The sequence below is a fragment of the Uloborus diversus genome, chromosome 8, assembly GCF_026930045.1.
Source record: "Uloborus diversus isolate 005 chromosome 8, Udiv.v.3.1, whole genome shotgun sequence".
In the NCBI taxonomy this organism is placed as follows: Eukaryota; Metazoa; Arthropoda; class Arachnida; order Araneae; family Uloboridae; genus Uloborus; species Uloborus diversus.
Window position 1 is genome coordinate 12,689,081 of NC_072738.1, and position 144,179 is coordinate 12,833,259.

General features: G+C 33.3%; 1 protein-coding gene across 1 annotated transcript; it reads right to left on the reverse strand.

The window, feature by feature from the left end:
* Positions 1 to 6,574: 6,574 nt before the first annotated feature.
* Positions 6,575 to 117,602, reverse strand: LOC129227931 (titin homolog). The gene is made up of 17 exons (XM_054862551.1): positions 117,584 to 117,602; positions 114,136 to 115,935; positions 86,864 to 88,147; positions 85,784 to 86,386; positions 77,818 to 79,497; positions 63,953 to 64,015; positions 59,784 to 59,846; positions 32,515 to 32,577; positions 30,905 to 30,967; positions 24,363 to 24,425; positions 23,237 to 23,296; positions 19,389 to 19,451; positions 15,081 to 15,143; positions 12,464 to 12,526; positions 9,669 to 9,734; positions 6,694 to 6,793; positions 6,575 to 6,632 (listed from the first exon to the last, which is right to left on the reverse strand). Exons 1-17 carry the CDS (start codon positions 117,600 to 117,602, stop codon positions 6,575 to 6,577), a joined length of 6,174 nt encoding a protein of 2,057 aa, XP_054718526.1.
* Between the last annotated feature and the right edge of the window lie 26,577 nt (positions 117,603 to 144,179).

Below are 144,179 nucleotides of genomic sequence, written 5' to 3' on the forward strand. Positions count from 1 at the left end.
TGAGTGGCATCATTTTAAATTTCTGGTGCAAGGAAGAATCAAATGCCATTTCAATAAAAGAGTCGTATTGTATTCCAAAGCTGACATTACTGAAGGTTATACATTGACAATAAATGGCTTTTTAACCCACTATTGACATTTTCTCACCTATTCGTTCAGAAAATACTCGCATCAGAAAACATTTCACTCAGATGTTATTTTTTGAGTGACTAATTTGAACGTTTTGCAAAAAAGAAAAAATGCATGTTTCGTGGAACTCTTGAGTGATATCCGTAGAAACCCCGGTGCAGAATTTAAGAAACGCTGTACTAGATCTGTGTTTTGTAGCAATTTTTTTTTTTTTTTGTCATGAACCGTTGAGCGACTTCTGACGACTATGTTTGTAATTTCTCGCTCGGATTTACCATCTTCAGCAAGGCTAATAATTAATTTTCTTAAATCAAAGCTCGTTTGGCCTCTTTTTATTGACATTTTAAGTACAATTATATCAAATTTCTCAACAATTATAAATAACACAATTCACTTTTAAATTCCTCTGAACAGCTACAATGCTAGCTGTAAAGTTGACAGTGTTTTTCACCCAAGGTTTGCAATTACGTTGCTTAATTGCGAGGTGTCCAATTTGGCTTATACAAGCTTCTTCATAAATTCTACTTTTATGTCAAAACTGTTATTAATAATACATAAATTTTCTCTCAATGACTCTGTTTCCAGATGTACAATAAATTCGCCGTTGGAAAACAATGCATTTTTTAATTAACCTTAGTTAAACTATTTTGACAAAACAAGTTTTTTTCTGTGGCTTCCTAGTTTCGCTTGTTGCGATTGCATTTGAATAATTCAAAGCGGTTGCAGTGTTTAATTTACGGAAAATCGTAATAAAAGTCTGGTTAGATTTTGCTTCGGTTCAGGTTTTACGGTTTAAAATATATGAAGAACTACAAGAACAAACTGTATGTGAAATACAAAATGAAAAGAGATAAATAAATCTTACGTTGCTGTGGCCATCTAAAGACTCTTGGACCTTCTGCTGGGCGAGTAATCCTACGAGTTTCACCTAAAAGCCAAGTTTAAAATATTAGAGCATTGCATTTCTAGAAAAGGGACAAAATAGTAAAAAAAAATTTTTTTTTACTTCTTTAGTTTTTTTATATTGTAGAAAACAAATCTTTAAAATTAAAAGAGGCTTAAGTATTCTCATATCGATATAAAAATCTAGTTTGTATTTCATTGTACATTAAATTATAGAGCATAAGTTCTCAAAACATGTCACAGTATATCGGGGAGTTTATCTCTGATGTTTCAGACAACGAAAATGTGAACTTTTTTTTTTATTTTGCTGTACTTGTGATAAGGAGAAGATAGGACACGTTTAGCTGAAGTTGCTTTAATTTTTCACGACGTATTAGTTGTCAATGTAAAGTATTACTGTTCGGTGAATTAAAGTTCTGGAAGTGATGTCTTTACAAGATTTGCGCTGAGGTATTTTGCAACAAAATGAGAATCTGCTAATTTCAGAGTGACGTTTACCACGCGTTTTCGGAAGGTTAAACATTCAGAACATGCCAATGAGAAAACAGATTCTGCAATTCTCAGAAATCTGCAGATGTCCTTTCAAATTTTTGAGCTAAAGAAAAATCCACTTAACCCCAAAACTAATATCTGATATCTTTACTTAATTATTTCTTCTTCATACATGATGCTTACACGTTATACAAGGTACAGATAATTTTCTACAAAAAGAGGCGCAGAAAATCAGAAATATCATTATTTCTCCTTTCGGCATACCACTGAATTAAAGTACTAACTAAAGAGCAAATTGATGAACAAGCCAAATAGTTGGAGATGTTTTCAAACCAGGATAAAAAATTTTAAAAAAAGTAAAAAGAACTGGCTCTATTTTAAGTATAATTTTTATACTACTCATTTCTGGGAGAAGAGTTGGTTAGTTTAACGATTGCATTGTTCAACTGCATTTTGAAATGCTAATGAATTTTTATGAAAATCCTTCCGTGCATTAAGTTGGGTCTTTATATCAGGATTGATCCTTACTCATGTTTAAAGCCAAGCTTCTGTAGGTATCCGATTAGGTTCGAGCAGCCCTTTTTTTTTAAACCTCATGATGAAAATATCAATGTTTTCTTCGAAACAGAAGGATCCTAAAACATGCATTTTGCTTAAAAACGATCCACAATATCACTTTTTTTTAAATGGTTGGTTTTTCGGTAAAGAGGAATAGAAACTAAAGTCTGACCGCAACTTGGCTCCGCCTTGTTTCAGAATTGTCCATTTTCGTGAAGGGGTGATATGGAGAGGAAAGTTGGAATGCAATTTGCAAGTGCGTCATTGGGTCTAGAGCTTGAACACGTCTCCTTTTGAATTTAAGAAATTAGCCAAAGAGTTAAAATATTTTAACTTTGTGCGGTCGAGACACATATCTCATTGAACAGGTCACATCCTACGTAGGTGGACGGGTCTTGGTGTTTTACTTCTTTGAGCAGCCATTGATCAGAGATAACAACGCTTCCTATAATTAATTTCAATTGAAAATTGGTGGGAGTAGAGTTGCAATAAAGGAGGAAAAGCTTGTCATTTTAGTTTTCTCCAACTCCCCCCCAAGCAGTTATTTTGTAACTGAAACCTTTCAGGTCAAAATAATCACGTAATAAATCGCCAAAATGTTGCTGAACACGAAAATATGGCTCGCGTCCTTTCTTCCTTCTCTACCTATTTTAAGGAATGGACTCGTTTTCTCAAATGATTGACAATGGTCATTTGTTTGCGGTCGGACTATACCATTTAGGAGAAACGTTGAGTTGGAAAAAAAATTGTTACATACAATTTGCTTAGATTATTTCACATCTATAAATGTTACAAATGCAAAAGACCGTAGTTAAAGAAGTATTTCAAGAATTATGCGATTGATGACAAATCATGTGAATTTACCCAGATATTTCTCGAAATTACTCATCTCTGTTTGGTAAAAAGGTTATAAATCAAATTTTTTTTTATTATTTACATAATTTGCGATCCATTACACATTACACTCATAGTATTTTATGATATAGTATTTACAGGACAGGCATGTCAAATTTCATGTTTAAATGTTGAAAGGAATTTGCAAAATCATGTTTTCCGTAGACAGTATCGAACAAAATTTGCATTCTTCAAAAAGAAAAAAAAGTAAATAAAAGTTAGACTTATCACGAGTCATAATGGAGACACATACTATTCAAATGCTTGTAACTTAAGTTCTAATTCCCGTAGATTAAAAATCCAAAAGGTTTTATAATCTTCAAAAATGAGGCTGTTCAATGAGATCATTTTCAGAAAAAGTGAATTTCGGTCAGAAATCGCCTTTTCATCCTAGTCGGTTAAAAGAGTTGACACAGTCGGACGCTTCCTTCGTCAACAGTAACTGCTGTGTCAAACGAAGTAAAAAAAAAAAAGGATTATTACAAAACGTTTTTTGGATGGATCTCGACAGGAACATCTGGTAATTAGTTTCGGGGTCGCCCCGGCGACAGGGTGCAATAGACCGTTTTTCTTGTTAAGCTCGACTGCTATATCTAAGCAAGTAATGCAAAAATGCAGATTCATGATGGTCACATAGTACTATTTTATGTTGCAATTTTGTCATAAAATCAGAAATCTCAAGTGGAAGTCAAGAGCTGCAAAGTCTCAAGCAAAATGTTTTATATGATTTAAGTTAATGATGTTCAAACTTATTATTTAAACTGTGAATGAATTTGACGCAAATGTAAAATTATATGAAACGGTATTCATTTTTCGAAATGCTTTATTTTGTGCGTACAATAGCTTTGTGTTTACAATCAAGATTAAGGAATGGTAAAAATTAAAAAAAAAAAACGAAAAAAAAACCGCATTCATTTATGACGCTGTTTATGGTTCGAGTCGACGACATTTGTCTTCACGGCGTAAGAAGCCTTCCAGATTGTGGTACAGCACAATCAGTGTAGGTCTGTCTCTGCCCCTCTCTCTCTCTCTCTCATATATATATATATATATATATATATATATATATATATATATATATATATATATATATATATATATATATATATATATATATATATATATATAAAGTTAGCATTTTAAACTTGATCACGAGGTTTTTAGAATAGTATACTCATGTACCATGGCTTTACTCGACTATACCACGCTTGTACCAACCATAAAAATTAATAAGAGCAAAGAAAGTGGTGTGGTTTTAATATTGACCATAAGGGTGCAAAACGCAGATCGTTCTTACGCTAACGTATCAAAGTTACCGGATAATTTTCAATAGCTGTAGTAAATCGAAAAGTTATGCTAAATTTGGATTATTACCCTGTTTCTCAATCGAGTTTTATTAGTCTTTCACAGTCACATTTTACAATCCATTTATGCATGACAAACATCAATTTCCATTTCCAAAATATTTAAATCTCTTTCCGCAGCAGTACTTTTTTACCTGCACCAATGAAAGAATAAAATTGTTGGTCAAATGACCCACGAAATTTGCTTCAGTCAGCTAGGTCAAAACAATCAACAAATAGCCCCGAGAGATCTGTAAGAGCGCCACTCAAGGAAAATTTAAGAAAATAGTTATCTTTCCGTAGTTGTTGGCACAAAAGTACCTAAACTGACTGAGGCGCGATTATATTTAATGATCATAATGAACGATTTCTAAAGTAGGGATGAAAAACTTAATACTCACGTGGTAAGTGTATTGTTACAATGCGAGTCGTAGGAACTGGAATCCGTTGTCGCTTTGTGGTCACTGTAAAATAGAGCAAAATAATAAGTAAAATGCTTATTAAAGTAAAAAAGCATGTCCAAAACTAAAATAGCCATTAAAGTCAAATATATGCTCAAATACTGTAGAATTTATCTTTGATTAAAAACTAGTGTCTATCCCTCTGGACTTGCCTCGCTTGTTATTACCACACCGATCTGCCTATGGCCGCGATCAAATAAGAAAACCTGTTAACTTGAGCTAAACTGGGACTAAATAGAAGCATTTAACAGAGTCGCCGGTTAACCGGCCGCTCCAGAAGGCAGGTAATGGCATCAGAGAGTCGATCAACCGGTCGTGGCCACCGTAAAAAAACATTTCAAGACTGGTTGATAAGCACTTGTAGCATTTTTGATCAACCAAATCTCAACAACTTAACTCGATGTCCTTTTAAAACAGTTCTTTTGCTCATTCGTTAGCTCAGGTAACCACGTGGAAACCGAAATAAATTAATTGAGCAACCGAACATTAAAAACTAGCGACACAAACACTCTTGTCATCAACCGCATTACTGGTTTTTCTGGTCCCAGTTGTATGCGACCTAGAAATGTTTCTTAATAATTCCACCCAAATTATATAGGTTGTCCGTAAAGTCTGATACATTTCAAAAATTCATAGAAAAGCAACAAGTTGTCGTATGAATATACAGTTTGCGCCATAATAATTCACAAAGTCAAGATTTGTTTTACCGCAGCTTAAAGAAACATGAAAACGAAAAAAAATAATAATTATAAGTAACCGATGTTTCGTCCCATAAAAAATTTAAAAAAAAAACGTAATGGGAAGTGTTTAACCATTTAACTAAACAGAAAGCAATACCTTTCATTACTAGAGCTGAATGTGTGCACCGGTTGTTGCTCGAACTACATCTAAACGATACTCAAGTTCATCGAATGTCCACGAACTCTGCAAACATAGAACTCTGGTAATGAACGGTATTGCTTCCTGTTTGTTGAAATGATTAAAAACCTCATATTACGTTTGTTTTTCTTACTGGGACGATACAGTTGTCACACTTATATACATATTTCTTTTTATTTTCTCCCCTTTTTTACGATGTCATAAAAAATTCTTGAACCTGTGAAGTATTATGGCACAAACTGCATATTCATACCATAATTCGTTGCTTTTCTATGATTTTTTTAAGATGTGCCAATGACTTTTCAAACACCTCGTATATCTAGCTCACTCTGTTCTCTTGGTTTCGTTAAAATTCAAACTTTTCTAGGACAAGTCTCTAACTTTTAACCTTAAGATTGCCATAAGAACTGTAAGGTCGTCATGTGTCAGGTATCTAAGCTAGGTTTTCTGGGTAAAACTCAATGGCATTAAGAGCTTGACTTAGGGGCACATTGATGGGGGGTTTGGAAGGACAAACTTCTCTAGATCCGATGAACTACACACATATTGCCAATCCTCAAATGGTAGCTTACCTCCACGTAAGTAAATGTTATGACCAACACCTCCTCCTGTTCCTAATGGTCAGTTCTGGCTGCGCTAGGGACTGTACTAGATGGGACACATGAACTTAATATAGTGTGCGCTTTTGTAATTTCAACAAATTTCTAAGTTTAACTATTTAAGATTTTGAATCCTAATTGCACTAAAAAGAACTCTGGTTGTTTTATTCGACATATGAATTTTAATTTTTTGATTACGCCGTATAAGAGAGGTTGGGTATAACCAGGCTTTTGCAAAAAAGTAATTTAATAGCTGTTTCCTTTATTAAAATCTTGACGTAGAAAAGAACACACACAATAAGGTTCTTTGGTTATGTTACGGATTTCTGATGTTATGTTTTTCACACATGCTGTTATTTTCAGAACCCATAAACCTAAAAAGAGAATCAAATTTGCATTCAACACAATATTATAATGAATGGAAGACAATCTCACCTTCTGGATAACACTCCATTGGTTTTGGCATTATGGGATACTTTGTTACTGCATAGACAGGTCCTAAAATTAAGAGAAAGTCTTTGATCAGTAAGTTTTCCTTTAGAAATAAAAGCAGAAAATGCAATAACTCATTTGTTTATGTTTTAACCACGTTTAACCACCTACCCCGAAATACACCGCCAGTTCAGTCATTTCCAGCCAAGGGCTGCAGTTTCGTGCTTATTAGCACTCATGAGCCTGGCATAGGAAAGTGACTGACCCGGAGATAGAACGGGAATAGAGTTCGGTCACTAGTCTGGTCAGTGCTAATTCTGTATTAGCTTCCAGTCTGTTTGGCACTCTTGGCTTCCTTATGAGGTTTTTCATCTCCGTCTCACTCACTTTCCTATGCCTTGCTGATGAGTGCTAATAAGCACGAAATGCAGTCCTCGGCTGAAAATGACTGAGCTGGCGGTGTATTTCACGTATTTTCGAAATATATGTATCTGCCTTAGCCCTGGTTATAGGGCGTTTACTTACTGAATATACCTGCCTTGCCTTCATATTCAAGTTGAACCAAACCATTGCTTCGGTCACTCGTCTGGTCAGTGCTAATTCTGTATTAGTTACCACTTTGTTTGGCACTCTTGGCTTCCTTATGAGGTTTTCCATCTCCGGCTCACCACCAAACGGCACGAACTTGAGGGTCACGGATTTAGACAAAATCCTTGATATAGGTCGATTCCCACTAGATATGAGCCCAGGTAAAGGGGTTTGACTGCATAGGCCCTAGTTCGGCTGCAACGGGGGTCCAAAGTTGTTAATTTGGACCTAGTATTGCAATGGAGTTTCTTTCAGAAATACCATTTTTACCCCTTTTTTTGCCATTGTACTGCAGTATGAGTCATTTTCAGGCACTTACTTTTAAATTAATTACGCTGAATGCTAATTTTTAATAAGTTCTCAAAGTTAAATTGGACACTACTTTTAATTTCAATAACTTGAATGCCTTAATAAATAACATAGTTACAGGATATTTATCGTTTGAAAATGAAACTAATTATTTTCCTTTTATATTAATTCTTTGCTAGTAAAAAGTATTTATCGTTTGTTAATAAAAACATATACTTTTACTAGATATTCATCGTCTGTTATCAAATATATTCCACAATGATAAGCAGAAAGAGGGAGAGGAGAAAAAGCTCTAATTTATTGCACATGCACATGGCACATAAAAAAAAAAAAAATACAAGATCGTTTCAACTTTTCAAGTAACTTAAATAATGTTCATAAATAAATAGGTATTCTCCCTTCCACTCGTTGTACTAACAAAAGATTCCAAATGTGTTGGTACATCGAACATTGTTTCGAAATCTGAAATTCCAATGGATACGCCATTGCATTTCTGAGGCCAAACTAGCAACTTTGGGTCTTCGTTGCAGCCAAACTAGCAACTTTGGGTCTTCGTTGCAGCCAAACTAGGGCCTATGCAGTCAAACCGCTTTACCTGGGCTCATATATAGTGAGATGGACCTATATCTAGAATTTTGTCTAAATCCGTGACCCTCAAGGTCGTGCCGTTTGGTCGTCAGTCACTTTCCTATGCCGGGCTGATGAGTGCTAATAAGCACGAAACTGCAGTCCTTGGCTGGAAATGACTGAGCTGGCGGTATATTCCATGTGTTCTGCTTTAGCCCTAGCTATAGGCCGTTTACTTACTGAATACATCTACCCGGAGTTAGTGGGGTGCTAGTAACCTATCCAAAAGCCAATGGACTTGACGCGAATGTAGTCGGTGGGTGGATGTATTGCGGCAACGGGCCTGAAACCTGGAACCCTCCGAGTCTGATACACTAATTACACTGTAAAAAAAACTGTAAATTTTGAAGAAGTTATCCGTATTTTTTACAGAAAAAAACTGTTCGTAATAAAATACAGGATTTCTCTGTTTTTTTGAATCTGTAACCGGTTATACTTTGTTTTTCTTCGAATCTTCGAAATTTCGAGCGCGTGTTTGGATTTTGGTTCTCGTGCTCGAGTTTTTGATCTTATATTTATTTAAAGTGAGTAAGTCTTAAATCGTTTGCAACTTCCATTTCATTGCATCCTAATCAATATTTTATTATTATGTTTTTTTGTCATCTGTTACAGAGGCATATTCGGAAATTTACCTTTGTATACATGTATTTCGTAGTAGTATAGTAAATATTGAAATGGATTTATGAAAGTATAGTTTCATTTTTTAATCTTCATAAAATAATAAATCAGCTTGAATAAATAATAAAAATACGGAAGATTTCTGTAAAATAAACGTAAGAAAACTGGCGTCCTGGCTGACAGTTTTTTTCTGTAAATTTTACGGATTTTTTTTACAGTGTATTGAACTACACATGGGATTCATTCACTGCAAAAACCATGAACTTATTTCACTAAGACAAAAAATATCATGCTAATTTAGTGATAAATAAACCCTGCGTTATTTGTTAAGTGTAGTCCTGAACATAAAAAAGCGACGATAGTTGTTTATGTGAAAATAACCCAAAAAAAACTTACTGCTCAAAGAAACTTTGATAATAGTGTAGATAAAAAAGAAAAAAAAAAATCAGAAATAAATGTAAGCATTGATATGAAAATAACCAGAGAAACATTTACTAATTAATGAAATATCAAAAAAAAAGGGTAAAGTTTTAAAAAAAAAAACGCTAAGCAGATAACGCATGAAAATGAATAAATAACTAACGTCATTAAAAATAATCAGACGAAACTACCTCGTTTCTTTATCTGTGTCAATTTGAATAGTTATCCTACTTGCATCACTTTTTATTCTTTTCACTAGTTGTTTGGTTACGCTTTCACAATTGCGATTGAATCTAATAATGCAGTGAAACGCGTAATGTAACTGTGAAGTTTGTCGAAGGTTTCTATTTTTCTATTAGAGGAATTAATGTCGATTGCGCAGTGTCTCACAATCAATCACCTTTCGCTTCACTTACTTCTTGGAGTCACTCGCTGGCGTTTAATAGTTGTAGGCGTAATTCTTTCCCTTATGGGCGGTCTTTCTAAAATGATTGAAAAAAAAGTATTAGAATCATTCTCAGACAAAGGGAAATTTCATTTACTTTGTTGAAAATGCTAATTAAACTAAACAATTAAATACTGGCTAACTTCATGCAATATAACAGGCAGCCCGTTATCACAGCTAGAGACTGAAATGCTAGACTGAAGAGTTCTAATAAGAACGAAACTGCAGTCTCTAGTTGTGATGAACGGGCTGTCTGCTACATTATGTGCAGTTCTGGGGGGGGGGGCTTAGCTCTGGCTTAGGGGCGGTAACTTAATCCTATAAATGACTAACTTGTTCGTAAAAAGATTTCTTTGAATATTTCCCTTTATGCACTAGTAAAAATGTGTAAAAAAATAGTTCCATTATCTAAAAAATGATAAAAAGTTGCGTATGTCATTACCATAATTTTTCTCTAGCTGCGAACTTTATTATTTGAAGATTTATTTTGTCTTGCAGTCGTTAGTTAGAAGCCAACTCTCGCGGGACAATAGGTGCTTCTAGGAGGGGGACATCTATTGCTATAACACAAAATGCCCATTTAAAAATCAGACATTAAACAACTTAGCTCCCAACCATTCTCTCCCCCCAAAAAATAAATTTTGGGATTGGCCACTGAATTTCCATTTCTAAGATGACTATAGTATAGGAAGTTGACTAGAGTTTAGAGCAGAGAAAAACATATTGTAAATCTGTCCCAACCACTAGTACTAGACGAGCTCATTCCTACTTTCTCTTTATTTTCAAAAAATAAAAACACAATATTCTTTCAGTTTAACTTTCTCAAACCTTGACCTACTCCTCTCTCGAGTAACGTAGGTGTGGAACAAAAATACTATAGTTTTAAAACATGCACATAAACTCAAGTTTTTTGTATTTTGTTGTTGCAGTTTTTTTTCTTTAATTTTAAAGTAGCTTAAAGGACTTACAATCAGATTTTTCAGAGCTGGATTCTTTGTAAGTCAAGATTAGTAAAGTAAGAAACAAAATGGAATTGGTCAAATTCCTCCCAACTGTCCCCTACTGCTTAAAATAAAGTGAGTATTAAACATGAAACAGTTTAATTTTTTCCTTGATTTAAAATAAATTTAGCCCCCCCCCCCAACGCTAAACAAATAAAGCACCAGGTTTTCTAGACCTTCAACTAAACCTTTAAACTAAAATTAGATTTGTTAGATTAATTTGAACGAAGAGTAAAATAAGGATAGTTTTCAACCTATTGAAGGTTAAAAAAAAAAAAAAAAAAAAAAAAAAAAAACATTATTACACCCCCTGATCTAACAAAACCTGAAAAAAAGTGCTCAGTAAAACATTAAAAATCATACATACTTGGAGGAATGATTACACATATTGTTGCTGGTAAAGGTACTTCTTCTAATTCCGGAACAGCTGAAAAATCACAAAAAGCACAGTTCAAAAACAACTCCTTCATTAGGATAAATTCAGACCGATTGCAACAGTGTCAAAAAGTTCCGTGTCAAAAATCCGTTACTGAATGCAACATTGGTTCGTTAAGTTTGAGCTGTTCGTTGCTTCGTTAAGCTTCTGAGCTTGTGATTGGCTCTTAAAGTTTCCTAGCATGTCATGGTTTCGTAAAACTTCCAAACGTGTTATTGGTTCTCCTTTTATTTTTATACTTCATCATTAAAAATAACTTTAATTGGCGGGATTTTTTTAAAGCTTCTTTAGGAACAAATAAGTTATCATTGCTATTATGATATGCTTAGTTATATACACATTTAATTATTCCGGACCTACACTGTCTCAAAAAGTTAAGGTACAACCGGTTTTTTGCGTCTAATTCGCAAATGAATGAATGTAGAAACAAAGAATTTGATGGAAATGTGCATTAAAAAGTTTTATATTGATTGCGTCATAAAAATTTGAATAAGTGTATTGCAAAAACGATTTATAACAAAACGATCAATATTTGCGGAAAAGTCCATTCTTGGTGAAAACAGTACATCACAGTGTTATGCAGTAAAATTTTATAGAAACAATACAAGAATGGGTTCTAACAAGGAATGTGTCCACCTAACTTGAATGCATTGGAGCATCGGTTTTCCATGCTGTTTATTATGTTGTCGGACACCGCAATAGGAAGCGAAGATCAGACACAGAATAAGCCTTGTTCCAGCTCATCTAATGACCTTGGATGAGGATTTAAAGCAGCAACTTTTCTGCCCAGATAGCCCCAAAGATGTTCTATCGGATTCAGGTCTGGATATTGAGCTGGCCATTCCATTCATTCAAAACCGTGATCCTCAAGATACTCTCAACAATCCGAGCTCTGTGAGGTCGTTCATTATCATCCATCAGAATGAAGTCATTACCAATAGCACCAGCATATGGGCAGATATATGGATCAAGGATCTCATCCCGATATCTTGGATCAGTAAGAGTTGCTCAATGGAACACATGTTGGTCAATGTGACCACCGAGCGAGATTCCTGCCACACCATGTGTGTGTGTGATTCTACCATCTCTACCCTGTGTCTTTCAACAGCGTTGGAATGATGGTATGTAGTATGCTGTTCCCTCCCGATCATCAGAAGCCCTGCATCACTCTCCAATGTAAATCTGGACTCGTCCGTGAACAGCACAGAAGCTTCGAAAACATGTTGTACCTTAACTTTTTGAGGTAAATGTATTTTGTTGATGTTGCGATTGGTGTGAAACCTTTTCTGTCACTTCCGGATTTTTAAGAAGAATGATTTCAATCCTTACTTGGAGGACGAATGCATTGGATTCCAACTGTAGTCACCGTTTGAGTGTCGCACTCTTCCTCAACTGAAAGAAAGAATTTATTAGTGTTAAATAGAAATGTGACACCAACGACATAGCAAAGTACTGATCTTTCAAAACATTGATGTTTAAAGAAAAAACACACATGATAATTAATATAAAGTAAAAGCATAGTTGTTTTGAAACAAAGAGAATTATTTCTTTTGTTAATTATGCAAGATGTCCAAAAAAAAAATAACAACAAGCATTTGAGGAAGGTGGATAAAATCTAAGAAGTCTAATTGCTTATTAGAGTCGCTTGTTGTTTCCACGCCCAGACCCGGGTTCGTTCCCGCGTTGGGCACGGTCAATTCAGCCTTTTATCCCGTCAGTGGGTAGATAAAATCAGTACCAAGCATGCTTGGAAACTAAATTGAGGGGAGGGGGAGAGAGGCCTGCGTTCGACTGCCCATCTAACTGAAACTTTTGACTTCCAACACAGAGCCCTCGGTTACGGAAACGGAAATGGGTACAGTAGGCCTAGGCCCCAATGGGTTGTTGCATCACTGAGTGTAGTTTAGATAAAATCTAAAGGTACCATGATTTGCAAACGATCAACTAGCCAGAAACGTCGGGGATGGGGGGGGGTGATGTAGAAGACCTGAAAAATACACAAATTCGTTATTCTTTAAAGCACATGGGTCATTCTCCAGAATGTGTAACTTTTGAACGAAAATATTTTTCAATTTCAAAACTTTTTGTTTCCTTTTTTTTTCATCCTTAGATGTAAGTGTTACCTACTAGAAGAAACCATAAACAATGACGCAGCTAATTTCCAATTATTTTACTAATAAATAACAAATATAAAATAATACCTTGTTTACGGAAATGGGAAAAAAAAGAGAAAAAAAAGTTTAGTGTTTGAAAACAGAGGCCAATTTAATATCAAAGTAGTAATTTTGTTAATTGTGCCGTCAAAAAAAAAAAATCATTCCTTTGGTTGGCACATAAAAACTTTACATGCAAAATTCTTGTCATCATTTTACTTGGCATGCTCCCTAGTGATTTGGTCGAATATCGAATATTCGGCAACAATTCGACCGAGTTTTCGGAGTTCGGAATGTGACATGGATCTTGCATTTCACCACTGGATGAAAATCGATAGGGAGAAATATTGATGAGAATGGCATAACGTGTAGCCCGTTAACTATAGGTTCAACTATACACAGCTTTGTTGCTAAACTCCAAAAAGAGAGAAACTACCATTCAAAACATAACTACTTGGAAATGAAAAAAATGATCAGAAATGCCGTACGCTAAACTACTAATAAAATGAAAAACGAGTACGAGTAAAACGTAAATAAAAAACAGTATCAAGAAAATGTCGTAAACAGCTACTTCTACAGAGAATAACCTTTTCAAGAGAAACGGATGTTCAACAAAAAGTGAAAGTCGTGAGTGAAAAGACATCAAGTAAAAGACATCAATATTTACACCAAATAGTTCAGATTAGAAGTTAATTGGAAAGCGAAACGAATGACAGCAAGCAGTCCAAAAATTAAGAAACATAACCACATGGATTGGAAATGAATAAAAGAGAACACGTAACAAGAAAAGAAGACAATCGACCGAAGATCCGTATACCCGATTCCCAACCGAAAACTGGTCTCGCGCACAGTCATATTTCTATAATGATCAAATTCTGAAGGTACTGTACTATCTTTTTGCTCATCTGACTCTGTACAGTCACACAATGCAGAGTCTCCCTCTTGCCGGTTGCACAGTTTACTAGAACTATTACTAAAAACCAAAACCATGCGGAAAGTGAAAATGATACCAATACGGAAAAGAGACATATTCGCACTAAAGAAAATATTGGAAGCAGATAAGAAGTAATGATGATTCATAAAATTACATGAAAATCGTTTCATCATACGTAAATTCCTACTCTTATTCCATATCGCGTGCATGTCTATCTGGTTAAAATGCAACTTCTTGTTCAAGCCCGCAGTATACGAAACCGAATTGCTCATACAGTTTCATTTAGAGTGATCTGCCACTTCTTATTAAAGTTCTTGAGACTTTATTGAGACCCTTGTTCCATATCGCGTGCATGTCAATGGGTTAAAATGCTGCTACCTGTTCAAGCCCACAGTATACGAAACCGAATTGCTCATACACGTTTCAACCAGCGTCATCTGCCACTTCTTATTAAAGTTCTCTGAAACTCTGCAGAATTATGTTGATAATTGTTCGGGTCGATTGACAGTCGACGCTCCCGAGTTGGTAAGAGAAACTTATTCAGATCGGTTGAGCGGACTGAGTTGGTAGCTGATGTTTGTTGGAGTCATCTAGTTTTCTACGAATCGTAGTTTTTAGTTATACTCATTCAAGTTATCATATTATACTTGTTCAAGTCATCTGGGAGTTTACCGAACATAGAAGCTGATGCTTGTTCAAGTACTCTGGAAGTCTACAAAAATCATCTGTACTTTTCATGTCGTTTGGGAGTTCAATGTACTGGACTTTCTATTTCAAATACATTATCTCTATAGTGTTAGCCTTTTTTTTAATAAAAAAAGTTTTATTTTTAGATGGGTTCAAAGGTTCGTCCACTTACCTTTCGGAATGTAAGTATGGCGTTTGACAGTGGTATCAGGAAAAGTATATCGTGTTCTGAAAGCTAAAACAAAGTGAAATAGCTTAGAATGTAAAAAAAAAATATAGTTCATGGTTTGATATTGGCATTTCAGAAAGAAGTCGAGACTAAATTATCATTAGTTTTATGCAAGAAAAAAGAACGAATCAATTAAGGTGAAAAAACATTATTTGTATATCATTTTTTAAAGACTTTTTCCAGCACTTCGTTATCGATTATATCTGTAATAAGTCATCAGCATACTTTAAACATCTAGTCGTAACCCCTCTAGTACTAACGCTGAGCCTTCCCCCAACTAATATAATGAGTAAAAGCAACGGCAGACACTTTTTATAAGCAATATTACTAACAAAAAAAATAGCATTTGAATACTACGCCAGCAACAGTATTTAAAAATAATGACTATGAAGTATTAAAATAGTAACATTCAATATTCACTACTTTATTCACTAGCTGTGAATTTTTTTAATGTAAACTTAAACGTATCGCATCCCGGCAAGGAATGTGAGAATTTAAAAAAAAAAGAAAAAAACTGCAGTTGAGAAAGTCAAAGTTCTACGCAACAATACTTTTAAGTGATTCAGGCTCAAATATTACAAAATGCTCAAAGTCATTACGATTTGATGTTTACAAGTTAGTTTATGTGGTCTAAACTAATAATTCAGACTTGGAAATCGGAAATGTTTCTTCTAAATTTGAAAATTTTAATGATGAGTTACTATTGATTATATCATTTTTACGCCTCCACGTAATTTTGGACGAGTTAATGGCAAGAAAGAGCATTACATTTTGGGTTTCAAATCAGTAGTTAAAGCGTTTTTTTTCTTTTTTTTTTTTGTTTTTTGTTTTTTTAATTTAAACTTGTGTTACTTTTGTTGCCGGGGTGTGATGGGACGACGGAACAGAAAAGAGGTTGATGAAGCTGCGTCTAAATGTCTAAATGTGGTACTAGGTAGTGAAATGAATTTGCATACTCACTAGATGGTGTGATGTGGACACTTGATATTTTCGGCCTCGTCGCCGTCACTACGTAAGTACGGGCTGGAATTGAGTTAAAATCAAAAGATTACGTTACTGAATTGGACAGATTGAAAAACATTCAAGAAATAACAATTATATGGCGCCAAAGTGCTTTGAAATGGATGACGAATTCAGAAAAGCTTTTAACAGCTTTTTGTTTGCCAATTTTCAAATTTTCATGTTTGCTGGTTCAGCTTTCAAATTAATTCGCTTAATTTATTAATAATTTACTTTATGCTCACTAATATTCATTTCTACTGCGATTTTAAACTGCTGGTTTAAGATCTAAGTCTTCTAAAGTGAAATTTTAAGTACTACTCTCTTTATTTCATAATTTATTAAATTTACCTTTAGTCACTTTTCAAATGGAAAAAAGGAACACTTTGACCATTGAAACAGCTGTTTAGGAAAACAAGCGAGTTCTAAAGCAAAAATTCCACTTCAGTATAATTATGAACATTTAAGTAAAATCTGGTGAACTTTTCAAATTATTGTGTAAAAAGTTTTATAGAAAATTTAACATGAGTTCTTTAAATTGACGTTTTGAAAAATCGGCATTGAAAGTAAACTTGTACGTATACATTTTAATGCATTTCTACCTCATTAATACATTCAAATTGAGTTTCTTTTAATGTACATAGAAACATGAATTCGGTGTTACTTGAAAGCTCCTGACTTAAATATTTTGAATACGTAAGAACTGAAAAGCATAATTTTTTAATGTTATAAGGTACCAACTCCCCTTAAATCAATGAACACATAGAAAACTTGTTTGCTTTTAAAGGTTTCTAAATTCTAAAATCCACAAATTTATGCATGCTTGAGTTCAGCCTTTAACTTTAATTTTGTAACTTGATTAATTAGTTCCTATAGTTTATTTCGTAAGACAACAACATAATCATTTTACAGCCCTATATTTGTTTTTTAAAACCATTTTTGAAATTTATTATTTATTTGTATGCATTTATTTTATTTAGCTCCTATCAATTTGTTATGATTCATTAAGCTTCTTTTTCATGCTTTAATTTTCAACTTGAAGACAAAGATGCAAACAGTAGAAGTAAAATGAACTCACGTTTGACTGGGAGACTATGAGTCATACAGGTGGTTGGGGTTATACATTGGTTTTCCGTCAACGGAGCTGGAAACAAAGTTAACATAGAGTAAAGACCAAAGTGTACACAGATGTGTTGACAACACAAACAGAACCATGGCGTTCAGAATAGCGCAGACAATAATTAAACCGAGTAATTTGGGTATTCTTTTCATACACAGAAGTGCTGAAATTTTCGATAATTTTCAGTGACTCAATAGAGGGTAACGGCATCAGTAAAAGACACGGGTACAGTAACAGACAGTCATAAGTTTGGATTCAAATAATAAGCCTTTTAGGCGGGTAAAACTTGTATTACTGTGGCCCATGAATACGGTGCAACCATTTAGTATTATCACTGTGAATTTTATGAGTTAGTTGGTATTTACAAGGCCGTGGTGCAAGGTTATGAACAGCCACCACGAGGTCAGCTGGGTGTTTCATGTTCATTTGAATTAAGGATTTAGGTCTAAAAATGAAAAACTTTTGCACATTTTGAAGAGAAAAGGGGAATTGGGTCCATTAATCATCCTATGTATTACTGGGTATCATCAGATTTTTCAGTGTGTGTTACTTGGGATCGGACCTTTTCTCGAAGTTGAGCAAATAAAAATAGAATTAACTAATTCAGAGGACTCAGAAGCATCCAAACGTTAGATGAGATGTAGTTGCATCAGAGAAAAATAGTTTAAAAAGTCTAAATATATTAAAAGCCTCAGAAAATTGAGTTAACGCAAGAGTGATGTATTAAGCATGTCTTACTTTTGCCGTTATCCTAAATGTAGAGTATTCGAAAGAAATTTAGAATCAAAGTTATGACACTTTAAAATATTTATTTTTTGAAAGTAAATCACCAACTGTCCTATGCTTCTTAAGACTTGAGTCTTTTTCTGACGACAGTTGTACACCAATAAGAGAATATAAAACAATAAAAAAATTTTGCATTCTTTTTGAATGTGTACGTGATGGGAAATGGACTTTTTTTGGCTCTTAACGGAGTTTTCTCTCTCCAGGAACTGACATTTCTCAAGCAATAAGAATTACGTAACTTAATATACTTCAATGAAATATTGCTTGCATAGTTTTGTTTAACGATATGAAAACAGCCCAAACACTTATTTTGAGCCGCATCAAGTCAAACTTGACTAGCAAGAAACTATTGAAATCACATTAAACGAAACTAATTCGTTTCGAAAAATAAAAACTTTTAAAAATTAATCGCACTTATTGTGTACACTTTTTCAACTGAAATCTTTCAAAAAGGTAGTCCAAACAAATAAACAGTTTGATACTATGAATATGAACTGACCCTATATTAGCGCAACTACAAGAAAGAAAACCTTTTTTCCGGCCAATTTTTTGAGATAGAACTTTCACCTTGGTGTTATTTTCCATTGCTTCATCAGCTGCAGTTTAACATAGTAATGGTTTTTTTCTCCAATATTACAGCTTTAAGAGCGCGTTTACATTGACTGGAAAACTAGTACATTGGATGTGTTTTCAAACTGCAATTGAAATAAAAATCACTGTGGAGGGAAAATATGATAATTTCAAGTCGAATGACATTCTCTTTACTATGATGAAAGTGGATAATATCAATACAATTCCACTTTTCTTCCGTATTTGACGATTGCACTGTCCAATGCAAACTAGTTGCATCCAAATTTTCTGCAAACAAACGTTGCTCCCGCTTATTGCATTTCCTTTGAAAATGCCCTTTAATTTTCAGAATAAAGTACTTAGAATTAATTAAGGTTTAGAAAAAATAGCCTAAGAAGATTTCTGAAGTCTGCATCGATTTCATTGTCAATAGGTTCTTGTAGAAACTCCACAGCGTCCAATTCGAATGAATATGCAGCATGTAAAAGATCCCTCGGATACTTCTTTGTGTTGGAGTGCTCTTGGTAAAATTAAAGGCCCAGAACAGTTTCGCATCTCGCAGAAACCGGGTTCCTTCATCTCCTCGGGAAACGTAAGCTATGGAATTGAGTTAGAAGTTTGTTTATTTTGAGCGCATGAGAGCATTTAGACAGTTTTTCAGAAATTGCATTTATCAAAATGAATTTAATTTCCTTTTCAGGATTCACTTTAGTGCAAATCAGCAAACTTATTTGACACTGAATTCGTTGCAAAAAATAAACAAAAACTTTACTCACGAGGAAACGTGATAATTATGGTAACAGGTCTTTGGGGCGGCCTCGTTCGCTCTATAACTCTTGCTGCAATAAAAAAAAAAAAGACAAACGATATTCAGATATGGGAAAATAATTTTAAATAAAATACCTACACTTGATCAAAGTTTTACATTTGAAGATCTACCATGTGATCTAGAAATGTATTTAACCCCATTAGTGGGGAATTCCATGATTTCACCAAGGCAAAATGTAAAGAATTTAGGAGTAAATCAACTTTGGATGCGCAAAGAGAACATTGACCCCTTCGGTCGGAATTATGAAATATTAGACCAAAAATGTTGATATTTGGTACACAGTGTACTATGATAAAGGATATCTTATAGACAAAATTTTGAGTTTGTAGGAGAAAAATTAAAAGAGTTATGGCACGTCCAATATTTCAAACTTATATTTTTGAAATCAATATTTCATTTACAAAAACGATAAAATACCAAACAAACTTCATTATAAAATGTTCTACAAACAATTAACATAAAAATAATATAATGAAACATAATATAAGGGTTTGAAACGATTAATTAAAGATTATACATTTTTAAAAAAAATCAGGGGGAAAAGCTCGCTTTTCAGATGAAAATCCATGGTTGGAAAAATGAGCCACTCTCTACCTCTCAATCCTTATATGTCAGTGTTGTCAATTCCAAAACGAAAAATTATTTCTCAGATTATAATAAGCAGAATGTAAAGAGTCAACTACAAAAAAAAATCAACTAATTAAATCAATTATTAAATGATTAGCAGCTGTTTAAAGAGGTTGTCTGGTATACCGGACACCAGGTCTGAAGGGGTTAATGTATATTTTTTTGTTGATTATAAACGTAACAATACACTTGAAAACTACAAATATAAGTATAGTGAAACCCCGATTTAACTATTGTCAATGGACTGGAAAAAGCTATCGTTAATTTAAGGATATTGTTAAATCGAGGAGCAAATACATTCAATGCAGTTAAATCTGGACCAGTGAAATGTATCATTAAATTGATATAATCGTTAAATCGAAGTTATAGTGTACTAATATTAAATTTAAATTTAGAAAATAAAAACCTTAACCATCATTGAAATTCTCATATTGAGATGTACTTCGTGGTTCAGAGCACATAATTATGAGGCAGTGAGAAGCGAAGGCAAGTCCCATCCAAGGCTTTCATTGTAAAGTTTTCCAAACCATGCTGTAAAGCAGCACCAACCCAGGCTACTAGTACTATCTCTTGCCCCAAAAAAGAGGAGAGGCTCACCTACCACTTGTTCTGGTTACCTCCATATATTTTTATTTTGGTTCTTTGCTTCTCACTGCCTCATATGATAGTTAGATACATTTACTTCTGTTACAAATAATCCCCACATTTTTTTTTCTTATTTGCTAAAATAAATAACGTATTTTATTCGTTAACAATTTGAAACTGGCAACAGATTAAAATTTTAAACAATTATTGAGCTACTCTTTGACCACGGATTGTATGTAATTTGGAAATCAGCCAAGTAAAGACGATTCCATCTGAATGAATCTAGCAGGGAAAGGGGGAAAATAGTGATGGGCTATTGATACACGCGTTTTATAATGCCAGTAGTGCCTTATTCATTTATTGCCTTACCTAAAATAAAATGAGGGGAAGCAAAAATAGTTACTATGGAAACAACAAAAAGAAAATAAAATGTTTTCATTTCGTTCAGGAATGTATAAGCAAAATGGTAAGCTCCAAACTATTTTGTGAATAAATAACTCAATTTTTGTAGTGAGAATATAGATCGAATGCACTTTAGATGAAAAAAATATCGCAGTGAGCAAATTTTAATTTTTACAAAACTGGGGCTAAATAATAGGGAGGCATAAGTGACCATCTGTAACAAAGTAACACCCCTATTAACTAAAAGATACGTCCATTTCCGCCTATAAACCAAATATTAGCTTTTCCATGTAATCTATGCTCAGACAATAACTTCTCTAGACAGCCAACAATAACGTTGTTACCAATTGCTTGAATGAAAGCTTAGAATTTATTTAAGCTCTGCTACAAAAAAAAAAAAAATTTAAAAAAAAACGGATATAATTCCAGCTCGATGGACATGGATAATGGACCACGTCAATTCCATTAAATGCAGATTTTTCAATCAATGCCTCCGGTAATTGCATGCAAAGACAAGACCCAGCTGAGCAGAATATCAAGCCTTCTTTTGAACAAAAAACGGATTAAAAAATCGGTTCATCCCTTCAGGAACTACGAACAGGTACACATATACACAGACAAGTCAAACTTAAAATCCCCTTTCTTGTTGCATCGGGGATTAAAAATGGAAGTCAAAACTTAATTAAATATTGAAAACTTGTGCACTAGTAAAATATTAAAGCACGTCTCTCCTTGAATTTTCTCTCTCTTTCTCCAATTTTTAGGAGGAAAAGAGAAAACATATGGCAAAAAGAAATGAGAGTTCTCTTAATATACGTAATGTTTCAACTTAATAAAATGCAGTATAAAATGTACTTACTGGTAGCAGGTATAGGATACATACAAGTTGTGGTAGGTTGAATGCATTGAGTCCAAACTTGAACTAATAAAAAAAGTTCAATGACAAAACATAAAATCATATTTTTTGGAAAACATATTTCAATAAACTTAAAAACACAAAACTCTACATTCATAGCATATAGGTTAATTATAGAGTGTTTTTTATTTTAGTTATATTTTGCAGCCCCAAATTATGAATAGTTTTCCCCACAAAAACAATAAAATTGAATCCATTAGTTTCTAACGACATTGCAGTTCAATTCTCTACACCAAATCTTTCTAACTTGTCTTGATCGTCTTTAACATTCACATATGGCTTATTTAACACGATACGTATAAGCATTACCTTTAGTACACTCACTTTGTACTTCTTTTTATTTTACTGTACATAATTATGTCGATATTTTTGCATTTTTTATGCAGATGACGTATTAAGCTCCCTCGCTTTAGGGGGGTCTAAACTGCTTTATTACCACTATTGAGCTAGATCACTAATAAAGCAATAACAGGAATTTAAATCGACCAACCGGTAAATCGGAACTTTCCGGAATCTGAACAGGGCTCAACCCCAATTAGTCCGGATTTCTGAGGTTTCTCTGCACTCCGAATGAGAGGACTTTTACACAGGCTGAAAATGACATTCGAAATTCAAAGCAAACAATATTCTGCACATTTGAAAAAAAAACTTTAGGAAAAGGTCGTCTCTCTCTCTCCCCTAAACAATACTATCTTTTTTTTTTTTTTTTCACATTTGCTTCAATCAAAGAAGAGTTTTCGGTAATCCGAATTTCAGTCATCCAAGAACCGGTCCTTATTAGCTCGTATGCGCGGTATTATTAACTATAAAATCTATATTTGTATTATAATATAAGAGTGGTACCCGCACGGCTTTGCCCGTAATAGAAAATAAAAAGGTCATTTGATTCGCCTGTTTTTACAAATAATCATTTATAATTTGTTCATTTGCTCGCCCAAGTTATGGTAGTTTGCTCGTTCACGTTATGGTAACTTGCTTGTCCACGTTATGGTAACTTGCTAGTCCACGTTGTGATAATTTACTCGGTAAAATGTTCTTAAAATTGGAATTGAAAAAGAACAAAATAGAATTTTCGAAAAATCGTTTCGAGGTGCACACCCCCATGCTACAAACTCATTTTGTGCCAAATTTCAGGAAAATCAGTCAAACGATCTAGGGGCGCTATGCGCTTCACAGAGATCCAGACATCCAGACAGAGAGACTTTCAGCTTTATTATTAGTAAATATAAAGACAACTAATGTAAGCAAAGAAAGAGAATGCTTACCTGATGGGATAAATTTCACAGTTTGCGTATAGCGTGGCTGTTCTTCTATGGCAGTACATTCTAAAAGAAACAGACAGAGTGCATAAAAACTAAATTGAGTCGTATAAAAGTCACATAAAGTAGAAAAACAGTAATCAAACAAGAAGTTCCGTTCAGAACTACAAGAGCCTACTTTCCTATAAATCTACATAGACATTCTATTGTTCAATCAATATTCTCCAAGCTTGCTAAGACGTCAAATTATGTCACCAATACCTTTTTAACATGTTAAGCTGATTTCTAGGAACAAAATACGTCTCGCTCATCTGATGAAATAGATATGTAAAAGATAAACAAATTAGTAGCTATTTTTAAAAGAAAAACAGCTAAAATACTTTTTCTTATTAAAAAAATCTTTTGTCGCTTTCAAAGTGAAAAAAAAGGAATCGTAAACAAAAATATCATCAATACTAATGAGTTAAATCAAAAAAAAAAAAAAAAAACATCAGAATAGCTTTATTTTGCTACCTAGTATTTCGTTCAAGTAGTTTCCAAAATCAGTAAACCCTGACTGTAGTATATATAAAATGACTAAAACTGTATTCAAGCTCAACTCTGCAACACATCCTTCAATGCTATTGTTTGAGAAAAACTGACAGACATGCGCTCGGTCTAATCTCTAAACCGTCTTAAAATTTCTAAATTAAGCTCTGAGCAAAGATAAGCAATACAGATTTTTTTCCCGATACATTTTTATCCTATTTTGCTAGAAACTTGGACAATATTTTTTCCCCTCGGTAACTTGATATGGATTACATCTTTTTTCATATAATTCTCAAAGAGTTTTAATCAAATTCGAAACTTCATTTAAGTTAAAATGATGAAATAGAAAACGTTATTGTTAAATAGTTTTACCATAATTTTATGGTCGAAATCATATAAGTAAATAATTGCAAAAAAAAAAAAAAAAAAAAACGAATAATGTGACTCGCTATCGATCAATCATAAAGACTACAGATTGAAAATCGGCAAGCCGTGACAAAGTGGAATATGTAATTATGTTGATTGCACAAAAGGAAGGGGTAAAATACGTTTTCTAGAAGCTTAAAATAACTTATTTTTCTGAAGAAAACAAAACTTCTCTTACCTTGAGGAGGAAGGGTAACATAGCGCTTTGTTGTTCTGTATATTCTGTCAAGATGAGTAATTGCTGAAAGCCGAAGGGAAATTTAAATGAAATTTTACACATTTTTTAAAGTAATACAATCTATAATTCTTTCGCATTTATCAAAGACTCATAATCGGATATACAAAGTGCTTATCAAATCTTGCATTGATAAAGACATTTTACTATAAAAAAAAAAACACTATTTAAGGGGAGTTAGTACCCTGCATACGAGTAATGTTTAATTGCATTACCTTGCTTTTACGTTAAAATCCTTATTTACCTTTTTTCTCAAAAAGTGTAAATGAGGAAAAACTAAAAATTTCAGTGTTTTCAAGACATATCTTAGACTGTACTAAAGTGAAACTTGAAAGTAATCCTGTCAATTTCAAAACTTATTAAATTTTAATCAAAAGACACTTTGCAACTTTCCAAATGAAAAATCATGGACCGTTTCGACAATACAAACAGCTTCTTAGGAAAAATTGTGCATCTTAAAGCAAAAACTTCACTTCAATACAGTTATAAACACATAAATAAAATGTGGTGAAAAAGTTATGTGTTAAGCAGTTTTCTAGAAAAAGTACCATGAGTTTTTTTAATTGACGCTTTGAGAAAATACCGTTTAAAAGTAAAATTGTACAGACTTTTTGATGCATTCCAACTCGACCCCCCCCCCCTTCTTCCCCATTAATATCTCAATTGAGTTACTTTTAATCTACATAGAAATATGAATTCAAAGAAACATGTTAATTGAAAGCTCTTGATTTGAACATTTTTTAACAAAAACAGGAAAATTATTTTTCTTTAAGGTTTTAGAGTACCAACTAAACTAGATTTATGCTCTTTTTCTTTTTAGATGTTATACCATTTTCCGCATTAGTATAGTATTAGCTGATTTGGTGATACTAACATCCAACTGAAAACGAAGTCTGGGAAGAAAAACTCCAAGGAGGATATTTTAACGATTAACCCAGAAATTGTGGTTTAAACACATATTCGCAAAAAATAAGAAACAACGTCAAATAGCACAAATTTCAGTTTACTTTGGACACGAGTTTCGGAGTTACATGGAACGCCTTTTTCAATGCAAAATGGTGAGCTTTTGGATGCAAGAACATGCATCCAAAAGCTCACTATTTTGCATTGAAAAAGGCGTTCCTTGTACACTGTAAAAACGATTCAGAAACGTTCCTGGAAAATAATAGGCAGCTGATGTGCCCAATTTCAACCAGTAACATTTCTTACAAAAACCAGGAACGTTTTCCGATACAAGTGAGTAACCTTCCTGAAATGCTGGGAAATATCCCCTGTTAAAGCCAGTCGTGAACCTTCTACAAAAATTAAATAGGTTTAATGTATTTGATTAGAACCTTCCTGGTTTACCAAGAAAGGTCCAGAAGCATTACCGCGACCATGGCCAAAGCTGCGCGAATAATTGCAAGCAAGAACCAACCATATTTCTTGCCTGCAATTCCTGCCTCGCAAGGCTGCAGCAATCCAGTGACTTATTTGCTCCCATTGGGAGTTCAGTCAATCTGGACGGGCCGTGATCAAATTGAAGCCGATACATATTATAAACATGCTCAGTCATTCTTTAAACTGGTAGCAAAAAATATCTTTCACACCTGTGAAATGTCTGCATTCGTGCATCTTTTAGCAATTCAGGAAACATTTTTGCGAAGATACTTGATTTTGCGGGGAAATAGGTGAAAACCTCTGAAATCCCGAAACGTTCCACGGAGATAACCAGTAACGTTTCGGAATTTTTTTACAGTGTAACGCCGAAACACGGATTGATGTTTGCACTGAACAATGTTTATAATCTCAGAACCGGAACACATTGCCCAAAAAGCTGGCTCATTACAACTAATCCAAAACCAAGACCAAAAAATACCCCCCCCCCTAAAAAAGGGGAAATCAAATGAATCAATGCCCATTGAATTTCGGACCAATTCCTTTACAGGCAACACATGGGTTAGTCAATAGGAGGTATTGCTCAACTTCAGGTTACAAATTAAACGACTGCTATCAAAAATCTTTACTTCCTACAATGGTTCGGCAAGTTTCAGTTCCAGTGTGAACGCACAACACTAGAAGGCTGCTTAAGAAACTTGCAAGGACCCGGAATACACGTTTATGTCCAAAATTTTCTGTAAAAGATTAACTGCGACAAAATGAGTACCCTGATTTGCGAGATAGTGGAGTAGAAATGGCTGCAAAATCTGTTTTACTGCATTTAAGTTGAATGTATGCCCTGGTAAAAGAACATTCGTACAAGAAATCCGTTAATAAAGAACTTACGTGAAACGGTCCAAGTGAATCTGTGAATCTTCGTAGGCAGGAAAGTCATTCGGTGAGTTTGCTCTGTAAAAAATAAACATGTCATTGCCTATGTTAAAAGAATTCGTACATAAAAATTGAAAATAAAATTAAAATATGTCACAGTAAGTTCAATGCAATAAGTTAATCACTACTATTTTGCAACACATTTCAAATAATAATTCATGTATACATGGTCACATGTATACATGGGCCATGGGGAAGAATGGTTATACTCCATTTTTTCTTTTTTGAGAAAATTAGATTTCTACGAGAAATGTTAGATTATTACAAATAGTTTTCAACCAGAATATCAATCTAGCAATAAATATCATAATCAATGAATTATAACAGCAAAAAAGACTAACGCTAGCGAGCAATAATGATTATAGCCTGCCCGCCAGGGTGCAAAACAAAATCTATGTCCAATTCGTACCATTTACATCAGCTGAGCTACAGCTGCTATTTTGATGGATGGAGATATAAAACTTTATCGGTTAAATTGGCGGTACACATGTTCTCATTCTGACCCACTGTTTGATTTTTTTCAGACCTCCATCGCATTCTACTGAAGTACTATGAAGCACTAACCACTCTGCTGTAATGTTTCTCTCTTATATATAAATATATATTTCTTTCTTTTTTGGCGCGTTTTCTTAATGCTCCATAAAACTACAAAAAAAAGGCATCATTTTATTTTCTTTAATCTGCCATTGGACTAAAATAAAAAACAATTCAAATTTTGTCAGTCTTTCGAGAAATTACCACTAAGAAATCGGATTTTTGATTGACCGTTTCGAGCGTGAATGCATCGCATGAGTCAGCTAGTCTAAATAGATAGAAATAAAGAGCGGCAAAAATAATTATCTTCAGACTGATGACACATTTTAAATGCATACACACCTTGAATCGTATGAATAGTACTGTTCAAATAAGGAGCTTTTACTCCAGAACCCAAAGAAAACTCCAATAAATCACTTCTTTCAAAATACAGTAGACTCTCGATAACTCGAAATCTTATAACTGGAATATATGATTATCTCGAACTTTTTATTCGATCCCGAAATAATTTAATGTTTTCAACACAAAGTTGTCTCTATGTCTCGAATGAGCACCTTTTAAGTCGAAGTTTGAAAGTTTCGTTTTTATTTTATGTATAAAAATGCAGCCAAAGCAAAAAAAGAAATTTTTTTTACTTAAACAATTTCCTTTGCTTTAATTTTTTACAATAGTGGTCCTTAGTACGCATAGTGTTTCAAAATTGAATGGAAAGTAACGGATAGCGCTATTGCTGACGTCCTAAAATTTCACTGTCGGCCAATCTATGAGACCTAGAATTTTGTGAAAATTGAAAAAAGTAGACTTTATTTTCTGAATGACTCAAATTATCTGACTTTGACGACAGAATTTGCCTGTGAGAGAAACTGTAGTTAAAACTTCTTTAAGAGCTGTGTTTTCATAAATAGCAATGATAACGAAGCTAAAGTGGCTGACGAATGGGATCATTTGGAAATCTTTTTCTGGCAGGAGAATTTTATGACAATTTTACTGCAGTTTTTGGAGAGTTCCGAAAACGCGGACGCGTCGAATTCTGTTTACAAACTTACTGACGTTTTAAGATGTGATTTTTAAAAAATGTGAGCTATCAAAAATAGCATCCATTTTCGAAGTATCTCTATAACATTTATTTTCTGTAAAGGTATTTTTATGTAGTACATACTAATACTTAATTTTATGTAAGCTATAAGTGATGTATTTTGCAGTAAGTTACCGCCCTAAACCAGGGCTAAAGCAGAAATACATAAAATACAACCGCCAGCTCAGTCATTCCATCCGAGGACTGCAGTTTCGTGCTTTTTAGCTCTCATCAGCCCCGAATAGGAGGTAACTGGGCTGGAGGCTGAAAACCTCTTAAGGGATCAAAGAGAGCCAAATAAACTGGTAGCTAATGTAGAATTAGCACACCAGACGAGTGATCGCAGTACTTCCTATTCCGGGCTGATGAGTGCTAAAAAGCACGAAACTGCAGTCCTCGGATGGAATGACTGAGCTGGCTGTTGTATTTTATGTATAAGTGTTGTAGTCTATTTATTGTGTACTATTCCTGAGAAATGAAGAAAAAATGATTCTTGAGAAAGCTGGGAAAGAAACTTCAGATAACCTGAACTACCGAAGTTTTTAGACGGTTCCTTGCGACTTCGAGTTATTGAGAGTAGTTTCTATTGAAAGATCTCCGTTGCACATGGAAATTACATTTGCATTGCATCCGAGGAAGCAAATACCTTCAATAAATATTTTATTAGGAGAATGAAGTTTTAAAAAAAAAACTTTCTAAGAGGAACGTGGTAAATGATATACATGTATTTCCCATATAGTTTTGTTTTAAAACGGAACGAAAAAAGGCTTACCTTTATTTTTGATTACTATAATTTCTGGTTTCATTGGCGGTCTAGTGAAACGACGGATGTATCCTGAAAAAGAAATTATTTAGTTACTGGATAGCATATAGAGATACTGTTACTACATTATACTAGTTGTGGAAATATTTGACGGCCCATACTCGAATGGTTATCGACAATGCTTCGATAACTTGATTAACAATGTTTCGATTTTGATTGTCCAGTTATCAAGTGATTTTATCGAATGTCATAAACATTCATTACGTAACCATTCATTACGTAAAGTAATGAATGGTTATTGAACCACATTCTAATGATTCGACTGTTGGCAAGCACCGAGTTGAATTCGGGGAAGACGTGGCTGCCAAAAAGATCAGGACAGCATTTTTAACTTATGACGAGTGCTAATTATTTTCATCCGTTAAGGGAAGCTGAAGAAAAAAAATGGAAGGGGGTGGGATTTCTTTAAAAAACCTTTTTTATCAAAAAGAACGTAATACATGGCAGAAATTTCATTTTTAACATGGTTTTCTATTTTCATTTATGAATTGTCATGATTGAAAAGTTTGAAAAGACATTTAATTCAGAAAAAATATATTTTACGAAGAGGAAACACAGAGATCGGACAGAGATGGAAGTTTTGGCTTGCATTAGCATGTTCTTCGTGAGGAGCTGTAATTGTGGCTAATGCTTTTTACATGATGGTCCAAAGAAACCTCCCCTTATTTACGAATCCCCAGCAACTTATCCGCTTAATCAATCAAACCAAAGTATCAGACTTGATTGTTGAATGTACGAGCTGGATATTGGGATGATTTTAAGCAACGCAATGCTCGCAGTTTCAGTGGGAAAAAAAAAAAAAACAGATTTTCTAATGTTTACACGACATTTTTTCGTACATTGATCATCGTACCGAAAAATCATAAATTTAGTTCAAACGATTGGTGTGAAATGAAAATTTGCAAGTGTAAAAAGTTGCAATAAAAAGCATTATATAGGAAAAATGACAACACAAGAGTAGGTGCTGTGATGCATTTATGCATAAATCATAGGGTTAGACAGTAGTAGAAGCACCAATCACAAAGCACTACTGTACAACCACAAAGTACTACTTCAAGAAGCAGTGCAAAGAGTTTCTTTTATCAAGTGTTTAAATGTAACAACGGCCAACGAGTAATTTTCGTCATGCAGCATTTTATTTTGTTTATTTATTTATTTATTTATTTTTTGTTCTCAGACAATGTGTTTTTTTTATTTTATTTTTTTTTTAATTATTATTATTTTAATACGCTGATCAATATGCACAAAGCAAAAAAAGAACATGCAATTCAAAAAGTTGCAACTATAAAATGGCCACTTGCTACTTAAAATGTTTCGAATTTTCAGGACTACATATACATATACAACTTCTCAAAACCCTTCATTTTCTAAAATGCCTCTAAATCCTGCTAAGCTCAAAAACGGAAGCTGCCCTCTTCATCGAAGGTACTATTTAATAGTACTGGTCAGCAGTCAGAAAACTTTAAGAAAAATGAAATTGGCTAGTTTGAAAAATTCAGTAATTGACTGTTTTTTTTTTTAATGCCAAAGCAAGAATGGAGTTTCAATCTTTTGTCGGGCCGTATTTTGAGGCACGATTTTGAGAGGCGGGGGGGGGGGGGAGCAAAAATAATCCTGTTACATTTTCTGAATTAGAAACTTCCGAAAGTATGAGTGACCCCTCGCCTGCATAGAAATGAACTATACCAGGTCTCAAAAAAATATAGAGCACATCCTTAGTTATCTTTCATACAGCCAACTCACTTGTCAAAGGATAAGTAACATACACCTTCGTTGTTGGAGTTTTTCTTCGGACTATTTCGGTAACTAGAAACAGAAAAATACACAACAAAAGATAAGACAGGTACAAAAGCTAAAATGTTAGTTTTTACAATTTTCACAAAAGCAAAAAGTAAAAAATAAATAGAATAATAATAATATTGCGATCACTGTAAATGCAGAATATGTACTGCACAACAATCCAGGACATTGCTTCGTTTAAACCCAGTGGCACGACAGCCCATGGACCAAGGCCTACTGTGCCTATTTCAGTCTTCTTGCCTAAGGGTTCTGGGTTGCTAGAAAGATGTTCCGGTTAGGTGGTCAGCCGAATGCGTCACTCCCCAGGGTTTAGTTCCCAAGCACCCTTATTACTCAAATTATCTACCTCCTGGAAGGATGAACGACTGAGTCGACCAAGCCCGACCCGGGGATTGAACTTGGACCTGCGGTGTGGAACCGCAAAGCCCTACCACATAGCCACTAGGCTGAGTTACATTACATTTGATGCAATTTCTTAGGGAAGACATTTAGTTTAAGAGGCTATCCAAAAATGTCATACTTTTCCCCATCATTTGTGACTCCCTTCCCCTTTTATTTCAAAGTGTCACACTTCGGCTTACCCCTCTTCTCCCTTTGTCACACGTCAGGTCATTGCTCATTTACATTTCTTATTAGAAATGCGTGAGGTTAACCTTCTTGTTTGACCTCCCATCCTTTGTAATAAAATTGCTCTAAGACTTGATTTTTCTCGTAACTGTAGAAGCAGAACCTGTCACATTTTGTAACATTCGTCCTCCCTGTTTTTCGTTTGTTACTGATGTCTAATAACCTCCAAACTCTAATGCATGTTTAACTTAGGATATTTTAAATATATTTTAATCTGTAATGAAATATCTTAAATTTTTGTAAAGTGGCGTTGAATGAACCCCTTGTTGTTGAGGTGTTATGATCTCAAAATTCTATTCAATATTTGACTAGGAATTTTGAAAATATATTTTTAAATAAAATGATATTTTTAAAAACCCTGCAAGTTGATGTTGAATGAACCCTTTATTACTGATGCTTTATGATCTCAAGAGTCTAATCCATATTTAACTAGGAATTTAAAATAAAAATATTTTTAACTGCAATAAAATGCTCCTGTAAAGTGATGTTGTATGAACACTTTGTTATTGATATGTTGTGTTCTCAAAACTCTATTCTATACTAAACTAGGAAATTTTAAAAGTATGTTTTTATCTGAAGTGAAACATTTTAGAAACCTTTAAAGTAATATTGAATGAACCCTTAGTTATTGATGCGTTATGATCTCAGAACTCTAACCCATATATAACTAGCAGTTTTAAATATATATTTTTAACTGAAATGAAATACTTTTAAATCTTGTGGAAAGAGCAAATTGTCATTTTTATGCAAAAAAAGATCTAATGTGTTCCAGTAATTTCAATAAAACGTGTTACAAAACATATAGGATTTAAAATTCGGTTCTTTGTGCGTCAATAATGTTCATTAATCCTTTTAAGTGAAGATGGAGGGAAAAGAAAGTAAAAGTTTTGAAGCAATACACAAAAAATTAAATTGATAAGTCTTACCTAGAGCTGTACATTCAATTTCTTCGGTTATAACACTAATAACTGTTCTGGTACGAATGATCGCTGAAATAGAATGAATTTAAAACGTATTTTAAATGCAATAACACAACTCCCTAAAAGCAACTCACAACCAAACATGTAACTAAGTGTAACAGCTGTTCGACTTAGCAATGATATTAACTGATATTGTATTGTATTCTATGCTACGTTCATGCATAATGTTCACCATTTTAAACATAACTCTTTTTTTCTAAACAGTATTTTTTTTTTAGTTATTTTCGAAATTTTTCTAACAATTTGAACACCCGAACTACCTATAGTTCCAATTAGTTTAGATTTTGACGTTTTACAGTGCATGTATAAATCTGAGTGTCTGTGTGCAAGATTGTGCGTTTATTTGAGATTATTAGACCCAACTAAAGAGATTATAATAATGAAATTTGTTACAGTAAGCAGAGCTGCGGAGTTGGAGTCTAATTGTGGGATAAAGGAATCGGGAGTCTAAGCTTTATAGAACTAGAATTATACAACGTTTTTCTTTAGAAGATTTAAAATACAACCTAAGCATTTATTCTCGTGATTGGTGTATTTTAAATGTAATTTTGTCACTGTTGACCGACAGTTAAAGAAGCACAATGGCTTAAAGCTTCTATCCATTATTAATACAAGTTTCTACACTGCACAAATTAGGGAGCAATGGAGCAATCACACAAAAGTGGAGAAAATATTGTGGGGTAGCTTTGCAAGGGCATAAAATGGAGTATACACAGTATTAAGATGCAATACAGCAAAAAAGAAGCAGAAAAAATTTGACTGGGAATTTTACTCCTCTAGAACAGTGAAATGAACATGAAATTATGCCTCTGCAACATCGTCTGCTACAGTTCTTTGTGTTTGCCCGGATTCCAATGGACCGATTAAACGTCAAGCCATGAAATCCGGTAAATTATGGTGTCGTGGCATTTTTCAATCAAAAAAAAAAAAAAAACAATGATCAGTTGAATTTTACCGCTCAGACAGTGAAAAACTGAGCTTCTGTAAAATCACGATTTCTGTACTTGTATCTATTTCCACTCCTCGACGACAGAAACGTTGATTTGCTTCCGAAGTTTACGTTTTATTCTCATGTTTCCTGAAAACATGGAGGCGTTATTGGAAATTAGTTTCCGGAATAGCGTTTTTTTTTTTTTTTTTTTTTTTTTTCAATTTTGTTAAAACCATGTGCTGCCCTGATTTTTTGAGCAATGTATTTGTTAAATAAAATATTTTTGCAATTCTTTTTAGTATATTAGAAACGCTTTTAAAAGAACTGTCAATTTTCCATCTTGATTCTATTTCCGCGATTAGCATTTTTTTTTTGTGACTTTCTTTTTTCGTGTTTTCCATGCCAGATAGAAAAAAAATAGTTTTAAAGTTCTAACGGCGTTCTGATCTTCAAAGTTTATCTAAGTTTATCTAAATATGAGGTCGGCAATAAGGGGCGGGAATTTTTCATTTTTTCAGCTTAATATTAGCATGGTCATTCAGGTATAAAATAAGCTAAAGCAGACGTTAAAACCGCTGTTGAGATATCAGATGAAAAAACTTTTAACATTCAAGAACAAATATTTTGTAAAAATGTTAGAATTTAAGACTTGAACAGCGTACAGTTAATCCTAAAAAATCGATAAAAGTACCCCTTTTTTTCAACCGGTAAATTTAGTTTAATTCCTACATTTAATCCGTCATCATCATTTTTCTTTGTTTTATTGATGAAAATATTTATTTGTTTTCATTATTTTACAATGAAATCACTTACTACATATTGATACTAAACCATCAGTTTGAGGAAAGGAGATGGAAAAATACTTACGTGGCATAGTTACAATCCTAGTGATGATAGATGTTGGAGTCACATTCTCAGTGCGAGTTATTATCCCTGCAGCAAATAAATTCAAAGAAGTCAATACAATCAACGAAGAGATGGACATCAAGAGTAATAATAAAATTTAAAAATATTTTTGAACTCTAAAGGGTATTCCTATAAGCTTGGTTTGTGCTAAAACGTATGAAACAAAATAAGTATTGATTTCTTGATTGCATTGCTCAAAAATTGCAGTTAATATTAATATCTTAATATTAAGGTTAATTCTAAGACACTGAATAAAATTTAAATTAAAAATTTGAGAGAAGAAATTGACGGTACATACCACTTTGCGCGTATAGCTTTTACCTTACTTTCAAACCTGTTTTTGTACGGTGAATATTGACTGCATAGAAAAAAATCGCATTAAAGAATCGTACAAAACTTTACAAGTAGATGTAAAAATAGTTTTTGCAGCAAAACTTACTGCTAAATCGCACAAAAGAAGAAAGATCGCAAAAAATCAGATTTCGGTTCTACACTTATTTTAGTTCCGCCCTCACATTTTTAATTCAAAATGTATTGGCTACTTTAGAATTTACTCAAAAAAAAAAAAAAAAAGATATTAAGTTTAACATTCATTTTTAAGAGTCGTAATCAAGAAATTAATGGGTTATTTATTTCATTTCATACTTTTTAGGACGGTATTACATAGAGAGATTTTTAGATTATAAAAATAGTCTGTAAAATTCAAAAACATTTTTAAAATGAAAGATGCTGCATAAAAAAACGAACTGATTTTAAAACCGACAGAAGGAAAATTAAAATCATGTTCTAAATGAATTCAGTTAGATATCTTTAGTATAAGAAATTTTTAAAGAATAATCATTCAAAATGACTATCTAAGCGTTGAAAGTTAAATGGTGGTTCACAAATATGCAGAACTAAACCGTCAAGTGAAAAGAGTTTCAAATGGAAAAGAAACGATACATCCAATCCAAACACACTTTTCACACGTGAAAACAGCAGATGATGATATATATTAGTAGAGACTTTCTATCTGAAAATATTTTTTCAAGCAGTGGAAATATCTTAATTAGTTCGAAATACTTCTGTACATCGCAAAGCAAATAGTGTGCCACGGCAAAATTATCAATAATGAGCAATCTGGGTTTTTAAAAAAGTGAAATCAATAAGTAATCTTTACTGTTCAAAAACTTTATTTTCCATTTTACGAAGGAGAATATTATACCTAAATGTGCATCAAAAATTAGCAAATATTTGAGAAAGAGTTTAACTAAAAAAGCAAGAGCTGATTGTCATTTGGCTAATACAAAAAGAGAGAGAGAGGATAAACCCATAAAGGGAGAGGATAAACTGATCCTCTCTCCATCTTCAGATTTACTAGTAGTTTTCTGCATGGCGTTTTCTCAAAAAATAAATTAAAGTCATTAAAACCCTCTGTTGATTAAAATTGATATCTTTCAATGGGGAAGTAGGTTATCAGTATTGCAATACAACTAATGATAAAACATTTCAAAAAAGCTATTATTTTACAAGATTTCTGCTCTGTTATTAGATTTATAACACAAGGCAGTACATTTTTTTTTTTTTTTTGTGCCTAGAGTTTTGGATCTGATTTTAGCTTTATTTGGAGCGCTGAATCGAAACACGAAATTTAGTTTTTCTTTATCCGTCATGCTTTTTTAAAATCACTATTACTGTTGTGCCGAAATGTTCAATTTTGGCTCCTTTTTGTGTAATTCTAAAGCAAATAGATACTTTTAAAATAAGGATTGCTTCTGCCATATTTGCTATAGTAACAGTTTGCAACCTAGGTATAACAAGAAATAGATTGAGTAAACATGTGGCAGTTTTAGTAACAACGCTTAAATGAGTTAAGGGCGATTTGTGAATTCTTGCCTTGCACATGTTTGTCCCGCGCTATATGTGACGAGTTGGATTATTATACCTAATATTTGCAGTGCTAGATTAAGATATTGTATTCGTATTTGAATTCAGGGCACAAATTATATCTGGAATCGGTTCGAAATGCCCCGGCACAAAAACACTTGTGTGTAGTTCAAGGTAATTGCATTTATTTCTCCTGATTCAAATAGAGTTGACGGCTGTTGAAAAAATTATAAAAACCTAACGAGATATGTAAAAAAGTAGAATTGCAATGAATGTCGGCCCATTGTGAAATTTACGGGTACAAAATTGTTAATCAAACAGCGATTGGAAAGACGCTGCATAAGGTATTCCTTCAGCACCATGAAGAACAGTAAATTGTTGATGCCTTTGGCATGCTACAGAACACAACTGATTTTAACTTAACTCCTTTACAGCTTTGTTTAATATCATTTCTGTGACGCTTCTATGTTAAGAACGGGCGTGTTGTCAAGCAATAAAAGTAGGGAGCGACGCTTTTTCTGCTGTGCCAAAACCGTTGTTAAGTGGAGACAATAAGTTAATGTCAAAACGTGGCTTGACATTTTCCAACTGTTTTAAATATCGCGCCGAAGGCTAAAAATATAGAGTAATATTTCCCTCTTGACGCTAACTTGGAAATCACGTTTTCTGCAAAGGGCCAGAAAATAAGAAATAATGCTTCTTTAGTCGTAGAATAACGTTGCCAACTCTAGAATAACGTTGATTTACCGGTGCCAACGACACAAGTATGAAACACCATATCCCTTCCACGCCAAGCCTTACTGATTTGTACCAAGATTACAAGGGAAAATTCAAAATAACACTTCGTTGTTGTTCCTAAAATCGTTTCAAAGTTAAACCAATAAGCTACCAATCACCAATCAAGGTGCAGAAACACATTTTCAAGCTCAAAAATTAGAAACAGCATTTCTCTTCTAGTGAAGAATCGTTTCCAAGTGGCGAAAATAGGGATAAACCTTACGCAAAACACGTAGTTAAGTTTCGTCAAAAAGGCACCAATGACTAAAAACGAAGAACGAAATTTCTTAACTTACACAACAGACGTTAATTTACGAAAAGTCCCGTGAGTTTTCTAAAAAGAGTTAAATTTGGATTAAAGGACTGTTAAGGATTTATAATTTTTGTAATTTTACATTTAGAAACACTATTGAAATAAAAGAGCAAACTGCAAAACAAAATCTTACTGGGTGTCATCCTCATTGTCCTTGTCGTCACTTCAAACTCTGCTTCTGTGGTTCTGGCTGAAAAAAAATAAACAAATTTCAATTTCAAAGCATTTTATTTCTAAGATATAGTTAATCCTATTAAAAATGTTTAATCTAAAGTCTGAAAAGATTTAAATGAGTTGAGAGAACAAAAATATGCGGTCAATGGACACAAATTGCACAATCACGCATGCCTTACATTTTCCTCTCTAAGCAGAACTCAAAAGTCTAGTCGAATCTAGTCGAAGTAAGTGACTTCAATTACTTAAATGCACCTGAAAACATTTGATTGTATAGTTAACTTCTTATCTATGTTTTCTGTACAAGTTGGCTTTTTCCAGTGATTCCATGCATTGCACATTGCACTGAGGTGCAACTGGAAACGACGGAGATTGTCTCTACATTTCACGAAGATAATATACAAGGTGCGGCAGGGAAACTTGCTGATCTGAATTGGATGCTAATTAGCGAGGCGTGGTCAGAAAGGAGTGGGAAGAGTCATTTTAAAGAGAGGCTCTGCGACTTTTTTTTATAGAGGTATCTCAAATCGATCGTTTACAACAATCCCTGGACTCTGCAACACCTGAAGGACAACATCTGGCTAGCCATCGCCAACATTACTGTCGATATGCTCGAAAGAGTAGAACAGGGTGGTCATTCCAAGCTCGTCAGCTTGCGAGATCGAGATTTTCACTCACGTGATCGGTTATGACGTAGAAATGTAGCAAAGTAGTATTCTAATCTATTCGAACCTAGCCGCAAGCTAAGTTCGAGTAGATTAGAATACTACTTTGCAACATTTCTACGTCAAAACCGATCACGTGAGCGAAAATCTCGATCTCGCAAGCTGACGAGCTTGGAATGATCGCCCAGAATTTCAAATCTCGGGTAAATCAGTGCGTCATTAATGGGGGCCGCTATTTTCCAGATGTAATTGTTAAATCTAGTTAAAATAAAAATTCAGAATGTATACAATATTTTATAAAAAGAAATAAATTGATATATGAAGTACTTTTTCCTTTATTGACTTTTTAAATCAGCAAGTTTCCCTGCCGCACCCTGAACATTCAATGTCGGTGCAAACTATACTTTTGTGTGTGTATGTGTTTATACATGAATAATCCTTTAAATGCATGATTTAAAATTTAAAAAAAAAACATTTTAAAACATGTTTCTTGGCATTAAAATTCTGTTCAAATCACGATAATACTAATTTAGGGATGGTTTTGGGTTAAACAACCATTTGGCAACAGCCGACTTTAACCGAAAAAACAACAAACAATTTACAAAAATGTCACAATATACTGATAAAAATTGTAAAAAGTCCTTAGTATTTAAATAGAAGAAAAACTTTATTATAGACAGAAGTCAGTCTGAAGACTTCAGTCACAGAATTTAAAGAAGTAAACATTTTAAAGTGCGGTCAACTAAAAAAAAAAAAAAACTTTATTTGAGAATGCCCATTTTTTCCCATCAGATTGGCTCATTTACAAGTTAGAAACTGATTTAATAGCATCTTCTGAGAGTATTTTCGTGGTTATAGGCAATTGCAGGGTTTTGATTAATTCTGATAGTATTTTAGATGACCAAATTGAGTATGTTTTTCTATGGTTACTCGATGCATTTAAGAATTAAGCATATAATTTATTTTTTGTAAACATTTTTGTTATAAAAAGATTTTACGTTGCACTTAGACACCTCATACAGCCCATGGTTGCTAGTTGAGTATCGTTGCTCCAGAAGTTCTTAAACTGTTAAGATGAGGATGTGTATCTGAGATCTCTACCTCATGCAGTAGTAAACCTCTTTCCAACTACCCTTTGGGCTCATTTATTTTAGTGTGTACATGAAAACACAATAAAATTAATGTTAACACGATTTTATTCACTAACAAGCAGACATATATACTCTAGTTTTTAGCGCATAGTTACTCTCAGAGGGTAAGGTCTTAGATGCAATGTACAAAATGTTATCTCTCAACTTAAAACATTGTAAATGTTTCTTCCATTTATCCCCAACTGGCTGACAGATGTTTATAAAAAGCTTTTATGTTTAATTTTTTGCTGCAACGCATTCTTCATCAAAAGTTTTATTAAAAAAAATTTACTGCATATAAATGTTCACTTGAGCATCTAAAATCTGAATTTTAATTAAACAAAATTACCTTTAAGTAAAAGAGTTTACACACGAGTAAAAGAAAGCTAATAAGTCACGCCGTCTAGAAGCGCTTAAACTACCCCTCCGCCATTCAAACTAAAGTTTTTATATATATTTAGACTGTAATCACCGAAAAAGGAAAGCGTAAGAAATAGATAGAATAGAATCTCAATAAATCAGTCACTGGGACCTGACATTTTTCGATGAACAGAAAATTACGTATAAAAGATTACAATTCAAGGATGACATTCAGAATACCTAACAATGAACTCTACAGCGTGATGTTTTTAACTATGTTATTATTGTTTTAATTCAATAAATTCTATGTCAAAAAATGAAATGACAATTTAAAAGGGAATAACCGGACACCGACAAAAGTTAAATTTAAGAACCAACAAAAATTATATTTTAAAGATTATACTAAAATTCAGAAAACATAGCTGCTGACGGTGAAAAAGCAATCGTTCAGGGACTTTTCTAGTCGTCCGGACAACATGGAGCCCGGAATTCTGGATTTTGTCGGACCGTGAGCATAATATATTAAACTTAATCTTTATTGGATCATTAGATGCAATAAACCTTATTCTTTGTCTTTTAATTTGCAATAGAAATAAGTAGTGAGAAAATTAAAATATATTTTATTTTTCGGTTAGAGTGCTTCAGAATTGAATGGCATTTTGAAAATTTAAATTAATAATGTTCACAACAGTTTAAAAGAAAAAAAAAGCAATAAAAATGTACGAATTAATCGAAGCCGAAAGACACCATAGAAATCACTGTCCATAATCGTCGTGAATTATTAGTGTTATTTTCAAAAAAAAAATAAGACTTGACGAAATCGAAAGTAGTTAAACGAGATTTCGGTTAAAACAAGTTCGAATAATCGAGGTTCAGTTGTAATAACAAAGAAAAGGATATAACATACGTTTGGGCCTAACGACATGCTTGTGCTTTTTGGTTGGTCGTATAATTTCTGTCAAGTATTTTTCTGCAAAGAAATCAGTATTAGTTCGTATAAAGTAGGGAAAAAAATATTATGAAGTGAAACAAAAAAAATATCATAAAATATCATACTTGGGACGGTATACACAAATGGTCGAACTGTTGAAGGGGTGAATCTCTGCACATAAGTATATTCTGAAAAATTAAAAAGAAATTGTTTACAAATGGATAAACATACTAAGTACACTATTTCCTACAATGTAACTGAAATATACGTGATGACATTGATGAATGACTTATGCACGTACTTATTTTTCCATTTCTCAGACATACATACCTATAAATAAGTATTTATTAGTTGCACCTCATATCGCAACCCGGCAAGGAAAAGCACTCAATGAAAAACAGCATTGGAGAAAATCACGGTTTTACGCAACAGTAGTTTTAAGCGATTTAGTCTCAAATAATACAATACGTCAAAAAATTATATTATAATGTTTGATATAGTTAGTTCTTGTTTAAACTAACAATGCATACTTAAAGTTTAAAAAAAAATTCCTCTAAATTATAAAATTTTAATGATGTGTCACCATTGATTATATTGTGTTTTTACCACTCCGTACCAGCTATGTAAGCTAACTTTCTGCGACTTTAGTGGCAAGAAAAAGCATTAAATTTAGATTTTAAATCAACAACTATTACGTTTTTCCCAAATTTTGAGTTATGTCACTTTTTTTACGGAGGTGCGATAGATATTTATATTTTATAATATTTTAGAGGAGAAAAATGATAAAATATGTAAAACTTTGATATTGTAATTGAAAAAATATTGTTAAAATAAGAGCACTGAACTACAATCAATCAGAACCCAGATCATAATTTACCAGTTTCTTCATTGAAGTTATGTTTTTGGGGTTTTTTTTAGACTAATTACCTGATAATATTTGCTGAAAAATCTGTAAAAGTACAATGTAATCATACGTCTTCTCTTATAATACATCAGTCCATTATAATGTGATTGAACAAATTTCTAAAAGATTGAAACAAAAAATTTAGTCTCTCTTGAGAAATAGTAAGAAAGAGAAGTTGTTACAAATGAAATTATAAAAGTAGTGAAAGAAAAAAATCGACGGAGCTGACAGGCAAAAAAAAAAGTTACGCTACAAAAAATGTATAACAATACTTTATGAAAAGATAACAATTTTGTGGCATTTTCACTTACTTTCTGGCAATCTAGTCACAAGACGCACTGGGGCAGGAGGTCGCGTTATTCTGTAACGTTCACCTAAAGTCATTGATAAAATAATCCATCATGAGAATATTGATCATATTAATATGTTACTAAATAGAGTTTCTATTATTAACAAACTGGAGCATATTTCTTCTTTTCGAGAGGTGCATTTTCAGTGGATTCCATCTCACGTTGATGTTCACGGTAACGAGATGGCCGATATCTTGGCTAAAAAAGGGACTGGTGAGCCATTATATACACCTGATTCTTTGACTTACTTGGAGCTATTTTCTAAGGCTAAAAGAGATGCAAAGTGCTCCTGGACTGTCCCTCCTACCCATAATTGGTACCAGGCGAAGTGCCCGGGAGGTGCATTATCTCTCAAGTGTGGTAGGCGAGATCAGACGACCATCACTAGGCTCATTAGTGGACATCTAAAATCATTGACTTATTGCAATGGAAAAAAGACTTTTCCAACCTGTGTGAAGTGTGCCGATCATCAGGCCACCCCCGAACATATACTGAATTGTCTGGGACTTTCAAGGTTGGATCTTTTGGCGGATCCAATGTTGGTGTTGGATTTTTTGAGAGTGACGAATTTCATAGACCTGGTTTAGCGCTGCTAAACACCGGAGATTTGCAACAGTAAATAGATTTGAAAATCAATATGAATAAATAAATGACGGACAATTCCATGTCAGACGGAATGACATTCACGATGAAAAACAAAACTGATTACATTGAATTATTTTTTATTAAAACTGATATTTTTTTCTTAGCACAAAAACTAAATTCGTCGTTAATAACTAAAATATGAAAACCGAAACATGAAAAAAATGATTTTTATTGTTCAGTTTTGCATTGTTCAATGCATTTTTCAATTTTTATGTCATTCTTTTGCCTACTGATTGAATAAAATTTTGTCAATCAAGCTTTTGAGCTTCTTAGGGAAAATGAATTTATGGGTATCATGGATAAATTCCATTCTTTAACTGATAAGTACTTTTAAGATATATAACAAAAGTAACAATAAAAAAACTGTTAATTTTAATAGTTTTTCAGGCTCTGGATTAAAATATTTCAAGCTATGTTGTGACGGAACAATAAAGATTCAGGCCAATTTTTCGCAAAAAAAAAAGCAGTTTTTAAATGAAATATCAATATATATATTAAACTTGGTTCAAATAAAGTTACTGAATGTAAAGTAACTGAATAACGTTATATGAGTGAAATAATTTATAAATTCACTCCAAAAAAGCTACTTGTAAAAATATTTTCAAAAAGTTGTCGTTTTCATAGAATTACCCTGATCCATTTTCATAAATGTCTTGATGTTTGTTTTCTTCATCAGCTGTTAAAAACTAAACCTCAAGATTGTTCAACAGTTTGGTCAGTAAAGGTAACTTTGCATGTAAGTTAGCATTGCATCACTTCATATTTTTTCTGAACTTGACATCAAATAAAATTGTAGAAGGCCTAACGCTACACTTTGCTGGAACACCAGTTTTTACTTTTAATAATGCAGAGTAAGTTGTCAACAGAATAGGTTATTGCTAAACCCAATCATTCTGGTTTCAGTTTGGAAGCCACTCTTGGATGTTGATTTGAAGTTTTTAAAATATCGTTCTACATTCTAAGCAATAGAACGAATGATACAATTATTATAATATGAAACGAAAATGTAGATATTTATGGTCCTGGTTCAAATGTGCACTACTTTTATTAAACCTCTTTTAAGTGACACCTTCAAGTTAAGGGAAATCTCTTCTGGTCCCAGTCTCTTAAAATAGAGACCTCCATGTATATATCTCTGGTTAAGGGACACTCAGTTTGAGGAACAGTCAGAGAGAAAAAATTTACGAGGAACAACCTTTTTATGAAAAACTAGTGATACACGCACGGCTTTGCCCGTAATAGAAAAATCAAAAGGTCTTTTGGTTCGCCTGTATATTTACAAATAATGTGTGGTGAATTTTCTCGCCAGTTGACTTGTACCCATCTTACGGCTCCACGTTATGATAATTTCGTATCTCGCCAATTGGCTTGTGCCCATGTTACGGTTCCACGTTATGATAATTTCGTAATTTACTCGTCCATCTTATGATTTTTTTTTTCTTAAAATTGGAATAGAAAAAGAACCACATCGAATTTTCGAAAAATCGATTCGAGGTGCACACCCCCATGCTACATACTAACTTTGCGCCAAATTTCATGAAAATCGGCCGAACGGTTTAGGCGCTATGCGCGTCACAGACATCCTACAGACATCCTCCGGACAGAGACTTTCAGCTTTATTATTAGTAAAGATAAAGATAAGCATTGAATTTCTCTGAATTACAGATTCCCTTTTCGTCTAGAGTTTAACTAGATAAGTTTGACGATAACATGTACAGACCTGGCCGAAATTGGGCGTTCCCCGCCCCCTTCCTTTTATTTTCAACATTTAAGTTAGTTATAACTGAATGTTTGTTATACAACCCAACGATATTACAAAATTGCTCTCTGGTACGCGGTTTAAGATGGAGTATTTAAAAAGTCTGTATACACTACAAAAAAAAAATCCAAAACGCTTCTGGAAAATAATTGGTAGCCAATATGCCTAATTTCTGCCAATAATATATCTGGCAAAAACCAAGAAAGTTTCCTGCCAAAAGTTAGAAACCTTCTTGAAATTAATTTTGAATCTTTTTGAAAAATGAAGATATCTTCCCAATCAAAATCAGTGATGTTTTTAGACTAACTCAGGAGCCTTCAGTAAATACTTATATGTGTATACAATAGCATGGCCCCTTCCTGATTTACCAAGAAAGCTCCTAAAGCAAATATGACCAAAGCTAAAGACGGAACTGCAAGCAATTCCTTCAAAATTACAATATCCAAAGACTGCATTTCGCTCTTGATGGCTCTGAAAGAGAAACACCAAATAAAGAAGCCTAATATATTTTTTACGCTGTTAAAATTGGCATTTATAGGACTTGTTGCGATTCAGGAAACATTTTCGCGAAAAAAAAAAAACCCTTTTTAACAGGAAATGCGTGTTAACCCTCGAAATCCTGAAACGCTGCTGGGAAGTAATCAGTGACGTTTCCGATTTTTTTTCAGTGAACATTTTCGAAACACATAATCTAAACTATTGCAAAATTGAACAAAGAGTGCTATCAACAGAGAGAAGACCCTTGCTTATTCTCGTATGCGTGGGTTAGCAAATAAATATAATCAAAAGAAATTGATTCTAAGTTATGGAAATTTTAAAAGTCATTTGTTTTAGTTTAATTTGATAAGCAATGTTTTGTGTTCTTGTGGACAGGATGCTGAAACTGTTGAGCATATTTTATCATTTTGTATTATTTGTTCAGTTCCAATGAAAATTTTAAAGACAGATTTAAAACTTTATTAGTAGAGAGCTTTCAAGACCTTAACTATTTTTTCATTAAAATTTGTAAGCTGTGTTTTCTTTATGTTGCTTTCATTTATGTGTGCCGGAACCTCCTAGTTTTTCATTGTTGGGAGATATTTAAAAGCCGTAACACCATTATTTTTGCTGGTTTGTTAGTACTTAAAGTCGTAAAAAACTGTTTATTTCTATTTCAGTCATCTATTTAACTTATGTTTCTACAATGTTGCAGTCGCTGTTTATAATTTACATCTGAAAGCCTCGTGACATACTATTTGGAGCATGAGGAGTTCTTTTTTTTTTTTGTTAATCTTTTAAATTAAAAACAAAATTAAAAAAACAATACTCCACCAGGACTGCTATAAAAAGTTTGGAAAACAAACTCAAGCGAACTGGTAATATTAAAGATGAACAAATTCTGGAACATCTTCGACACCACCATAGGATTTGAAGTGGTCAGGGCTCTTCAATAGTATCAACAATCACCAAACCTCATTCCACCAGACATTTTTTCGGTGTTGTATAAAATCAAGTAAAGATTGGCAAAATTGAGCCGTAAAATCTACGAACTATGACTTCAGTTGCTAAAACTATACTACCAACCTTACAGAAGGTGTTTCAGACTGAAGGGAAACGGAGGCAATAGTACCTAGACATTCAGAGTGGCAATATTAAATTGCACTGTTTTGAAGTAATTTTACATAGCAATAACGAACTCGTTCAAGCAGCAATGGTTAGACTTTATAAACACCCATAATTTAATGAATAATATTATGTTGAAGTTTATTCTGGTACACTTGTTCCATGTGTTCTTCTTCTTGTATTACACAATTGATGTCTATAAAATTTGTAGTATTGAGTAAATCAAACAGTTCTCAGATTATTTATTTTTATCTACACCCTGCTACTAGTATTTCACGTTTCCCAGTGGGCATTAGATCGTCTGTGCGATCCCTTCCCCCTCCTCCTGATCGTTTATGTGGTGATTAGAGGAGGGAGGAGGCTCACAATTACCACAGTCCACGAAATGCCCACCAAGGTAGGTACGGCGGCGAGTAAATAAATCACTTAGTATTTTGAAGGAAAAAAACTTCCACGACAATTTTCTGTTCGAAATTGCTAGTTTCGTATCTTCAATATGGATTAGAGAAGGATAAACAAAATCATCCCATACTGACCTGGAACAGTTTTAACTTCGTGTCTGCCAAACACACGGACAGGAGTTTTTCTTTCTTCTATTACTATCCGAGCTGAAATGAATTAAACAATTTTATTAAACCACCCCAAGTTAAAAAATATTACTTCAAGTAAATTCAAAACATCAAAATAATAACAGTAAATATCGTTATAGGAAGAGGTGAGGAATTTTTTGAAATTGTACCTGTTAGGAGTATTTTTAATCTGCAAACAATGTGTTATACATAATTAATGACCTTAACGAAAAAACACTTGATTGTAAGGTTAATTAAAATTTGTTACTCTCAGATCTTAAAAAAAGAGTATACATTTATTTTTTATACATGAATTGATGAAATTCGGGCATTAATGGGTTAAAAAGTTCATGCAAATGTTCATAGCAAAGAATATCTTCTAAAACAGCAAAAGGAAAGAAAAAGACATTCTAAAATAAAATTTGCTGCTATTTTTTTTTCTTAAACTCACATTACATTTTGCTTATAATATGTAATTTAAAAACTGAGATGGAGAAATAAATTTCGTAAAAGATTAAAATATTCGAGCTAAATAAGAGAAAGATAAAGATATTCTAAAAACTGTCCTAATGCTAAAATTTTTCCTAAAATATAAAAGCTTGAAATGAGAACCCAAAATATCAAAACGTTAAGGTTAGCGATAAGAGTAAAAAAATCCATGAACTTAAAAATCATCAAAATCAGACGCACTCATTACCTGACAATTTTTGACTAAGAGTTTAAATACGTTAAAGGCTACATAAAATTAACTTCTTACCGGAACCATCTAACCGGTTCAAACTAATCTAGTTTTTAGAATTCAAACTAAAAACCGGAATGTTAGAATTTATTCAGTTGCTCGTTTATTTTTAGTTATTGTTTTATACAGGAGGGTGGTTTGAAAAAATCGATTTTTTTATTTCGGAATCGTGTTACCTCTTAAAGTTGTATTTGGTATCCTATTTTGGGGAAAAATAATAAAAAAAATAGTTCACGTCTTTAGTTCGCGCTTTTGGCTTAAGTTTGACAAAGTTGGCTAAAAATTGAATTTTTCAAAAAATAATAGAATTAGTTTATGTTTTTAAAACGCAACCGCCCTAAATTGTCAGTATATAGCGTAGTTTGGATATAAAAAAAAATATTTTATAGCTTTTACGTAAGATGTTTCGTTTCCGCGTAAGCCTTAAATGTGGCTAAAATCTTCTCTAAAAAGCTTATGTAAAAGCTATAAAATATTTTTTCTGTAATATGAAAATATCTAATATGTAAAAGCTAATAAAATTTTATAAAATATTAAAATTTCAAACTACGCTACATATTGACAATTCCTGGCTGTTGCAGTATGAAAAAGTACAATAAAACTAATTTTTACTATTTTCTGAAAATTTCAATTTTTAACATATTTTTTCAAACTTTCAGCCTCATGCGCGAACTGAAACTGGCAACTTCGAATTTTTTTATTATTTTTCCCCCAATTGAGGATACCAAACTACAACTTTTGAGAAGTAACGCGATCCAAAATAATGAAATCGATTTTCTCGAACCATCCTATGATACAGTCGCATATAGATGTTGCAATTACCGTGTCGATGCGAATTGTGTACAAAACATAATCGATTACAATAGAATCTCATGAATCCGGACTAATAGGAAATATACGTCATTCGAATAAATGAAAGTAGAGAGTAAAATCAATTATCTATAAATTGTGTTAAGGTTTACTATACACAGTAAAAACTGCATTTTGAATTCAAGATAATGAAATATAAAATTGCATTTGGTCTGGGAACGTAAAGCACAGTATCTGTAGAAAAGGTATTTTAAGATGTTTCAAGAAACGAATTTTCGATTACATACTAGCGATAGGGAAATATTGGAATTGGGGGGGCGGCTTTATTTTCAGCGGAAAATAAAGGACAAACGATGACGAAAATGCCAAAAAAATGAATTGTTTGCGGATATTGTATCTTCATTTTCCCCACTGCAGTATAGTATATACGTACATTACATGTTACAGGTCTACAAAAATACATTATTGTGCTTACTTGGCTTTTACTTATACAGTGCCGGTAAAAAAATCTTTAAATTTGTTTGGCAATTAAAAACTTTACATGCAAACTTCTTTTTTTCGTTTTACTTGGCATGCTCCCTAGAGATTTAGCGAAATACCGAATAATCGGCCAGATTGTGGCCGAATATTCAGTATCCAGCCAATGCACAAAGGAGCGTACCAAGTAAAATCATGACAAGAAAAAGTTATGTAAAGTTTTTAATTGTGAAACAAATATAAAGATTTTTTTACTAGCACTGTGTACATTATCTACTATCCGGATTAAGCAAAGTCCGGTTTAAAAGAGCGCGGATTAATGAGTATTTACTGTACCATAAAACAAATTCATCCGATCAGAAAAACCACTCACTGTTGAAGAGCTAATCATATAATTTCCCCACTCCTGGTAATATCAATTGCATTGTATTCAGAGTTCAGAAAAATGCTTTAAGAATAATTTCCCATAAATTGCAAATAATTTTTAATGATTTATTAAATGATAATGATAAATTTCTAAATGATTTTTTTCTTTTAATTTTGTGCTTTAATCAAATCTCTTTTTCTCCCTCCTAAACAATATTTACAGCAGTAAAAGAGTACAAAGTTTAAATAAATAATATATTGTGCTTTATATGTATTTATATGGCTCCATTGAAACTTACAAGATTCACATTTCAGCAAACTTTATCCATTTACAAAAAAGACATTTCTACGTACAAACAAAAATTTTCTAACACATTTTTTTTAACGTTGATATGCTATTAGAACTGTGCATAACGGTTCCTTCCATTCAAATATATATAAACTAAAATCCAAAGTTAAAAAAAATTGCAAACATGTAGAAGTTCAAAGAAAATTGCAAACATGTTCTGAAAAATGACATACACTGGCAAATGAATACTTAGAAATGACATACATTTGCAAATTGATACTTAAAAATGACATACACACTCAAATGGATAATTAGAAATGACATACACACTCAAATGGATAATTAGAAATGACATACACAACCAAATGGATCGAGTCTTCACGTTATCCGTAAAAGTCGTTTTTCTGCGAGCACAGTGTAAGTGCAAGAAAAACAAGTCTGACACTATGCACTAGAAGCGATAAATTATGAATCACTCTTTTATTAACTGAGCGTTGGGATCGATATTTATATGGGTTTAGGCAGTTGAAGTCGTTAGTTGAGTATGGCTAGAGTGGGGGGGGGGGGGGTACAATAGCCAGCTTGTCTTGTGCACTATTTATCAGTCCTAACACTAAAAGAGAGGGTTGTAGTCATCTTTATAAAACAACGCTTAATCAAACAACTCTCGATAACTCGGAGTCCCAAAAGACCGACTTAAACCTTCGAGTCATTGGTGCTTTGAGCTATGTCAAGCTCCCATAGCCATCTCAAGAGTTCGGAACCCAATGAAAACTTTCAGCTAAAGGAATAGTAGAGTTATAACTCTTTCATAGCCTGTAGCAATAATTTGATGCAACTGGAAATATTGCTTGGATTTTTTTTTTCTTGTTTTAGGCGTAAGATACTCCTACTCTTTTCAAAGAGAGTGGAATTCATTTTTAGTTCAACTTCTTCCTTAGAGAACGAGTAAAGAGTTACTTAAAAGTTGAGTAAAATGTCATAAAAGGAGGAGATTATGTAGAAAAATAATTCGTAGAAATGTAAAAGTTTGCACCAAGTAAGCTTGGGTCCGTCAAAAGGCTCGCTTAAATTTTATTTACTCTGTTAGAATTACACTTTGTAAAACATTTACTGTTTAGCTTTGAATGTTTTTCCCGTCATCGTGGAATATTACGGAAAAAAATTCGTTGAAGCAAGATGCCGGAACTGCAATGCCAAACTCTTTATTATCACATACGAATTTATGCGTCTCTAATTAAAGCGTGTGTAACGCAAAAAACATTTTTAAAGAAAAAAATTCATTTTCGTCCATATTTAAAAAAATAAACTTTATTACAATTGAAATTGACATAAAAAGAACACATACATGTGGATTTTTTTTTTAATTTTAATTTTTGTTTATTGCAGGTTTTGAAATGAACTCATGTCACGTGTTGGACAAAAGGTTTGCTTTTCTATGAAATTATACTTTTATTTTTTTTTATTATTAATTTTTTTCTGTAAAAGCTTACAATGAAATAATATTTTACGATAAACGGAAGTAAAATGGAGTGGCCAATTAAGACGTTTTCACATCTTAAAAAAAAAATTGTACGACATTTTTCTAATCTTATATAGCTATTAATGCGATGCCAAGCCCTATTTTCCTGTTTTTGATCTTAATGTACACTTGTCGGGGAAAGGCGGTCGAGAAAAATATGGGACGTGGGAGTTTGGATAATCAGATAGTGCGGTTAGTTGGATATTGGATACTTGACGATCTACTATATTTCAAATATCACATGACATTCTACTTACATTAACACCAGTACAGTTCAATACTTACGCGAGACTTCCACTTGCCTCGTACGAATAGTAGTTGGAGTGACTCGCTGTCTTCTTGTTGAAGGGGCTGAAAAGCACAAAAGTACTTTTTGTTTAAAGATTTATAATTAAAACGTAAAATCAAAAAGCATAGAGAACTCGACTCAACAGGAAAAAGTTTTCTAAAACGGGGGCGTCTGTTTAAATGGAAACACCCGGTTTTTCATTGATTAGTGCTGACACAGTCAGTAAAATACATATCGCACCCAAGCAAGAAAAGTGACAGATTAAAAAACAGAATTGGAGAAAATGAAGGTTTTACGCAATAGTAGTGTTAAGCGATTTAGTCCATCTTATTTAAATATATTTGAAGTTTATACCATATCTCTCATTTGGCGACAATAGTGGCCTGAAGTTTAAAGTATTCTTGATACCAAGTTTCAGTTATTAACAAAGTATAGCAGTGCTTGGCGATATTTTCTGGGTTGTCAAAAAGCTCGGTGGAAATTCTCACACGTGGCCAAAATTTATTTCCTATATATTAGTGCTAGTAATAATGGCTTTGGGGGTGAAGTGTAGCAGGCTTCCTCTTGGTGTACTCCGAGTAACGTAGGATCTACTGTACTTTGAAGGATACATGGTTTTTAATACTGTACTGGACTACAAGACACCTCATGTTCGGAAAGACGATGACGGGCGTAATTTAAGATAAAATAGCTATAATGGCAATGGCCCTTGGTACTATTATTGCACTCCTCCTACCCTAAGTTCTTTTTTATTTATTTATTTATTTATTTATTTATTTTTGAAGTTTCCACTTATACAATTATGTGTCTAAAATTGAGTGCAATCTTGACAACAGGGCTTTATTACATTGTTACGAAACCGTTATGAGTTGAGCTAAATTATTTTCAAAAAGTATTTCAAGCATTAACTTATATTTTTTTGAGCAATCACGATTGCTTATTGTTCTCACTTGACTGTGTTTGGCGTCCTATCATTTTATTTTCCCACCGCCACCCTCCGCACCATCACCGTCGACCGGCTCCTCACGATGCTGCTCCTAAAGCGAAAGCCGTCTCCAGGTTGCATCCATGTCCTACACACACGCGCATACATACATAACTACACACGCACACACACACACACACACACAAACACATACACACACATACACAGACATACACCTACACACATACACACACGCATACACACAGACACCTACACATACACACACACGCATACACACAGACACCTACACATACATACACACAAACATACGCACACGCATACACACAGACACCTACACATACACACACACAAACATACGCACACATACACACACAAACACATACACATACATACACCTACACATACACACACGCATACATACAGACACCTACACATACACACACAAAAACATACACACAACTACTCACACATTCATGCCTGCACACAGACACAAACACATAAGCCTACACACACATACATACATATACCCCCTACACACAAACACATACCCCCCCACACATATACACACACGCCTACATACACACACGTGTGATTGCGAAAAACAAAATTTGAAATCAAGATGTCAAAATTCAAATTAATTTTTCTTTTTTTTTTCAATTTGATTCGTTTTTTCGTCTTGCAACAAGATGACGTCAAATAGCAGAATATACGACTTGCCGGTTGTATTTAAACTCCCGCCCCTTTTCTGCATTTGCTTTTATTTCCTTTTTCAAATTAAGCTATTCTTAGTTGTTTTTCAGCAACTCTGTGAAGTCTGCTTGATTTTCCGATAATTTTGGCCAGTTACTCTTAATATATTTCGAATCTCTGAATGTTCAATCTAGTGCCCTATGTTTTAACCTTATTGATGTATAACTATTTCAAGTACAGGTGGTTAATAATGAGCTACTCATATTGAAAAGAGCTAGTTTTCTGTTTTCATAATGATCTCATTGTTAACACCTTCAGACCTGGTATCCGGTATACCGGACAACCACTTTAAACAGCTGCTAATCATTTAATAATTGATTTAATTAGTTGATTATTTTTGTAGTTGACTCTTTACATTCTGCTTATTATAATCTGGGAAATAATTTTTCGTTTTGGGATTGACAATACTGACATATAAGGATTGAGAGATAGAGAGTGGCTCATTTTTCCAACCATGGATTTTCATCTGAAAAGCGAGGGTTTTTTTCCTGATTTTTTTAAAAATATATCATCTTTGATTAATTGTTTCAAACGCTTATATTATGTTTTATAATTGTTTGTAGAACATTTTATAATGAAGGTTTGTTTGGTATTTTATCGTTTTTGTATATGAAATATTGATTTCAAAAATATAAGTTTGGAATATTGGACGTGCAATAATTCTTTTAATTTTTCTCCTACAAACTCAAAATTTTATCTATAAGATACCCTTTACCATAGTACACGGTGTACCAAATATTACATTTTTGGTCAAATATTTCATAATTCCGACTGAAGGGGTTAATATCACAAGCCACCAATAAATAAGTTGTTTTAACTTAGGATCTAAATGACGTTGCATGTCACTTATTCTTCTTGAACCAAGTTCGTTTACGTTGATGCTTCCGAAAATCTTTATAAACAGAGCGCTATTGAGTGCAACGAGCTTAACAGAAACAAATTTTGAAAGGACTGAAAACAAGCCTAAAAACAAAGCTGAAAAATATTTATAATGTTCTTTTTGGGTTTTCATGAAGATAGTAAGTTAATAACAGATATAAATGAGAAATAAAGTTTAAAAATGTTTTTTAATTTTAAAGACTATTTCTATAAGCTTTCGTACCAAAAATTATGAAATAAAATAAGTATACGATTTATTGTTCAAAACACTAAAAATTGCAATTGATCTTAATATCTGTATATTTAGAGCCATTCTAAAGCAGCCAATAAAATATAAATTAAAAATTGAGGGAAAAAGAAATAGAGGCGATGCAGTAAAAGCTATTCGTTAAAAAGCTGTATACCGCCTGTTTTTTTTCCTCTCAATTTTTAATTAAAATTTTAATGAGTGTCTTAGAATCAACATCAGTATTAAAATATTAATATTAACTGCAATTTTTTAGTGTTTTATTTAAGAAATCATGTACTTATTTTATTTATACTTTTTAGTGCTAACCAAGTTTATAGAAATTGTCTTTGCAATTAAAAAACATTTTTATGTTTTAATTTAAAGTTTTTTGGATCCAAACTTTATTTGGGGTGAAAATTTTAAAGGTTAAAACAGATTTTCTAGAAAAAAAAACTAATATTAATGAGTTGCGCATAATACAGAGAGGACGGCTTTTATTTTTCAATTATTCTTTTTCCAGTATTGCTGATTTATATGCTAGAGTTTAAAAATCAATTTTGAACAAGCATGCTAAAAGAAAAGTAAGCTTTTAAAAACGCCCACAAATAAATACTTGCTTAAGTTCAGATTTGAAACTGATTTGTTAAATTAATTGACAATTCATTTATTTATTTATTTTTCCTTGTTTATGGCAACAGTTAAAAAGCAGAAGTATGATAATTTCATAATTCATATTATTTTTCATTGTTTTTACAACAATTGTAAATTGGAAGCAAAACGCAGGATTGTGACAGAGAAAGTGAACTGAGAAATAGTCTTTAAAAATATAACTGCAACATACTTTGAGATATTCTTTCGATTCTTGTAGTGCGTGTTTCTTCCGTTGTTACTATCGTGCCTGAAAAAAACATACTTTTCAGCAAAATGATATTGTAATCCATTTTATTGTTTTCTGTTACCTAGCACAAAAATATAATTAAGAAATGTGTGTTAATAAATTATGTGATTCTCTTATGGAAATGAATGCTTCAATAAGTTGGAAACAATGTCTTTTCTGTGTTTTTTCGTGTAAATTCTAAAACACCCTTCAAAAATGTTCTAAATCTAAGTTTTTTTATGGTGTTCCAAAAAAAATTAGAATCTAGTAGTGGAGTAGATCTATCAAATCGCCCATTAACCCGACAATGAACACGAAAATACACTGTCAGTAGTAAAATAAATAACTGAAACATATTACTTCATAGTTCACACACATACACGGGGCTACATGCACTGTTAAAAATTCAGGAAGATTTTCTGGTAATTGCTACTGTAAAATGGTGGACTTACAGCATCGCTGATTTTTACGGTAATTTATACCGGAGAAATAAGCGATCCCAGCTCCAATTGGTTGCTGTGGCCTACCGAGGAAACCGCAAAATATTAATGTAACATTTGACTTTTACGGTAATAGTTACTGGCAACATGGATGTCAGTAACAATTACCGTAAATTTTCCAAAAATTTTTTAACAGTGTGTTAAACTTCTACTATAACTACTAACTATTTTTATAGTTAGACTACTAACTATTTTTTCTCTGATGCAACTACATCTCATCTAACGTTTGGCTGCTTCTGGATCCTCTGAATTGGTTGATGTTATTTTTATTTGCTCAAATTCCAAAAATGGTCTGACCCCCCCAGTAACAGCGAAAAATCTGATGACACCCAGTAACAGACAGGATGAAGAAAGAAGGAGTGATAGACAATGTTCTCTTTTTCTCTTCAAAATGTACAAAACTTCTTTATTTTTTAAACGGAAGCGTTATTAAATTCAAATGAGCATTAAACACCAGCTGACCTCGGGTAGCTGTTAATAACCTTCCACCACTGCCTTCTAAATATTAACTGGCTCATAAAATTCAATTCACCGTATTCATGGGCCCAGCAACATAAGTTTTACCAGTTTCAAAGGCTTATTATTTAAATCCAAACTTATGACTGCCTGTTACTGGACCCTTGTCTGTTACTGGTGACCTTACCCTATATGCCAATGTACAGGGTGTTTCAAAAAGAATGACCCGATTTGAATTGCGTACGGTATGAAAACTATTGAAAATAAACACTTCAGATTAATTTTATATTACATGAATAATAATAAAGTTTTTTTACATACAAAATTAAAGGTGCTCAATATGACCACTTTTGGATGTAAACACAGTAGTCAAATTCGTCTCAAACTTTTACAAGCAAGTCTGCATCGACTGCTTCCATAAACAACCTGTGTCTGAATTGTTTAATCTTCTTTTGCTCTTTGAGGCAGGAGGTTCAAGAACAGGGTATTCTCGGCGAAAACAGTTGTTACAGAGTTGCAACAGAGTTTGGACAGTTTTTACAGACTCGCACTTCGCAAAGCGTAAACCACAATACGATTTTGGTCGTGCAGTCGCCATTTTCACAAACGCTGAATAGCGGGTGAAGAAATAGAGTTAACGCTACCCGTCAGTAACTCCATGAAACTCGAGATTTTCACCATTCTAACAATACCTTTATTTAATGAAACGGATTAAAATCTGTTAAATTAGTTGATGATTTTTTGAAATCAGGTCATTCTTTTTGAAACACCCTGTATTTCAAAAATTCGTCGTTGAAATTTTTTTCTTGCACACTAGCTAGTTTATTCCATGAAAATGATTACTGCAACATAGTGCGAGTTAAATTGTAAATAGACAGAAAGACTATAACACTATGTTGACTTTGGGTCAAGCAATGAAATGGAAAACATATATAAAGCACTTACTTCCGTGCTACTATTTTTGTTCAAGCATGAACATGTCATTTTAGGATTGCTGATTGTTTGGTATACTGTTTCTTTAATTAGTATTTTGACTTAATTATTGTGAATTTGAATTTGTCATGATAATTACATGTATATTTATTACCCGAAAGCATGTACAGCTTCATTTTCAAACCGTTTTTAACACGCTTTTATTAGCTTCACTTGTATGTATGTATCTTGTAACGGAATCTTGCAGCTCAAATTTCGCCCACTTCCTGCGATCGGATTCTTTTGAAATTCGGCACGCGACCTCAGACCCGATGACAATGCAATATTCTATAATCAAATTAATTAATTAACTCTTTTAATTTTTAGTTTCCTCCAATTTTAACCAATATTTTGGCATAAATCAAACAATGTGGAAAAGGAAAAATTTTAAAAAATACATTAAAAAATGCTCACAAAAATTATTTTAAAATATCTACAAAAACCTTTAATTTTTCTGCATCAGGCAAAATTTGTTCCAATGTTCCAAGGTAATTAGAACATGAAATATAATTGTTTTTAACTAATTTCATGCCAAAATTTAGGTGAGCCTTTAATTGGAAATTCATTGACGATCAGACCATTGTTGAAAACTTTTATTCAAATGCATCTCAAATTTTCAAAGTAATGTAGATATGATTTCCGCACAAATACATCGATGACTGAGATGGATTAGCTGGATTAGACAATTACTCCACAGGCAATTTATCAGCAAAATTGAATGTTTTTAGAGCTCGGCTATTACACTTTAAGGGGTACAGTTGCTCTTTTTGGAGTTCGAGAGACCACGTTTCGAATGCCACCCGAGACCTTTAATCGCTTTTTTTTGACCAAATTTCATGAATATAAAAGATTTTGAACAACGTTGAAATGAATATTTTTTCGTAAAACAAGTTAAACTAAAAAGAAGAAAATAAAATAATAGTTTAAAAAACTAAAAAAACACGCTTTCGTAGCAAAATGAACTAAAAAGTGAAAAATAATCTTTGGATGATAGTAGTTGACCAATCACTTAATTTTGATGTAATATAAAAAAGCGTGGGGGGCTTCTTATCAGTTGTCTTCAATTTCTTCCATTTGTTGTCCATGCAAAAATGTAAATAGACAGCACCCCACGCTTTTTTGTATTACATTAAAATTAAGTGATTGGTGAACTACTATCATCCAAGGATTATTTTTCACTTTTTAGTTCATTTTACTATAAAAGCGTGTTTTTTTAGTTTTTTTAACTATTTTTTTATTTTTATTTTATTCACTTTGTATTTATTATGAGGAAAAATGAACGACCATATCCTACAATTTTTTCGATGCACCATGTGAGACTTGAATTGATAAGGTGTGTTGGGGTACAGTGGCGATAAATTACATGCTTTTCTACTTTGGTAAATAATAAATACAGAAATTTATTTTAAAACTTCAAAATTTTTTTGGTATCTATCTTACATTACACAAATAAAGAACACGGTGCACTGAATTTTCGGAAGAAAAAATTGATTTAAATAGTTTAATGGCATCTTCTTTTTCATGTGTGCTAATGATCTGCGGGATAAAGTGGTCATAGTTAATCAGTAGCGTAGCCATGCGGGGATAGGGGGGTCAGAACCCCCCCCCCACGAGTCCCAAAACAATATATATATTTTTTGGGGGGCTATATGTATATATATATATGTACAGTATAAGTGTATAAACTTGAAGGCATGGCTTTACTTTAAACTTCAGAAAAAATCCCCCCCCCAAGCGGATTTTTTCTCGCTACGTCACTGTAGTTAATACCTAAAACCATCATAAGTTACCGTACTTCTCTTAATTCTCAATGTACCTAGTTCTTTTGAAATTTTTAACTTTAATTAAACATATTTTTGATGGTAAACTATGGTCAAAACTTGGTTCACCAAGAATGTTAATCATATTTCACTCCTGGATTCCATCAATATCATCAGGAAATGTGTGATAATTTGCGATGTTTTATTTCTTTGGGAATATATTAAAAATAGCGTCTGAATAATGTTTGAATTACCTAAACTACATAATAAGAAAACATCACATTTAAATAGAGTTCCGAAAAAATATTACGTAATTTAAAAAAAGGGAAAACAATAATCAAGCTTTATCTATTTATTCAATGTATGCGAAACACTTCCAGTTCTAAGTTTCTACTTTTTACTTATTTTTTACAGATGGTTTTTTTTTTGGGGGGGGGGGGGTAGGAGAAAGGGAGAGGCATAAATTACTCCACTAGAAAAAATTAAAAGCTGTAGCTGCGGGAAAAAAATCTATGAATTTTTCTCCAAACATTATAGAATTACAATCTTGCTTTAATTCAGTCGATATGCTGTATCAATTTTAAACTCAGTTGTATTTAATTCAGCTTACTTTAAAAACAGTAAATGGTTATTAAGCTTAATATTTAACTGGTATCTGCCTTTTAAATGAAGATTTAATGATTTTACATGAAGGATATATGTTTAGCTTAACCTATGATCACTTTGCTCCATCTTACTTAAGTTGTTCTAAAATATTATAAGATGAATCTAGCTTAGCTGTTTATACAGACGTACTCTAGAGACATCGAGGGAGCTGCCTGTACAACCAATCTGCTAGAAATTTTAATAAACAAAATTTTACAAAGAAGTTAAAAGAAGCGTTCAGAATTAAAAATATTTCATGTGCACAAGAAGCAATTTTTTTTCACGAAATAAAATATTGCCAGTAACACTATTTTTAATTCAGAATATAGCTCCTAGTTTTCAAAATTTAAAATAAAAAAAATACTCTCATTCTTTCATTTGTTTCGAATATGTAGCTCTATATTTGATTTATGACCTCTTTACCCCCATTGACCATTTATCTCCACCAGACCCTATATAAACTCATGCATTTAATAACTGCATTACTTTAATAACGGTATTTAATTACGAAATTATTTTTAAACTACTTTTAAAGTTTTAGAGAACATTAATTTATGGTTGTACATACACTTAATAACAGGAACAAAATATAGATTCATTCTCAAAACACTTTGCTGTTATTTATTTAACTTTGTTATAATTATCTTTTGTTTTTATAACAAGACAAATACATAGAATTTATTCTCAAGCTCTTTGACTGAGCTTTTTAAGTCAATTAATCCCCAGAAAGTTGAAAATAAACAAATTTAAATGTTTTCTTTTAAGTGTTTTAGTAAAATATTTCTTAGAACTATCTTAAATATTGTTTCCACATTATAAATACTTACTTTTAGCCTCGACAAATCGAATACTTATTCCAGTTTGGGTGATAACCTCATATTCTTCGCTAGCTGAATGCAAAAGAAAAAAAGAAGTTAATACATTTTGGTCAAAGAATAAATAGTTACTTAAAATTATCATATAAAGAAAGAAGCAGTTGTAAACGAAACAATGTCATTGCAGAATACAATTTGTTAGAGTCAGTCGGATGGGACCCTGAAGCCAGCTATGACTTTTGGTCCTGAAACTTTATCTTGAATCTCTATAGGTATTGATTTGGAATGGGAAATAGGAGGGCTTTGGGACAACGACAGATTTATTGTGCTCCAGTCACGTTTAACGTACACGGATGGCCTCCTGCATGCAGGTACCGAACCCTTGATCCATTAGGCACAAGTCCGGTGTCCTACTGAACGGGCTACCTCGGCCCTGCATGCATGGTACTAAAAACAGTGCGGCACGACAGCCCATGAGGGTCAAGGCCTACTGTTTCCAACTCAGCTTACCTGACCAGGGGCTCTAGGCCACAAGGCAGATGTTCCGGTTAGGTGGTCAGCCTAACGCGGAACCCCCAAGTTTGGTTCCCAAGTACGCGTGGTACTCATTTCATCGACCCACTGATGGGATAAACAGTCAAGCACGTCCAACCCGGGAATAGAACCCGGGCCTGTGGCGTGGGAGAGCAAAGCGCTTGTGGATTTAGCATCGTCGGGTCGTGATCGCGGACTCCTCCAACTCCGCGCTTTTTACAACGACAATTTTGCAGCACCTTATGCAAACATTTATTTATTTTACTTCAAGCTTAAAAAGATTGAAAAACCGTTAGCGTGAGAAGTTTTTTCTCCACCAGCGGCACTTGGAGAACATTGTTAGGGGTTTTAGAGTAACAGTTATACAGCAGCTTACGATGCTTCGTGAACATTTTAAAACTTGGATCAAACTTAGTTTTTAGTAAAATGAGCACTATTTTTGAAAGTATACTCCTTCTCAAAATTGATCAATTTAAATTCTTATTTAATTGTAAAAAATTAATTTCCAACAATAATTTATTCGTCTGCTTTTATTTATTTTTTACTAATTAATGCAGCAGGACTGCTTTTATTTATTTTTTACTAATTAATGCAGCAGGACTTCTAAATCCATACAATTAGAATTCAGAGGTGCCCACCTAGGGGGAGGGGGGGTCATGGTGCAGATTGCGCCAATGAAATTTTTACGGGGGCTGTTTTAAGGGGTATTTTCCCCTTTTGGGGGGTCTCTTGCTTTGGTAGGGCGTTTGCGATATCTAGGGGGTGCGCCCTTGCTCTTAGAGGACGGGCACACCTGTCAAAGTAAGGGCTTCTATTTTTCATTCAGACGACTCGACTTGATACTTGGCTTCAGAAATTACTCTTTACTTTTTCTGTGCTATGTGGCAACACCAAATGCTTCAAGGTAGGGAGTTGGAGACAAAAATACCTTTTGCAACATTTGTGTGAGGGATGTATAAGTGTTCGTGCAATCTGAACATTCCAATGGTGTACGAAAAACGGAATTTGAAGCATAAAACATCATTTAAATAGCTAAAATAAAATATTACAGCATTAAAGGAATTTGAGACTTACGTGTTGGTCTTCGACTGAACTGTTGCACTGTGGTAGGCGTTCTTCGCTGAGTATACATGTGAGCTGGAGAAAAAATATGTTTGAAGAGCAATGCATCTTATTCAAGAAAGAAACTAAATAATATACAAAAAATATTATAGTCATACAGCGAATCGCTCATCCGGAGTAATTGGGGCCAAAAGTACTCCAGATAAGACAGTATGTGCAACAAGCAAAACACATCCTCATATAAATAATAGCCGATGATCGAGTGACCCGCGAGTTTCAAAGATGAAACCCGTGCCACGACATGATAATTCGATATGTTTTGATAATGTTTAACATGCAGTGAAGGGCTTTATTGCGACAAGGCTGAACTCGATCTGGTAACTTAACTGGTTTTTTTTTTTTTTTTTTTTTTTTTGTAAGACTGTGTTATTTCAGAGGAATGCAGAAACGAAAAAATGGTCAACAATAAACGTTACCTACTGGAGTTTAGGGTTAATTCCCTGGACAGGTTAGGGTTACAATTTCAACTATCAAAATATCACCAAACAGGCAATAGCTTCGTTTAAAGGTAGAAGCAATTTTCACCCGCCTTACCTTGACGTGCGATTTTCTAGCTCTTAAATAAGCAGGGGGTTTTTTTATTGCAGTAAAAAAAAAAAAAAAAATCTTTGTAACGAAATTACGTAGGATCGCCTTTGCACAAACACTTTATTATTTACTAGTGGTACCCGCACGGCTTTGCCCGTAATTGAAAAATTAAAAGGTCTTTTGGTTCGCCTGTATATTTACAAATAATGTATGGTGAATTTTCTCGCCAATTGGCTTGTACCCATGTTACGGTTCCACGCTATGATAATTTCGTATCTCGCCAATTGGCTTGTGCCCATGTTACGGTTTCACGTTATGATAATTTCGTAATTTACTCGTCCATCTTATGATATTTTTGTTCTTCAAATTGGAACAGAAAAAGAACCACATCGAATTTTCAAAAAATCGCTTCGAGGTGCACACCCCCATGCTACAAACTAACCTTTTGCCAAATTTCATGAAAATCGGCCGAACGGTCTTGTCGCTATGCGCGTCACAGAGATCCAGACATCCAGACATCCTACAGACATCCAGACATTCTCCAGACAGAGAGACTTTCAGCTTTATTATTAGTAAAGATAGTTCAGATACAGAGATGTTGGACAGGCATTCCAAGTATGCCACGTTGTCTGTTAGATCACTATAATTTATTGCACGCCCTATGCAGGAGTGTCACATTAAATCATAATCAAAATACGAATACTTGGCTTATTTATAACTAACGGTACCCGCACAGCTTTTCCCGTAGTAAAAAATTTGAGGGTAATTTGGTTCGCCTGTGTATTTACAAATAATAGATGTTGAAATTCTCGTCAATTTGCTACATTCATTTGCTCGCCCATGGTCGCATATGGTAGTTTGCTTGTCCACGTTATGGTAATTTGTTCGTCCACGTTATGATAATTTGCTCGGTAAAATGTTCTTAAAATTGGAATAGAAAAAGAACAAAATTGAGTTTTCGAAAAATCGCTTCTAGGTGCACACCCCCATGTTACGAACTAACTGAGCAAAATTTCATGAAAATCGGCCGAATGGTCTTGGCGCTATACGTGTAACAGCCATCCAGAGAGACAGAGACACAGACTTTCAGCTTTATTATTAGTAAAGATAGTGGTGTCGAACAGACATTCTAAGTATATTCCGTGCTCTCTGTTAGATTACTACAATTTATTGTACGACCCCTATGCAGGAGTGTCACATTAAATTAAATTAAAAATACGAATACTTGGCTTATTTATAATTCCCTTCTCGCTGTGATGATATTATTATGTAAGTGAATAAAAACATTTAAAATCTAAAGTTTTAAAATGGAAAATCCGAATATCCGGCTAAACGGGAGTCGGATAAACGAGGTTCTAGTTTACTACGATGTAGAAAGAGCATACTCTGCAACTTAAAAAACAACTCAAACGCGGTCACTGCAGAATAACTGATAATTTTTACTAATAATTAAACTATTAAGCTAATTAAGCTATTAAGTCTGTGTGTCTGGGTATCTGAATCTCTGTTACGCGCATAATGCCTCGACCGTTCAGCCGGTTTTCATGAAATTTGGCACAAAATTACTTCGTAGCATAGCGAAGAACACCTCGAAGCAATTTTTAGAAAATTCGATTTTTTTCGATTCAAATTTTAAGAACATTTTACCGAGCAAATTATCATAACGTGGAACCTTAACATGGGCGAGCCATTTAACATAGCAAATTGGCGAGAAATTCATCATCCATTATTTATAAATATACACGTGAGCCAAATAACCTATTAATTTTCTACTACGGGCAAAACCGTGCGGGTACCGCTAGTATATAATAAGCCGTGTACAATATTGTCAACTATTAAATCAATTTTTCTAATTTATCAAATACTTCCTGGTTGAAAGCCCTCATAGAAGTTTTCAAAACCACGCAGAAGTAAAATAATAAAAATAGAGTTTTTGAACCTGAAATCTTAAACTAAAACTAATTCACACAAATAACTGATATTATGCTTATACTTACTTTGTTCTGGAAAGCAGACAGTTGAAATTGGTGGCCTTGTATATCTCTGAACAACTCTTTCAGCTGCAATGAAAAACAAATCGTATAGGTAAATGTTTTGTCGTATATTTCACTACATTAGTAATAGTGGGTGTTAAAAAGTAGCATAGTCTCAAACTCGATTACGACACCTATACACTGCAGTTTCACGTTTATTAACCATCGAAAACCCCTTTTCGATTCAATTAGATGAATTTCGCCTTGATAAGCAAGTTTTATCTGCAGTCGAGTTCAAACTGAGAAATTGCTTATTAAAGTTTTACGACTCCATATAATTGATTCAGATGCTACTTTTTTTGGATTTTTCTTTTTATTTTTTCAAATAATTTCTATTCTTAAATAACCACAAAACGTCGTATTTATGAAAAATGCGTTGCAAAGAAGCCCCTCGTGGGAATAACTCAATTTTGTTAAAAACTGCAGATACGACTTTTGCAACTTAGCACAGAAGAATTCTTCAAAACAACAAGTTTGCCACTGATTCTGTACGAAAAATGTTTAACTTTTCAAAACGAAAAGGCTATAGAAAAATTAATTAAAATACAGCAATGGAACCGAGAATCCCGTAAATTACGTAAATAATCTTTCAAAAGCAAGGCATCAAAGAAATTCATTAGTGTTACAGAAAACTTGTTCTTTCCACTAAATTTGTAAAAATAAGGAAAACAACAGGAATCTCTACGCAAGTGCTCGTTTCAAACAAACGGGAGTTTATTTGCAAAAGCTTCAAAGAAAAATCCCCCCTCTCTCCACATTTCCAATGATTGCTGTCAAATTGCAGGGAAGATTGTTAGTGAGGCAAACACACCAGTAGAGAGAGGCTAGTGCTTCAGTAGTAGCCACTTCAAGGTTTATATTAGAAAAAAAAAAGGATTCCCGGTTCCCCAATGGATTCAAACATGCAGGAGGTATTGTCCGTTTTCTACGAGAAGGTACTTGACGTCACCCTCGTCTGACGTGGTATCCGATGATTCAATGTCGCTGTTTTCCGGCAGAAGGTATTTCCGGATCATAGCATTTCGTTGCAAAAGCCGCAGTTTTTAAAATGTAAGAAAAACTAAAATGAAAACAGACAAGTGAAGCAAGTGATGTAAAGGACACTGACTTTTTTGCACATAAAAATGCACAAAGATGTCTGGTTTTGTCTTGTTTAGAAGCGCGTGGATTGCTTATCAATCACCACCACGTAAAATGGAACTCTGCGTTCGAGGGGGCGTGGCGAAGTGCATTCTCGTGGAAAACGGACTTTACTTCCTCCTGCACGAGGCACTTTGCACGATTTCACTGTAAAAAAATTCCGAAACGTTACTGAGTATTTCAAAGTAACGTGTCGTGATTTCGATGGTTTTTATCCACTTCTTGGAAAAATCAAGTATCATTGCCAAAAAGTTTCCTGAATAGCTACAAGTTGCACGAATGCACACTTCTCAATGGTGTAAAAAATATTTTAAGCTCCCAGTTTAAAGATTAACATTGCGTATTTATAAAGTGACTCTGCTTCATCTTATTTACGGGCCGTCCATGCTGATTATAAGCTTCCAGAGGGAGCGAATAAGTACGGACTACTCTGCTTTGCAAGAATTGCAGGCGAGTAAAATTCTCCATACCTGTTTGCAATTCTGGCTTAGCTTTGGCCATGTTTGCAATCCTGCATTTAAAACATCTTTGATAAGCCAGGAAGGTCCCAAGCTATGATATTATGTCTTACTAAATTAACTCTAGTTTTCCGGAGACATGCCTGGCTTTTAACGGGAAGATTTCTGAACTTTCCAGGAAGCTTCCGAAATAATTTCAGAAAGGTTACTGAATATTAATGGAAAACGTTCCTTGTTCTTGTAAGATATGTTACTGGCAGAAATTGGGCACATCAGCTGCCCATTATTTTCCAGGAACGTTTCTGAATCATTTTTACAGTGTTCGATGCCCTTTTGAATCCATTGGAAGATCTGGAATCCTATTTTTCCAAATATAACCCTTAAACTGGCTACTACTGAAGCAATGGCCATTAGTGGTTTATCTTATTTATGTCAATTTACACGGCTACTTGTTTAAAATCTGTAGACCAAGCTTGTTGATTAAAAGTTTCAAAAAAAAAAAAAAAAGCACGTCTATTTTTGTGCATTTCCCATACATGCTAAATACTTTTGTGAAGATAGTCTCAGCTTACATGAGATGTCCATTGCTATAAGCTCCGCTCTGTCTATGCTGAGGCTAGACAATAGATCCTGGTAGCTGGATGAAACCATGCGCGTATGTATCCAGTCAACTTAAGTAATTTCTTGTATTTTATTTCTGTCTTGCTGCAGAGTCTGAAAGCTTTTCTTAGTCATTTTAAGGAATCTTGGTTCTCTTATATCTAAATTTAGAGTCTTCCGTATTAACTCTCTGTGTTTTCACAAAACATCTGTGTACTTTTTTGTTTTTGATTCAGAAATCTCCTTTTTAAAGTCTAGATTTTATGTTTTAATTGTCTGCAATTTTACATTAGCTCCTGATGAATAATTCACAGAAGATATGTATTTTGTAAAGAGAAAAACTTATTTCACACCACCAAAATTACAGTAGGAGATGTTTAAAAAAACACACTTTCAGTTGCTAAACATAAACGTCTTAAATAATGTTCGCAGTTGTGACAGTAGTTTTGTTTTCTTTTGATCTTTTGAAAATGTCGTTACACTGCAAAAGTTATAAGATAACTAAATCAATAAAAATTAAACATAGATAAAGTGTGAGGCTTAATGTACAATTTTTTTAATACTTTGTTTTCTGGGAAATTAAATAAAAATACATATCGACAGGAAAAAAAGCTTGGTTACTAAAATAACGAGAATCTTGTTCCGTTAATACAGTTTATGAGCAATCGAACGAAAACATTAATAATCAAAAAATGGAGTAGATAACTGAAACATCTCAACAAGCCTTTTGAGTTTAAATTAAAATGTGCTTTCTCTTAAAAGTTAAAAAAAACACTTAAAAAGAAAGTAAAGCAAGTTTTAAGTTTGGATTTAAAATTGTAAGTATATATTTTCTAACCTTTTGAGCATTAATGTCTTCTTACTTACGTGTCACTATTCCGATTCGTTCCGAATAACGCCTTGGAGGAACTTTCACTTCTTCACGTTCAACTGTAAAGAAATCAGTAAGGTATTAGCAATCGGCATAAATAAACAATTTAAGCTAGTGATGCAATCATCTGGTACCAGCAAGTGTATTCCGTGAATCCCACCATCAGAAGATTAACTAACCGATTTGTAAAGTAAGAAATAACAACGTCAAAGAAGCACAAACTGTAGATTACTGCAGACACGTGTTTCGATGTCTGCAGTAATCTACAATTACTGCAGACATCGAAACACGGAACGCCTTTTTCAATGCAAAAAGTAATGAGCGTATGAATGAAAAGACATTTGACAAAAACCAAGAGCTAGATAAGCAAACAGCTTAAAAGATAAAAATAGAGGATTAACCAAACACCAATGAGAAAATTATAAACCAATAAAGAACCAAACGGAATGCGAACAAAGGGGCATTGAAAAAGGCGTTCCTTGTAACGCCGAAACACGTATCTGCAGTAATGTGCAATTTGTGCTTTTTTGACGTCGTTATTTCTTACTTTACTTTTCAGCACAAAGGTGTTTATTTCTCTTAATTGAATTGTGTTGATTCCTATGAAGTGTAATTTGTTGGAAATTTGAAAAGTTAAACGTTTTGCAAATATACTGTCGTTTCCTAACAAAGGAAAGCTTATTTTAAGTGCAAACTTTAGTGCTGAGGTTTTCAAGGTCTTGAACACTTCAAAAAAAAAAAGTCACTCTTCCTACTTTCAGTCTTACAGCTAACGTCTGACAAAGAGAAAAAGAGAGAAAAGTCACTCTTTTTGAGACAGTCTGTATATCCTGGTCCGTATGCAAGGGGGTGGTTTATAGGGTTCAAACCCACTCCGAAATTTTTCATACAAAGAAATACCTTCCATCATTTATTTATTTTATTTAGTTATTTATATTTTGGTGACAAAAATAATCTTGTTATTATTATTTCAGTTTTATTTGCGAAATGAAATTAGTATTATTGAAAATTGTACAAACTCATTGTGTGTTTATGGTAGTTATTGAGAAATTCATTTATTACGTAACAATATGGCGTTTTGTAAAAACATCCCCTTCCTCCATTTTGATAATCTACTGTAACAAAAATCAGTAGAATACACATGAAGCCAAATATGATAGACCATATAAATGTTTCAAAAAATATGTTTGGTAAAATCTCCTCCTAAACAGAAGTATAAATTTGAATACGCAGCGTATCCACATTCAATCTCCAGGGCTTTTATTTTCGCAACCGCTATTCCAACACTGTTAAAACCAGGGGTTCCAGACGAGTGAAAATATTCCCTCTAAGGTGAAAGCATAGTGCCTGAAGGTGCAACACAGGCTAGAAAATAGAGCAGAGGAGCCAGAACATCATGCAATCGCAGAAAGACTCATTGTGCATGCGCTTTTTGCCTTAGACATACATTCAACCACCTCAATATGGCGGACAAATGATGATTGCGTTTGTGTGTCTTTCACATTGAATGAAGTACACTATTGGATTAAAACCCAACTTTTCTAGGATTAATTATCCGAAATTACAAGTAAGTACAGCTTTTGATCACTTTGTAGTTTTTAGGGCTTTCAAACATAGTTAAGTGTTTAAAAGTGCATTTATTGCTTTTCAGTAACCGTTAGTCTTCTAGTTCTCGTTTACCGTTACTATCCTGAAATTTTCATCATTCAAAACGCTACTAAAAATATCTGTCATTATCTTCTTGAATACTCGATAAGCAGGCTTTTATTAGTCACCAAAAGAACCTTAATAAAAATGTTTCTTGTGCTTCGTAGATTATAACATAAAGCTAGTGAAAAAAAAAAACTCTCTCAGTCTAGCTCTTTTTTTCTTTTTTTTTTTTTTGCTTTTTCATTCAAGTGTTAGAATCATTTCCTGTTAGCGGTCCTCGAAAGCGTTAGAACTTTCTTTTGGTTTTTTATTTAACTGTTGAAAAACTTTATGTGCATTTTCTTTTGCTACTCTTTATTAACGTTTATGAAACGATTTTGTTTTTCCATAATTGTAAAATCCCTGAATATTTTTGGCTCATCATTTAAATAATCCATAAGTACAGCTATGCTTCATTTTCGGAATACGTCAAGTTTTAGTAAAAGTATAATTTCTCACATGTTTTAAATAATTACTCGTTTTTAAATTATAACGTATTTGTGACAGATCTTTGATACAAGTGAAGGGGTAGATATTTATTGTTTTATTAATTTTTAACATTACTTTTTGTAAAAAAAAAAAAGAGAACCCTGAATTTTTTCACGTGTTTTTTAACGGCCCCAGAGTTATTATTCATATTATTTATTTTATGATTCTTTAAGAAAAAGATTTCACCGGTCCGCAAAGTTTTTCATTTGCTTTTACCGCGCCCGTGGGTCAAAAGAGGTTGAGAAACACTGAGTTAGAGCACGATCAGATGAATTAACGCTATGAGCACTTCTTAACTATGTTGAAAACTCTGAAATATGATCAAATGCGGTAATTACATGTTTTAATCATTTCCAATACCGAGTTCAATGTGAAAAATGTCCAAAACGTAGAATATCATAAATCAAAACAAAACTAAAAAAAAAAAGGACACAACTGTATTCAAAAACGCACACAATACGGGGGAGGGGGGAGGAGGATCTATAGTAAGGGTGCCATTTCTCTCTCCGAAGGATCCTTTTTTTCACTCCGGCTGTCTAGTTTTTAAAAGGTGCCTGTTTTTCACCCTATTTAGAGGTGCGATTTCGGCTCCGTATTGGGTGCCGCTGGTGAACAAGCGTTTCTCCCCTGAAAGGTGCCGAATGCATCCTGTAGTTTTAACAGTGAACATAATTCCAATTGCAAAAATGGCCAAAATAAGATTTATAATCGAGATACTATCAGCTTGGAGCTAAAAAAAGTATTGAAAAAAATATGAAACATTACATTTAATACGATTAAAAATGCCTAATAATCATTTTTAGGAGACTTATCTGAAGCAAAAAAGAAATATACTGTCGTTTTCTAACAAAGGAAAGCTTATTTTAAGTGCAAATATTAGTGCTGAAGATTTCAAGATCTTGAGCACTTCAAAAAACACTCTTCCTACTTTCAGTCTCATAGCTAACGTCTGATAAAAAGAAAAAGAGAGAAAGTCACACTCTTTTTGAAATAGTCTGTAAACCATTCACGAAATATAAATTTGAATATGCAACGTATCCACATTCAATCTCCGGGGCCTTTATTTTCGCAACCGTTAGTCCAACATAATTCCAGTTGTAAAAATGGTCAAAATAAGATTTATAATAGAGATACTAACAGTTTGGAGCTAAAAAAGGAATGAAGAAAATATGAAACATCACATTTTATATAATCAAAAATGCCCAATGATCATTTTTAGGAGACTTATCTGAAGTAAAAAAGAAATATACTGTCGTTTTCTAACAAAGGAAAGCTTATTTTAAGTGCAAATATTAGTGCTGAAGATTTCAAGATCTTGAGCACTTCAAAAAACACTCTTCCTACTTTCAGTCTCATAGCTAACGTCTGACAAAAAGAAAAAGAGAGAAAGTCACACTCTTTTTGAAATAGTCTGTAAACCATTCACGAAATATAAATTTGAATATGCAGCGTATCCACATTCAATCTCCGGGGCCTTTATTTTCGCAACCGTTAGTCCAACATAATTCCAGTTGTAAAAATGGTCAAAATAAGATTTATAATAGAGATACTAACAGTTTGGAGCTAAAAAAGGATTGAAGAAAATATGAAACATTACATTTTATATAATCAAAAATGCCCAATGATCATTTTTAGGAGACTTATCTGAAGTAAAAAAGAAATATACTGTCGTTTTCTCACAAAGGAAAGCTTATTTTAAGTGCAAACTTTAGTGCTAAGGATTTCAAGATCTTGAGCACTTCAAAAAACACTCTTCCTACTTTCAGTATCATAGCTAACGTCTGACAAACAGAAAAAGAGAGAAAGGTCACACTCTTTTTGAGATAGTCTAAATCATTCAAGAAGTATAAATTTGACTATGCAGCGTATCCACATTCAATCTCCAGAGCCTTTATTTCCGCAACCGTTAGTCCAACATAATTCCAATTGCAAAAATGGCCAAAATAAGATTTATAATTAAGATACTAAAAGTTTGGAGCGAACAAAATATGAAACATTACATTTTATACCTTAAAAAATGCCCAATAAACATTTTTAGGAGAAGCATCTGAAGTAAAAAAGAAAATTAACGCACAAAGTTCGAAACAATTACGAACAACATTTAATTAGGATTACAAATTCTACTGTATATAGTAGGTGTATGAAGAAATGAGACGTAAGAAACGCCTATCAGAAGACTGTCGTGTTGGCCCCGAAACGAAAAGCAAAATATTTATCATTATCATTGCCGTTGAAAAATAAAGTTAAACGCTATGCTATGATACGTAAAAACTTACTACAAAAGCTTGTAAATTAAAAATATGCCCTAAAAAGATGTAAAGTGAATAAGTGTAAAGTGATATAAGTCTCAAAATATCGAGCTTCATATCTCGGTGAATATTGGGCACACTTCTTTTTGCGAATTCCCTAAATTTCAATGTAAGGACAAGATGACTAAATAAAAAAAAAAATTCGTGTTTTATTCATTCGTTTTGTTTATCATTTTCAATTTTTAATGTCTCAACTCTGCATCTTGTTTTGATCTTTTTTTAATTGGAGGTATGAATCTAGGACTAACGGTTGCGAAAATATCTTAAAACATTCCAAGTCATGCAGAATTTACGAGTCTCAAAACGCTGCGTTTTATATCTCAGAGAATATTGGTCATATGTAATGTGTAAGTGTTCTGAGTTCAAATTGTTTTCATTCTCGCGAATTCCCTAATTATAAATGTAGGAACTTGACTTGACTTGATTCTCTTAAGGCTTAGTGGCGCATGAGGCAGCTAGCGTGGCATTCCATTCCGACCGGTTTAATGCCGCCTCCCTAGCACCTAAGGAGTATATAAAAGTTGGACTTTGTACTTTTTCACCATTTCTTTCTCGCTTCGAACATTTAATATCTTCACTCAATTTGCTTTTGACCTTTTCTGAATTCAAAGAAAGCATCTAGGACTAAAGTTTATGAAAACAAACGTCATGAAGTTTAAACCTCTGTTCTGACACGCTACGTATTACAAACATACATAAATTCAGAACCAGTCATTGTTTTTGACTTGAAACTAAACAAAACAAAAAAAAACAAGTGAAGAAGAATTTTTTTACTTACTCGGGACATTCATGGTTTCTTCAAATACTTTCGTTGGGGGTGTGCAAGTAGTCAAGGTGGTATCTGAAGTACGAAAAATAGGTATTTATTACCATGCGAAATATACTTGCTAAAAGTATAAAATCGCAGTTTAAACTTAATCTATAAACTTAGAATATATATTTTGGGGCTATTTTAAATTACAATTAAATAGATATATGTTTCATTGTAGATCTAACTGACATGGGTTGAGAATTTTAATGAAATCCGCAAACCTGAACTCATAGTGGTAGCGAACTCATATCTCAAACATTCGTACTTACGTCGAATAAAAAAAGCAGAGAGTGTAGTAACTTTTCTGTAATTTCTTCACTTTTTTTGATGGAGTAAGGAGATGGGTTGAGGCTTAGGGCTTCTTCCCGGAATATTTCTAAAATTAAGTCCCAAAAACACACAGGACATCTTTCAGGATAAGGATTGGGGTTTAGAGAATCTCTTGCAGAAATCATTCGAGATGTAAGTTCCAAAAATGAAATTTTAGACAATTTTAGATGACGTTAGAGGAAAGTGAATTCGGAATTCTTTCGCGGAAATTTGCAGGGATGGAAGTCCCTAAACCAAAATGTAACACAATTTTAGAGGACGTTGGGGGTTCAGGTACTTGGGTATGAGGGGAGGGAGAGTTGTTGCAACCCCATAACCCCTCAACTGGATTCTCCACTGCTCTAAAATGCTATTATGTCTCTATATATTTTAATTTTTGAACTATGTAATGATATACTTTTAAATGTAGAGATAATGTCATGACCCCCTATGAAATGCCCCCACAGGCTGGGAACCCTTTCCTTAGAGCAAAAATCCCAAGATATATTGAAGCTACGGTTAAGGAAATAATTTTTAATGACCCTTCAAATACGCACAGTTATGGCGATCAATGTTTTTGATAAAAATTTAGGTGAGAAAAAGAAAAAAACCTTATAAACGTTTTTAAAGATGCGTTGCAAGTGTTTCTAAGCAGCAGAGAGGAAGACATCTATTAACAATTGATCAAATAAATTCTGCAAAAGTTCTGTGATCATTAATGCAATTATGTGTCTGAAACTCAATTTCCATCAGAATATTTTGTCAACACACTTTGGAGCTGTGAGCAATGAGAATGGAAAAAGTTTCGCTATGATATATCTACTATAGATCGCATATTATAACTATATGATTCTAATCGCATGATTAGAATCATATAGTTATGATATGCGATTTGAGTTAACCAGAGTCCAATTTGGAAAAAGGTACTGCTGACTTTAAAAAGCGTGTCAATAATCATTGCTAAGGGATGTCTACCTTGTAGGGAGGGGGACATGTTGCATCCTGCACTACTGAAGGTTTTAGGGGGAGTTGTTTTGAGGGGTATTTTTTCACTTTTTACGGGAGCTCTTGTTCTCAGGGATGTATTCATGGTATTGGGGGGCTGCGCCCTAGTTTTTTTGGGGGGGTGATGGGCACCCCAGGTTAAGTATATCTCATCAAACGTTTCTGTATGGGGAAAATGCGCAAAAACGGTTTTAAAAAATTTAACGATTAAGAGTGACTGGGTCAAACTGCTATACGTATTATTTACTTTTCCTTCATATTAAAATTATGTATGATATTTTCGTAACTATCGATGCTAATTTCACCTTATAACAGGAAATATCCAACGTTGTTTAGCACAAATAAACAGATTTCAGAATACACGTGTTTCGAGGTCTCAAGGAACCCCTTTTTCAATTCAAAGATGTGAGCTTATAAGCACCCAGTAAAAGCGATGAAAATGAACAGCAGACAGTTTAAATATGAAAATAAGCAATAACAAAAGCAAAACAAGATAAAACGGAACTCTAAGTCAAAATTTATTGCATGATTCCCTCCCAGAGAAAACCGTTAAACAATTAAATTCAGTAAAAAGACCCATAAAATACATGTTGCTGTCAAAATGAAACCGCTTATTAATGAATTAGTAATAAATTCATGTACGAAAAAATTTTACAACGAATCAACTGCCACATTTAGCGAAAGGAAGAATAAACATAATTCAGGAAAACCGAAAGAGGTTGGAAAACAACAAAAAGTTAAACAAGTACAAAATAAAACATGAAATGGAAACGTAAAGACAGAAAAAAAGTTCCAAAGAAAGTCATTACCATAACCACCTACAACGCAACGAAGAAAAAAAAATGAGATCAAAGAAGACTACCAATTAATGAATGGATGCCACACTGCAGAAAAATACGGAATGGATTTAAGATCGTTAACTAGATTAAAACGATTCTTCAGAATGTGGAAAGACTCCCAAAAATCAGGATCTAATGAATTTGGGCATTTCTGTATAATTTTAAATGAGTTGAAATCAAAGGAGTGATTTGAGTCCCAGCAGTGTTGAGCAATACTAGACTTATTGAATTGTTGTTTTCTCACATAATTTTTATGCTCTTTTAAACGAAATTTCAAAGAACGGCGGGTCTGTCCAATATAGGCAAGGCCGCAAATGCAATCAATTTTATAAATTCCACAACCATTAAAAGGATCAATAGAATCCTTAAAAGACCAGAACGAAAGTTTATTAATTGGTGAAAACATAACATAGAATTGGAAATGTTTAAGCATCTTAGCGATCTGAAAACTAACAGAAGGAAAGAATGGTAAAACGACCAAATTCTTAGTGATGTAAATTCTTTTTCGAACATTACTTTGGGATCTTTTAGAAAGCTTTTTATAAAAGGAATCAATCAAAGTGGGCGGATAGTCTCTATCAATTGCCACAGCTCTAAGATACTTAAGTTCAACATTAAGAAGTTCCTCTGAAGAACAAGTCTTTAAAGCACGATCAACAAGAGCATTAAAGGCAGAATATATTTGATTAGGTGGATGAGACGATAGTCTATGAGGAGGTAAAGAAACAGCAAAAGGTTTGCGATAAACAGTAGTTTCAAAACCAGACTCAGTTCGAGAAACGAGAACATCGAGAAGGGGAAGGCAGTTATTTTGTTCTAGTTCATACGAGAACTGAATATGAGAATCTATAGAGTTTAAAATAATCAAAACCTCATCAACATTAAGATCATTATGGTTCATAAGAACAAAATAGTCATCAACATAGCGAACATAAAATTGAAACTGTAATTTTTGGAACAGCTTAACTTCAAAGTAATGCACGTAAAGATCACTAAGAATGGGGCTAAGTGGGTTTCCCATAGCCAGACCATCAACCATAGTATAAAATCTACCATTAAAAACAAAAAAACATTGTTTTAAACAAATCCGAGTAAGAAAAATTAACTCTTCAATTTCCTTAGAAGTAAAATGAAATTCAGAAAGTCTACTCTTAAGGCATAACAATGAACCTTCGACCGGTACGTTCGTAAATAAAGAGTTCACATCAAATGAAGCCATGAAAGAGTTATTTGGAGCAAAATTATGAATTTTTTCGACAAATTCAGTCGAATTTTTCACAGTGAATAAATTCCGACTCCTAAGGGGAGAAAACACTGAGACTAAATATTTCGCAAGTTTGTAGGAAGCCGTACCAATATTGGAAACAATTGGACTCGGATTTGTTTAAAACAATGTTCTTTTGTTTTTAATGGTAGATTTTATACTATGGTTGATGGTCTGGCTATGGGAAACCCACTTAGCCCCATTCTTAGTGATATTTACATGCATTACTTTGAAGTTAAGCTGTTAAAAAATATTTCAGTATCAATTTTATGTTCGCTATGTTGATGACTGTTTTGTTCTTATGAACCATAATGATCTTAATGTTGATGAGGTTTTGATTATTTAAACTCTATAGATTCTCATATTCAGTTCTCGTATGAACTAGAACAAAATAACTGCCTTCCCTTTCTCGATGTTCTCGTTTCTCGAACTGAGTCTGGTTTTGAAACTACTGTTTATCGCAAACCTTTTGTTGTTTCTTTACCTCCTCATAGACTATCGTCTCATCCACCTAATCAAAAATATTCAGCCTTTAATAATCTTGCTGATCGTGTTTTAAAGACTTGTTCTTCAGAGGAACTTCTTAATGTTGAACTTAACTATCTTAGAGCTGTGGCAATTGATAGAGACTATCCGCCCACTTTGATTGATTCCATTTATAAAAAGCTTTCTAAAAGATCCCAAAGTAATGTTCGAAAAAGAACTTACATCACTAAGAATTTGGTCGTTTTACCATTCTTTCCTTCTGTTAGTTTTCAGATCGCTAAGATACTTAAACGTTTCCATTTCCATGTTATGTTTTCACCAATTAATAAACTTTCGTTCTCGTCTCTTAAGGATTCTTTCTATTGATCCTCTTAATGATTGTGGAATTTATAAAATTGATTGCATTTGCGGCCTTGCCTATATTGGACAGACCCGCCGTTCTTTGAAATTTCGTTTAAAAGAGCATAAAAATTATGTGAGAAAACAACAATTCAATAAGTCTAGTATTGCTCAACACTGCTGAGACTCAAATCACTCCTTTAATTTCAACTCATTTAAAATTATACAGAAATGCCCAAATTCATCAGATCTTGATTTTTGGGAGTCTTTCCACATTCTGAAGAATCGTTCTAATCTAGTTAACGATCTTAAATCCATTCTGTATTTTTCTGCAGTGTGGCATCCATTCATTAATTGGTAGTCTTCTTTGATCTCTTTTTTTTTTTCGTTGCGTTGTAGGTGGTTATGGTAATGTCTTTCTTTGGAACTTTTTTTCTGTCTTTACGTTTCCATTTCATGTTTTATTTTGTACTTGTTTAACTTTTTGTTGTTTTCCAACCTCTTTCGGTTTTCCTGAATTATGTTTATTCTTCCTTTCGCTAAATGTGGCAGTTGATTCGTAGTAAAAATTTTTTGGACATAAATTTATTGCTAATTTATTAATAAGCGGTTTCATTTTGACAGCAACATGTATTTTATGGATCTTTTTACTGAAATTAATTGCTTAACGGTTTTCTCTGGGAGGGAATCATGCAATAAATCTTGACTTTGAGTTCCGTTTTGTCTTGTTTTGCTTTTGTTATTGCTTATTTTGATATTTAAATTGTCTGCTGTCCATTTTCATTGCTTTTACTGGGTGCCTTTGCATCTAGGAGCTCACACCTTTGAATTGAAAAAGGGGTTTCTTGAAACCTCGAAACACGTGTATTCTGAAATCTGTTTATTTGTGCTAAACAACGTTGGATATTTCCTGTTATTTCTCGACACAAAGGTATTTATTTATTGCTTAATTTCAACTTATTGCTCTTTTTTTTCAAGAAAAAAAATGTGGGGTGGGAGGCGATAGGTGTCAGTTGAACTGTAGAAGGGGCAATGCGACAAAAAAAGTTGGGAGCCACTGAGTTAAATGTTAAACCAAGCACCACGTGCGTGTAATTTATTTAATATTTGTTTATATTGGAAAATATAATTATATTATGAACTGATAACTATAATATCACCGATAACTACACATAGTAAAATACACAAACAAAATAAATGAAACATTTAAACACTCCTACCTTCATCTGGGATTTCATTTTCCTTAACATCTGGGAATTCTATATCTCCCTCAGATCCAGGTTTTTGTTGGTCAGGATAGCCAGGTCTTCTCTGGCCAGGATATCCAGGCTTTTGCTGGGAAGAATGGCCAGGTCTTCGCTTATCAGGAGCTCCAGGACTTTGTTCTTCGACTTCTTCATAATCCTCCTCCTCACTATCCATATCAGGACTCTCTCCTGGCTTTTGGTTTCCTGGACCACCAGGGCTCGGTTTCTCCACGTCTTCAAGACCTTCCTCTTCGTAATCCATATCAGAACTCTCTCCAGGCTTTTGTTTTCCTGGCCCACCAGGCCTTTGTTGATCAGAAGGTCTAGGTTTCTTCTTATCAGGGTAGTCAGGTCTCGGTTTTTCAACCTCTTCTTCACCTTCCTCCTCACAATCCATATCCGAACCTTCTCCAGGCCTTTGTTGATCAGAAGGACTAGGCCTTTGTTTATCAGGGGTGTCAGATCTTGGTTTTTCATTGTCTTCATCACCTTCTTCCTCGCAATCCATATCCGAACTTTCTCCTGGCTTTTGTTTTTCGGGACCACCAGGCCTTTGTTGATCAGAAGGACTAGGCCTTTGCTTATCAGGGGTGCCAGATCTTGGTTTTTCATTGTCTTCATCACCTTCCTCCTCACAATCCATGTCCGAACTTTCTCCTGACTTTTGTTTTTCTGGACCACCAGGCCTTTGTTCGTCAGAAGGGCTAGGCCTTTGCTTACCACGGGTACCAGGCCTTGGTTTTTCATTGTTTTCATCACATTCCTCCTCATAATCCATATCCGAACTGTCTCCTGGCTTTTGTTTTCCTGGACCACCTGGCCTTTGCTTACCAGGGGTTCCAAGCTTTAGTTTTTCATCTTCATCACCTTCCTCCTCATAATCTATATCAAAACTCCCTCCCGGCTTTTGTACTCCAGAACCTGCAGGCTTATGCTGTCCAGAACGTCCAGGGCCTCGTTTTTCTCCATAACCTTCCTTCTCAAAATCTTCATCAGACTTCATTAGCTCTCCCTCATCGTATTCTTCTACCTCGTCATTCTCCATTAACTGCTTCCTTGACTTCCCCTTGCTTCCTTTGGCACTATTCTTGTCGCATCTCTGTTGTCCCTCTTCACCCATACACTCATTAGTGCTTTCCACCTCTTCTGCGTCATTTTCTGCACTCTCACAATTCAGTTGACCTCCCTCAACCTCACACTTCTTATTTGCATTTCCCATCCCTTTCCCAATATTTTCCACCTCTTCTGCGTCATTTTCTGCACTCTCACAATTCAGTTGACCTCCCTCAACCTCACACTTCTTATTTGCATTTCCCATCCCTTTCCCAATATTTTCCACCTCTTCTGCGTCATTTTCTGCACTGTCACAATTCAGTTGACCTCCCTCAACCTCACACTTCTTATTTGCATTTCCCATCCCTTTCCCAATATTTTCCACCTCTTCTGCGTCATTTTCTGCACTGTCACAATTCAGTTGACCTCCCTCAACCATACACTTCTTGTTTGCATTTTCTATCCCTTTCACAGCATTTTCTGAACTCACACATTTCAGTTGACCTCCTACACCTTCACACTCATTTTGTTTTGTATCTTCCATATCTTCCACACTATTTTCTGAAGTCTCACAGTCAAGTCCTTGCTTTTGACACATTTCTGCAAAATAAAATTGATTTTTAAAAAAGTTAAAATATAAGTACATAGAATGTACTTATAACTATAAATAGTACGACTAACTCATAATATAGTAACATGTGTCATAGTTCAATCTTTACAAAACGTTCCTTAAGGGCGTTCCAAGACCAATTGCAAATAATTTATTTATATAACAAATGAATTTTCGAAACAATTTCCCGTCCAATTTCGGCTTACATTTGCATTTAATTCACACTGTGTAATGAAAAAAGTGTAGGGTTTTGCTAGATGCAAATGGAAAGTCTAAAACTAATTTTTAACTCTCCCCGAGTTAAAAAAAAAAAAAAAAAAAAACGAGTTTTTTCGTGACGTCTTGTATGCGCGTTACTCACATTAGAGCCGCTATATAAAATAGTTCGACTCATCAGCTTAAGTTTAACCATTTTGGATCGGATTTTTCATTGTTGCGCTGCTAAGGTTACCACAGCAAAGTTTCGGGTTTCATCAAATTTGCAGAAAATAATATTTTATTTGATAAACAATTCACGTGCCGCCAATAATCGCTGGCAGTGAACAATCACCAAATGCGATAACAAGCCAGAAAAAACAACACGCTCCGAATTAAAATGTCTAATCTTCAGCTGATGCGCCTACTCATAGATGCAAGGGCCTTAACTCACATATCTCTAAAACAGTATAACGCAGAAAGTTGAAATTAAGTATGTCAATCCTATATAGAGTCGAGTTGTACATCTCCCATATTGTTTGCAACATAAAGTTCGAAATGGGCGCTTTACACATTTCTTGTAGCATATCAATGTCAATTTTAAAGCAGCCTAAAGTGATGCTTCAAATAGGGGATCACTTGGGAATAGATCACAAAAGCTTTTTCTCTCCAACTTAGAGATATTTTGCTAAACTGATGCTAAATTTGACGACGAAAGTGAAATGCCGAATCTGGTAGAGGACTTTAAAAATTCCGTATTTAAGATAAGGTTCTGTAAAGGACACAAGTCATCATTTTAAAGAAAAAAGTGCTCTTTCTAATGCATTCCATTTGGTTTTTTTTTGTTTTTTTTTTTTCTTTTACACGTTCCATATAGGTTCTGATTATGCAGTTTTATTTCTCAGACCCTATCAAAAACACCAACTTTCTTGAAATACCAATGTACCATTCCCTACTTTTATCACACTTTGCTAGGTGTAAGAAACGGTCCACAGTGAAGCATTTGAAAAGAATTGAAGAGTTTGGTGCGCGCGCCAAAAAGCAGTAGTTCCATTTCAAAGTTTTTGAAATGTCTGCATTAAAGCTGGAAACACCAATCCATTTTTTCTTTATTATATTTTAATGGGTCCCCGAGTATGCACCTGAGTACAATCATGCAGGAAATATCAATAATGCTAAAAAACAAAAACAAAATTAAAAAAAGACAATGTGATTTGGTGTTTTAAGCTTCAATGCGGGCTTTTTGACAATTGAAATTCGGAGCTACCCTTTTTTTTTAGAAAAACCTTTTGATTACAACTAATGCTCATGTACAGGTATCAAGTGTAGGGTCTTATTATTTTTTTAAGGGGAGTCGGTACCCTGAATACGAGTAATGTTAAATTGCTAAACTTAATGCACATTTTTTCTCAGAAAGGTTTAATGATAGGAACTTAAAATTTTCACCGTATTTTTAAGAGACATCTAAAAGTCTACTGAAGTGAAGTTTTAAGGCTTCTTCTTTCTAATGTGGCTGCGCTAGAGGCACTTTTGCAGACCTGATGCAACGCTTCAATATAGCATCTATTCTTTCATGTGGCACCACTATTGGCAAAAGCCATTTCCACGAGAATTTTGATTCCCAATTTCCCCATTAGATGGAGGCACCTGGGCTCTATTCGATGCAAAACTGCACTAAGAGTTTAATGTTGTCTAGAGCACTCCAAGCCAAACAAATACTTGAGGGATTTTTTACATGTCGTATAATCATACGTTATCGATTTTCTGCATCTTGTAAAACCACCGACTAAAGCCATCACCGAACCTGCACCTTTAGGGGTAAGAGATCAGCGTCTAACCACTGCACGACTATGTCGAAAAGTTTTGTGGTAGTTCTGTTTACTTCATAATTTATTAAATTTTAACAAATGGTGACTTTTGAAAAGAAAAAAAAAGTTTTTCACCATAAAAACAGCTGTTCAGGAAAAAGTGCGAGTCCTGTCGATAAAATTTCACTTCAATGTAATTATGAACATACACTGGTGGACAATTGCTAAGGACAGATAGCAATAGCAACGACATAATGTAAAACAGAGAAATATGGAAACTAACATAATAGATGATACATTAAAATGTATTGTGCGTATGTAAATTTTGGATTTTTTTTATAGCTTGATGAAAAAATTTCCGTTTCATTAGAGCTTTAGAATTTCATGATTTCCCTACCTCTTAAAATATGTATTATTTCAATTTTAGTATGAAAACTGCTATTTTTCCTAAACTTCAGAAGTTTCATCATTTATTCAATGCTCAAATACTATCATAACATTTTGTAAAATGGAAGATAAAAATTAATTAAATTCTTCATCTTATCTACTTTTATAGTCTGCTGGTAGAACTCTCTCCAAGCCTAATCCTTTAGAGACAACACACAGTATACTCACAAAAAAACAAATATATTGTTAGTTCCAATAACTTTAAGTAAAAGGGTGTCGCTCCGTTTATCGTCAGTTGTATTTTTCGGGACTAAATTCATAGAGATAAAGATTAACTAAAAACATTCCTACTTTTATAGTCCGCCGTCACAATGCTCTCCAAACTCAAGTCATTGGAAAGAACACAAAGTATACACATAAAAAAAATATATTGTTAGTTCCAATAACTTTAAGTAAAACGGTACCGCTCCGTTTATCGTTAGTTGTATTTTGCGGGACTAAATACATATTGATAAAGATAAAGTAAAAAATTTCCTACTTTTATAGTAAGCCGCCACAATGCTCTCCAAACCCAATTCATTGGAGAGAACCAAAAGTATACACATAAAAATTAAATATTATCAGCTCCAACTATAAGGATAAATATAAACTAAAAAATTCCTACTTTTATAGTCTGCGGGAACAATTCTCTCCAAACCTAAGTCAATGGAGCGAATACACATAAAAAATGAAATAAATATTGTTACAAAGGATTCTAAGTTACCATCAGGGATATTCAGTTTGGCGTCAATTGTATTTTGGATGATTTAACCGCTAATGCAGACGAAACGGAAAAGTTGCTTCAAAAGTAAGTAAGAAGCTAGAGTAACAAACTTTAACTTAGAATTACCTCGTTTTTTCCTTGCTTCAGAAATGTTTTTTTGCTTGGTCGTTTTATCAGGGGTATTTTCGTCTTCAAGAGATGTTCCTTCGAAGTCAATGTCACTCCATCTTTTACTTCGACGAATAGTTTCTAGAAAAAAAAGCATAAAGGAGGGAAACTGAGAATATACCAAAACACAGCGTTTAATACAGTGGTTTGTCAAAGTTATCGGTGAGTACTAGAGCGACCCTTATTCTTCAGCTTCATTAAAATTTTGCTTGTACCCACTATTTCAATTTAATCAACAAAATAATGATGCATAAAAAATATTATCTGAATCGACAAACTACGAGGGGTGCCTTTCTGGATATGAAGTTCTCGAATATTCGCTCAAAAAGTCATTTCTCACTTCTTACTTTTTTTTTTTTTTTTTTAATTTTTTTCCGGCAGATTTATTTTACCGAAAAGGATCTTTTCTGTGATATTGCATGTGCTTTCCCACATTTTCTCTCTACTTTTCGAGAAGGGTAGCTTTGCGGCGAGATTATGAACGATCTCTTTCGTACAGCTCATGCTTTGGCTCATGATAAATGAAGCAAGAATTTCTTACTGCTTCAGCTCCAAAAGAGAAGATCAACCACTATAATTAGTTTAGCTCAAAAATTAAAACACGAAGAATAAAGAATACTAACGCACATTAATGCCAGTTATCAGGGAAAGGAATATTTGTTTTGAAAATTGAAACGACAATTTGATTCCTCAAAAGTCTATAATTTAGCCCCAAGCTGTTCAAGTTGTGATGGTTTCGAAGAGAATGACAACACTTTTGTCATAGGGAAACAAATATCAGTAACTACACAGAAGAAGTGACATTTCTAAAAACCTCAAATGCATTGCAGTATTTTACTTCCCGTCATTATGAAATTTTTAATCGGTGTAAAACCACTGGCAAAAGTGGAGTAAATAAGTGGATCGCTGCTACAGTAGCTATTGAGCCTGGTACCGAGGACTAGTCATAAATCAAATTTCTCATCAATTCTTTAGAAAAAAAATTCAAAAAGCGAGAAGCACAAGAATTTGGCAAAAATTTAAACTAAACGACTACGAATCCTTAACATTGAAATGGAATGGAAAATTGCTTTCAGCATTCGTAGGAGTAGAAAATATCAATACACTGGTAATAATAGTAACTTTCCAAGGCAAGGGTAACTGTTAGGATTCCACGAATTCCCAACGTCTTCAGCAGAAGTGCAATTCACGGCTGCTTACTAAACAGTGGAAAAACAGGACATAAATGAAAAAAATGAAAAGAGTTCCTCTTCAATAAGACACCACTGTAATTTTGAATTAATTTTAAGGAACTTATTCAACTCACTGATGAGTGCATTTCCTGTCCAGGCTTCTCAATTTTTCAAATGATTGATCGAAACTTGGATAAGACTCGGCAAAAAAAGTATTATGTAACAAGTAGCAATGAAGTAACCGATTACATACGCTCAAACAGACTTTCATTGATTGAGCAACACCTTTCTATTCTGAAATAATCGCGAGATGATTCCCGAGAAATGTTGGAGTTAACGATCATCTTTCCTGGTGTCATTCCAAACAGCGGAGTATCATTTCGTATTCCAAGAGCTGTAAGACACACTAGGTCGGCTAGGGGAATGTCAAAGTTTATTAACGTCTTACTAGAACGAGAAAAACATTTTAAAAGAGTGATTTTTCTTTTTCAAATGACCGGTTAAACTTAGTTTCCATCACATTGAGAAATTAAAGTAATCTATGTTGATTTAATGTTTGTACGTAAATTGAGAAATTAACTTAATGTGTTAGAAATCCACGTGGTTGCTCTTTAAACATTGTCAAAACATATTTGGTTTTTTGCTCTCGAAACTAGGGTTCTATCATTATCTAATGACACTGTTTCAACCACAGTCAAAACAATTACGACTTAAATTAAACTGGAACCAGACACAAATGAAGAACAGAAAGATGAAAAAAATCGGCAAAAGAGGTACATTTTGCACCAAAATGATTTTTCTTCGTTTATAAAAACCAGTTCCATCTTCTGAAACTTCCGAAACAAACTGTCTTCATGAGGTTTTCTGTCTACCCCCAAATTTCTGGACTAAGTCCCTTCAACTTAAAAGGTGACCTTGGTTACAAAAGTGGAATTAAAATCCTGAAAATAGAAGTGCTGGGAATGATACCGCTGAAATATAAATTTAGGATATTCCATCATTTTATTGAAATTCCAAAAAATGTTCCTACGCATCTCTGCGGAAGACCTTAACAAGTAGAGGAAGCTGCTGTACCCACGGACGGTTGTACCTACGGATGTTGCTCAGGAAATTCCGGGTATCGTCGAGCGAGATCCTGATTGGGGCTCAACGTGTATGTCACAACCCTCTCCAGTACCCCAAGAAGTTTCAACGCCTTCAAACGAACCCTTATGATTCTATCACATTTTTTCGGTTTTAGTAGTACCTAAGTAAAAACAAACATGAGCCCTTTTTTTTCTGTCCATCGTGGATTGTATTATTAATTTTTGTTGTAGGTATCATGATTCCCTATGTTTTAAAGGTTTTGTTTCTGATTTTTAATGTTGTAAATCTGTGGTCCTATCGATGTGACTGGATTGTAAAACCAAAATGACGTACTTTTGTACCCAAGGACACATAACCATGCGTACCCACGGACGGCAATTTTTATTCTCCTTGGGTCACACCCGACCCAAGTACCAAAACATGTTATCAAATTATCATGCCATGGCGCGAGTTTCATTGTTGAAACACGCGGGTTACTTTATCATCAGCTGTTATTTATATGAGGATTTGACTTTGCAGCTCTGTTTATATCCAATCTATAACGATAATGAGTGAAAGCTCTTTCATCTAAAAACCACTAATAGCAAGGAGGGCTTTTTTTACTTATTTATTTGAAGAATACTAGAAAATCTTTTTAGCTGAGATAAGAAGTTATTTCATGAATATTAATGTTTTGAATTAAATTTTAAGACATTACCTTCTGACGGGTACTTAGATGCCGTTTGCTCATTTAAAATATCTCCATGGTAGTTTTCTTGAGAAAGGTTTTCTTCTCCAGAACGTTTTCCACTCATATAAGTGACATTTCCTGTCTTTTCCCTTGAATCTAGAGTTTTCTCGAGTGTGAGAATCTGTTCATTTCCTTTTATAAAACGAGATCCATCCATGTTCTGATTTGCAGTTACAAATTTCGAACTAGTATTTGACTTTTCTTTTGAAATTCCGAATTGATCAGGTTGTTTTCTAAACTGTAATTTCTCGGAGTTCTTTTCTACATCACTGCCGATACCTGCAAAATATTCTCCAACTTCCTTATCCATATACTGGTTTGAATCAACTTTCTGCGGCTCTTGTGTAGCATTAAGTTTATTTGTATGCTGTCCAGTTATTTGCGTACTTTGAAGAAACTGAAGATTCTGAGATCCTTGTTGAGGTTGAACAACTCGTTTTTCTTCTAGGGAGGCTTGTTTATGAAACATTTTCTCTCTGTTATTTCTTTCTGTCTCGCCATCGAAGTCTTTGTTTTTTCCACTTAGAGACTTGATTCCAGAATCAAATTCCTCAGACTGAATCCCTTTGTCTGAATTTTTATTTTTAACTCCGGAATTAAAATTCTGAATCCGATCTTCGAAATTAAAATTTTGAGCCTCAATGCCAGAATCATTATCATAATATTGATTTCCGAAGTCAGAAGTGTGAAATTTAACTTCAAATTCGGGATCCTGAGGCTGAATTTCAGACGCAGAACTTTTAGACTGAGCTCCGAGGTCGTGATTCTGAGATAAAGGGCTGTAATTAGATGTTTCTGACTGAACTTCTAAATCATAATTTTGAGCCAGAGCTTCGAAATTATAGATTTGAGATTTAATTTGAGAATCAAAATCCCGAGACTGAATTCCAAAGTTTGAATTTTGAGATGGTGCTCCAAGGTCAACTCCTAAGTCAGTTTTCTGAGATGTAACTCCGAGGTTAAACTTTTGAGATGGGACAATGAAGTCGGACCTTTGAGAGAAAACCACGAAGTCAGAATTTCGGGATGGAACTTTAGCGTCAGAACTTTCAAATGGAATTCCAAGGTCAAATTCTTGAGAATGAGCTTCAAAGTCAGATTTTTGAGACTGAGCTCCCAAGTCAGAGTTTGGAAGCTGAGCTCCGAAATCAGAGTTTTGAGGCTGTGATCTGAAGTCCAAGTTTTGAGACTGAGCACCGAAGCCTAGTTTTTGAAACTGATCTCCGAAGCCTACTGTTTGAGGTCGAGTTCCAGAGTCAGATTTTTGAGACTGATCTATGAAATCAGGATTTTTAAACTGCACTCCAAAGTCAGAATTTTCAGACTGAACTCCAAGGTTAGAAATTTTAAATCTATCTCCAAAGTCAGCCTTTTTATACTGATCTTCAAATTCAAAATTTTTAGACTGATCTCTGAAGTCATAATTTTCCGATAAAAATCCGAAGTCAGAACTTTGAGACTTTGCGTCGAAATCAGAATTTTCATTCTGAGCTCCGAAGATAGAATCATGAGACTGAATTACGAAATCCGAACTTTGAGGCTGAACACCGATGTCAGAGCCCTGAGACTGAACTTCGAAGTGATTATTTTGGCTAGCAGAATCCAGAAATGCAGGACCTTCCACAGCCTCCTTTTTCTGAACCTCTTGTCTTAGGTAATTTTCATTAGAATCTAGTTTGGAAGAAGCGTTGCGAAAATTTTCACCAGAATAATCTCTCGAAGATTTCAGATCAAAAATAGTTTCTTCACTTTCTCGTAGCGTTTGAGAAATTGTAGACATTTTTTCCATTTCTGATTGTTCCGGTTTCTTCGATTTTTCCAACTGAACACCAATTCCAGAGTTTAGAGACTTATCTTCAACTGCTTGCTCATGGCTTGCGCTACGGTCCTCTTCAGATGAAATTAAACCACCAGCTTTCAGGGTTTGCTTGTCAGATTCAGTTTTCTCGGATGATGCTTTTGCTTGAACATCCTGTTGAGCTTTTCTGCCAGAAGATATTTTAGTAGACTGATTACTAAGAAATTTTTGAGATTCTTCCTCACAGCTTATTTGCTCAGCTGATATGTTTGGATTTTCCTTAAGAATTTTTAGATTGGAACCAACTTCTTTAGGTGTTTCCCTTCCCTCATTCTTCGCGTTTTCTTCCTTGACTTGCTCTTCGTATTTTGCTTCTTGCCTTGGACGTTCACCTCCTAGTTGTTCTGGGTAAACTAATCTAAACCTTCCTTCTTCTTGATACTGTTTGTTTTGTGACTTATCACCAGATTTTTTCGTTGAACTATGCTCTTCATCAGACATCTCATCAAAAGATTTTTGTTGCTGCATTTCAACTGCATGATTTCGCGTTTTATCATGTACAAACATATTATCTGAATCATCTTTTTTAATGATCTTTGGTTTAGCAGTTTCGTTCTTTGGAGTTGCTGATTCAGAGAAAAAGGTCCCCGTTCTTGAGGAACCTGAAACTAAACGTATATCTGAAATAAGCGACTCACTTCGATAATAACATAACAGGGATATCAAAATACTTGCCATGATTATAAATGTTAATTGGGTTTAAACATTGATAATTAGACTCAGATTTGTTTCAATGCATCGAAAGTACTGCAAGTACTGCTACAACTTTTTTGTACACTGTTAAAAATTCAGGAAGATTTTCTGGTAATTGTTACTGTAAAATTGCATCGCCGACGCATCGCTGATTTTTACGGTAATTTATACCGGAGAAATAAGCGATCCCAGCGCCAACTGGTTGCTGTGGCCTACCGAGGAAACCGTAAAATTTTACAGTAACATTTGATTTTTACGGTAATAGTTACTGGCAACATGAATGCCAGTAACAATTACCGTAAATTTTCCGGAAAATTTTTAACAGTGTAGGAATGTTTACTTCAGTAAATTTTAACGAATGCATCCTTATTTCCTTATTAATTTGGAGAATGTCGAAGTACGTCCAACTATTGTATCCTAGCCTTCAAGTTTTCAACATCAGACAATGTTGTGGCAAAAACTTAAGATCCTCCTTGCTATAGCCCTCCTCCCCCCCAAAAAAAACACCCTATACTTACGTTATCATAATATAACCTTACACAAACAATGTTTCACTTTCCACCAATTATATAAGTTAAGTTACTCCAGAGCAAAGGAGGCAGCTATGCTGACACCGATTTTATGGAGTAAGGTCACACAAACTGTTTTACACGCTGTAAAAACGATTCAGAAACGTTCCTGGAAAATAACAGGCAGCTGATGTGCCCAATCTATGCCGGTAACATACCTCGCAAAACCCAGGAACGTTTTCCGTTAAAATTCAGTAACTTGCCTGAAAAATTCAGAAATCTTCCCGTTTAAAGCCAGTCGTGCCACTGGAACTTCAGAGTAATCTTAGGTAGGGATAATATAAAAGCTTAGAACCTTCCTGATTTATCAAGACAGTTCCAAAGAACAGTATTGAAAACATGGCCAAAAGCTAAGCCAGAATTGCATGTAAGTATCAAGCGTCTCACCTGATTGCAATTCTCGCAAAGCTATGAATGAGTGAATAAGTAGTCTATACTTATTCACTCTCTTTGGGAGTTAAATCAGCATGAACGAGCCGTAATCGAACTGAAGCCGGCACACCTTATAAATACTCTCAGTGATTCTTTAAACTGGCAGCTAAAAATATTTTAAACAACAGAGAAAAGTCTGCATTTAGACAACTTCTAGCAAATCAGGAAACTTTTAGACAATGATACGTGATATTTCCTGGAAGTGGATAAAAACCATTGAAATGTCGAAACGTTACACGGAAATAGTCGGTAACGTCTCGGAATTTTTTTACAGTGCAGTGTGAAGGGCTATTTTGCAATCCAGTTTTATATCTAAAGACAAGAAAGATTTTTGATTCACCCTGTAAAGGAACCCGTAGCTTGATGATTGTACAGATAAGAATGAAGCATGTCGTTTTTAATTTTTTAGACATTAGATTATAGCTATATCCATAGATAAGCAAGAAAATAGGCACGAGCAACTCTACTAAACTATTCAAAGCGTTAGTGGTGAGGTTCAGCGATTGTTAATCAAGTGTTTATTGTTTGAAAATAGAAGTTGATTTTTGTTCATCATTTATAAAATCATTGGATGAACTGCCTTGTAAGATAAACATTTCAATTAATTTACCTGTAAATCTCGGTGCAATAGAACTGCGGTGTTTGTCGGCTTCGAATGAGGGAGACTGCTCTTCAGCCTCAGAAGTGTTGGGATGAATTTTCGACTTGAAACTCCCTTCGAACTTGGAGTTAAATTGCAGTGGATTTGTAGACAAAACATCCGCTAAAATATTGTTTAAAAAAATGAAATTACGGAAGCATTTAATAACATTAATTCCATAAAAGCAGTCATTTTTAGGAGTCGTAATTTTCGCGAAAATGAAAATATTGTTAATTTCGCGAGCGGAAAATTTTGCAAATTTTGCATGAACAAAAGAAAAAGGGTAACGATTCCAACAACAGACATGTTTAAGACATCGCTCTCAGGTTAACTCAACTTTCTGAGCCTTTTAATGTATTTAGTCATTAAAAACTACTTTTCTCTCGTGCAACTACATGTCATCTAACGTTTGGCCCCTTCTTGATCCTCTGAATTAGTTAATTATTTTTTTATTTGCTAAATTTCGAAAAATGGTCCGACCCCCAGTAACAGACACCGACAATTCTGACGATACCCAGTGACAGATAGGATGAGGAAAGAATGACTAATGGACAAAGCGCCCCTTTTCTCTTCAAAATGTGCAAAAGTTCTTTACTTTTGGATCTGAAACCTTATTAAATTCAAATGAACATGAAACACTGGCAGACCTCGTGGTAGCTGTTCATAGCCTTCCACCACTGACTTGTAAATAAAAACTGGCACATAAAACTCACCCTCATAACACAAGACGGTTGCATCGTCTTCATGGGCCACGGCAACATCAGTTTTACCGCCTAAAGTTCTTATTATTTAAATCCTAACTTACGACTGTCTGTTCTGCCTTGTGCTGGTAAAGGGCAGTAACTGCAAATTTTTCATTTTGCATTTTTGTCCTCTATTGTACGTTAGCTTTATTGTACAAGCTTGTTTATTTGATTTCCGCTGAAAAAAGGACATGAAAAAAGTTTCTAATTCCTTATGGATAATATTGAAGGCGATACACATTTCTTCCAATATCTCGAAAACTCATTTCTGCAGATAATGCCGTTTACCTGCACACGGCAGTGTTACTGGACCCTTGTCTGTTACTGGTGCCGTTACTCTACATGAGGATAAAATATTTCACAATGCTTAAACTTTCGCAATATCGCCGGGATCTCGAGCATTAAAGCTTCGCATTACAGTAGGTAATCAGAACACCTTAAGAGAGGAAAGATAAATTGTTACACTCGTCTTCGGTTGTATATTAAACTTTAGGGACATACAGGTGAAGAAAATGTTTATAAGAAATAGTGTTTATTTACTGAGTACCGGAAAAATCTAAATTAAGATTAAATTTTGCAGCTAATTATCTAATTTCTGAGACGAATGCAAACAACCGAGAATATAATAAACCCTATTCACGGTTTGGCAACAGTCCCTTCAACTTTTCGTCTGCTGGTATTTTGTTCAGTATTTAGTATTAGTAGAGCTATAGAAACTCGTTTTAGTGATAATCACTGGCCTTTAGGTACATCATTAACATGCGTAGGGCTTATACAGACTTATGACTGAATGAAAAATGCTGAGGAAAGGGGAAAATAAAAAGAGAATGAGTTTTCATCACGTTTCTCATGAGGAACTAAGAGGCTTAAAATTACGAAAATACGATTATAAAGAGAGTATTTAGTGCCAAAAGAATTGTTCATCATTCTTTTGAAACGTTACTAAGTTAAAAACTTTCAAAAGACCTCATTTAAATAGAAAATAAAAGTTTAAAAAAAAGATAATTAATTTGAATTTTGAAATTTCGAACTCAAATTATGTTTTTCGCAATCACGAGTTGCAACAGGACCCTACTCATTGGGGTTATTGTTTCTAGAAACAGCTCCTGTCTCCCTAAGCCTACCCTTCCTCCTGGGCAGTTACGTGTGTATAGTTGTGCGTGTGAAGGCGTGTGTGTATGTGTAGGCGCGCGTACGTGCATGTGTAGGCTTGCGTGTGTGCGTAAACCTGTGTGTATGCACGTAGGCGTGTGTGTATGTGTGTAAAGGCTTATGTGTATGAGCGTGTGTGTGTGTGTGTGTGTGTATGAGCGGCGTGTATGTAGGACATGGACGCCATCGACCAGGAGAAACGGATTCCAGGACGCAGTGCTCGGAGCCGCGCCTGCAGAGGCCGCGGCCGGTGGGTGGTGGTGTCCCTGGTCGAAGCTGAAAAAGGAACCAAATGCCAAGGACGGTGAAATGAAAGCAATAAGCAATCATGATTGCTCAATAAGCCGCCTAAAAGCAAGCGCTAATAGACGCCGTAGAACCGGATTTTCATCCGCTTCAGTAGTGACTCGCAAACTCCCTAAGAATCTACCACGGTGCTTCATTTTTTCATGATACGTATACGTAGAACAAAATATCAATGTTAGAAAACATTTGAGGATAATAGTTTTAGTAATAAAAAAAGGCATACCATTATTAGAGCTCTCCTCAGTACCTGAAAAATATGAGAGCGCTATTTAATTCCTGCGTGTAACTAAAAATATGCAGTGCAGAGAGAGAGAGAGTTTACAAGATCAATAAAAATAAACTAATAAAATAAAAATTAAAAAAAAGAAAAACGGAGGACAAATTTCAAATAAGTAAAATGTAAAGGCTCAAAAAATTATGGCACTTTTTCCCCTTATTGCAGCGTGAGACCGTATCAAAGACTTAATGCACAAGTCATTTATTTTTGCATGTTTTCATAATAGTTCAAGAGCCAGGGAGACCTTAATTATTTTCTGAGTGACAAAACGTGTGGGATAGAATGAATTAGTATGTACTATGAACATAAGAATGCCTGTTAGCTTGGGCCGTTGGCAACTTACAGGTACAGTCATAGAAAAAAAAACGAAACACTCGATCGTATTCAAAGACTATTGACACTAGAGACACGTGTGAGGTGTCATTGTTTCAGGAATAAAAAGTTCTACATAATTACGTTGAAAAATCATTGTTAAGGGGTCGTCTTCATATTAAAACGAGCATCAACTTCAATTTTTTCAATGAGAACCCCCTTTTTTTATCACATATTTGTGATCAGCATTCATTTTTAACTCTGTATACAAAATGTTGTTCAATTTGAACCAGCCGTTACTTCAGAATTTAGTTCTGAAAAATTCCTCTCGTAATGTTAAAACGTATTTTGATATTTTTACTCATAACACAAAAACTAGATTAGGCACGGCAAAGATTGTTTTTTTATATCAAAATATGAATCGACCCAATAATAAAAACGCCCTTTACAACACCTAAAATGTAATTTTAGTTTTTTTTATGAATTATTTAAATATTTTTTGAAAAAAATATGATCTGAAACCATATTAAATTTTACCAGAAAAACAATCTAGAAGAGCTTTTATGCGGGAATCCAAAATTTGAGCTCAAAATATTCAGTAGTTTTTGCACTATGCTTAAAACTTCATTTTTTCTCACTTTAGGGGACCGTATACTTTTTTAAAACAGAAATTATGAAAGTTGGTTTCTTCGTAAAAAAAGAAAAAAAAATGTTCTACAAAATAAGCAAACCAATTATAACGTGGTTTTTCTACATTACAGTTACGTCTATGAATTTTTTAAATGCATAAATTTATTCGCTGTCTCTGCAGAAAAACAACACAATATTGCAACTGTCAGTTTTTTGTGGATATCATTCAAACGTCAATGTGTAAATAATGCGAAACACTACTTCATTGTTTAATAAAAGAATAGTTTATAGAACTCTTTTAATTAAAAGCTACACGTAAAATACTTCTGTTTTTTTTTTTTTTTGCAATAGACAGTGTAGAATTAACGGCTCTTCCCGGTAATAATTTGCTAAAAGGAAAAATTATTGCCTTGGCTAAATCGGGAAAAAGCACTCGAAAAATAGCTGACGGTGTGAAGTTTCGCCTTTAACAGTATCCAGATGGGTCAATAGGTAATATTTGCTCTTAGATAAGTTTACTGGTTTTTAGGAATTATTATTATTTTTTTTTTGTAAAGTGTTTGAATAATTTTCAATGTGGTAGGAGAGGAAATTTTAGCAGCAGTAGAGGGCCGCGTGCTTTGAGCCTCATTCTGCACGAAAGTAGTAGTTGTAGCTAATTGTGAACTTTTTTTCTTTTTTTTTTTTTTTGACTTCGTCAAAAATTTAACAAAACATTAATTTGCGTGTTAGATTAAGTTGAGTTTTTGTCTATTCTTAATTATAATTTAAATACCTTTTTTTTCTCTTTATTTTCTCGGTCATTGTCCGTGCATTTCACATTAAAACTATTCTTGCAAGACAAAGATAAAATTTCAATTTTTTTTTAATTTTTTTTGAATAACGTGGAAAAATATCGGCAAAAAAAAATAGAGTTGTAAAAAATTATTGTTTTCAACTACTAGATGCCTATCTTATTAAATGCATGTTTTTCAGAATCCAATATCTGAATATTCGTCCCCACCTTTAGGACACTGACACTCTATTTTAACTTTCTGGTCCTATTCTTTAAGCAAACAACGGGCCACATGGGCCAACTGCGAGGGCTGAATGCGGCCCGCATCTCCACTGCGGTTTGGTTATCCCATTCGATGACTGCAGTGCGTCCTAATAATAAGCACAGCAGCCCTGCACCGAACATCTGGTTTAACCGAACAATGAAGCAGGTGTCATGTCATTGAAGCCAAGAGTGCCTAAAAACTGGTGGATGAAGAAAATTTATCTCACCAGTGAGATGTTGTAAACATACAGCAGATAAATTTACTTTATCTACCAGTTTATTCGCACTCTCAGCTTCAATGAGGTGACTTCTGCATCCCTCACGCTTAGTTTCGATTCCAGTCTGCGAAATCCGTAGCAAGGACGAAAGTGTAGTCTCTGGATAGATTAAACTTATCTGTTCAGTTATGCTTTGTGTAATATTGCTCTAGGTGCGTCTGCCTATAGCCTCACACTATAGGAAATGTTCATTTGCAAGTATATAGTCCGCGAAACAAAATTAAATAATACTAAGCTTTGTTTGCATGGTGCTAAGTTACAAAATCAGAGAAATGACAAGAAGTCTGATTTCGATTCACCTTGGTTTAAGCTAAAATAACTTTTGTCTTTTTAAATTACGAGTTGGACCACCTCGAATCTCGTTGCTAGAAATAGCATTGGGAAATTACTTTCCTAAATTGCTTTTAAGAGCCATTACATGTTTAGCTAAAACCGCCAATTGTGTTATGATTTTTTTATATTACCACGCATTATGATCTTCCGCATCAAATTTGGATTTGAAACAAATTCTCTTTTTTTTTTATTACAAAAAAGCCGCTAGAACAATTACCGTGTTTGTCCTTAAATCATATAACCAAATTTTTACCAAATATTGTTCGAGTATGAACAGTTTGCTCAATAACGGGTATTTATATTCTCCTGTTTCTGTTTTATTTTTCAGATTGATACTTCGTTCATTTTATGTATATGGAGCAAGTTTTCACGGAATAAATAAACCTTGCTTCGCTCGTGTCTCCAATCTATTTAATGCTGCGTCTTCCCACTTTGTGCGGTATATTTTTTATATTTTTGTGTGCGATGGCCTAAATTTCTGCCGATGTTCTGCGAAATTAAAAACGCGCAATTCCATTTTACATCAAAAGACTTTCTATTCATTCCAAAATAAACCTGTAACATAGGTGCAATACATTTACCAAACTTATTCACATCATGATTCTTGGTATAAGATTGGATATTTACATTTTTGTGAGGCTAATTTGTTGAATGATTATATAAGCAATACAATAGGTTCATATTAGAAAAGGCAAAAAGTTCCATTAATTTTAATTTGTCCTTATTCGATTTACTAAACAACGATCTATACGATGAACCAGTCAAACCCAGTCCGTCATTCTTAGGTTAATTCTGATAGACAAAAATCTGTAAATATTTTAACTTTTTTTTCAAAAAAAAGTTTTTGACCGTAAATCTTTTTTTCGCGCAACATTATGGGCCCAAAAAGTATCGAATTACGGAAAAAAGAGAGAATTTCAAAAAATCATGAACTGAGCTGGATAATCTCGATCTTTTCTTTGTTTACATTCCGTTACTTGATAAGCCGTGACCTTGAAAGAAGCGTTTTCAATGTGGTGACGGTCCCTAAAACGTTTTTAGTTAATAACTCCTGTTCTACTGCACGGAATGCAGTGAAATTTCGTACCCTGGCTGTATTTTGCGGTCTAAACATAATTATGTAGCAAAAAATAGGGGTTCCCATTTAAAAATCAAGAGTTGGTGCTCGTTTTGCTTTGTATATGGTCCCTTATCAAAATTTTACCTATGTAGTTTTAAAGAAGACTTAAACCAAGTCGGATGACACCTTTCTTTCCTTTCTAGCATGAATAATAGCCGAATAATTAAAAGTGTTTCGTTTTTTTTTTCTATGACTGTACCTAGTGCTCAATGTACGCACAAAAAAAAGCTAAGCTTACTTTCTGAGAGCTTATTTTTACCTGTATTTATAGAACATTGTCAATAATTAATAAAATATATTGCTAGACACTTCCCTTCGGCGATAATATATATACGAAAAAAGAGTAAAGTTTGGTAACACTGGCTGTTTGACTATAAGTTCTACTTCTTTTTACTACTAATTGGCATAGGAGAGTAACGAAACTTATATTATTCAAAATGTACTACATCGTAGAGGTGCACAATTTCTGCTTTTATCATTATTATTTGATTTTGCTCTTTTTACCGACATCCCGTTTTTCCCATCCAGAGACTGCAGTTTCGTAATTAAAGTCTCTAGATGGGATAACCGGGCTATCGGTACATTGCATATAGTTCTGCCTTAGCCCTGGTTTAGGAGTGGTAACTTATTGCTAAATTACTGGTTTTGTTTCTTTAATTAAGGTTTCCCCAAAGAAAATTCAGATCTTTAAAAATTACTTTTAATATTTGTCTATACTGAACTATGTTAAATTAATTTCACACATTACAAAAAAAATCAAAGAAAACGTTAAACTTACTAAATAAAGGCGTTTCCGAAATTTCAGTCGCTCTAGAATTAGCAGCAGATGATACTATCAAACATAAAATAGATAAATTACATTCCATTAAAATAAAATTGCTCACATACGAAAGCAAATATCAAATAAATTGAAACAAAAACTTTAATTTGATTCATATACAGTTTAAGATTTATTTCTTTGCATTAAAATCTTTTGTCGTGAAACGAGGAATCGATGGTCCGTGAAAACCTTTCGGATAATACTGGTGGTTATTTATTAAAAAGTTAAATTTTTCTGCGATTAAATAAAAATTACAGCTGTCGTTGCGCAAGACTAAGTGAATGCATTCGTCTTGGTGAATATCGGGTATATATTGAATTATATTTGAAATAATAGTTACCAGAACATAACATAACATAACACAATAATAATATTTTTGTATTATGTAGAAAACGAGCATTCAACATTATGAGACTTTATCACCTATGAATTTGGTTACAGCTGATAAGATACTGTAATAATGCAATTGATTGTCCGCGACCTGTGTGGTCTTTAGACATCTGCGGGTTGGGAACCGATGATGCAGACAAACATTTTCCGCTTTTCTTGAAAAATTTAAATGTACAGCTAATATTTTTGATTTAAGCTTTTTAACTCAATTGACTCTGATCCCTGAATTTCATTTTACGCTCAGTATTGTTCTTTTCAAAAGCATTTCAGTCGTCAGGGGGCGAAAAAGGTGCAACCATATCTGCTTTTTTTGACCTTGCATTAATTATTCTTTTACAAGAAGAAGAAAAAAGCGAAAGTCGTACTTATAAATCCCACGATTGAAATTTAAAATACGTCTGTGAAACCGTTTAAAACCTTTTTTCTTAGTTGATCGGCCCCATTTTATTTGCTTATCCGACATGAAGAAACTTAATAATAAATACATTGCTAAGCGGTGTGCTTCGACGGGACGGCTTTTGTAATATGACCGTTGCAAATTTCAATATTGAAAGGACAGATCAACTAGAACTTACTTGAGGATTCTGATTCAGCCGCAGAATTGACCTCACTGGCACTTGAAGCTGAAATAAGTAAAATATGTCATTTTGAAGAAGAATGAGAAACTAACCTAAAATAAATTGGAACCTCATGAAACAAAAAACATCACGTCCATAAAGTTGATCAAATGTTTCAAATGAAGATCCCATTTTTTGCAAAACACTTGCTTCCGTAAGCAATCGCTCATTACTCGAAAACGGTAGGTTTTTTAGTTTAAGTTTGTAACACAAATATTTGATTTATGCAAATACTATGATTTCCAACAAAACCTCACAATTTAATGCAAATTTTTTGCAAAAAAAAATAAAAAACCCAGTACCTGTCGCTTAATAAAGTCATTACAAGCTTATACCAAAAGCCCGATTGTGACTACAGTCGAATCCGGACTTATGCGAGGGATGCGTTCCATGACTCCTCTCGTAAGTCGAAATTCGTGTTGTGGAAAAGTGTTGTGTCTATGATTTTTTTTATTAACAAACCCAATCATTTTAGACATTTTTTAAACCCTTTTTAAACTGCTTTAGACCATTTTTTAACTATATATTACCGTTTCTTACATAAAGAACCGAATTTTTACCATATTCTTAAAAAAGCTGCATCATTTAACATAAAATACCGTTACGATGCACAAAATCAATGATCGATGGGAGAGAGAGACAAAAATAAAACAGTGCGGTACGTACAGTATGTAGTAATAATAAAGCACTTCACTGTAAGAGTACTATACAGTAGATGCAATAAATTACATTTATAAGTTAAAAATTGATGATGATGATTTATGCTGCGCAATCTGATCGTCATTATAATGTATTTTTAACTGCAGTGGCTTTGCATTTACTTTATAACATTTACATCTATGGTAACACCCTTCTTTCAGAGTCTCTATAATCAGCAATACAAGAGCAGATTCTATTTTCATATTGTTTACATTTTGCTTAAACACCACTTTGTGAGCTTCATATTAAAACTAAGGTCTGGACCTATACGGATTGTCTTCTCTTGATTTTTAACTGTACGTATGAAAAATTCACTCAAACATAATTGTCGTGCTACCTTCGATCCACTTTCTAGTTGTTCAAGTGCATCAAGTATTTTTACCTTTTCTTAAATTATCGCAAACTTTCCCTTTTTGTTTCTATCTTCAAACTTTAGATGAAACAGTGTGCCTAGGTGCCACCATATTTCATCACCTTTAATGAAAGTACCATCACGAAGTCAATGTTTAGTAGTCAATAACAAAGCCGAAACTTAGTATCCCGATTCCTTTCAAAATATTTTCACGTAGAGAGCAAGAAATTTGATTTAGCTCTAAAATTCGTTGCTCCTGAAAAACTCGCGTTGTAGCCATTTCGCTTAAGTCGAATCGCGTTGTAGCGAGAGTCAACTGTACTACAGTCTGCAGTTTCGTCCTTGTCATGAACTCATCAGTCTGGAAAGAGTTAATAATAGACGGGGAGGTAGATGCTATCTAAATGAAGCTGAAAGCGTCAACAAACTGGTAGGCCAAAAAAAATAACCAACCAGCAAGAGTTCGTAAGTAATAGTGCTGTTCAATTCGTAAAATGAAGGCATAATATTAAGAGCTAGCTTTTCTTTCACATCTTTTTCAGTACAATGACTTTGGGACCCAAATGAATTTAACGGACCTAAGCAACTTAATGGCAACATTTCCTTATCACTTTATTTTTGGATGGATCCCGTCAGAAAATAAAGAAACAGGTTATGCACTCTGCTTTTAACCTATTTGTAAATTTTGCATCGTGTTCAATACCTCCAATTTTTCAAAAATTCAAATTTCTAACTATGGTTCGGAGTTTTAACAAAAACGTGAACTCAGCCCAAATTTTCAAGAAAAATTCTGTAAATCACAAATTTAGGCTACAATAGAGGTCTTTCATCGGTGCTAAAAACGGATAAACACAAAAGTAGAATTTCGTGAGTGAATATACCTTAAACAAAAGACGCCAGTGTTTATACCAAATGAGTTGCATTAGAAGTTAACCAATAAGATTTACTGTTCAAGAGCACCGAATAAAGAAGAAAACCAATCAGAAGTCAACTATCAAAGAAGGAGAGGGAGAAACAGCCAACAGAAAAACATTTATAAAAATTGCTTCCAAACATCAGAAGAAATGAAATATGTAAGGAAAAAATCATGGACTAGAGACCGAGATGTTTTTCACAGGATATCTTTAAGTCACTCCAAATAACTCTGCACCACCTAATATTTTTTGTACTGTAGTATATTTTAAAATCATTCAAAGTGCAAATTTTACTTTGTGACCTCTCCAGCAAGAATCACTGGTCTAGTCCAACCGCGAACAAATAACCATTGTCAATCATTTGAGAAAACGAGTCCATTCCTTAAAATAGGTAGAGAAGTTAGAAAGGACGCGTGCCATATTTCGGAGTTGAGCTACATATTGGCGATATGAAAAAAAAAAGTACTCCTACTATATGTTCGTTTTGCGAATATTTAAAGTAGCATTGAGTTGGCGATAAAGTAAAAATGACAAGCTTTGCATTCTTTATTGCAACCCTACTCTCGCTAATTTTCAATTAAAATTAATAATAGGAGGCTTTAATATTTCTGGTCAATGGCTGATGAAAGAAGTGAAACCAAGACCCACCCATTAGCGTAAGATGTAACCAGTACAATGAGACTTATACCTTGACCGTAAAAAATTAAAATGTTTTACCTCTTTGGCTAATTTCTTAATTTCCAAGGTGACGCATTCAAACTCTAGAACCAATGACGCACTTGCAAATTCCGTTTTAACTTTCCTCTCCATATCGTCCCTTCACAAAAATGGACAATTCTGAAAAGAGGCGGAGCCAAGTGTCAACTCTTCGCGATCACACTTTACTTCTAGTTCTTTTTTCCTAAGTTTAATAATCTAAAGAACATGAGATAGCGCAAAGTTATTCGAACTGGCTGATATATATATAGCCGGAAGACAGAACAAAGAAGACAACCAATCAGAAGTCATGAATCGAGGAAGGAGAGAGAGAAATAATAAACGGGAAAGTAATTATACAATTTGATTTCTGTTATAAGAAAAATTTAAGTCCTGAAAAAAATCACAGACTAATGAACGAGACTATTTTCAAGTATAAAAAACTTCTGTAAAATCAAGCGAAATCATTTGTATATCTTCATAGCCTGAAGAACATTTACAAATATTTCTAACAGCAGAGAAATCAAAGTAATACCTGAAGTCGAACAATTTTATTGCATTTATTGTTATGAGACTCCAATGGACAAGTCGCTTACAAATGTAAAAAAGGTGTTATTACAAAAAACATAAATACAGCATTAAATCGCGTTCAAATAAACAAAATTATCAATAGAACTAATGCATTGACCAAACAAAACTTTTTGTCATTCTTCAAAGTAACTAGTAAAGTGAAAAACAGTAGTCGGAGAAATTCCGTATAGTACACACAAAGCTATTCCAAATTTCAGAATGTTCAACAAAGTAGCAATTGAAGTTGGGCAGTTAAAAAGAAAAAGAGAGAGAAAGACAGAGATGCCATGCAAATTATTTTTAGTTTTATTTTATTTTTGTAGGATTTATTATTATTCTGCAATGTAGTTTGCTAATATTTTCTAATTAACTGATAATAAGCTTTTGCGCTTAATTTGTGCAAATATTTTTTAATTCAAGCGTAGCCAAATTGAAAGCTTTTTAAATTATGACAGCAAACTATTTAATGGGTGAAAAGATAGCTCTTCTTTTATTTATTTTCTTTTATTTTCATATTTTTTAACGGATCAGGATTTGGGTATTGATACTTGCAAACTTTCAAAATGCATACAGAGCCGAAAATACCCTTAAATCTTTACTATTTCAATCAAGCTACCGATGTATGACCATAATCTCAAGATGTTTTTCTTTCCGAAAAACATTGCTATCAAACTGTTTTTGTTGAGATTTTTAAAATGCCAAACATTCAATCTACTCCGGAAAATGCAAATAAATTGGTGAATATGATGTGATAAACATTTTAACAGATGGAAATTTTCCTAAATGAATAAGAAATATTCACTGTATTCCATTCATTTTGAATGTACTAATTGTAAATATTAACTATATATGTTTTCATCGCATCTAAAATAATTATTTTCTAATGAAATTTAAAGCTTGTCCTTTAAACAATTAAAAGCATTTTAGAGAGAATTTTCATCTGAAGGAAATATCTTTCTTAAATGGCGGTAGTAAAAATCGAGTTGTTTTGAGTAAAGCAGCGTCTTTCAGAGAAAAAAAGGGATGCAAGAGGAATTTGAAAGTTTTTTTTTTTTGAAAAATTTACTGTTGCACCTAATACAGCGAAACCGATGAAAACTAAAATTTTTCAAGAAAAATGTTTTTTTTCAATGTGAGTAAATGTAACAAAGAAGAACATGCAGCTATCACAAAACAATGAAGCGAATGAACATAGTAAAAAAGAGAATTATACTGGATTGAAACCGTCTTTCTAAGCAGTCGATTTGTTTGCGTCTGTTTATGATTAATATCACATTATATTAACAATGTACACAATTTTTCTTTTCCTTGAGAAAAAAGAGAAAGAACTAGAGATTAATGTTGAATATGTTTGCACTTTCTTTTCCTTTTTTAGAAATAAACTAGCGACATTTGGGGAGCTAAGCTAAAAGAAGTTACTGGTGGTGTTTTTTTTTTTTTTTTTTCACACGCGAGCTAATGTGTGCATTTTTAAAATAAATACTTTAGGCAATGTTAGAAGACTGCTTAGAGATCAAAATGTTTTTTTGAAAGCGGATATTGCACTTTCTTCAGACCCTATCATGCTACAATGCAAGGTCTTTCCGTATTTAGTCCTTTCATAAATAATGGATGAATACTAAAAATCATCAGGTAGGATGAAGTCATAGGTTTTGCTTCCATAAATAAAGTATAATTTATCAACAAAAGAAAATTTTCAACCTTTTTTTCCTCTAAATGGGAAGATAATTTTTTTAAAAAATGCATATAAATGTGACAAAATTATTTTTAGTAGAGATCTTGATTTGAAACACTGATTTGATCAATTTTATGGTGTCATCAACGATAAAAATGTATTGAAATTGAAGCATCTAAGAGCAAAGGGGTGCAAGTGCCAAAAGTAAAAATTTTGAGACTAGTCCGAATAGTAGAAGAAATTTAACTATTTTGGTGCAAGATTTTGGGGGTACTAATAGCCCTGGTAGGCGCTGCTATACAGCCTTAATTTTAAAAAAAAGGACTATTCAATGAAACAGTACCTTGGTTTGGAACTTTTGTACGTGTTTTACTCAAAACTTCAAAAAATCCACTTACATCCCTTTGCTTCTCACTGCCTCAATTATACTCCATTTAAATGTAACCATACACATAACAATTCATGTACCAGCAAATAAAATTAAACAAAAACACATTAAAGTTGGACATTAAAAGAAGTTTTTTTCTACAAGGAGCAAACAGTATACAGTTCATCAACTATTTAAATACTTAAAAATTTCTACAGTGCAACAGAAATATAACATCAATTTAAACCTTTATTATATAATAACTTGATGCAAATAAATACTTTATACAAGGTATGCAAAATATATTTCTAGACTAAATACATAAATCTTGAGATAAATGTGAAACTCAATTGTTTCTAATTTCTTCCTCGTAGAGCAATCTTTTGAATCAATCAATAAACCGCCATAAATCCGGATCCTACTACTCCGGATCCGTTTGATTCGGACATCCATTTAGATGTAAATACTGTAAGCAAAGGCAAGTTTGCGCAATAATGTATTTTTTAGCCGTTTTTTTTTTTTTTTTTTTTTGGTAAAGTATTTTAATTTTCTCTCATGCAATTTTATATTCTGCTCTCTTGAATTAAAAATACTGCTTTACTGTGTACAGTAGTATGTTTCTGTATCTTAGATCAAGTTACAGGTAACTTGGTTTAATCCTTATGAACATTAATTCAGACGACCTGGATCCCCTATTAGTCCTTATTAAGTCCTTATTAATGAGGTTCTACTGTATTTAATTAAAAAACATTTCAAAAGTTTGCTAACACCTTAATGAAACTTTTGCTCAGTCTACTAACAGTTTGAAGCTTATCTTTTTATTTTATTTGAAGGAAACTTATAAGCGTGGGTACAACAAAAAATACGTTTGACCCTTATTTAGCATATATAGTGCTTGTGAAAAAAAATAGCTCAACGTAAAGCAGCAACTGTGCATTTTACGCCTGATCGCTCCGATAGGAGGTCACGGGAGGTCACTGTGACCACCTAAAAATTTCTTTATTCAGCAAATTTTGTCTGGTGATTCGGCAAATCCTAAAAATAGCTGCATTACTGCAGTTTTTAAATGCCTGGGCATTTCTTTTCATGATATGTACCTACGTATGCGTACTCGTATTTTATCATTCGGAAAATATTGGAGCTTCATTCGGCAATTTAGAACTCCATCCTCCGAAAAATTTAAGTTCGGGTCATTCCTGATTGTACGGCGGAATTGCTTACCTCAATATTATCATGCAAAGTAAGGTGAATTAAAAAAAAAATACTAATAATAATAGTCTTAATTGTTTTTTTCTATTTTCATCCCCTCCAGCCGCAGCAAAAATAAAATAGAATGTGGCTTGCAAACAAAAAAAAAGCGAGGTCGTGATATTCTATACACATTGTCTTTAGAAAGACAATTTAACTGTTTTAAAGGAATATGCACAGTAGCAGCGGGAAAAACTTTTATCTTATCAATAAACCACGCGTGTAATCCACTTTATTCTATCTGTCATAAGCTACACTAAAATAGTTAACATTTCTTAAATTTTGCCTTTCCTTTTGTGTTACAATTGACTCAGCCTTGAAATCTATTTTACACACATTGTAATAATATAAAACCGAGATAAATTATTTTCAATGTTATCAGCGAAAGATACAATAGTTAGTAGCTTTACAATAAATGCTACTCACACTAAACAACAAAAAAACTAAAATTTCGTATTTGTTTCTGTTATTTTTTCTGAGTTGCAATTTTTTTTCTTTATATGCATTGGTTTATTCGTTTAAACATTACAATAATTTAACAATTAGAAATGCTTATCAATTAAAACTTTTGAACTTAGGGACGCTTTGCAAACTTTGCAATGTTTGACTAAAAACTAAATTTTTGACGAACTATAAGTCGCTGTTTTGGTGTAAATGAACCTTCAATCATAATGATTATATAGAACTCAATTTATTTTAAGCAGTGCTGAGCTAAATTAATCTTCACAACAAAGCACACCTACTGTTTCCCTTAATTGTTTTTCTTTTTCTGATTAAAATACTATTTTCTTGGTGTTTCTAAAATGAAACTTTTCTCCTTACCTCAGATTTAAGACTTATCACAAAACGCAAAGTATATGTTTATTTTAAAATTATTTTCCGTAACTGTAGGCATTTTTGCAAATAAAATTTAGAGTATGCGTACATATAAATTTTAAATATTTCCTAATAGAAAATACAAGCCCCTAGGAGTTATATCATTATTAATATTATTAAACTAAATACAAAACTTTTGAACAACAATAATGCAGGATAATTTGAGCTATCCCGGTTTACCAAATGTAACATTGTAGTTTGATGATTTTTTTTAGTCTACACTAAATTCAAGTCCTTTTCTCCGTTATCTATTTTTTTTTTACTTAGAATAGTCACGTTTTCTAAAATTATTAGCTCTTTGTGTGACAAAACTATTTAGTTTTGTTTTGTGAAGGATACTTTATGATCAAATACTTACCCAAATTTGGTCACCATTAACAATTTAAGAATGAATGTTTGGCATTTTAGACTCAAATCAAAACAATTACTCTTACTTCAAACCGCCAATCAATCCCCAGCAATGAAGATTCTCTGTTTAAAAAATCAAAATCTTAAGATTGTTAATTAAAAAAAAATTCAGAGCATTCAGAAAGTTTGCACAATCAATAATCTGTTAAGTAAAAAACATCCTGTATCAGATCTATAAAGGGAAACAACGTTGGATTTCTTCTTTTTGGACTTAAGATAACTGCACAAGCATCAAACTAATCTGTAAAGAGACTAAGCACAAAAATTATTCATCAGTGAATTCGATTTGGATTTTCCCTTCAATTAGTACGAAAACATTTTCATTTATAATACATAGGGGTCATTCCATACGAAATGAGCAAAATTCCCAAAAAAGTGGTGGCCGCATGGTAACAGATTTTTATGAAATTTGGTATACAGGTTCCTTTTATGCCTATATAAAAATATCTAAAATATTTTTGATTAAATTTTTTTATTTGACTAGTTACATGCGATTGAAAATTTGCCAAATTGAACAGCATTCACATACATGCTAAATATTGCACTTTTGAAGGCTTGTATCTTATTAACTATTTAATGAAAACATAAAAGTTATATGTTGTGGCAATCTATGGAGTAGGGTAATTCATCTGATATCAGTAAAATTTTCAAAGTTATTATAGTTAACTTTTAACCGAGTTTCAAAAACTGAAAATATTTCAATTTTTTCATAATTAAGCATTTTATTTTTTAATCTCAATCTTTAAAGAATGCATTAGCTTTGATGAAATTAATACTCAATAATGTGCTAAGTATCATAAAAGAAATACCTTACTTTTGAAGTTGTATTTTAACTCCTTTGTCTTTAAAATCAGTTTTAAACTTAGTGACATTTTGTAAAATGATGATTTTCCCCTTCACATACACACAAAAATTCAAATGAGGGAAAATTCAGACAACTTTTAAATTTTACAAGAATATAGAGCTGTGTTTGTATTATTTGCTTGAAGAAACTCGAAATTGGTCTTTGATTTCCAAACGTAAAATAAAATTCAGAAAAATAGCTTTTTTTTTGTTTTATGGGTCAACCCATACAGGTTCGACGGATAGGTGCGCTCGACCACTTTTAATTTTTTTTTTTTTTTTTTTGAAATTCATATTCCGAAAAGCTGCATATGAAATATGTTTAAAACCCTTTTTATTTTTTCTCTCAACTGGACCTTTGATTTTTTAGAGGTCATCAAAAGTGATTTTCGCAGTCAAAAATAGACCTCTGCATTTTGACCGATATCTATTTGAATTACATTTATGAGAGTTAATTTAACGCTTTGATGTAAAAGTGCAAAAGTTGATAGTCTTTCATGCTGAGTTACGTAGCTGTAAGTTAATAATTAAAATAATGGCAACAGGTTAAAGTTGAAGACAAAATGTAAAAATTTTACTCATTTCAAAGCGGGATAACTCACGTAGGGGACGGAAACACAAAATGAAATACGACAAAAACGAATCACTGGAACCATGCTAAAAAGAATATATACCTGTTGCTGTGTATTTGTGCACCCTTTATAGATTACAGCCCCTCAAAAATCGGAATAATGACGAAAATGACATTTTTAGACCCCTATAAACCAAAAGGGGATGGAATTAAAAATAAAATTTCCTGGCCAATTGAATATTCCGTTCAAGTACTATACATGTTATACATATTGTTTTTTGTATTTGGTTTGTAAAAAAGATACAGGTCTTTGAAATTAAGCACTTTTGCTGGTCAATTCACACACACTAAAACAGAAAGAAAAAGTGTGAAAACGTCATGGCACCTTCTTAAATTACGTATATTGTGCCCTATATAATACATTATACTGAAAAAACATATTGTAATTTTCAAAATAATTATTTTAATTTGATAACTTAGAAATATTTGAACATGAATGAGTAATTTACACTGTATGGATTGACCCTTATGTGAAATTACGAGAATTCAAAGAATTGGATAAACGACTAAATGATGCTAAAGCAAGTAAAACTAGCATTTATTTCAATTTAAAAAAATGTACATTTCAGACTGTACTTCATAAACATGCTTTTGAGAAAATGAAACACGAAAGAAATGGTTAGTTTTGCTAAACTTACAAAATAAAAAGAAGTAACTAATGAAATTTTACCTTAATTTAAGTTACTCTAGTAACAAAAATACGCTGATACCAATGATTAAAATTTAGTAGCATCTAAAAGACACTTCAATATGTTACGTAAAAAAAATTTAGTAAATTTAGAGCATTCCCTCATCTTCAAAAAAAACATCTGAAGCAGAGGAAAAAATGAAATTTTTGGAACTTTTCGAATTTTTAAAGTATAATTTCGTCATCAAGAAATTCATAAACAGTTACTAAATTAGAGCATGTAGTTAGTTATAGATAGTTTTTCAATCTGAATCATTTTTACTGTTATTTTTTCATTAAAAGAGCTAGAAGAGTGATTTAAAATCTGAAGTAAATTGGCAAAATTTCAATCTTTGTTAATATCTCAGTTTCAAAAAAAGATCCGAATAAATTTTACTTTGCTCTTTCTCGATAGAGAATTTTTTTTAGAATGCGGAAATATTTATTTTTTAAGTGTTCGTTTATAACTTATGGAATTTTTGAGTCACAACCTAGTAGCAATGGACTCTGAAAATTTAGGTATAGCGTAAGCATCAACTTCTAATTTCAATAACAAAGCAACAAACAGTTTTTAAACTTCCATACTTTGCATTCCCTCATAGATATGTATGGTTTACCTAAATAAAAATTTTCTTTGAAATCTGTGACATGTCAGCCACAGCTGATTTGCTCATTTCGCATGGAATGACCCATAGAGAAGGTGTCTCAAAAGTACCTGACAGAACTTGATTTCTCAAGCAAACAAACCATAAGTGGGTTAAATTCTGAAAATGACAATGCACACGAATTTATAACGATATATTTTTAAAAAGCAAAAATACCCGGCGTTGCCTGGGTCAGTAATAATTGTGAGAAACAGTCGCTACTTTCTTTCGTTTTCTCTTTTAACTGAAACAGCTCAAAACACACAGCTTTGACGTGATTAAAAATCGAGCTTCTTCCTTACCCATAAAAGTAAAACAGCAATAAGTGTAAAGAACGAGTATTCATTTAGATACGAAAACACGAATTGAAGCATATAAAAATTTGAGGAATTTCTAAAATATGATCTAACAAAAACAAAGAACACTAAAAAAAATCGTGCGCTTTTTTAAATTAAATAGTACACACACAAAAAAAAGAAAAAAAAAGCTCTCTATGTTTCCCAAAGTGTGCAAAAAGTAGAGTTTTCAAATGTTTAAATGACTTGAAACTCATGTTTGCTCCGGAGAAGCCTTGATTAAAAATTTTCATGATGATTGCTTTTAATATTGCTGTTGTAAGGTAACGAATTTTCGTAACAATGGGTTTTATATTTAATCATTTAAAGGGGAAATTACATGACATTTACTGTTTTCCATCATAACGTTTTTAAACTAAGTTTTTTAGAAATAAATTATAGTCTAAGTTGCTCCCTGATAATGTAGCAATCTATGGTGAAAATAAATGGTTAAAATCGAGCCAGTAGTTTTGAAGTTTACCCCGGACATACATACACACAGAAGTAGCCATTTATGTATGAAGATGTGTTTTAAAGATTGCTACAACTTGAGCCACTGGCAACCGGCCATTACATGTATTTTCAATTCGCACCATCTAATATTTTATTTTTTGAAGTGCATCTATTTCCGTGCTATAATTTATCAAAAAGAATTTTCGGCATCTAACCATATCGAATGATTAGCAATATTAATCAAAGAAAGCAACATTTTCAATTTTCAAGTTTTGTTCAATATTATTTGTTTAGTATTTTTTAAACTTTCATAGAATTCCTCTAAACTTTTCTTTGAAGTTCCAACAAATGGTCTTGCATTTGATTGGACCCATAAAATGACGGGTGTCAATCAATGACCCCCCCCCCTATAATCTACTGTCCTTAGCAAAACAAGCATATCGCAAGAACCTAACTTTGGGCTGCAAACATTTTGTTTCAAATCCCCTTCAGTAATTATTTCTTGATAATCGCAATTCATGTTTCCATTACAGCCATCATGAGTAACAAAATATTAGTAGTTTCAATTCTAATGCAAAGAAGGACCATTTATAAAAATAAGTGTTTCTAAAACGTTAAAATTCTGTTTTCTTTAGGGGGAAAAAAAGAGTATTGTTGTACTATGTAACCCTCATAGATGTAAAAGAAATTAATTATGATTACAAGGTTTTTTTTGCTTTGTTTATTTGTTTCAAGTTTCTATTGTTATCTGTTGAGTACAGCTTTCAGTTAAGTTTCCTATTTAAGAAAATTTAGATAGTTAAATCATTAACACTTTCAGCTCTACTGCAGCTGTAATACAGATGTTTAAATCCTTATTGTATGTGTAAGTCATTGCAGATTCAATAAAAATATACAAGAAATATCACCACTCTAAATTTATTGTTAGACAAAAATACTTTCGACAGCAAAATTTGGAAAAAGGTTTTTATTATGTTACAAGTTTCATTATTTGTATTTTTTGTTATTAAATTCCCAACAATGAATTCCGACTCTGACTGATTTAACTACTTTTTAAATTATATAAATAGGCAAAATTATAAATTTATAATTTGTTTATAAAGGGCTTTTTATGAAAAATGAAGCGTAAAAAGTTACATATGGGTCAATTCAAGACAAATCATCTAAAAAAAAATACATTTTTCGTACGCATGTGAAATAAATCCATTAAAATTTACGACTTGTATTCCATTTATGTATTGACATTTTTTTTTTCAGCTAACTATTCGAAGTTAAAAGACATAAAAATTGGTAAAAGGCAAAGGCTTGGTATTTGGAAAAATTCTTTTTTTCTGTTCCTATAAAAGCTAGAGTGCGTTTTACCACGTGTCATTCTAAAGTTCCAGTTATGGGCTTTTGCAAGATACGTCATTCGGCCAAGGTATATGACATTAAAATTGTCATTCAAGGTCATAAAGCATTACTTAACACTGAATATTTTCAAAAGGTATATCTTTCAAGGATCTTAAAAAAAAATGCCTTATTAGTTTGGTGTGACTGCGGTAAACATTCCTGAATAACGCCGCAACAATGTAATGTTATTAATATGAAAATATAGACACAGCAGAATGCTGCAGTTTTTTCCACTATTTAATTTTTAATCGACAAATAATAATTGAAAAATCATTTATAGTGCATTTTAGTGATCCTCACACAACGAAGCAACGGTTAAACAAATCTCTTTTATTACTTTTTCATTTAACTCAAGAATTACCCGAACCTTGACGCGAAACGACCGATACTGAGTTCATATTTTCAAGTGACTTACCTTCAGTTTGACAAATGTTTTGCTTCCGTATTTCAATTTACTGCTGATTAAATAGAAACATTTGGCCCTAGGGTTTATCAAACTTTTACAACTTGTGTTACCCTTTGAGGAATTTGAATTTTCACTCGTCGCCCCATTCATTTAAGTATCATACAAGGTGTTCCGTTTTAACCTGCAAGACCTTTATTTTCGCAACCGTTAGTTCTTGATGTTTACTTCCAATTGCAAAAATGTTCAAAATAAGATGCAGAGTTACGATATTGAAAATTTGAAGTAAAAATAAAAATGAGTCGAAAAATACAAAATTTAACTTTTTATACGGGCCCTAGGTTCCCTAACTTATATTTAGGGAAATAATCTCCATTAAAACGTAATTTCAACACAAAAACTTTGAAATTAGTACTACGACCAATATTCACCGAGATATGAAACACATCGTTTTGTGCCTTACACCACTTTCACTCACTGTCAATAACACCTTTTGGGGGAAAATTCACGGGTAACAAGTGTTAAAAATTTTATGTGTGCATAGTGTGTGGTTTTTCAAATTGTTCGAGGTTTAGTTGTGTGTTTTTGCGTATCACGGCATAACATTTGCATTTATTTTTGAATACCAATGAAAAATATAAATATCTTATTTTTCTTACTTGGACGAAACGTTCTTCTTCTGAAAGGGCGATAAGTTCCAATCTCATCTTCAGTATGGTCCCTTAAAACTTTGAACTGGAATATCTCCTTGAGTTCTGGTCGCACAAATGTCAAGTTTTTTGTGTCAGGAATAATTTTTAATGTATATTATTTTTCTAAATTTTAGCTAGGAGACCTAGGGCCCGTATAAAAAGTTAAATTTTGTATTATTTGACTCATTTTTATTTTTGCTTCAAACTTTCAATATATTAACTGCATCTGATTTGAACATTTTTGCAATTGAATGTATACATCTAGAACTAACGGTTGCGAAAATAGAGGTCTTGCGGGTTAAAACGGAACACCCTGTATAACATTCAAAAAGAGAGAGAGATCACATTTCTTGCATATTTTATACATTACATTAGGAAGTATGCAGTGCTTCCACCCATTATTTACTTATAGGCACTTTTGAAGATATTATTACCGACTTTAGTAGCACCCCAACCCTAGGATATAGAGTAAAGGCACTATACTCTTTCGTTATTTTTTATTGGAGTAAAATATCCGTAGATTTATAAATATAATTAAAAGAAATATCTGAGATTTTGACAAGTAGAGCCCGAAATAAATGTAAATGCAATGTGCATACGCAATGGCATATGTAACGTTAATGCAAAAACGTTAATGCAAAAACTGCATAAAAAAGGAACATTATCAAAATAACTGCATTATTACTACGTTTTTCTCTCACTTTTGAATATTTTCATAAAAGAAAATTTATAATAAATTATTCTGCTCCTCAACCAAAACAATATAATCTGCTTTATTCTTTTCCCCATAGGCCACAATAAAATATTTAACATTTCCTTGAATTTTATCTTTCCTTTTGTGCTACAATCAACTCAACCTTGAAATCTATTCAGGGCGGACTGTGTGTTTTTTTGTGCATACTATTAATGCGCATACTATTTTTGTACACATTACCACCAAAAATTTATTTTTCGAGAACAATATTCAATAATAGGATAGCCGTTCGTGTTACAATCAACTCAGCCTTGAAATCTATACCAGGTGGACTGTGTGTTTTGGGGCATATCATTAATGAGCATACTATTTTTGTACACATTACCGCCAAAAATTTATTTTTCGAGAACAATATTCAGGAATAGGATAGCCGTTCGTGTTACAATCAACTCAGCCTTGAAAGCTATACCAAGTGGACTGTGTGTTTTTGGGGCATATCATTAATGCGCATACTATTTTTGTACACATTACCGCCAAAAATTTATTTTTCGAGAACATATAAAAAATTCAGGAATAGGAAAGCCGTTCGTGTTTTTATTGAGACATAAAACTTTTGTTTGTGCGAAAAAAATAATAGTAATAAAGTGCATATATTAGGAATTTTTAGAGCACTTTTTTGTTTCATTAACAACAAAGATTATCTCATACCATGCCCACTTCAAGGTTCCCCCTACTGTTTTAATTTAAACGCCAGGTGCAGCGACAGCCACTTTGGGAAGTGCCAAATCTAACTGAAACATGTCTAACATGCACTGCAAAAGATACGTGAAGCTCAGTTGATTCGCCTATAAATGATAAACGTTGTGGCTTCACTATGCAGCAGATAACTGATAAAAAATAATGAATTTTTTAAACCTCAAATTTTGTTGGTTCTTTAGCTTTATTTTTCCTCGATACGCGGTCTGATCAAGGGCAAGAGAGAACATTCTCTATGAAATTTGAAAAATATACTAAACTCTTTCCTCGCCTCATGTAAATCAAAACCCGTGCTCGTTTAATAAATCATTATATCGCTCATCACAAAATAACAGAGGTTTCTAGAGCTGGCAAAAAAAAAGAAAAGAAAATTTAGATTATCTTCAGAAAATATATTTATGCTTAATTCATTACACCCTCAAGTTAATTGAGAAACTACTATTAATTCATATTACGAGTTTAATTCAATAATGTGATTAACTTACTAGTTTTGAAGTAATTTAAAGTGCCTGAAAACATTCCGAAATGAGAGTCTAATTATTTTGAAATGTTAAACTTTTTAAAGGAACATACATTGTTTCCTGACAGATAGAAGTTGTTGCGTCATTTTTTTTTCCAGACACTATGTAAATGGGATACCAAATATAGAATCAAGATTATTCAAATTAACGTTTGCCATATTTTCCATACCTCCTGTGGTTTTCTTGTAACTCTCAGGTGAGGGAATACTGCTTGTTGAGGAAGGTGCTATTTTTTCTGTACCAGAGCTTTGAGAAGACGGAGATCCGGTTTTACCTTCAGCTGTAGTTAATGAACTCGTCTTATCGGGAATGGTCAAAACTGACGATTCTTCAGATGTACTTTCAATAGTACTGCCTCTACTAATTTTACCAGTAGCTCTATCTGATATTGCCTCCTTCGCAGGCTCTTGAAGCCCATATGGTTGAGATGCAATAGTCGAATATCTTTCCTCGGTTTTTCTAATAAAAAGAGCCCTTTCAGTAGAGTTTAAGTCAGTATTTAGATCTCTAATAAAATTATTTGATGGTTTTTTAGATGCATCTCTTTCGTCACGTTTTAGAGCTTCTCTCCAAAACATGAAAGGTGCATGTTCAGGTTTTTCGTATTTTGGCAATAGTTGTATTTCTTCGGGCTCTTGCTTGGGTTCTTGAGATGCTTCACGAGGCTCTTGAGGAGCCCTCTTAGGCACCAGACGTACTTTTCCAACTGTAACAGACGCATTAGTTGGAGTTCCTTCTTCAGTATTTTTGGCTGTCAAAAGAGATATTTTATCTTTAGCAGTGCTTTTTTCATTTTTAGTATCGATTGTAAAATTAACTGATGTTTCTTTGGGTGTATCATTTTCAGCATGTCCTTGGCGCTCTAGCAAAAACATTGAAGGTATTTGATCTGCTTCTTCTTCAGGCTCTTTCCCACTTTCTTGTCCAGGTTCTTTCCCACTTTCTTGTACAGGCTCTTTCCCACTTTCTTGTCCAGGTTCTTTCCCACTTTCTTGCCCAGGTTCTGCCTTAGGCTCCTGACCGGTTTCTTGCTCAGTCTCTTCCTCAGGCTCTTCACCTTTCTCTTGCCCTGGCTCTTGTCCACTTTCTTGCCCAGTTTCTTCGTCAGACTCCTGACCTGTTTCTTGCCCAGGCTCTTCACCCGTCTCTTGCCCAGGTTCATCATCGGGCTCCTCACCTCTCTCCTGCCCAGTCTCTTTCTCAGGTTCCTGACCAGTTTCTTCCCCAAGTTCTTCCTTAGGCTCAATCGATTTTTGATCAAGGTCAGATTCTTGAGATTCCTCACCAGGTTTTTGATGTCCTCGCTCAGATGATTGAGTTCTAGTGGATGCAGTTTCTTTCTTGATTTTTTCTGTACTCGGAGGAGACTTCGTGCCTTCAACAGTACTTTTTTCAGTTGTAGTATCGACAGTAATATGATTGGATGATTCTTCTGATTTATCTTCACCAGCAGGTTTTTCACCACTTGCTTCAAGTGTTACTTGCTCAGTCTCATTTGTATCCCTAACTAAGAGTGAGGAAGTACTCTTACTAGTACTTACTTCAGCAGTAGTAGTATCTATAGTAATATGATCAGATGATTCTTCAGATTTATCTTCCTTGGCAGGTTTTTTCTTACTTGTTTCAGGTGTTATAATAGGTTTCATGCTTTCGGTTTTTTCAGTTGTTTCAGTAGTCAAAACAGACGATTTACGTTTAGTAATGCTTCTTTCAGAAGCCGTACTTTGAACCGTTGAACGGTCTGATGATTCTTTTAATGTATCTTTCTCATCAAAATTCCCACTTGTTTTAGGAGCTATAGAAGGTTTTATGTCTTCAGGTCTTTTGGCAGCAGGGGAAGTTGTTCTTTTGGATGTAGATTCAAAAGTAATATGATCAGATGATTCATCAGATTTTTTCTCTCCTGCAGGCTTTTCCCCGCTTGTTTCAGGTGCTACCGTTATTTTTGTGCTCTCGGATTTTTTAGCAACTGGAAGAGATATCGTACTTTGAGTAGTACTTCTTTTAGTAGTGAAATGGCCCGTAAAATAACCTGATGATTCTTCAGATGACTCCCCAGTCGTAGAATAATCACCTATGCGTAAAAAGCAGATATTAATTACGCGATACGCTGCAGAACACAGTGCATCATTCACTTAATACAAATCAGAAAAAAAATCAAAACAGATTCAATATCTAAAATGAAGTTTTACACTTAAAGTGAAATTTAGTACGTATACATGTTATGTTTTTGCTGTCCACTGCACACGGAATAGCAGGCAGGCAATATAGTTAAATCGCCAGAGTTGCAAAAGTACTGTTTATGACTTTTTGAGTTATTAGACAGAATTTGGTTGGTTCCCTCTAAAGTTTTACAAATTAACTGTACAGATGGCTCGCATGTTGAATAAACTTCTACCAATGAATTATAATGCTTTCCTGTTGATTTTTACTTCCTTTTACAAAAAAGGAAGTATTGTATTCGCGAAAAAAAATTTCACTCGAAAATCGACCTTAATTTCCATTTTTCTCACCCCCGAATGAATATTGCGTGGTTTTTTTTTTTTTTTTTTTTCGACTCCACCACACGGGGATAAGTGCCTAAGAACGTATAGACACGCGAAATATCCATTTTGACGATTCCCGAGTTAATTACAACGCGTTTTCTCGTGACGTCTGTATGTACTTATGTATGTGCGCCAAGAACGGTATGTCCTAGAAAGTTGAAATTTGGTACGTAGACTCCTAGAAGGATCTAGTTGTGCACCTCCCCTTTTGGTTGCATTCGGGTGTTTCTAAAGGTGTCTTTTGCCCCCTTTTGGAAGGAAATCATTGTTAATTTCGATGTAAGCTCAAGTGGTGTTATAATTTGGCGGACACTTGGCGATATATCGCCAGTCTATTGGTCGCCAAGTTCTGTCGCCAACTTGGCGACAAATTTGGCGATTTTTTTTCAATATGTTTCAATTTGGCCACTGTTGGTGATATTTAGAGAGTAAACTATTGAATCACATTCAAACTGCCAGTAATGGAGAAATAACATTAAATTGGAGTAAAAGGGAGTCACGTGATTCACACATCAGCTCGTTTTCTTACATTTTAATGTCTTTTTAAAGTATTTCCTCTTTGATGAAAAATGTACAAACGAATTTGCTGGATCCCGTGAAATCTAGGAGGGGGAAGGGGTGTCTATTTAGCCCATTTACATCGAGTCAAAAGTTATGAAGAGCTCGAAATTATTTGGGGGAAAAAAAGGATTTTACTCGATTCTGACCAAAAATAACAATTCCTTTTAGTATGAAAATTAGTTTATTTTAATTTCGAATGGGAGTTTAATGTACTCCAGCAACACCATGTGGCCATTAACTTTTTCCAGTCACATAAATTGAACAATTCTATGCCGAATACAAACATGAAACAAGCATAAAACTTATTGTCAATTTTACATTACAAAATAACAATTCAAATACGAATAGAAGCTCATCCAGATTTTAAGTGTTACTCGAACCTAATACGAATGTGATGAGTTATCAATAACTACATCCGATTTTAAACATTTTGACGAAATAAGAATCAGAAAAAGAAGGTTCACTCTTTGCATTAAAGGAAAATTTAAGAAATGTTTGGTATTGGTAGAATCTACTTAAATCTTGTGTAGTCATTTTTCACGAGTGAAATAAGTATCTTAATAATAAAATACGGTAATAAACGAAAAAATAATAAATTTTAAACTCTAAAATTACTTTCTGTGCCTTCTTCCATCGCTTCTATCTTCTCCGTAATGATTTGAGCTGAAAAATTGAAAAAGACACATTATGTTTTCCTTAAAAAGTTTGTTTTCTAAACTATTAAGAGGAAGTTACATAAGTTTCAAAATTTATTTTTAATAAATTTTATTTATTGAAGCAATAAAATATTTTAATGCAATTTTTAATGTAATTAAAATAATGTAAGGTAACATCAATGCACTTTAAAATTGGCGAAAAAAAAGGAAATTGGCAACTAAGCAACTTTACGTTTTTGTAACTGGTATGCTTTTCGTCACACTCAATATTAAGCAATCTTTACTTCAAGCTGAAGAAAAAGTCAGTACCAGAAGATCGACAGCGCTGTGTATACGAAGAATACATTAAAACATTAGATCGTGGTTAGATTACTTACTTTCGCAAAACGCAGCGCCCGCTGGTAGGGTGACATAACTGCAAATCTGCCATGGAAACACATCCTCTGATAACTGAAGATCTACAGCAGAAGCAATGGACTTCAGCAGAGATACAATAATTTCGAAATCACAATATTTCAGTTCCAGTTCCAGACAAAGTTTTGTTTTCGTCAGATGGCTTAAAAATAAAGAAAAAGTCAATTGAAGGTAAAAACGACGTGATTACAAAAACTTTAGGATTTATTATACTGGAAAATTGCTGCGAGCTCCAGAATTTTTCACCAAAGAAAAAGGTGCTCTTTATTTGGAGAAGTTTTCAGAAAAAACAATTATCTCCTGTCGGCCGGTTTAATATAAGGTGAGTTCCTAACCAATATTTTGGCTCACACTTACTTTGGCCCACAAATTTTAATGCACAAACCCCTGTAAAAATGCGTGAAAAAATTCCCAAAGTTGTTCCGTGTAATACGAGCTTTAAATGAGAAACCAGAACGAAAATCCAACTACAATGGTTCTACGTCAGTCTCGACCGCAATAAGATACAGTGTGAGCAAAAACTCTTGCCCTGGTTATAAACATTTATTACAGAATAACCATTTGACTTAACAATTCAAATTTGATGTTGTTACATATGTTAGTGTTACTTATTGTTTTGAAGATCACTTACGTTAGTGAACTTCAACGTGTGCTCCCTTGGTAGCTCGGAGAATGTCAAAGCGGTATTCCAAATCTCGCCAAATGTTTTGCAACATGTATTTTGTCACAGTACCCACACTGCAAAAAAATTCCGAAACGTTACTGAGTATTTCCATGTAACGTTTCGGGGTTTCAAGGGTTTTTCTCCACTTCCTCGAAAAATCAAGTATCATTGTCAAAAAGTTTCCTGAATTGCTACAAGTTGCAAAATGCAGTTTTAGTTCTCAGTTTAAAGATCAACTACACTGTTAAAAATTTCACTGAAAAAATGGTTAAATAACAGTTTATTTTATTGTCATTTTACCGTATTCAGCCTCAACAGTCAAATAACCATAAAAAAGATGGTTTTCAAACCATTAATCGAAAGAAAAACAGTATTTTCACCGTATTTTGAGAAAGCGGTTATTTCACCGTAAAATTGAGCCAATCGGATCGACTGACAGCCAATAGGAATTCAGCGCGCGCAACGCCATCTTCCGGAAATGGAAAAGCGAGGGTGATGATAGCAAGCATGGCGGCCTCTATTGGAAAGGTAAATACAAATACAAATACAAATACAAATGTGACGACCAGCAACAGGCTCTGGGCCCAGCTAGGCTGGTCCTAGTCAATTAATTAGTCCCCAATGAAGATCAATGGCCCTCTTAAAGCTATCCACTCCCTTGCTCATTACCGCCTCTTCCGGTAAGCTATTCCAAGTGCCCACGACCCTGCTAAAGTAGTAGTTTTTCCTGATTTCCAAGTTAGCCTGAGATTTAAATAGCTTAAAACAATGACCCCTTGTCCTGCTTTTCCGGCAAAAATTTAATCCATTTACATCTTTCATTTTGATAAATTTAAATAACTGAATCATGTCCCCTCTGACTCTCCTTTGCTCCAGGCTATACATGTTAAGCCTATTAAGTCTGGTATCATAATCTAAATCTGAGAGTCCCCTTACTAATTTAGTTGCCCTTCTTTGAACCCTTTCCAATACAAAAATATCTTTCTTCAGATAAGGCGACCAAAACTGAACAGCATACTCCAAATGAGGTCTTACTAAACTCCTATATAAAGGCAGAAGAACTTTCTTAGATTTGTTTGAAATAGATCTATTGATGAACCCAAGCATTTTGTTGGCTTTGTTACTAGCAATACTGCACTGTTGACTAAACTTGAAGTCCTGATTTATAAAGACACCCAGATCCATAACATTTTCTGCCTGATTTGTGACTGAACCCTGTAAACGATATCTCATTCGCTTATTTCCATGACCTAAGTGTAGCACTTGACATTTCCCTACATTAACTGCCATACCCCATTTATCTGCCCACTTAGTAATATGATCTAAATCCTCTTGCAGCTGTTTTACTTGTTCTTCATTTTCGACAATCCCCATAACTTTGACATCGTCAGCAAAACAATTCATACTTCCAGAAATATTTTCATTGATGTCATTCATAAATATAATAAACAAAAGAGGCCCTAAAACTGATCCCTGAGGAACCCCACTTAAAACATCGCTCCAATTAGAATGATTTCCTCTCACAACTACTCTTTGCTTCCTACCAGTAAGCCAATTTCTAACCCAAAGTAAAGTTTTTCCTCCTATTCCAATGTCAGCTAACTTGCTGAGAAGAGCAACATGCGGTACCTTGTCAAAAGCTTTTTGAAAATCAATATAAACAACATCCACACATTTTTTGTTATCTAAAGCTGAGGTAACCTTGTCGTAGAAATGCAATAAATTAGTAGTACAGGATTTACCTTTCCTGAAACCATACTGCAAACTAGTCAACAGACTATTAGTCTCTAAGAACATCATGATCTTAATTTTGATCAAAGTTTCGAAAATCTTACAAATCACTGAAGTCAAACTTACAGGTCTATAATTCCCAGCAATACCTTTAGACCCCTTCTTGAAGAGTGGCGTTATGTTAGCCAGCTTCCAGTCCTCTGGCACCGTCCCCGAGTTATAAGAAGCATTGAAAATATTCAAAATAACATCCACTAATTCCTCTGCACATTCAACTAAAATTTTTGGATAAATATTATCTGGTCCCGGAGCTTTAGTTGCTTTAATCTTTTTCAAATGAAATAAAACCTCCTCCCTGGAAAATACAAAATCCTCAAGCTGTATAATAGCTTGTGTCTTGTTAGTGTCAACTGTTGAGATACAGTTAACGTTAAACACACTGGAAAAAAAGTTATTTAGAACATTTGCAATATCCCTATCGTTTTGGATTAAATTTCCATACTCATCAACCAAAGGCCCAATTCGACTGTTTCGAGCTTTCCCAGAATTAGCGTAAGCAAAAAACCTCTTAGGGTTCCCATCAATGTCATCTGCCAGCCTTTGCTCCAATTCCCTTTTCTGAGTCCGTACCAAATACTTAAAATTTCGCCTTGCCTTACCATACTGGAGCCTCTCCGCACTCTGACCAGTTTCTTTAAACTTACGAAAAGTGGCTTGCTTATAATTAAGAGCTTCTTTAGTCTCCCTGGAGAACCACATGGGCCAAATTTTGGTACTAACACCTTTTCTCCTACATGGAACATAGTCCCCAACGGTTTTAGCAAGTTTATCCTTAAATTCCGTCCACTGCTGATCTACGTCACTATTTTCCAACCCTGACGAAAAAACCTCTTTCAAGCTCTGCCTAAGTGCAACAAAATCAGTGTTTCTGAAATTGGGCACAAACCTAAAATTATCATCTTTGCACACTTCAAATTTAACCCGGAACCTAATGCTGTTATGATCACTATCTCCAATATGCTCCCCTACACTCAACCCCTGGACAAAACTACCTATGTCACAAAAAACTAGATCCAAAATCGCCTCCTCTCGAGTTCCCTGAGTTACAACTTGATCTAAGAAACAGTCACCAATTAATTTTAAAAATTCCTCTTCTTTGCCATTACCAGGGTAAAAATTATTTCATTTATTAGATTTTTAGTTATTTGTTGTGTACTAAATGTTATCTCTACTAACACTTATTTTAAGAGCTGAAACGCACTTATAACATATCAATGAGTGCCACTGCACCTATTCTTTTCTTACTTTAGATTATACATATACGTAAGCAATGTTGAATGTTGAATGCATTTACAGTAGTAAATTTGAAACTTTGACTCTTCCCTCTCTATTTCCCTGAGTTTATTATCTCTTCCAGGGAAAATACTGTTCAAGTTGCAAAAAACAATTATCTTTTAGGAATTGTACCATATTTTGCGAAATACTGAGTATTTGGCCGAGAATTACAATCGTATACGGTTGAAAATTGTCTTCCATATTGCATGTAGTATGATATGTGTCGAATTTGGTTAATTTATCTGCAATTCTGCACAAATTTAAATTCCTTTATTTATTTGAAAATCTACTGCTTCAGATGTATGATTTTACAGCGTACAATCATGGTAATGTTATGTAAATAAATCTTGCAGGAAACCAAATGTTTCTGCACCATGACTATTATTAAACTTGGATCACTGTAATTAATTAAATTAGATTGTTTTTTAGCAGTATTTATTATATTGTAAATCAACTTTTAGATATTTGAAGTTTGAAAAATCAGTAATAAGCTGACTTTTCATATTTATGACCACTTAATATCATGATGTCTTATTTTTTTACTTTTTCTGTTTTATGTATAAATGAGTAAGAGTAAGGTTAATGTAATGTGTCGTAAGATTTAAGAAATAAGTTATAAGTTAACGGATAAACTAAAACCCCCACTTATACGAATTTAAAAAATCCTCCCGGAACCAAATACTTCCACTTAGACGCAAGTGTTCAAGTTCCCAGCTTAATCGAATAATATTGTTTAGCTTTCCCAATATTTTTGCAGAGAAAATTTTCGAATAAATTAAGTAAGAACTAGGGTTTAAGCCGAGTTCAAAACTTTTTTAGCAAAAAAGCTAAAATGTGAAAAAAAAAAAGCGAAATGCTAAAACATCCAAAGTTAATGAATATCTTTAGAGACGTACCGAGTAGCACTTTGGCCGAGTAGTCGAGTACCGAGCACTCGGCCTTTCATTACTCGGCCGAGTACCGAGTTACCGAATACTCGGCCTTTCACTACTCGGCCGAGTTACCAAGTACCAATTATGTTTTAAGAAGAACCACCGACACACATGTGATGAATTTTGAACTTATTGGAATATTAGTGTAGACCTCCTTGTTCATATAATAGTTTTTAAAACTAAACTCCTGCTGAATGTTAATTACGTATTATTTAAAAAAAAATTTATGTCAAAAATTTAAAAAAATATATTTTTAAAATTAAAAATAAATAATTAAAAGGTATGATTAATCAAGTTGGAATTAAAACAAATTATACCAATCTATTATAGTTCTAGTCCGCCAAACATAAATAATTTTTAAAAGCAAATAAAACAAATGTGCAGGAATACTGCAGACACGTGTTTCTGCATTACAAGGAACGTCTTTTTCAGCGCATAAAATGTGAGCTAAAGAATGTAAAGACATTTGACAGAAGAATCCGACTTTTGGCGGATGCCTTTAAATCCACAAGCTCACATTTTGTGCATTGAAAAAGGAATTCCTTGTAATGCCAAAATACGTGTCTGCACTGTGCTTTTAACATTGTTTTATTCCCATTTATTTTTTAAACAAAGGTATTTTTATATTTCTTATAACTAATTTTTGTTTGTAGAAAAAAATCCATTTTTAATAATATAAAATTCCATATTTTCTACTTACTTTTTTTGCACAATTTTTAAATTTGGTTTAAAAGTTTTATTAAATTTGGGGACATTAAAATAAAGACTAATTCCATTGAAGCATTACAAACCTCGTTATTCTCAAAATTTAAATTTGACTTGTAAATGATTGCAGAAAATTATATATGCTTGCGCTTTTTTATAAATTTTAATATCTGTCTCGGACAATATTCAATTTTTTGCAACTACTCGGTATTGGCCGAGTATCTGATCAAAATTGGGCCGAGTACCGAGTACTCGGCAAATTGGCCGAGTACCGAGTAGTTACCGAGTACTCGGTACATTTCTAAATATCTTTCCATAAGGCAAATTATGGGGAAGGTATTTCTTTCTAAATGCCTCAATGCGTTTCACCTGCAATTGCAAATTAAATTCCAAATTTAATTTGAAATGAAAAAAATTTAGAATTAATGCAACTGCAAGCAGAAGCACTGGGAAGTACAATTATTGACGTAAAATATAAATTCATATTTTTTTGGCCAACAATGGGGGGGGGGCATTTATATTTTGTCAAAACATTTCCACTAACTCTAATTTCTTTTGTCGTTCCCATTGCAAAAACCAACGCAGTTATAAGTTAATAACACTGAAAAATATTTACCCTTTTAAGATGAGTATAAATTGATAAATACATCCTAACCTCTTTTTGTGGTGGATAGGGACCACATTAAAAAACTCGCATAAAAGAGTTCGTTCGTTTTATAAATAACTTCGTCCATTTTATAAATACTTCCCAATCTCAAGCTTCAAAAATTTTCATATTATGACATATTATTTATGTAACGCTTACTCATTATGTGTGTAATGGATTACTGGGAGTATACCCTCAGAAAAATTGGTAGGAACATCACTGATCCAAATAACAATCAACAGCAAACAGAAGAGCAATTACGTCAAATGTATTTCATTTTAGCAGTAATTGCTTTTAAGCATGTTCAAATTATGAGGCTCTGTTGTTTTTAAGTAATTGGCCGAAATACTTATAATTAATGTCCTATAATTTTAAAAATCTCATGACTCCGAGCAATGCCATGAGAGCTGTGTATGCACAGTTAAAAAGGTAATTAAAAAAAGGAATTATTAAAAATCAGTTTTGCTATCTAATTTTTCTTTTGTATTTGTATTACAAACAGATGAAGCATTTTAAAATTATGAAAATTATGCCTATGTTTTTAATCCTTATGTAACTTACTAGTGTTTTTCTTTTCACCTAATAGACATACATAGTAAGATCTGGAGAATTTGTGGACAGTTGATGGTATTGCGGTCAACACGTCAATTAGAATTGACAGTTACAGATACTTGTATGATACATTTGCAAACTTTAAGAGGTACTAAGTATTTTCATTTTTGATTTATTTTTTGTTTCCAAATAGTCTATTTCTGGATATCTGTTTGACAATCTTGTAAATGCCTAAAAAATTACTATTATTACTCTTTGAATTAAAATATTGAAAAGTTAATATCCAAGTGTTTCTTTGTAATATATTATTAATCACCTATTTAATTAATTTTTGAAATTATATATTTTTAAACACTTAATATTACGAAGTTTTTTCTGGTTACTGTTTCACATTTAAATGAGTTTGATAGTAGGGTTGATGTAATGTGCCGTAAAATTTAGGCAAAAACATCTGAGGACATTACAAGAAAATTACTTTGAATTTGATAATAGTAGTTAGGCTATGGTTTTTGAGTGCTATAACTTTCCTGCATTCCATAAAGAAAGATGTGTTTGTTTACCAATTGTCAGATATTTACATTTGTTTGCTATTTGATAGTAGAATACTAAAATAATTAGCCGAATCAAATATCTGGTTTCTCTGCCGAATAGGCAGTATACTGAGTACAGTAAAATGTTATTTTAAAATTTTTATGCACACTTAATATTATGAGTTATTTTTCTGGTTATTGTTTTGTTTTTAAATTATTTAGTAATTTTCAGTAAGTTACTGCCCTAGAGCCAGACCTAAGGCAGAAATACATAAAATACACCACCAGCCCATTCCATTCGAGGGCTGCAGTTTCGTGCTTATTAGCACTCATGAAATTTTAAGTAATTGGCCGAACAGAATATTCGGCTTGTCTACAGGCAGGACCGCCAAGAGTTAAAGGGGGGCCCCTTGTCAGTTTGGTTGATGGGGCCCCCATTCCCCCATACTTTATGAGAAAGTAAGTGTAAAAAACTAAATACTTATAATTAATGTCCTATAATTTTCAAAATCTCATGACTCCGAGCAATGCCATGAGAGCTGTGTATGCACAGTTAAAAAGGTAATTAAAAAAAAAGAATTATTAAAAATCAGTTTTGCTATCTAATTTTTCTTTTGTATTTGTATTACAAACAGATGAAGCATTTTAAAATTATGAAAAATATGCTTATGATATAAATAAAGTATGTTTTTAATCCTTATGTGACTTACTAGTGTTTTTCTTTTCACCTAATAGACATCCGTTTTAAGATCCTAAGAATTTGTGGTCAGTTGATGGCACTGGGAAAAACTCATCAATGATGCATTTGCAAACTTTAAGAGGTACTAAGTATTTTCATTTATTTTTTGTTTCCAATTAGTCTCTTTCTGGATATCTGTTTGACAATCTTGTAGAATGCCTAAAAATTTGGTATTATTAATCTTTGAATTAAAATATTGAAAAGTTAATATCCAAGTGTTTCATTGTTATATATTATTAATCACCTATTTGATTAATTTTTGAATTTATATTTTTTAAACACTTAATATTATGAAGTTTTTTTTTCTGGTTACTGTTTCATATTTAAATGAGTTTGATAGTAGGGTTGATGTAATGTGCCGTAAAATTTAAGCAAAATTAAAAAGCAAAAATAAAATTTTAATTTAACATTTGAGGCTTTTCTATTACAGAAAAATTACTTTGAATTTGATAATAGTAGTTTGGCTATGGTTTTCAACTGCTGTAACTTTCCTTCATTCCATAGAGAAAGATGTGTTTGTTTACCAATTGTCAGATATTTACATTTGTTTGCTATTTGATGGTAGAATACTGAAATAATTAGCCGAATCAAATATCTGGTTTATCTGCCGAATAGGCAGTATACTGAGTATCAACTGAATATAGTTAAAATGTTATTTTAACATTTTTATAAAAACTTAATATTCTGAGTTATTTTTCTGGTTATTGTTTTGTTTTTAAATTATTTAATTTTCAGTAAATTACTGCCCTAGAGCCAGAGCTAAGGCAGAAATACATAAAATACACCACCAGCTCAGTCATTCCATTCGAGGGTTGTAGTTTCGTGCTTATTAGCACTCATGAGCCCAGATTAGGAAGTGACTGCGCTGGAGGTGGAAAACAACTTAAGAGAGCCAAGAGTGCCAAACAAACTGGTAGCTCATATAAAAGAAGTGTTTGGCATTCTCGGCTTCCTTAAGGGGGTTTTGCATCTCCAGCTCAGTCCCTTCCTATTCTAGGCTGATGAGTGCTAATCAGCACGAAACTGCAGTCCGCAAATGGAATGACTGAGCTGGCGGTGTATTTTATGGATTTAGTAATAGAGTAAGGTTCAGGGGCATGCACAGGGGGAGGAGAGAGAGAAACACCTGTTAGCCTGAGCATGAAGGGTGCCTGAGATTTTTAAAATGAGAGATGAAATATGTGTAGGGGACATAAGAGTAAACAATATGGAGGAGGGCCAGAAAAAATCATTTGTGACGGGCCCCAAAATTTCTGGGCACGTCCTTGGTAAGGTTAATGAGGTGTGTGATAAGATTTAAGAAAAATTGAAAAAGCAATACAACTTGAGCTTAGTATTTTCTCTTGCATTAAATTTACTTTCAGTGTGATAATACTACTATTAATAAGAATTTGCATACTAAAATTTTCATTCATTGTTTCAAAAAATATGTTTTTGGTCTCCATTTGTCAAATATTAAATTTTTTCAGTATTCCGTTGCTGAATATTAAAGTACAATCGACCAAACTGAATCTTCGGTGCATCCGTAATTTGAATTATATCTGTGACAAAGCCAATTTAACTCTAACCAGGAGTTTGCATTTTTTTTTTTTTTGCATTAAAAATTTTAACAGTTATTTTTACATTTGAAAAAAATCATTCAAGATAAAACTAAAAATAATTCTTCAATTGAATAGGCTAACTCTTTAGGATATTATATAAATCTAATAACATTCTATCCAAGTAGCAATTTTGTTTCTATAGTGATTAATGTTACTTTTATATAATGCCAAAAATTTGAATATGTAAAATCAGTTTTAAAAATTCAAAATCCAAGTTTTAAAACCATTGGGAAAAAGTTGGATCACTGTTTAAATGTTGTTTTCAAAAATGTCGGGGTTGGGGGGGGGAGTGAGAGAGAGCTTTTTTTCAATGGCTTAAAAAGTCTTGGTAACAAAGTTAAGGATCTGAAATGAAATTACTTCATAAATTATTCGAGATTTTTCTTGCTTTGTCATTTGAAGTTATTGGGCATTTTATAGAATATCCTTGTGGACTTAAAAGAGGAATTAATGGTGTCAGTTACAGTTGTATACTCTTCAAACAAAGGACAAAAAAGTTTGTCGTAAGGTTAGTATTTAAATTTCACAAAGTGGGGGCTTTGTTTTTTTAGCAGAATAAAAGATCTGTTATAGGATTTTTTTTTTTGATGAATAGTTAAGAGGAAATTTTATTAATTTTTATTTGTTCTATTTAGTATATTTTCCAATTTTTAAAATTATTTTTTGCAAGCAAGGTGAAAAATAAAGTCTGAGGCTTTATTATTTTTCTCAGAAAAAAATTGCATAGCAAACTTTTTTTTTGTATATACAGTTGAACTCGGTTAATATGAAGTATCAAAAAGCTATGAATTCGTTTGTATTAGCAGTTATTCGTAACTACTGTGAATGAGTGATTCTGTGGGGGAAAAAAACATGAAGAAATGCTGTTCTACATTTAAAAAATATTGCTGCACGAATTGTACATTTAGCACATTCATTTATAAGAAACGAGATATTTATTTCTGAATATATTTGGAAAATATTGAAAAAGGAAGATGGTATCGAAAATCACGGAATAGGTTGTGATCCGCAATGGAAGACGAACAATTTTATCTCCGTATAAATTGCAATTTCTGCGGGTCAACAAATGTACGGACTGTATTTTCTATGCAAAATAATCTATATTTTCTTGATACACGATGGGACTTCTACTACCAAACGAAGTAATGAATAATTTCTAGAAAAGGATACTACAGTATTCAACCACAAACGTTTTTAGTAAGAGGTCAGGAATTTTTGTTCGTCTTAGCCGAGACTTGCAATTACGCATTATGCGTGAAATTTTCATTGTAATTAGATAGCAAACCAAACTTAACGAATAAAACGTTCATTTTTTCCGTGATTTCATATTAAGAGAGTTAAACTGTACATATAATGAATGTACTTTATTTGATTAGCTTTAATGTGCTTTAAATGCAACTGAATTTTTTAATAATGCTGCAGATGTATTTTAACTTGTAAGTTATGCCTTAAGAAAGCATATTTAATTTGCTACGTTCTTCCTAACGAACCAGTATGTTCTATTGTGTATTGAGGTAAATATTGGAAAAGATGAAAAGTGATTTTGCTGTTGCATTTAATTTAATGTTAACAGAAACTGATTTTGTAGTTTCAGAATACCATAATATTAGGCTTGTGTTTTACATGGCTAATTTTAATCTATGTTTCAGGTGCTTTGTGGAAATAAATCCAATGCCTGGGTCCAAGACATAAAAGATGATTTTTATTATTTGTAAATGTTGCGATTTGTAATACATTTGTTATGTTGTATATATGTATTTGTGAATTATTTTGTATTGCTCAAATTCTAAAATAAACAAGATCTCCACGTAAGGTTTCTTATTTTTTCTGTGTTTAAAATATTTTCAATAATAGAGAGCTTGGATTAAATTGTCATTTGGGAGGTAAAACTCAGTACCAGCAAATTTTGCATTATTGTCATCTATTGTACTTAAGTTTTTTTTTTTTTTTTTTTTTTTTTTTTTTTGTACAAGCTTGCTTATTTGGTTGGAACTCGAAAAATAGAGCTCGAGTAAAATGTAAAATTTCAGCATTTCCCTAATGCTGGTATGGAATTCAAAACTTATTTTTTCACATAGCTCAAAAAATCATTTCTGCAGGTATACCTTCCCATAGTTGTACATTCACATGCAATTGCAGATTCTTGCTTCTTTTTTTTTTTTTTTTTTTTTTTCATGTTAGTGCACTTGAATGCATAAATGTACTTGAATGCATAAATGTTTATTGCTGGGTTTTTTACTTGATTTTAGGTCATTTTTTTATCTTTGAAAAAAAATTTAAGAAGTAATTTTTGTTTCGCTATGTCTCATAGAAAAATTTAAGTAATTTTTGTTTCGCCATGTCTCATAGAAGCCGACCTTGAAGAACCATTGCTTACCATTTTTTGTGTGAATGATTGGAAAGATCCAATCGTTTTAGTTCAGAAGTAACAAGTTTTCTGAGCATTTTTTAAAATATTGCTTGTTTTTTCATTTTTGCTGCATATTTTCATAGTTTTAGTGCATATTTCAATCACTTTTTATTGAATATAACCACAGCTCTAATTAAACATTAAAAAATACTGATAATCAATCTTGTACATTGTGTAACAACATGTAAGTACTGTGTAGTGTATCTATTGGGTTTTTACTTATTGATTTTTAAAAAATTGAAGTCAATTGAAATATTCTCTTAATTAATGCCTTTATTTTTAATATTCCGTAACTGTTACAGTTGAAATGGTAAGCCTTAATTCTAAAAGGAAACTCTCTCTCTCTCTCTCTCTCTCGAATTAATTTCTTACCTGTATTTATAATTTATAGACTAAAGAGATCCATTCATTTAATTAAATTACTATAAAACCTGACCAAATGGGTTAAATTACTGTGAATACTAGTAATTAGGTGCCTGTGCACATTTTAAATGGTTACAAAAAGTGTTTCATTAAGAGTTTTTCCACGTGCTAATCGTATGTGGTCACAATACCGTAAAGTGGTATAGTTACGGTACATCAACATACTAGTCCTATATGGTAACAAAACCGTAAAATGTTACGTTGTGGTATCTTTACGGTTTTTTTGACGTACTAGTGGAATATGGTTACAAACCCGTAAAATGTTGTATTTACGGTTTTTCTCCGTATTTTTTGAATATGGTTACAAAACCGTAAATTGTGGTTTTTACGGTTTTTCACCGTACTAGCTGTATACGGTTAGAAACCGTAAAATTACATGTTTACGGTTTTTTAACCATTTTAGTTGAAAATGGTTTTGAACCCGTAAATGTGAAGTATCAACCCTAACCGTAAACTTTACGGTTAATCAGACGGACACACTGCTGCCGGTTATTTCACCGTAATTTTACAATGAAATTTCTAACAGTGTAAGCGTATTTATAAAGTTTATCGGCTTCAGTTCGATGATGGCCCGTCCAGACTGATAAATCACCCAAAAGGAGCGAATAAGTCCATGAACTACGCAGGTTTGCAAGAATTGCAGGCAAATAACACTCTTGCTACTTACTTGCAATACTGCTTCTGGAACTTTTGTGATAAATCAGGAAGCTACCAAGTAATTATATTATAACTGCTTAAGTTTACTCTACAGTTCCAGAGACACGACTGGCTTTAAACGGGAAGATTTCTGAATTTTTCAGGAGTCTTCCAGGTTCATTTCAGGAAGGTTACTGAATATTAGCGGAAAACGTTCTTGAGTTTTTCAAGATATGTTACAGGCAGAAATTGGGCACATCAGTTTCCCATTATTTTCTAGGAACGTTTCTGAATCGTTTTTACAGTGCACAGCAGCTTGTACTTTACCTTCAGCTCGTCAAATTCCCTATCCTTATACAGTCCCACAAAAAATTCAAGGGGGTAATGTCAGGAAAACGGGGTGGCCAGGGTGTTGGACCCTCCCTTCCAACCGACCGATCCGGAAATGTTTCAATACGCAAAACTACTCAAATTAACCACCGAACTGCGCCAGATTTAAGTTATGTCAAACGGAAACTATGCAATACATTTTAAATAATCAGAGCAGCACTTTATGCTCATCCTGTATGTTGTTGTAGTTAAACAGGTAATTTACAGTTTAAAACATTAAAGCTAACAATACTGTTGGATATAATTTGAGGTTAATAGCCTACAGCTAAGCTGAAAATTAGGCAACTCATTTCCAACTGAAAATTTGAGGGAGTGGTCTGCCCGAAGAAAATAAAACATGAATCATTCTTTACACTGAAAAACATTTATTTAACATATATAAAAATGATTACAATACAATAATTTGGTCCTCCGAAGAAAAATTAAAAAAGATCTTACAATAAATTCATGCAGGTATCAGAAGTCCTGTCGATGTTCCATAGTGACTCCTCACAGGTAGATGGACGGCATAGCAATTTCCACCAGAATTGCAGGCTGGTCAGTTCACACCTTGTGAGCAAAGTTCACCACATCAGGAAAAAAATATCGAAGATGGACACGATCCTCTTTCCTCGGAGACCAAACGACCCACATCAGGGAAAAATATCGAAGATGGACACGATCCTTCTCCTCGGAGACCAAACGTCCCACATAGATTCAATTATAACTTTTCACTTTTATAGACGTCATAGCAGCACGCGCTTTCCAAACTGAAGACATCAGCAGTGAATCATTCAGAAATGATCAGACCTCACCTGAGAGGCCATTAGCAAAAAACTTATGATGACATGGACGAACACATTTACAAACACCAACAACACAAGACGAGGAGACAAGTAAAAGAAAAGTAGCCGTGCGCTCGAGCTATGGCCGGTCTGCGTATTTATAGCCAGATCCGACCTTGCACGTAACAATGTGACGTTACATTATTTGCATATTGCAAGAACAACACAACTCGGAAAACACACAGCTTGCAGGTTGCACAATTCTTATTTAATTTGACATTCAGCACTTAACACCTCAACATGGTTTCCTCATGTGATCGACATGTGCTCTGTCGGAAATTTACCGACGTCTGCCGAATGACGGCAACCAATCATAGCGTGCCACATATTTTTCCGAACACTTCTGATTCAAACTCGGACATTTGAGTGTCGGTAGCAGGTGGATGGGATTTCCCGCGCAAGGTTTTTCCCCGGAATGGCAAAAGGTAAGTCACAAAATGTTTTTTTTTTTTTTTTAGATTACAATATTGGTGAAATCCTTCAAGAAACAAAAATAAAGGCATTTAGCCCAACAAATACAGCTTTAAAATGCTGTTACGAAAACCTTTGTTTGCATGCAAAATAAGCGACCTTCTGGATGAAAAAACATCCAACAAAACCCTGCAACCCTGAAACTGCAGTTTCTTGCAAGTTTGTGCATTTTAGCTTTGTATCATTCTCTTTTACTTTCAGCACATCAGTATTCCTTTGCTCATAAACACTGTAAAAAAAATTTGTGTAACCTTACTCTATAAAATCGGTGGCAGCATGTGGAAGGTTACACCATGGTAACGTAACTATAGCATGACGTTTCACTCATATCTGCGTAAGGTTACGCCAGAATTTTCCCTATGATTGCAGAGAAATTACTTGAAAGGTTACACATTAGCAAAAATTAAGCTTTCATCTGATTTTCTTGAACGAGGTCTCATTTTTAATTGTAAGTAGACTTACACTTCAAGTAAACTATTTAAAAAACTGTATCAAATTATCCAGTTTTCTTGACTAATAGTAAAGCTGAATGTCTCTCTGTCTGGATGCGTAGATCTCTGTGACGCGCATAGCGCCTAAACCGTTCAGCTGATTTTCATGAAATTTGGCACAAAGTTAGTTTATAGCACGGGGGTGTGCACCTCGAAGCGATTTTTCGAAAATTCGATTTTGTTCTTTTTCTATTCCAATTTTAAGAAAATTTTCTCGAGCAAAATTATCATAAGATGGACGAGTAAATTACCAAGTTATCATAAAGTGGAACCGTAACATGGGCTAGCCAATTGGCGAGAAATTCACTATACATTTTTTGTAAATATACAGGCGAACCAAAAGACCTTTTAATTTTCTACTACGAGCAAAGCCGTGCGGTTACCACTAGTATTAAATAATTAAGTAGTAATCTCTTTCAATACGTTTCAAGTTGAAAGTACAAAAATAAATTAGTAGGTTACAATAGTTGAAATTACGTTATAACAGTATTTAAAAAAGATCATGTTAGAAACCCTTTGTGTTTTGTCTTATTTACAGCTTTTGCTTTCAATCATTCGTTTATTCAATATTTGTCAAGTTCATGCTTTTTTACCAGCTAATAAACACCAAATGTTTTTTTTTATTTCAATATATAAAAAAGACATTTTTATTACACTAAGAGAAAAATTACCTGAGTGGGGTTCGAACGCACAACGCCAAGTTTCCCAGACAGGTCGCAAAACCAGCGTTTCTACCGCTTGGCCACAAAGGCCGATCTTCGTTTCGCTAAATAGAGTAACTGCTCTGCGTCGATGCTTATCTGTACGCATGCGCTTGAATTATACACTAACCACAGTGCAAGGTTCCTCCAAAATTTGAGTTTTTAGAACAAAGATACTAAACACTCCACAATTCGTATAGCGGAACACCCATCAATACTAGTAACCTTACATTTTTTTTTACATTGTGTGTTAAGCGAAAATCTTCTTGTTGGTATAATATTTTTTTTAAGCTTTTAACTTCATTGCCGCATCCCTTAAACTGAAACACAGTTTTAATACTCAGCTGCATCAGGGAAAACACTTAGAGCACATTAAACTAAGAAAATAGTTTTCTGATAATAGTTATAAGGGTTCTGCTAATGTTTATAAGTTATAACAATTATACCTCTTACGGAAAATTTGTCTGGTTATCCGGCTCACAAATTATAGGAGATCTGAATAAGTCAAGTTTTACTAAAAATTATTGATAAACATATGATATTTTCCCCCATATGCTGAACATATTAACGGAAAATTTCAGAGATTAAAAAAAGAAATTTCAACATTACGACTACAAATGAATTACATTGTTCGCTTCTGAGCTGAGAGATATTCGAATTCATTTGCGTCGAGTGCTTTAACAACGTTAATTAATTTTTGAAAGGGCCAAAAGCATTCAATTGATTTTTAATAAAAGATCATTTCCAAATCAAAGCTTTATTAATTAGTTCAGACATAAACTGCAAACATACTTACTATTTAGATGAAATTTCATCAAGGCTTTCCCTTTTTTGAGTCAAGTAGTACAGGTAGAAGTCCATAAAACAGTGAATCAATTTCTTAGATTTAAACCGAGAAAGGCACTTTTTGTCGATTTCTGCAAGCAAATAAAGGAACCTGAATTTTGCAAAAATAATTAACATGTCTCTTTACAATCACTAGGCACAAGAACTATTACTAATACGTAGATTACTTATTAGTTTTTCTCTTTCTTATTTAAAAGCCAATAATAATAATGGTGATGATGAGGATGATTGTGATGATGATAATTGTGATGCTGATGATGATTGTGATGATGATTATGGTTGTGATGATCATTATGGTTGTGATGATGATGATAATGATCACACACATAAAACACAAGTGTTTTAAAGTTGATTTAAAATTTAATTTAATTTTTAAATAAAGTCCTGAATGTGTCGTTAAAAAACTGAATTTTAAAATGATTTTTTTTTTCTGCAATAACATTTAATTGCTGCTCTTAATGATAGGAAGAACCAGTTCTGGTGACACATTCTGCGGAAGCACTTACTTTTGCGAAAGGTATAGCTCGTTTCGCAAGCTAAAAATTTCATAAATTTCATATGTACGGGACCGAAAGTTGATATTTCACGACGCTTAGATTTTCGCAGTTACGACGGGCTCGCGAAAATTAAAGCCTCACGGAAAAAAGTGCTTTTACAGGATGCATTTTCTTAATTTACGATCAGAAAGCATATGCTAAAAAAAGAAAATTGCAGCAAAAGCTGACAAAGTAGCTGCCTTCATTCTCGCTTCCTTATTTATTAAAGTTTCCCTACTCTTATTCAAAATTCTATATTAGGAGGAATGTTTTTTGTACTTTAGTACTGTAATTTGATTTTTTCTCTGCTTATACGTTTAAATAATAGAACTAACTACTTGAGTTGAAAACGTTCTTTGTAAGACGCTTATTTTAAGTTAAAATTTACAGTAATGAAACACATAACCAGTGTGCGAAAATGAGTTTTATTACATATTTTACAGTTCAAAAAAAGTGTTTTTTTCTTTTGAAGATAAATCCATATCTGGTCTTATTAATCAGTTTTAAAATTCAGAAAGGTATATTTAAAATACTTTTTCAGCCTAATCTATTACGGAGAGGTACCTACGTAATAGTACAAAATCGATGTGAATATGTAGGTAAGCACGCTCCGTTTGTGCTACCCTAATAGCGATTCTTCATTTCTTTGTTAATTGAAAGATTTAGAATGCTCACTTATTTCACCCAACCCTTGTCTTTTCTTCAACAGTATATTTTGAGTGCAACATTTACGAATGACTTACTCGCAACAAAAATGAAAACTATTCCAAGTAATACTTATTGTCATAAAGAAGCAGGGCCGTGTGCAAGGGGGTGGTTTACAGGGTTCAAACCACCTCCGAATTTTTCATCAAAAGAAATGATTTCCATTATTTATTTATTTTTTTATTTATTTTTAGTGACAAAAATAATATTGTTGTTATTATTAGTATTTCAATTTTATTTGTGAAATGAAATTAGTATGGCTGAAAAATTGTACAAACTCCTTGTGTGTTTATGGTAGTTTATTGTAGTTATTGGGAAATTCATTTATTATGTAACAATATGGCGTTTTGTAAGAACATCCACTTTTTCCATTCAGAACATCTATTGTAACAAAAATCAATAGAATACACATGAAACCAAATTTGATAGACCTTATAAATGTTTCAAAGAATGTGTTTGGTAAACACCCTTCCGAAACAAAAGTCTGGTTACGGCCCTGTACACAAAGTAATATTTTTTAAAAATATATTTATTTAAATTAAAAATTTCGTGTTTTCGTACCATTATTGCCGCAGATCACGCATTGAAAATAATAGAGTTAAAATTTGCTATTCCTTTTTGATGTTTTCTCTGCCAAAATAAAGACTGAATTCTTCACTCAGAGCTTATTTCTATCAATATTTAAAGTGACTATTTTGACTTTAAAAATCACGGAACGCTTGATTGATCTCCATGGAGCCCTGGGGTTCCACGGACCTCAATTCACGAAACGCTGAGCTAGACAAAGCTTCTTGTTCATTTCTAGAACATAGCTCTGAGATAGGTTTCCAAAAATCCCACACACTGAGAATGTTTTGTAATTTACGATTAGAAACCACCATACAATGGTGAGCACGAATTATTGACCCAATTTCAGGGAATTGTATTTTATAAACCATTCCACATACTAGAGCAGGGGTCAAATGAGTTTAAAGAGAAATATACCAAGCCGTTTTTTTCCAATAAAGCTGTTACATAACCATGAAATGTGTAAATACATTTTGTGAAATGTTCAATTTCAAATACTCAGTGTTGCTGAATCTTGTTGCACGACGGCACCCAATCTGTAATCCAGTTTGTTTCACACATTTTAGAGTATCACATTGTCAATCGTTCATAATCTATATATATATAAAATAGCTTGTCCTGACTGACAATCAACGCACAGCCAAAACTACTGAGGCTAGAAAAATGAAATTTGGAATGTAGGTTACTTTTATCAAGGCTTCACTCGATGCGTGCCTTATCAGGCTCAGTCATTTCTCAAAAGATCAAAGGCGCCGCCTTGCCCGTAAGATGGCGCTGTAGTATAACCGGGGGAAATCATTTGTTTACATTAGTTAACATATTATTTCTGCTGTAAAAGTGATGTTTTTTCAATCTTTAACGTAAAATTTCATTGATGGTTAACCGATGTGTAGTACAGGTGAATTGATGCCGGAACGGCGTACCTGGTCTGTTTTTCAAGGAAAATAAATTCCCTTTTCAAGTAAAGCTGGTCCCAACTCAGTATTCAACTATTTCTCACTGGCGTTCACTTCTGGTAAAATGCATCCCTGAAGCACAAGGAACTCCAAAGCATTTTGAGCCTTGGTCTCACTTTTAGTAAGTCGGCCCCAGGGATTATGTATAAATTTTTTGAGATATTTAATGTGAGTTGATATCGAGAAGGGTTCGAACATTACTCTTCCTCTAAATTGAAAAAAAAAAAGTCTGAGAAGGAAACCTTGTTTATAAACTTTATAGTATTTTACTGCATATTTAAAGGTGGTATTTAATGGCGCATTCGTCGAGATTTCGACAATAATTGTTTTATTTTCACAATATCGGTAAGACTGTAATACATATTTGCTCTTTTGATATTATTTAGTTACAGGTATGTCGCTCAGCTTGATGAATTTTCTCTTTACCTTTATTTGGCGAAAACTGAAAAATTGCACTTACATCATCGTCGGCGAAAATTAAAAAATAAGGCAAACATTGTCGTATGTTTGCTTCTTTTTCCAATTTTACAAAATTTACACACTTTCAATTTTTACTTATGACAAGGTTAATTTATTCTGCTGATTATGTCACATAATAATGGAGAATTAAAATGGATTTAGCGAAATATTTTAACGAGATTTCTCATATTATTTTAACATCTCGTTTTTTATTTGGCGAATTATTTTACTTTGTTTTGATTAGAAATCCGCGAAAAAAAAAACAAAATAACATACTACTTCGAAAAATAAATAAATTCGATAATCGAAAGCATTTAAAGTTTTATTACATATAATTTTATTACCTATATATTTATTAAAAGTTTCAATAATCCTCTCAGTAAATGAAACCACCCACGAAACGACACTAAAAGTTTCAGTAAAATATAAAAAAAAATCCGCTGAACAAACTACATTTGACAACAATAAAAGCTTCATTTTATTGAAACCAAAAAACCGAATACGGGGACAACAAATAAAATAAACGCCAAGAGTTGAAATGCATCGTGACGCACATATATGTAATTCTTTGGCGTCACAAAATTTGACAGCATTATATATCTTGCCATTTAATATTCACATTAAAATCTTGGGGGAATTATCGAGTTGCGGAACATGTGAAATTGGCGAAAACTTTTTCTATTGCTAAAATTACTGTCGCCAATGTTTGTTCTTTTGATACTTTGATGGAACTTTTATTGATTTTGAATTGATTAATACATTTATCTGGCGAATTATTTTACACTTTAATTGATCCTTGGCTGAATACAGTAACATGGTTGCTTCCAAATACTGTTTAATTTCGATTTGGCGAATTACGAAATAGCTTAATTTAATTTTCCATTTATTTATTTATTTTTTTCATTTTAATGTAATTTTTATGCTACTTAATGGCTTTTTTTTAATTTGATCTTTAACAAATAATTTAAAAATTTGTGGAACTTTTCATGCTTTTTTGTGCAATAATGTATTTATGTGACGAAGTTTCTCCCCTTTAAATTTCCTCACAATGCGTAAACATTGGAGTACCGTTTACCTTTTTAACAGGCTTGTTTTAATTTTTTAACTGTTATTATTATTTTTATTTCTTTATTTTTTCAACAAGCAAAAGTTTTGTTCAAGAAAAAAAAAGGAGAAATTTTTATTATTATTTTTTTAAAGGCTGGAATGTATAAGTTTATAAAAATCTTTGAATGAAAAGCTGCCAGTTTTTCCTTTTTTGAAATTTTTAGTGGCATGTTTTTCCGGGTGAATTCATTATTGTTTCAATGTAGTTTTAAATGATTTAAATTTCTTGTTTTTTAACATACAACGTACTCCTTTATGATATAAATTGTAATTTATAATGATCGATACTAACGATCAGTTTTATGGCAAAATTTTTATTTGATATGTTTTCTACTTACTTTTCTTTAGAAAAATTGTATCTCTATGCATTTTTTGTCCATTTTAATAGTTCTTATTGTAAAAAAAACTAAAGATATCAAATTGAGCTATTCACCATTTTCAGAATATGTTTTTAAGAAATAACTAATTTTAAATTAAACTTTAAAGTGCAAGAAAAAAAAATACTAAAAGCTCTTTGAATGTTTCCATAAATATATTTATCAACTAACAAAAATATCCGGCGTTGCCTGGGTTAGTAATAATTATGAGTAATAATAGCTACATTCATTTGTTTTCTGTTTTAACTGATAAATATATTTATCAGTTGTGCTTGATGAAGCATATGGAATTAATTTTTGCATAATAAAACCAAAAAAATACTTTTTCTTGATACATATTATTAAGCATTGTTCATACGTTTAATAGACAGTATGGTTTCGTCCATAAGATGTAATGTTTAATTATATAATATTACGCATTATTTCATTCAGAGCCGAATTTCCAAGGTTGGTTTTTAATTATTGGAAGCAGAAATTACCCCCCCCCCCCCAAAAAAAAAAAAAAAAGAAAAAATAACAGTATTTCCAAAACATTTATTCACATACGTTTTCGAACAGAAAACTTCTTTTTAAGATCGTTTCAAATTGTTATTCAATGTTTAAATTGCAATAAATGCTCACCCTTATTTATATTTATTGAAGGTTTGCAGTTACATTACTCAAATAATTTTGAAAATGCTTATTGCTAAAAGTTTGAATAATTAATCACAACATTTTTTCATACACGGAATTTACATTGATTTGTCTTCCTCAGCTTATATTCATCTGATTTTGTTTCCAAACTTAATTTTTCTTGAAAACAAAGTTTCATATTTTTTCACTTTTTGCCTAAAATATTTTTTCAAACACTTTTCCTCAGGAAGAAAAAACCGCTTTTAAATTAACTCAAATACTTTTGAACTCAATTTTGAATAACTATTCTCTTTAAGAATAATCTTATCTGTTGTTTATATACTTAGAAGTTGCTACAAAATCCACCAGATGTCACTGGAGTCTGACCAGGTTTTTTGTTTGATTGATTGGTTTCATACTACAACTTTTATTGAAATGACTGAGCCTGATAAGACGCGTATCAAGTGAAGCCTTGCTTTTATATTGTAAGCGCGTGCTAAGAAAGGATTTTTGGAAATTTCAATTTTAAGGGGGCGAAACGGGAAGGGGAACGTTGCGCACTTATATGCGAAATTCTCAAGAATGGGCTCGAGTTCGAGGTCGAACCAGGTATCAAAAAATTCAAATTTTTACGAGGGTAACGATTATTTCAGCCTCAACTACGTAGGACGCTAATTAACGTAGACATTAATTAAAAACTCAGTTTTGCATCCACTTGAACATACGTCTATGCTAAGAAATAGTCCGATTTTTTCGGGTTTTGTACCGTTGGGGAAAGTCCATAAAAAATAATCATTTCAAAAATATCCGCAAGGACTAGAGCCTCAGACTTCGAAAACTGACTAAAAAAAATGTTATAAGCGTTTGAAGTAAAAATTAATTCATTTAAAAAAGAAATTTCTTCCTCCATTTTTTGCGCGAGATTAATTTTAGCTTGAAGAAAAGCTGAACAATATTATTTGTTGCCATTTCTTGTTTGAGTATCTAGAAGTAAAATTTCTTGCAATCGGTTTTTAATGCATTAAGGCTTTGTCTGTAGCAGAGCATTTAAAATATATTTTCCTTTTGATAAGGTTTTCGCAAGCCGATGTTTTCATGTACGATTTTAATGGATGTGTAATCTTTAAAAAAAATCTGACTCTTACTGGTTTTGTTAACGTTATTTTTAAGGGTGAGTGATAGGTCATGAAACAGGAAGCTCACACATCAGACATTTGTATCTGAAAAAAAACTTGGTATATTTTCCTTTACATTCATGTGTCACTTATTATAATGCTAGCTGCGTTGCCCGGCTTTGCCCGGTCTATTTTAAAAACAAAAATTGTGTGAAGTGACGTATATTCAACAATCAGGCATAAATAAAAGAAAAAAAAATCATCATGCTAAATTTCAACTCCAAACAATGACGACAAATATTAAAATACTTTTAAGAAATTAAAATAAAATGAGAAAGATGGATTTAAAAAGCGTAACTATGGAAACACAAAATAAAATAAGTTTCAGAATTGAAAATGAGAAAGATAGAAACAATGGATTCAAAAAGCGTTACCGTGGAAACGCAAAAGAAAATGGTTAAAAACTTGAATAAAGAACAGATTTTTGAACTTCATTTAATTCGCGTGTAACTTTTTTTCTAATGGAGATAGAGAATTAAACTTCCGACCATAGGTCGAGTTAGATCTGGAGTTAAAAAGGTAGCTCTTTTCAATGGTGTCAAAACGAAAACTGTAGGACAATTCCTTCACTTTTTATTGATAAATTTAATGAAGAAAGTAGTGCCTAAATTTCAGCTAAGCCTAAACAAATTCGAGCAAAAAACGTAAATAACTCCCGCCGCAATTAAGTTAGAGCGTTGGAACAAATTGCGTAGAACGCGGAAAATTCTTCCCTTTCCAACGATATATAATATTACTAATTGCGAGTAATTTTTAACCCCCATATTCGGGAATTTATGTGAAAATTCGGCCTAAATTGGAATAAAAAAAAAGAACTATTCATCGAATTTTTTTCGAACTGGTCTGCAAACCTTCTCAGGACTTAAAGGAACAAATTGTGAAAAATTCAGCGAAATCGGTCGGGTAGTTCTCGAGTTTTGCGAGTTCAAATAAACAGACGCTTTTCGGACACATCATTTTATACTATGTAGAGATGTGTAGTAGTTTCGAAAATATTTTCTTTTTAATCGGGTCCATCATTTGTACACACCCTGTAAAATTTGTGCACACCCTGTAGTCCACTGTTTTCAAATTTGTGTTAATTCCCAAATATATATTATTTTTTTATAATTTCAGTTTAAAACCATCAATTGCGTTAGACATTTTCCATTATTATTTTCTGACTAACCGTGGCTTAAACAAAAGTTGAATTTAAGGTGTTTTTTTTCCAATTAAAGAACATATTCGTCAACAATTTTTCCTATCTCATGTACTAGTGGGCTAAGACTCTATTCAATTTGGTCTACTCTCATCGATTTTCCTCAAAACCTAAGCATAAAACATTATAAACACTTGGATATATAGCTTAGACCACGAATTAGTTTTGGGAGGGAGCAAGTTCAATTCTCTCAGCAAAAGCTGAGGCACAGACCCCAAGTCACGTGACTCAGCATCGACGAATAGTTGACAAAAACAGATCCGGTTTTTCACAACGCTTTTGCTTTAAAATTTATCACGTGACTTGGGGACTTTGCTTCACGAGAGTGAAAGTATAAACCCCCTCCATTGTATGTCTTCTCAATGGTATAGAGTTGTATAAACTAAGAGTCACGATTTGAAGTTTTGAATAATTGAGCAATTAGTTCTGCTTGCTTTTCTGAGGGTATCTTCAAATTTGAAGGAATCTGCAAATTTTCTGCAGGTTTTTTAACTGAAAGTAGATCTAAATTTCCCGAAAATGACGCTAATTCGGCACAAAGCTCGACCTTTTTGAAGGCGAAAGATTATACTACGCGTTTAAAAAATTCTGCAGAAATATTTTTTTACCACACTTTTATGTAAACTTATAAGAAACTCGATGTGGATAGGAAAACTTATGTTGGACCTTATACTATTACGAACTAAATTATAGAGAAATTTGAACCTACCAGTATAGTTTTTTCCTTGGCCTTCTTCGACTGCCTCTTTCATTATATTCCTCAGAATCTTCTTAAACTGGGGGTAGGTGTAATAACTACATCTTGGCTTTGAAATAGTTTTCGAACAGTTTTGCAAATTTTCCGTGAGGCTGCAAAAAAAAAACGTGCCATAAAAGTTTTATTAGTTTTTTTGGACACGGTATTTTTTCGTTATCAACAGCAAACTTTTCGAATTCTCATATATATAATAACCAATGATCGGAGTACCGAGCTTGTTTCAACAATGAAACTCGCGCCACGGCATGATAATTTGATAATATGTTTTAGTGATGTTTAACATGCGAGGAAAGGCTTTATTGTGACAAGGCTGAACTCGATCCGGTAACTTAACTGTTTTACCGGTAAGACAGTCACTTTAGGGGAATGAAGAAACGAAAAAATGATCAACAATGAACGCTACCCACTGAATTTAGGGTTAATCCCCTGGAGTTAGGGTTACAATTTCAACCATCAAAATATCACCAAACAGGCAATGGCTTCGTTCAAATGTAGAAGCAATTTTCACCCGTCATTCCTTGACGGGCGATTTTCTAGTTTATAATATTAAAGATTATGCTTCATATCATTCAATTCTGTCACGTTTGGGCAAAGTTATAAAGAAACTACTTCATAGGTTTATCACTTTCAATAGACATGTAAAAATACCACTAGCGTGAAAATTTATCTCGTTAAATAATCAAATATAGACATTGAAAAGTACAATAATCCACCAAGTTTAAAAAAAATCATCAATTTAGGTGAAAACTTTAACTAAAATAACGCACCGACTTAATAAAACTAGTTTAACCGCTCCGGTAAAATGTTTTTAAAAACTGCATCGTCATCAGCATTAAGTTACCACTCTTAAAACAGGGCTAAGACAGAACTAACGTGACTTAGCATGACGGATAAGTTCAAAACAAGAACAAAACTGCAGTCTCTGGATGTCAAAGCCGTGGAGGCGGTATTTGGATAATAAATTCTACATTGTTATTCAAAAAAATTTAAAAAAAAAAACGTTGCATTAAAATATAAAAATGACAAGACAATATAGCGATGTCTTTTTTTTTTTTTTTTTAATTT

Excerpts from the sequence above, each read along its gene's own strand:
- LOC129227931 (XM_054862551.1), bottom strand. Across the intron at positions 24,426-30,904 it reads TGTTACTTATCCTTTGACAA|CAATTACTCATCTTGACAGA; the intron begins GTGAGTTGGCTG and ends TTCGGCTTTCAG. Across the intron at positions 12,527-15,080 it reads CCATACTTACATTCCGAAAG|TTGAGGAAGAGTGCGACACT; the intron begins GTAAGTGGACGA and ends TCTTTCTTTCAG.